At 48.7% G+C, this 124787-nt stretch overlaps 5 protein-coding genes across 17 annotated transcripts; 1 reads left to right on the top strand and 4 right to left on the bottom strand.

Moving 5' to 3' along the window:
* Window positions 1–12245: 12245 nt before the first annotated feature.
* Window positions 12246–26852, bottom strand: EEF1A2 (eukaryotic translation elongation factor 1 alpha 2). Its single transcript, XM_074888235.1, has 8 exons — window positions 26701–26852; window positions 25067–25289; window positions 21075–21254; window positions 19698–19994; window positions 15393–15543; window positions 13704–13960; window positions 13383–13617; window positions 12246–12666 (listed from the first exon to the last, which is right to left on the bottom strand). Exons 2-8 carry the CDS (start codon window positions 25208–25210, stop codon window positions 12539–12541), a joined length of 1392 nt encoding a protein of 463 aa, XP_074744336.1. The 5' UTR covers window positions 25211–25289; window positions 26701–26852; the 3' UTR covers window positions 12246–12538.
* Window positions 26853–35737: 8885 nt separating this feature from the next.
* PPDPF (pancreatic progenitor cell differentiation and proliferation factor) lies at window positions 35738–38868 on the top strand. The gene is made up of 5 exons (XM_074888485.1): window positions 35738–35857; window positions 37026–37115; window positions 37957–38034; window positions 38193–38289; window positions 38507–38868. Exons 2-5 carry the CDS (start codon window positions 37061–37063, stop codon window positions 38610–38612), a joined length of 336 nt encoding a protein of 111 aa, XP_074744586.1. The 5' UTR covers window positions 35738–35857; window positions 37026–37060; the 3' UTR covers window positions 38613–38868.
* A 5380-nt stretch (window positions 38869–44248) lies between these two features.
* On the bottom strand, window positions 44249–52336 carry LOC141951580 (tyrosine-protein kinase Srms-like). Its single transcript, XM_074888032.1, has 8 exons — window positions 51318–52336; window positions 49192–49313; window positions 48055–48221; window positions 47038–47176; window positions 46392–46550; window positions 45247–45428; window positions 44916–45072; window positions 44249–44547 (listed from the first exon to the last, which is right to left on the bottom strand). The coding sequence occupies exons 1-8, from the start codon at window positions 51671–51673 to the stop codon at window positions 44354–44356; spliced, it is 1476 nt and encodes a 491-aa protein (XP_074744133.1). The 5' UTR covers window positions 51674–52336; the 3' UTR covers window positions 44249–44353.
* A 1458-nt stretch (window positions 52337–53794) lies between these two features.
* On the bottom strand, window positions 53795–103233 carry LOC141951842 (peroxidasin homolog). Of its 9 annotated transcripts, none has more exons than XR_012631460.1 (23): window positions 99743–100104; window positions 89501–89572; window positions 81684–81755; window positions 81360–81431; window positions 78438–78509; window positions 76832–76903; window positions 75096–75265; window positions 72810–72927; window positions 71082–71251; window positions 70330–70602; window positions 70059–70175; window positions 68342–68500; window positions 66892–67004; window positions 65474–65630; window positions 63915–64023; window positions 62979–63136; window positions 60016–61519; window positions 59429–59563; window positions 58611–58819; window positions 57539–57653; window positions 57082–57175; window positions 55787–56734; window positions 53795–55292 (listed from the first exon to the last, which is right to left on the bottom strand). XR_012631460.1 is itself a non-coding variant. In XM_074888572.1 (23 exons), exons 1-23 carry the CDS (start codon window positions 102639–102641, stop codon window positions 56639–56641), a joined length of 4185 nt encoding a protein of 1394 aa, XP_074744673.1. In that variant the 5' UTR covers window positions 102642–103233; the 3' UTR covers window positions 53795–56638. The 9 variants fall into 9 exon arrangements, 8 of the variants coding, with proteins under 8 accessions (XP_074744673.1, XP_074744677.1, XP_074744676.1 ...); XM_074888572.1 differs by adding an exon at window positions 102622–103233 and having other exon boundaries at window positions 53795–56734; window positions 99743–99850; XM_074888576.1 differs by adding an exon at window positions 100831–101241 and having other exon boundaries at window positions 53795–56734; window positions 99743–99850.
* Window positions 103234–103378: 145 nt separating this feature from the next.
* On the bottom strand, window positions 103379–116358 carry PCMTD2 (protein-L-isoaspartate (D-aspartate) O-methyltransferase domain containing 2). Of its 5 annotated transcripts, none has more exons than XM_074888580.1 (7): window positions 116227–116342; window positions 114837–115404; window positions 112762–113096; window positions 111382–111484; window positions 109442–109613; window positions 108357–108480; window positions 103379–106821 (listed from the first exon to the last, which is right to left on the bottom strand). In XM_074888580.1, exons 3-7 carry the CDS (start codon window positions 113066–113068, stop codon window positions 106439–106441), a joined length of 1089 nt encoding a protein of 362 aa, XP_074744681.1. In that variant the 5' UTR covers window positions 113069–113096; window positions 114837–115404; window positions 116227–116342; the 3' UTR covers window positions 103379–106438. The 5 variants fall into 5 exon arrangements, with proteins under 5 accessions (XP_074744681.1, XP_074744682.1, XP_074744680.1 ...); XM_074888581.1 differs by having other exon boundaries at window positions 114837–114959; XM_074888579.1 differs by lacking the exon at window positions 114837–115404 and having other exon boundaries at window positions 116227–116358.
* Between the last annotated feature and the right edge of the window lie 8429 nt (window positions 116359–124787).

Raw genomic sequence — 124787 nt, 5'->3', positions numbered from 1 at the left:
GTACAGAGACAAGTCCATCTCCAGATGTGCTGACCCAAACCAGCTCTTTAACACACCCTGTTGGTTACGGTCCAGCATTACCATTTCCCCCCATACACCATGGCTGGCTTCTGCCCCAAGGAGTATTTCCTCCTGTAACACCTTCACAAGACTCAGGAGAAGATGCGCAGGCTGCAGAAGCCGAGATAAGGCAGAGGGACCTGCCCCACACAATTATCCCCCATGGAAAAGGGTCATTGTAGTGCAATGGGAAGACCTGCAGACAAACAAAACCAAGCCCAGGACCATCAACTCCTACTGCAGTGAGTTTTCTATCCCTCACAACCCAACAAGTCATGGATGATTCGTGAACTCCACACTTCTGCGCGTTCTTTGTAAATAAACAAGGCTTTAGGACAAGGCTTTTGTATGTAAATAAAATCACCAGCTCAGATGAGCTGCTCCTTTCAACACAAAGGACCTTCCCCACAATGTCCTTAGTAGGGAAGCAGCAAATGGCTGCCCAAAGCTCCATGGAGTGCAGAAACCAGGCAGGGCTGTGTTCCAGTTCCCCCTTTAGTGAGAGGCGGCAGTTGGAAAACCAATCCTGCCACTCGATGTTGTTGACAAGCTTTTCCTGAAATTCATATTGAAATGAGAAAAATCAACATAACCTTCCAGAGAGCATTTCCCAAATCCCGGCCTTTTGTTGCTGCTCTTAAGCCTCAGGAGAATCCCAACAACAACTAATGGACAAGAGGAGCATTGAGACTAAAACTGCTGCCGCTTGCTCTCTGAATCCTACCAAGTATGTTAAAAGAAGAGACAGCGTGAAGCAGCCCTATATTTTTATGAACAGTATGTTTCCTGTGACCCACATTCTCTCCAACGCATGGCTAAAAGAGAAGTCATCTCTGCAAAGCAGGCAGAAAACTAAAGCTGGGTTAAATACTGGAAAAACAGATCTGCAAGTATGTCAGTGAATAAATTACTCAATTCAACGAGGGGCCATTCTATTCATTATTTGTGAACACTTGTAAGATCATTAGTGTTCTTTAATAGGGTAGCCAATTACAAATGTGCCTGGCACTAATGTACAAAGTGCATTATTATAGATCCAGCGACGCAGTCCAAAAGCAGGAAATATCCCCCTCCACAAAAAGGCCAACAACAAACAGAGGAAGCAATTTTCAATTAACAAATTCAAGATTAGTAATAGTCTGTGAGCCCTAAAGAAGAATCAAAATTCATCACACTCCTCTTTGCCTAATTAGTTGGTCATTTGCGGTGTCACACTGCAGCAGAGCTTTGGGTATCGTGTATCTCCGAGACCATCAAAAAACAGGAGTGGGACAAGGAGGGGATGGGATTTCATCCTTCCCAAGCCATGGATAGGCCAAGGAAAGACGTGGTGTGGCTGTAGTGGCTGTCAGGACTTGTTGCTTCACTTGGGAGGGAGGTAAAAAAATCTCAAAGACAAGCAAAGCCTTGTGAGCAAGTGCCACCAAGGATGGTCTCCTTACATGAACAGACCAGTCCTTGGGAGGTGGAAAGGGCCTGAAATTGTGGATGAAGACCCACTCTAGCCTCGCCCCTTCAGTCTCCTCACCTGGGGCTCTTAGGGCATCTCTTAACTCCTCCACAGACACTATTTCATGGGTTGGCACTGCAAGTTGTAGTTGGGTGTGGCTGAGCATTCCGAAACAGCACAGCTGCTTGGAGAGGGCTTTGCCTTGGGTGGCAGGAGAGCAGGTCTGGGGTCCCTCCACCAAATCACAGAGACCCCAACCACATGGCTTCCCCTTCCCCCCCCCCCCCCCCCCCCCATGTGCCAGCCTGCCAGCTCCCAGGAGCTCTCCTTTGACTTCGTTTGCACAGCGCCTGGCAAATTGCAACCCTGAGAGGAGCAGCAGCCTTTTGGGAACAACTGGCATGTAAACACTAATCAAGCTGTGATGTCCTGCCACGGAGTCTGCAGCAGATAATTTTGAAGATGAAATCGGTTGTGTTGCTATTTCTGCTGGGGGGTGGAAGAAAAGACACAGCCACTGACACTGTGCAAATTAATGAGGTATATAAAAGCAGTACTGGGAAGGTGCTTTTATCTGATCCAAGGACATTATGTCTCCACAAACAAACAGAATTACTGAGTCAGTTCTTTGCTTTCAACACTACTGATGGCTTTAAAACACGGATACCATGGCAGATAGCTCAGACCCTGAAGGTAGGATGAAATCCATCAAGCTATGTTAAGATACAGAAAGTCCATGCTCTGTCCCCTGGCAATTTTTGAGATGTAGTAAGAAATAACTGGTGTGAAATATGTAGAATGACTCCAGGGATATATTTCTGTTTGAAACACTGAACTAGAGCCCTTTCTCCATGCCCACCCAGCCGGTGGTTTGTGTGAACTGTGCTACCCGTAGCCTGGGTTTTGTCACTCACAGCTTTCTTGCAGAGCTATTTTCAAAACCTGAGGCAGATGGCTTTATCTCCCCTTGTACAGGAGGCTACACCATCCCAGCAAAACTAACGTGCCAAGAGAAAAGGCGTGAACAGCTTGGTCTTTCTTCACCCAGTGTCCACCCATCTCCTTCCTCTGCTTCAACTATTCCTCACCTCTTACCATCCCATCCTCTTCTCTGGGCAGCAAACAGCCCCCAGGACCCCATGGTTATTGATTAGACATACATCTTCACTGCTTGGCTGACAGGGACTCTTCCCAACACATGCCCAACCATTTTTGGTTTTGAAACGAAGAGCCTTAACCCAAGAGAGAGGTTGGTTCATACAAGAAACTCAGCCTAGAAGGTGATTCTTCTCCAGCATTCTGGTTTGATCCCACAGGGGAAAATGCTGTAAGAAAGAAGTTCTTGTGCATAAATGGAGAAATCTGCAAATTTCCAGAGGAGAAAGGAGTGTGACAGGGGACGCATACTTCTGGCTAGAACAACGCTCAGCAAAGGCTCTGACAACCAAGACCAGAGACAAAGACACTGGTGCAGAAGGACCACCTCGAGAGCAAGAGGGTTCCAAACTGGGCAGCGGGCAAAGAACAGAGGCCTCTCTTGGCACTCAGTTTCACACCACTTATTTTTTTAAAACTTTTCTTTTTACCAGCCTAAAATGAAGATGCACCAGATGATTGTCCAGTTTCAATGAAACCTGACAGTCATCAGCCTCAACACTAATTAAGTTTGTGCCAATTTTCATGAAAACTAGAAACCTAGAGACAGGCAGAAGCTCCCTGATGACTCTTCCTTCCCCCTCCAAAGGGGATCCTGAAGTGTAATCTCATCTTTATTAGACACCAGAGAAGATGTCCATGAGGACACCACCCCTCCCAGCCACTAAAATGCTCCGATCAGAGTTTGCAGCCAACACACTGATAAGAAGCCAGGCTTCCTTCACCCTGGTGCTGACAGAGCGACTTATTTTGTATTACATATTTACTGGATGTAAAATTTCTGTGCCACCATCCATCTTTCTATCCTGTTCTTAGACAGCACCTACCTCACTGGAGGCTGCTCCAGCAAAACCCAGGACAAATCATGCTGTGTGAGATCAGCTTGAGCTGCAGGGGGAAGTGTCCAACTGCAGGAACAAAAGTCACCCCAAGTTACACTGAATTAACCTGGAAGGGAGACACACACACACTCCCCTTTCAACTAGAAAGTTTGTTTCTCCTTTCTAACTGTGATTAAAATTGCTGAAGTCTAAATAATCATTTGTGCTGTGGAGGCCTGGCTGTAAAGAAAACCATTTACTGGAAGGAACAGCTCCTTGACTGGGCATGTGGAAGGGGAAGCAAGGGGAAAAAAAGCAGAGTTAGGGTGAATTCTGTCGAGTTAAACTGGGTCACACTCAGAGCATTCATAAAGCTGAAAATAAGCCCTTTGGTCACACAGGGACCATCACCCACCCCATTTCCCTTGGCACCTTGTGACTGCTCTGCTTCTGCCCCACTCAGCCCCCCACAGACGCTTCCCCTGACAAATTCCCCACTGACCAGGTCTCCTTCCCCACCCTACTCCACGTGCTTCCTTCGTCAGCCTCCAGCTCTGGCTCTTGCCCTAGCCTCCTCTGAGACCACACGTAATTCCCTTTCTTCATTTATATTGTTACCTTGAAAGTATTTTTAGCCTGTGACCATGTTGCCCCTGAGCCTTCCTTTTCCCAGACTCTGTAAATTTAGCTCTCTTAGTCATTCCTCACGTCTCCCAGTGCTCACGTTCTTCCTCCTGACCTCCTTGGTTCTCTGCCTCCTCCTGCGCCCGCAAGGACCAAAGCCACACGACTCAGATTGCTGTCACCTCTGTGCACTTAGACCTCATTCCCCAAGAAAAAGCTACTCCAGGAGCTCTTCCCCCCATCCTTAAGGCCACCACAAGCTCCTTGGGGGTGACCCCTCAGAGATGTGGATTGACTTAGAAGCCTTCCCATCAGCAGCCCCCCCTCCCAATTTCTCCAAACCAGTGCTTTGCACTTCACAACATACAGTTTTATAACAATAAAACTAACCTTGTTTTACATGGGAGCTCTTCCAGCCTTGCCAGGTCTCAGGTGCTTGAGGTCCAGCTCAGGACTGACTCTGCTCCCAGTAAAGCACCTCCCAGGACCATAACTGCATCCTGGCTGGGACCCAGTCCCACAAAGCCCGTTAGGTGCTTTGTTCCCATTCAAGCACCTGCCTCCTACCAACTTCAAAGCTGAATTAAAACCTGCATGAATATTTAGGGACTGGAGGCTGTCATCAGGAAGAAAAAGCCCCTATTGAAATAGCTAACAGCTCTGACACATCTCGTCTGAGAGCTGAACCATGCAGGAGCACACTGGATTGCTCTGTGCTTTATTCAAGTAAAATAAACAGGCTCCAAATGGTCCCAGGTGTCCTGGGTTAGGAGGGGAGGGATCTGCCAGAGCTGGGCTCCACCCCACCGGGACAGGCTGCGGTGGGGGTGAAAGGGGTTTTGGGGCAGGAGATGCTGGGGCAGGAGGTTGGGGGGTTTCTGCTTTTGGGGAGCTGAGCTGGATCACAGCGGGTCTTTGGAGGAGATGAGCCCATCCTGCCCCGGGGGTGGGTCAGCCTTGGGGCAGAGCAGGGAAATGGGGTCCAATGCACTGGCTGGGAGGGGGCAGTATGGGGAGTGATGGCACCTGTGGATTTAGAGATACAATAGTTCTAAAGCTGAATGGAGGAAAAAAATATTTTCTTTTTTCTTGCAAACTTTTTTTTTCTTACTGAAATGTCAAAATCTCCAGGTTTGGCAAGCAAGACAATCAAACCCATCACTAAAATACTGAAAAGCTTTAAGGCTAATTTATCTCTTCATTATTGAAAGAGAGATTAAAAAAAAAACCCTTCAAATGTAAAAAATCTGCTTTCCAATTTTTCATGTAATTTTTTTCTTTTAAAAAATGTTAAAGAGGGAAGATCAGGTTTTAGTTTTAATTAAAAGGGTTGCTTTTGATCCATGTTTCAGGTTAAAAGATGCAAGTATTCTGTTGGGAAACTGCCAGGCAGACCTGGCTGTCTACATGCTCCTGCCTCTGTCACAGCATACAATGTGTCATATATAAAGAAAAACTCCTGAAGAAACTAAATTCATAGTTTCTCTGCACCATGAGCTTTTGCTGCAGGCTTGCTTCAGTCTTTCAGCCTGGACACCTGGGAAATCAAGAGAACATGAAGGGACAAGGGTTTATGATTTATTTATCTTTAACCTGAGGTCCTAAGGAAAGCTGGTGTATGTGCGTCTGCCTCGTTCTTCCTTTAACAGCTGCAGAACTTATGGGCCATTTCTCTCTTAGTTCATTAAAGTTAAGGGGGATATTTCTGATTGCTACAAGTGAAAATATGTGATCAGAGAGAGGACAGAAACCCTGAAATCTCCCCACCGAGGGAAATGATGATGCATGCACACAACTGTACTGGACATCAGAGCACCCTCCCACGACTTTTCAAAACACAGATCTGTGGGAAACTGGAACCTCACCCTGGTTCTGCTGCTCATGAAACTGCTTCTTTGTGGGCTCCTTTTTGGATCCCCTGTGGGGAGCCCCGGAGAGGCAGAGAGCCTCTGCTAAACATCTTGGTGCTGGGGTATTCGACAAGGCAGGCAGGAGTGAGCCCGAGGGGCAGGTTCCCTGGGCAAAGCCGATGCTGTGTCGGCAGGATGACATTTCCTCACTTCCAGCCTTATTTTCATGCAGCCCCTGTTTTGTTCTTGCAACTTTGTCTTGCTCACGCTGGTCCAAAGGATGTTCTTGTCCTCTGGGCATCCGGACGCTCTGGCTGTGCCCACAAAACATCTCATTCAGCATCTCTGTGTACTCGCCTGGGTGTGCAGAGAGCGGGCAGAGCAGGGGAGGGCGGTTTTAAAAATGAGCTGTGTTTGTAGGCTGTCAGCACGCTGTCAGCTGGCCACGGCTCAGCTGCCCGGGCCACCCTGCAAGAGGCACTTCACCTCCACCCAAAGATGTGGTCAGCCTCAGGGACACCTCCTTGTTCCCTCTCTGTCCCCCCCCCCACATTTCCCGTGGTCCCCGTGGAGATCTATGGCTGGAGATGTCCTGAGGCACCAAAGCATATTGACCCACAGCCGCACGCTTCCCTCCCAGCAATTGCTCTAATGGGAACCGCTCAGAGCATCCAAGAGGCGGGTGCAGCTCCATTACTCACATCCACCCCCCGCCTGGCACGGGCTGCCCTCGCTCATCACCACGGTTGCTCAGGTTGGTGCTGGGGGACAAGCCCCCGCTGCATCCTTGGAGCTGGCGCACGTTGGAGAGCATCTTCCCATCGCGCTGGTGTGTGAGCGGTGGCAAGGGCTGGCACAGGCAACAAACCCCCCTGTACTCCCACTCCACACCAAAACACAGGCTCAGAAACCTGCAGCTTTGCTAAGTAACTGCTCCCACACCTATCATCTCCCCGCAGAGATGATATTTGGGGATCGCCCTCCCCTCTTTCCCCTTCTTGCAGCCCCATCCCAAAGGCTGGCCACTTCCCGATTCATCACTCCTAAGTGCTCGGTGGGCAGGCGCTTGCTGTGCCTGGCTGGGGTTGCAAAAAGCATTTAGCAGATATAAGTCATGAAACTAGAGCCAGACGAGGGGTGATTAGAAATCATTTAGAATAGGCAAAACCAGGCCATCCTAAATTTGCAGGCAGCCTGACACATGGAAGGAGTGTTTGCGAACGGAGTTGAAATGAATTATTTGAAGATGCTGCAGTATTTCTACGTAGCTGTGGCTAAATGATACCAGGGCAGGAGGGGGTGTCTGTCTGGGATCTCGGCCCTGGGCTGTGTTACAGCTCAGGTTTCTCCTTCAAATCAGCAATATCTTTGCACCGGGGTGAAGGCACAGGCCAAGAGGAGGATGGGACACAGTGCATCGCCCTTGCCAGAGCTGCTGCTTTGTGCTCCCGTGGCTGCAAACACACCTCAGGCTCACACCGAAAACGTGGATCTTAAATGGGGAGATGCAACCGGAGGTGATTAAAGGAAACGAGTAAAAACCTCCCAGGTTTGGACCCTGATGTTACAAAATGCTGGGGGAGGGCCTGGCTTGCTACCCTCCTCCCTAAATTTGTACCTCTCCAGGGCAGGATTTGGCCAAGGGTGGCTGATGCACTTTGTGAAGGGGGCACAGTGGAAGCAGGGTGGAGAGACGAGACCCACCCAGGCGTGGGAGGTTTTTCTCTGCCCTGATCAATCTTTTTTCCCTGCTTCTGACCTGGCCCATCATCTGTTTCCCGAGGAGGTTTACTCCAAGGATTTTGTGTTACCAGTTTGCTGTACAGAAAGCCAGTCCTGAGGATGAAAAGCCCAGAAAGAACAAAGCTCCTGCCTGCAGCTCTCCTTAGACCTGCTCCAGGCTGGTGTGGGAGCTCCAACCCCGTCTGCTCAGCCCCTGGGTGCTCAGCACCGTGCAGATCTGCTCCGGGAAAGAGGCTGAGCCCAGCAACATGGGCTGGGGAGCAGAGCAGAGGTGATTTATGTTCACGCTGGACGCAGAGCTACCCACTGGCAACGCAGCTTTGCAAGGTGAAACGTGCTGTGAAACTGCCCAAGGAGAAGGCAAATGGGTGCTGTTGGGAGAGTTCCCAGGCAGAGATGATGGTAAGTGATGAACTGGCTTTCCGAGGTCACATAGTCATGGACTTCATGCTGCATCTGCATCATTCTCACCTCTACCATAGATGATTCAGCATCTCTGTCACCATCAGGCGATGGCAAGTCCCACCTGGGTGATGTCCCCTGGTGATGCTGGTGTTCAGGGGGCTGGAGTGTAGCTTGGCCTCCAGTGGCATCAGCTTCCAAAGTAGCAGGGAGGGGATGGAAGGTCAGGAGATCTCCTCTTCGTCTTCCCCCATAGTGGGGTGCTTTTTCAAATGCTAATGATATGCTCCAGATGTCATCAAGACTTTTGAGTCAACGTGAGACAGGCAGGACCTCACTGCCCACGTGGGGTTAAGGTTCAGCAAAACATGCTGGGAGGCTGGTGACAGATGAAGGGAGGGATGGAAAAGGAGCTGCCTTCACTGGAGACGCTTTCTCACGTGTCCAAGCTGCCAGGCAATGCTCCGCACCGGTGTGCCGGAGGTCAGCAGCCTGGCTGGTGACATGCTGCCTCTGTTGGGTTTCTGCAGGGCCATGCCCAGGCAGACAAGGGGTTGTGGCTGATGCTTTAACTCGCCTCCAAGTGCAGAAGGGCAGCAGGCAGCTCGAATTCACCCAGCTCAGCATCTGCAGCATGGATTCCACTTGCAGTCTTGCAAAAGCCTTATAAATTTTTTAGAGCAGCCCAAAGTGCCTGCTGAGTCGACCAACCAGCTCTGGTGGATTAAGGAAACTTACTTTAAATTATTAACAGCACACAGCCAGACACGAGGCCCGTGGGGTAGAGGTGGGAAGGGAGAAGTTACTCATTCCTCCTTCTCCAGTGGGTGCTCCAAGAGCAGCCAGCACCAGGCTGGGGATGGGCAGAGGTGTCCACTCATGCTTGGGAGGATGCTCCTATTCGTGGGGTCTTCCCCTCTCCATCAGGAAACCACACTGAGGCAGCAGTGCTATACGCAGGGTGTTCTTGCATCGTAGAGATGATGTCCCTCTTGGGAAATGGATGCTGGTCCACACCCAGCCCCCTCACACCTCCCTCTCCTTCCCTCTTCTCCCAGCTCCATTGGTTTCTCAAACAACCTCCCGAAGAGCTGATACGCAGCAGTACAGGAGAGCCAGCCCTGATGCTTTTTGACTTTCCTACAACCTCTAGTAATTTTCTCCCCATGAGCTTTAAATTTCAGGTAATACAATCACATTTGCAAACTCTGGTCCCCAAAGAAATGACAATAAGCACTTTACAGCTCCTGAGGCTGTACCTTTTGCTTCGCTATGGATGCGCTGCCTGCCAGGGCCAGGCTTTGCAGAGGTGGGACTTGGGGCTGAATTTCCTCTCCTTGGCAGCTGCTCCAGGAGGACTTTGTCCCTCTTTCCACGAGATGGCATCGCTGAGACTGTTACGGAGGGGAAGCATCCACCACGACGCCCACAGGGAGGACAGTGATGAAAAATTACTCAAAAAAAAAAAAAAAAAAGTGCTAGGAAAAAATGCCTCTGAGTTCTCAGTTGTGAGGTCCCAGCACACCTGGCCATGGCAGGGAGTAATCGGAGGAGAAGTCAGTGTTTTAAAATGCATCTCACCAGCACAGCCCTATATACCACCTGCCACGGGCCACGCAACACCCACCTGCTTTCACACGGTGCTGATGGCTCTCAAATCAACTTGAGTTCGCTATAGGGTTTGCCAAAAGCCATCTGTGGCCCAGTTCAGGGTTATCTTGGGTTGCTTACAATTTTGGTAGCACCCCAAAATGGGTCACCCACCCCATTGTTCCCAGAGTGCCTCTGAGCCTGGCAGGGTCAGATGACAACTTGCACGTGGCAGGTCATTGATCTGGTCCCAAAACCCAGATCCACAATGAGTCTTCAGACCCAAGGTTTGGGTAGAGGCAGGTCATGGCTTCATTTGTTTTTGATTTGAGATCCCTAGAAATTCAGCATACTTGATTTTCTTTTCCTGAACCTCATGCTTTGAAGTGGATCTGAATTAGACCATTTCTGTTTATTCTGGCTCCCTACAGAGCCTGACCCAAACCTCCCAAAATGGGGGATGCTGCAGCTGCAGACATCTCACTTCAGGCCCTGCCTCTTCTTTCTGATCCTGCAGATCACCTGGGGTACCAACAGCACTGAAATCAGGCTGAAAATTTGGACCTGCTGTGAGCCATGAGCAAGTTTGAGTTAAATCCTCTGGGGTTTATATTTTTCCTTTTCTGCAGCTACACTGTTAATTACCGCACCGCTTGTGCATCGCTCCCAGAGCATCTTTCACAGCTCCCCTGGCATATTTCTATGGAAACGTAGCTGTGGTTTTGTCAAACTTGTTTTTGCTTTTAAAATAGCTATAGAGGACCAGGTGCAGACTTCACGCCTGCTCTTCTCTGTCCCTCATCTGACCCCAGGGTTTTCCCCACTCCTGCTGTGCCAGGGACTGGCTTCCATTGGGGACCGGAGAGCTGGAGGTTCCCGAACGGCATGGGAGGGATGTTCCCACAGGAATTCCTGTTCCTGCTGCTTTGAAGGATAGAGTTAAAACATGCACATGATGATGTTCTCCTGCCCTGCTTGGAAATACCCAGGAAGGGGCACAAGTCTGCTGTGCTGGCTCAAGGACAACATGTCTCAGGAGCTGGGAAATGCAGAAGGAACTGGAAGATGAGATTAAACTATCAGTGGGAAAACAGCCTTCTCCCGCGGTTGTGCTGTGCCTGGAGGGATCCCCAGGTCCCTTTCCAATTTGTGGCTTGCCGAGAGAACCCAAATGCTGCAAAGACCTCGGGCATCAAATCAATTTCTACGGATGAAGCTGGTGGCTGCTGGGGGGGGTGAAGAGGGGCAAGGAGCCTTGGTGGCCTGTGCACACCATTTCGGGGAACGTGGCTCAGTGAGCCGGTACGTGTCCATCTGCTGTCAGACACCGGGACAGGGGATGGGGACGGTGTTGGGGGAGCAGGAGGTGGCTTCATGCTGTGCCCTCTGTAATTTAGCTTGGCGTCCTCAGCTCCTTGAGGTTCTGCCTGGGGGCACTTAGTGCTGTGGAGCGTTAGATGTTAATTAGGATCATTAAGGGCTCCTGCAATACCAACAGTAATGATATTTGTGCCTCTGAGCTCTCCTGGGAAGGACCTCGCATGATGCCCGTGCACAGCATCTGCTCCTGGCACCGTGGCTTCTCCTAAAAGCTGAGTCATGAGCACAGACAGCCTCAGGATGCCCAGCACGCTGCTAACACCTCCTTCAGGGAGCAAAAGTCCCTTGGAAATGTCCCCGGAGTGCTGCAGTGGGGTGGGAGCCGCACCCTCACACCTCCTCCCTCCATCTCCCTGCCCCGTCATACCACCTCCCTCTCCTCCCCGAGCTCAGTGCTCCCACCCTTTCCCCCTCAAAGCTCCTGGCTGTTGCATTTTGGTCAGTCCCACCCACTCGGCAACCACAACCCTTTGGACTGGGGCAGCTGCTACTGGGTGGGGTGGGGAGAGGCGCACACCTCACCCCGGGCTGCGAGCTTGCAGTGGGAGCCAGGAGACCGTCCTGGGTGAAGTCCGTGAGTTTTGGGGCTTCTTGGGCGTCCTGAGTCAGGTCTGGGCTCCAGCACACAGCTTCAACTGGGGAGAAACGTTCCTGTCATGCTGTTTGGAAAGGGCTGGGGAATCCGCCTAGAAAAGGCAGCTTTGGCCACTTCTCCCAAAATGATGGGGTATTATAAAGAATAAAAGGGATGCTGCTAACCCTTCCAGGAGGCATGGGGTATGCTATTTTGTTTCTTTAAATGGCATAACTTTAGGAGGTTAACTTAAGCTTATTTTGCATGGAAAAAATTACAGTAAAGGCCGTGATAATTGATATTAGAGGGTTGAGCAGGTGAGGGAGAATATAAAAACCCAGGCTGCCGTAAAAGCAGCCCCTGCTTTAGGCTGGGGGAACCAAACCAGACACCTGCATCAGTCGAGGGGCAAGATCTGGGGAAGGGCTGGGTGCTGGGTGACACCCTGAATATGGGTGCCAAGCTCTCCTCCTTCCTCTAAATTTCCATCCCAGCCCTGCCTGTGCCTGTCCCCACCCTCCGCTCTAAGTGGGACTACACAAAACCCACCAAACGCAGCCCCTCTCAATGACAGACACACACGCAGAGCTCCACACTTTTTGGGTTGGTTGGTTTGTTTTGATTTTTTTGATTTTTTTGTTTGGGTTTTTTTTTTTTTTTTCCACTGTGGATGTTATACCAGTTTTATTGGTAAAATTAACATGAAGCCTCACAAACGCTGGAACATGCTTTTCCTTTTAAAGAATTTCCACTGGACCTTAATGGTGAGCATCCAGTCGTTGACATATAAACTCTTACAAGCTGATGTGCACACATGCGCCCGGGGGAGACGGTGGCAGCGTCCTGGTGTCAGGGATGGTTTCTGCGCGATGCACTGGGAGCCCACGATTCATTTGCCAGCCTTCTGGGCCTTCTGGGCAGACTTGGTGACTTTACCAGCCCCACCGCTTTTCTTCTCCACGTTCTTGATGACGCCCACGGCCACGGTCTGTCGCATGTCACGGACAGCGAAGCGGCCTGGGGGAGGGAGAGGGGGAGGATGTGAGTGAAACGTGGCCGCTTTGCCTTCCCTGAGGCTGAGCTCTTTGGGTGGGTGCTGGTGGGATCTACACCCACCACTCGTGGTGCCATGTCTTACCCCTGTCCTCAGAGCAGGTTCCTGCAGGAACAAGCCCCGAGCCATCAACCCTTGCTCTGACCACCGAGCTAGCCCTGATGCTCCTCTCTTGTTTAAATGACGTTTTATTAAACTTCAGTCACACCTGCTCTCCGCAAGCTGGCGGCATTACTAAAGCTTCCAGATGTGCAACATCATCCAAGGAAAGCACAGCACTTCCCTGCATTAAAAGGTGAGCTCTGCTGAGCAAACTTCCCTCTTTCTTCCCCTGATCAGTTGTGCTTTAGGGGAAGCTGAAAAACCTTTCTGCATTCAGAAACTACCAGGGTTTAGTAACCTTGAAGGAAAGGTCCTGTTGCTCCCAGAGGGAAAACCCAGCCCTGCCTTTGGAAACCCAGCTCAGCCGAGAGCCTGTCCCACCCCACCAGCCCTAATGTTGTTCATGCATCAGTTTTGCAGAACCAGCACACGGGGGAGCAATAAAAAGTCCTCAACTCCCTCTCCAGTCTAACTGGTGGGGGATACTGGGAGAGGCTCAGCACGGCTGGTGTGAGCTCTACACCCATAGAGCCTTCATGCTCCTCTGCAGGAGACCTCCAAAGAGCTGTTCCCTTACCAAGGGGTGGGTACTGGGAGAAGCTCTCCACACACATCGGCTTGCCAGGGATCATCTCCACGATGGCTGCGTCGCCCGATTTCAGGGACTTGGGGTTGTCCTCCAGCTTCTTGCCAGAGCGCCGGTCGATCTTCTCCTTCAGCTCGGCAAACTTGCAGGCGATGTGTGCGGTGTGGCAGTCGATGACGGGCGAGTAGCCGGCGCTGATCTGGCCGGGGTGGTTCAGGATGATCACCTGGGGGACAGAGCGATGTCAGGGCAAGGTTGGGAACCAGCAGACAGTGGCAAACCGTGTCTGGTGGCACCACCAGCTCTGCTGACCTGAGATGTGAACTGTGCTGCCTCCTGCGGCGGGTCCGACTTGCTGTCCCCGCAGACGTTCCCACGGCGGATGTCCTTGACGGAGACATTCTTCACGTTGAAGCCGACGTTGTCCCCAGGCAGAGCCTCGCTCAGGGCCTCGTGGTGCATCTCCACGGACTTCACCTCAGTGGTGATGTTCACAGGTGCAAAGGTGACCACCATGCCGGGCCGCAGGATGCCGGTCTCCACCCGGCCCACGGGGACAGTGCCGATCCCTGTGGAAAGTACAGAGCAGAGCAAAATGTAACCTGCTTGGCATATCCCTGGGCCAGAGTCTGGCTGCAGCAAAAGCAAGATATCTCCAGCAGTTTTCAGCAAAGACCACATTTGCTTCTTGCCCCAAAAAACCCAGTCTTTAGCTGCAAGATCAATATTAGAGTCTTCAAAAATACCATGAGTCCATCCTTTAATCCTGATGTTTTGCAAAAATGGAGTAACACCATAATCAGAAGGCCCTGAGCAACCCACGTGCTCTGAAAGTTCTTCCTTTGTAGCAGCTCTGGCATGTCCTGCATGGAGGACTGGGCACATCACAGCTCCACATCCCTGATGGCCACACCATCAGCATGGGACAAGGCCCAGCTGTGCCAGGGAACGAGGCTGGTAAATTAAACAAAGGCGACCTTTTACATCCTGTGTCATCAGGAGACTTCGGGAAAAATCACCTTTGGAGGCAGGTGAAGAATCATTAAGAGAAACGACCTTGAAAAGAGGTTGGGGAGGTTGGCTGGGCCCATATGCTCCTTCACACCCATTTCTGCTTCTTCTGCCTCCCCCCTTCCCACGGTGTTTTTGCTCTCTAAGGACCTGCCTAATGGTAAAACCGTATCTGCCTTTCCCGGAGCTGAGCTAGGGGAGGACACAGACCTGCTCGCTGTCGTCCATCTCCATCGCAAACAAAAGACTGCACTAAAAAGCCTGCTAAAACCCATGTTCAATCCCTGCCTGGTTTCTGCAGCGCATGTATCCTTGGAAAAGTGTGGAAAAGGGCTGGAAATGGCAGTGCCTGCCTGATCCAGCAGCCGGGGAGTCAGCAGGGCTGCCCGCTGCTGCCAGCAGGTCAGAGAGCTCACAGGATATTTATAGCTCGGAAAAGTGTCCCCATCACTGCTCCAGAGGGGTGGTCTGGCATCTGGCCGATGCACTCCCTACATGGCTGGCGCCACGGTCCAGCTCAGCGGACGGAGGTGCTGGTGATGGACACCAGCATTTGGGAAGCACGGGCAGACCGTGGCCAAGCCACCCTGCACCAGCCTCACCAGTGGCCCTCCCCGCTGGCCTTGTCCCTCATCAGTGCCCCAGCACGTTTTTGCTGCCTCCCACTTGCCCCGCCAGCCGTCACCTCTGGGACACCCAAATTTGTAGCCATTTTGGCATCACATGTTCCCTGGGGAGACCTCACAAACCTGCTGCCCCTCCCCAGTCCCTGGGCACCTTTGGGCATGTCTACCTCTATCCCAGACAGCCCAGTCTCAAACGGGGTCTTTGCCCTGGAGCTACCACCCCTCTCCCCAGCATTATCTTGAGTTTGAAGAGTCCAATCCCTCCAGTTTCCCAATACCTGGAAATGTCATTCCCAAATTCCCCTGGAACAAAGACTCCAGTTAAAGTAGAGGGAAGAGGGACAGTGGCAAGGCTTTTGCTCACCTCCAATCTTGTAGACATCCTGGAGGGGCAGGCGCAGGGGTTTATCTGTGGGGCGGGTCGGGGGCAGGATGGTGTCCAGGGCCTCCAAGAGGGACACCCCACTGGCGTTGCCTTCCTTGCGCTCCACCTTCCAGCCTTTGAACCAAGGCATCTGGAAACAGAGCAGCAACAACATGTCCTGAGTATTCCTGTCCTCAGCATCCAGAGGTGATCCCAGAGAGATGTCCCACCAGGACAACCTTCATGGAGTCAGGCCAGCCACATCCTGGCTTTACCTGGGGAGCTCTTTCCACTTCACCATCCCTGAAGGCTTCTCTGCACCCCCTTGATCAATCTCCCCCCTCTCTAGAAACATGCAAAACATCCATTAACAGGCAAAAAATGTTGGAAGTGGTTAAAACCAGCAAACTCACAGCCCCCCTTCCCAACACCAACCCATGGGTGCTGCACCAGCTGCCTGGATCCTGCAGCAACAATGGCTTCAGCACAAGGACCACAGGGTCTCCAGCCAAGTCCCACTACAAAGCACCCAACCTTCAGTCCTGGGAACCAAGTTTCTTCAAGGTGAGCCCCAGACAGATGTTCCTTCCTGCTTGCTCCTGCTATCACCCCTCCTGGGTTTAGATTTTAAGCCCTGGCTTGGGAGGATGATGGAAACCTTGCACTTGCACTGGGGATGCTAAGGGGCAGGATCGTTTTTCACAGAAGCTCTCTGCTCCTGCCCTAAATTGGACTCCTGACTGCCCTAAAACTGGCCAGAAAAGAGGCAGAGAGGGAGGAAAATGTGCTCAGCAGAGGCCATGATTTGATGTGGGGAACCATAGTGCTTTTTGGGGTGATGCTGCACGTCTGGAAGCTGTAGCAACACCTGGGGCTTGCCGAAAAGAAAAATTCAGCCCTGGGTCTGAAACAACCCTGATACAACAAACTGAGATCAGAGCCTGCAAGGTCATTCCCCCTTCCTCTGCACGGAGAGGTTTAGACAATATTTTCCCATTTAGATGTAAAACACTGTCCATGTGCCCCAGCTCCATCGCACACGTTATGGATGTGGCTTTCCCCTTAGGCACCAACACCAGTGGCAAAGTGCACTGGGTATGGGGCTGGGGCTAGAGGTGAAACAGGACCCCGAAAGTGCCCCCAGGTTCACGGCCATCCCTGGAGGACACAGCTATGCCAAGGCTGGTTTCCCATCCTTCAATCTGCACTGCTTTCGGGAAGGAGAAGGGGAAAGAGCTGGGTCCAGCCAGGGAATTCAGCCTACATCGAATGTGTTGAGGTCACCCTCCATCCGAGGGCCATGTCTGACACCAATTGTCTTCCTTGGTGACAGTGGGAGGAGGAGCCTGGGGACACTTATTCAGAAGGATCCTTCCCAGAGCACTGCAGCTATCACTACACAGCTGGCCCCAGCGCCAGGCTGACAGCTTGGTGAAATGATAAATCCATCCAGGCGGTGACGGAGCTGCATGTGATGCGCAGGATGACTCAGACCTTCCCTCCAGCCCAAAACACCGGGCAGGCGCCCGTGTGAGCAGCTGCCCCGGCAGCCGCCTGCCCATGGGCTTTGCTCTCGAGGGTGACAGCCACCCCTGTGCCCGCAGCTCCCGTCCCTCCGCCCTTGCACGGCTTGGGGACATGGAGAAACGGCAACCTCTGCCCCGTGACGCCTGGCTGTCAGAGCTGTCCCTTTTCCTTTCAATGCTTTCTCCAGAAAACTTCTGACATCCCAAGAATCAGATAAAGATGAACTTTGGCACCTTCTGGGAGCAAATCCACTCAGCAAAACCTCAGCATGGCCCCAGGATGAGAAGCATTTGCAAGTGCTGCCTCCTAGGGCCACCCAAGTAAAACCTCTCTTATGTATTCCCCGAATTTGCTTCCCAGAGAGCAATTCCTATCCCACCACTCCTATGGCAAAAGCAGGATCTAACTAAACCCCTCAGCCAGACAAACTGCAGGCTCAAGCCCCCATAAAGAAGCAGCTGAGACCCAAGTCCTTTGCAGCCCCAAGTGCATTTTACAGAGCAGTGACCCTTCTCTGATTTCACCCACCCCGTGAGCATCCCAATGCACCCACCCCAACACTGAGGCTGCAGCCCCAGCCCACCACGCTCCCTTGCACCGCAGACAGGGTGTATTTGGATTGCAGCATCCCACAGGGTGAAAGGCTCCCAAACCACATCGAATGGCCCAGTTCTGTTGGCTGCAGCCACAGAAAGCTGGCTCCACAGAAAACCCCATTTGCCAAAAAGCTCTCAAATGTCAAACTTTGATGCAAGAGCAGCCCAGACGTCATTTTTTGCAGTTGGCCTTGGGCTGCTGTGCAACAGGGACGTGGGCTGGAGTCTCCCACGCAGAGCTGGCTCCAGCCTGACGTACCACCCTACCTCCCCTTGCCTGGAGGTGACAGGAGCTGCAGGGACGTCACAGCTCTAATCCCCACTTTCTGATACGTCCCCTGACAGACAGACAAGTCACTTGACCACCTTGTTCTTCAGTGAAACCTTGCCAGAAATTGTGAGTGAAAAAAATCAATGCTTTTTTGGGTGAGGAACGAGAGGACATAGCTACACCAGCTTCCTGCTCGAGCTTTCCTAGATGGGAAGCAATATGGGGAAGAGGAGTCTGTCCAAAGCTGGTGTCCTGGCAAAGGCAGGACGGGGACCTCCTGGGGACCACAGCATGGGGAGGACCTTGCACCTTCTCCAGCAAAGCTCATGATAATCAGACCTCTGGCCAGGCTTCCTTCCCAATTCCCCAGCTCAGGCAGTTCCTGGGAACCCACCCAGGAGCCAGCTGCCTCTTTACGGCAGAGGGGCGAGTTATTTCAGCCCCTGCCTTCTCTTGGGCAGCACATCACACTGAGAGCAAGCTCTGAGACCCATCTGGAGGAAGGGGGCCAGCGAGCCCCATCCTGCTCTGTGCCTCCCCTCTGCAGCCTATTAATAGGAGAATTGTTCAGGATCATCTTCCCAGCCCAGCAGCTGCTGACATTTGGAGCCTGCCTGATTTGAGGCACCCAGGAACTATGTGGCTGGGTTTGGCATGGCCGTAGCTGACCTTTATCCCAGCTCTGCTCCGCAAGGGACAGGAATCTTCCAAGCACCCCAAAAATTCCTTCCTTCCAAGTCAGACTCAAGCGAGCTGCCCTTCCCGTGCAAGGCTGTAAGCTGTGTTTCAGATGGTGTGAGCTGCACTCCTCAAGCTCAGGCTCATGACCTCCCTCAACTGCTGTTAGACTCAGGCGTTGCCTCCCTTGTCATAGAGCCATGACGTGTAATCCACAGGTGAAGTCCTAAATCCCCCATAAGCATCAAATTTCCCATTGGTTTCACAAGAGATTGCTGGGGGTTTCTGGTCTGAGCAACTTGCTCAAGGTCACCCAGAAGCCACCAGGAGATCAGGGACCTTCCTCTGGCCAGAACTTTCCAGCCCATCACTTCTTTAGAAGATTAAGCTGCAGTAGCTTTTTCTCAAAAAAAAAACCCCAGCATTTGAGTAACATCTGTTATTGGCAGCCTGTCTGCCAAGAAGCCCCTGTCCTTCTTCAAGCTCTTCTTCCTCCCCTGCTGTCATATGAAATAATGGCAAGAGCCCACCCAGAGCACCCTGCCTTTGCGTCCCCACCATCCCCATCCCTGATGCACAGAGGGAGAGGCACTGTAAAAATCCAGTGGACTAGGGGCAGGCCCAAATGGATGCTCTAGGAAACCGTGGCTTTGGCATGGGAAACCTGGTACCTCCTCAAGAAAAAGCCACCTTAAGAAGTGAGATCCCAGCACAGGAACCAGAGGTGCGGCTGCCACAGTGGCATACGGCACCGATGGGAAATGGCACCCGATACCCAACACGAGGAAGCCCAGCCGTGTGGCAGGAGCTCTTCCAAGCTTGCAACCAGATCATGTTATTTGCCTTAGAAAACAATGCCCTAAAAACACACATGATGTTCCTGCTGAGAGCGACAATTGCTGCGGATGGCTCTAACGTCACCACGGGTCTGATGATGCGAAACCTTCAAATCCCAGAAGCAAAGCCATAAAGATCATCTCCTGAAGATGCTCATGTTTAGCTGCTGGGGTGTCTGGCCACGGTTCAGCAGCCAGCGTGCCTGTGAACAGTGGACCCATTCATCCTGGCTCAGCGCAATCAGAGCTACGTGACAAACACATCTATGGCTAGCGACACGGGCCGTTACACACAACGGGTGCATGAGATGTGCCCGCGGTTTTCAGAGCGCAGGGGTCAGCTTCAGCTTGGATCAGGATAGTCAGGGGGGAAAAATCTATCACAACGCACACTTACATTGGGAGAGGGCTCCAGCATGTTGTCTCCATGCCAGCCCGAGATGGGCACGAAGGGAACTGTGGCTGGGTTGTAGCCGATCTTCTTGATGTAGGCGCTGACCTCCTTGACAATCTCATCGTAGCGTTTCTCACTGTACGGGGGCTCTGTGGAATCCATCTTGTTGATGCCCACGATGAGCTGCTTCACCCCCAGGGTGTAAGCCAGCAGGGCGTGCTCACGGGTCTGCCCGTTCTTGGAGATGCCGGCTTCAAATTCACCGACGCCGGCAGCAACGATCAAGACGGCGCAGTCAGCCTGGGAGGAGAAAGCTAATGAATTGCTTCTGCCCCCAGAGAGCACTGCTGCTGGGGACACCTCTGAGAGCTGTCAGTAAGACCCAGATGAACACTACTCATGGCTTGGACAGACTCCCTGCCAGCTGCTACCTATAACCCTGCTGATCTACCTCAAAACTGACCCAACCATGTTATTTCAGACTTGCCAACTGTGCGTGGTTTTGCAACGTGGGTTGGAAACCAGGGTGGGTCCCTCCAGGTTGCATGACTCTAACCAGGACCTTGATCCTCCAGGGATGCACAGACAAGGCCTTATCCAAAACCCTACTGAAGTCTTGCAAATAGTTTCTCTGGGTGACAGGTGAGACTCCAGCCATGGAAACTGTGTTCCCCAGATTACTTCTGTACCCAGAGCCCACAGCAGAAGCTGCCTGGGTTTGACAGAAGGCCATGACCAGCCCAACTAGCATCGCAGTGGGAATCTCACTGGGCACGCACTGAGGCTCATCCAGCACCCATCAACCACAGAGAGATGCAGGAATGTCCTGCAGTGCAACGAGGGGAAACCAGCCTACCCTGAAAGGGAAGACCATTGAGTTTGGCAACATGTTGTGGTTTATGGGACAAAGACAGCTGTTTCAAGAAAAAGGAAGGAGAAAAGATCCATGGAGCCTCCCTTTAGTCAATAAAGCCTAAGGGATTGTTGGCAGTTTCTTGTATACCTCAGTTGGATGAGGCTAAAATAACGTGGAGATATTCTCACCAAAGGCCTATAGCTCATAGCATCCCACCTCCCAGAGAGGCCATACTCATCCCCACCTCCTCCAAGTAGGGGAAATTGGGTGGAGAAACTACCTCTTTGTGCCCAAGGAGGCCCTTTCTCCCAGATGCCCAGGGAGGTGCAGGACCATGGCGTGCTGGGTCCCCTGGTGTTACCCAGCCTCTGGTGTTGACCTTGCTCAACGTTCTTTGATGTCTGCTGTCTCAACTACCCACCTCCAAAAGGACTCTAATAGCACCCACGTGACCCTGGGCTTGTCAGCAAGTCTCAGCCTCCCATCTCCAGCAGCCCTCCCACCCCCTGGCCACCATTTCTCACCTGGGAGGTCCCAGTGATCATGTTCTTGATGAAGTCTCTGTGGCCAGGTGCATCAATGATGGTGATGTAGTACTTGGTGGTCTCAAACTTCCACAGAGAGATGTCAATGGTGATGCCACGCTCACGCTCGGCCTTCAGCTTGTCCAGCACCCAGGCGTATTTGAAGGACCCCTTCCCCATCTGGCCAAAACAAAGGCAAGAGCCGGTGAGAGACACAAGCCCAGAGCACTGGTGCTGGCAACCCACCCTCAAGGGCACATCCCAAGCTCACATAGGCAGAGGGTCACATTGCAAACATTGATAGCAAAGTTCCCTACATTCAGTGGCAGTCATGATCTATTTACTAACAAATACCAGTGAAAGGAGATATTGTTCTCAATGTGTTCCTCAACAGGATGGAGGAGAGGCTGGAAGATCTGCAAAGTGAATCTGTGAGTGGGGTGGGATGGGCAGGAGCTGGAGCCAGTGACCCATGAGGGTCTCCTCCATAAAACACCATGGTCCTGCACTGCTGCTGGGCAATCATGCTGCTACAGAGCTACACAGCGATGGTGGGAAGCTGCTTCTTGTTGATTTTAATCTATTAACCGAACTGGTGAGACAGCTGGTTAGTGGGAAAGGGCATTGCTGCATGAGTGAGCCCATAACTGACAGGGGTGTAGGAGGGGAATGGGTTAAAAGAAAATGAAATGCAAGATGGTTGCTATGAGCAGAATAGAAACGTGATTGATTTTTGCCACAGAGTGTGCAAATTCACACGAAAAGCTACTGTGAGCTGCAGCCAGACCAACTGTTGTTGCCAAATGGCCAAAATCTCAGCCAACATTGTAATGCATAAAATCATGCAGGGTGAGATTAGCTACAGTAAATCTCTCTGTCCTGTGATAAAGCACATTCCTTGGTAAAACCACAATGTCACTTCTGAACTGCTTTCTCCTTTGGGCCAGTGTCCTTTGACGTCGTGCCATCAGGGACAGCCGGACTCTCCCTCCAGCAGAGCTGGTGCTCCCAGTCTAAGCTGGGATCCTGCCAACGTGGAGATGGGGCAGGACAAGACCAGCCCTTGCTGACCCCACAGTGTGCCGGGGCAGCCTGGGGAGCCTGGCTGAAGCAAAGGGTTAATGGGCATTGCTCATCTCGGCCTCAGATGCAAGGGTTTTTTTAAGATGGAAAATGGAATTTAGGTCATTTGCAGATGATTTAATGGCCTCCTACCACTGTGCAGGGACAGAGCTGCAATACCCCGCTCCATCCATCCATCCCGGCGTTCCCTGCAACCGCGGCTTCTTCTGGAGTATCAATGAGTAAAATTCATTCTGGCCAATTACAAATCACCGGTCCAGAGGGAAGCGCTGTGGAGCGAACGCTTCAGTGATGCTCCTCACCAAGAAGGCCAACGCAGCACCACATCTGACCCTGTCCTGCCCACACCGTGCCCGGGGGCTGGGCTGGCCCTGGCTCCCGCGCTCCAGCCCCATGCCCGGGCAGCGCAAGGAATTAACGGTACTGGCCCGTTTATGTAACTGCTGAGCGCTGCGATGACTTTGCAGCTTGCTCTGGAGGATTACAGGCAAAATCCTAAAGCCAGGGGCAAGCCTCCCCCTCCTCAGAGGGGACACCGGGTCGGAAGGGTGATGCTGCATCCCCGCCGGGCAGCTGGGAGCTCTCGTGCCTGCAGGAAGGGCAGTCAGGGGGGTGTGTGGAAAAATCCAGAATCAAATCTCTGCTCCTAAGCATCCTCCTGGCATCAGGCTTAGTGAGGGGGCAGAGCAGGAGCTCGGAGGTTAACTCTTTCCAGCATGTACATCGAACCCTTCTCTTGCCAGGGGAAAAGGGAGGGGGTGGTTAGGGTGTGCTCATTTACTGCTGGAAATGGCAGATACACCAAGGAAGGGTGTGTTTTGTGCAATGCATTAATCATGGGGAGTTCGGGGGCAGGCGCTCAATCAGCACATCCCACAGCCTTTCACCCATCGACAGCCTATTCCTTCACTTCTGGATGGGGAAACTGAGGCACAGAGCAGACCCCTGGCTCTGCCGCAGGAGCTGAGTGGGGATCAGCACCTTATCCCAGACAACCACGTCCACGCACACAAACAGCTGGTCATCTCGTGTGAACCCCCCCCCCCCGCCCAGAACTTGGCATCATACGTAACTTGAAGACAAATGAGATTCTTTATTTAGCAAACAGTTTCCCTCCTTTCACGGGGTATATTCAGTTACCCAGAGCTGTTGTTGGAAAAAAAACAGGGTATTATCTAGCATCGCACAATACCTTCCCTGTTCAGTGCCAGAAACAGCCTGATTTTCCTTGATCGAACCCCAGTGGAGGGACAGCTTTCTATTTGGAGACCACAAATACTGATTTTTTTTTTTTTTTCCCAGATAGAACAACTCTTCTTTTGGAGATACTGTTACTTCTGCCCTCGAGTCAAAAGCAAAAACAAAAAAAAAAAAAAAAGAAAAAAGAAAAATCCTTGCTTTTTTCTCTTAAAAAAATATCAGACCCTGGGCTTTTTTTGTTGGCTTTTTGGGTGCATGCAGGCCTCCATTTCCTGCGAATGCCACCTAATGGAAGAAAACCCTTCCCCAGCCCTGCATCAGAAAATGGAGTCTGTAAGCTCAGTCAATAGGCTATTAATAGCAGCTTCCAGTCCCCGCGTATTCTGGCAAGTCAGTGAAAGTGTCTGTTCAATTAAAATAGCCGCAATCAGATCTACGATAACCTAATCACACCATATCCGATCTGTAGGTAAAGGGGGGAAATATATGGGGGGGTATCAGCGATCATTTTAAGACAGGGGGGAGAGAGATCATTTTGTAGGAAGGAAGAAGCTCTTTGCTTAAAAGCTGGAAAAAAGGGCTGACAGTGAGGCAGGAAAACGGGTGGTTTAGCTCGGATTGCTATCAGCAAATTCAAAGGGTTAAGACAGACAGACAGACAGCAAAAAACATTTAATCAAGAGTGGCAGCTCTGCAAACTTTTTTTTTTTTTTTTCATTGAAATGTGGGATCTTGTCCAGGAAAAAAAAAAAAAAAAAAAGAAAAATCGAGGGATATCTGCATTAAAGATTCCTGGAATGATGACGACAAGCCATCTTCTGAGAGACCAGATCTGCCCTGTCAATAACACAGCCAGGCTTTTCCTGGCTCACCCACCTCTCTAGAATTTACCATCATTAATTTCTGAGAGCTTCCAATTCATGTTTTTCTTCCCAAGACTATTTCTTCCTCTTTAATCTCTGTGTTTGCCACATTACAGGTACTGGGTGGTGCTTTACTGTGTGACAGCCTGCTAAGCGCACGTACTATTGAATTGCTATAAATGCCAACGTGATAAGAGTTAAACAAAAGAATTTAACTTAAATGCTTGTGCTTTGTGCCAGCTTTTCTCTATTAAAAGCTACCCATCAAGCTACACATCAGACCACCGGCCTGAGAAAAATGGGAGTGGGGTTTTTTAACCAACTGGATCAAACGAGTGGTCCAGCTGATGCTGCACCTTGTCCCCAGCAGGCACTGGAAGTAGATGCTTCAGAGTGAAATTCAGAGAGTCCTGCACTAGGCAGTGAGGGATTATCAGGTTTTTCTCCTCACGCACAATATTTAGAAGGAATTTCATGCCCTGAAGCATCATGGTTTGTGGCTCTTCCAGAATCCTGGTGATTACTGCTGGTTCCCTCACCCATCTTGCAGACCTCGCTGTGCCCCTGCCCTCATTAACAGCCCGCGGCAGGGAGTCCCCCAGCTCTGGAGAAGAGGGTGGCGAGCGCCCAACTGGCCTATTTTCCCAAGGCCAGAGAAGTCGGGAAGACCCAGGGGTGCAGAAGGAAAAAAATAGATGGGAACAAAGGGAGAAAGAGAAGGTACGAGAAGGGCAGCGCCAGGAAAAGGGGAATATTGCCCGTGGGACGCTTGTGGGGCACCAGCATGGAGCATCCCTGCGGGTGGGAGTGTGGGGTGGGGGGCACGCTGAGGGATGGGCTCCTCACCTCGGCAGCCTCCTTCTCAAATTTCTCAATGGTCCTTTTGTCAATGCCCCCGCATTTGTAGATGAGGTGCCCGGTGGTGGTGGATTTCCCAGAGTCCACATGCCCAATAACGACGATGTTGATATGCGTCTTCTCCTTCCCCATGCTGGTGGGCTACGCGGGGCTGGCCGGGGCGGGCGGCGGCGGGGAGGGCTGTGGGAATGCAGCTGCGTTTTTGGGGAGGCTGCAGGGGAAAGAGGCACATCAAAAAGAGGCCCCCCGTGACAGCACCCTCCTCCCAGCCCATTGGGGACGGCTCTGCTCCCCTCACCCCATCTTCCTGCTGGACCACGTACCCCAACCCGGCCGGGGGTGCCCAGCCTCGTCTGGCAGCTCTGCCCACGCTGGGACAGAGCCAGCCCACGCCCGGAGGAGACCAGCCGGGTTATTTCTGGCCGCCACGTACAGCCTCCAAGTCTCAGCAAGATGCCACGTTTTTTCGGCATCTTGCCCTCCACCGCCCTCCCGGAGACCCCCAGTTCCCAGGGCTACGTCATCGGTGCCTCGAAGGTGCCCTTCCTCCCTGGAAAACCTTCCTCCCGCTCAGGGCTGCTACTGCTGGCTTCTCGGTCTTTCCAAACCCGAGGGTATCATCTCCTCCATGTTCTGGGTGCCCTGGGAGGAGCCGTGGGTGCCCTCGCCACTCCCAAGCCGTGCACGGTTCGGGTGACAACATGGTGTCCGCAAAATGGGACGGACAAAAATAACCCTCGTCCGCTCCCCCCGAGCGGGGCTGCAAATAGCGGGGCTGCCGAAAGCTCGGCGGTGCAGGCTGAGCCCGCAGTGGGAGGGGGGGGGTTCATTATATTTTGCTGCCATGAATCTGAATGAAAAGAGGGAAGAGGCTAAAAACGCAAATGGATATATCTGGGGAGCTGTTCTGGCATCTCCCAGCGTTACCATGGCTCTGCAGCTGCTACACAAACCCGGCACAATTAGGAGCTTTAATCTGACGTCTAATAAAATCCAATTTTACGAATCTGCCCATAAAAGTAAAGGAGGTCAGGAGGAGTTTGCTGCTCTAACAGCGATCCAGTCATGCGGGCAATAATATTCCCGGCGAGAAGCCTCCCTGGGCAGCAGGAGCCGTGACCTGCCCCGTCCCCCCCTGCCCTTGAACAGCTCCAGCCTGGATCTGGCCATTTTGAGATGCCCGCAGCGCCCAGCCCGGGGTGCGGGTCCCTCTCCCCAAAGCGCACCCCCAGCACCCAGGGTGGGAGACGTGGGGTCGCTTTGGAAACTGGGGATTTATTTTATTTATCCTCCCCCAACCAAGGAGCTAAAGGCTTTTTTTTTTTTTGGGGGGGGGGGGGGGCGGGGGGGGGGGAAGCGGGTTATTTCCCACCTGCGGGAAGAGGCACCTGCGGGATGAAGGAATGGCCCAGCCCCATCCTCCCCCTCCCTCCCCGGGGGTACCCCCCACCCCAGGGACCACCAGCACCCCACGCACATACAGCACACAGAGATGGGGGGGTGTGCACACTGAACCCCCGCAGCCCCTGGCGCAGGGACCCCTCCCCAAAGCCCGGTCCCCCCCGGTGCGGAGCGGCCCCATCCCGGCGCGGCACGGCCCGGGGGGGCCCCGGAGCTCTTACCGGAGCGGCGGTCGGGGCGGCAGAGGCTGCCAGCTTGGGCTCCGGCGGCTTTATCTCCCCGGGAGGGGCCCACCTATTGACGGCGGCAGCGCAATGCAGCGACCCCCCCGCACTACGGCAATGCGGTACCGGGCGGGGGAGGAGGAGGAGGAGGCGCGCTGGGGGGAGGAGGAGGAGGAGGAGGAGGAGGAGGAGGAGGGAGGGAGCAGGGCGAGGCGGGGGGTGGGGGGGCGGGGGGGAGATGGGGACGGGGCTGGGAGGGAGGGAAGGTGGAGGGATGGGAGAAATGGAGAAGTGGAAGGATGGGAAGGAGGTGGAAGGATGGGCGGTAAAGGGATGGGAGGAAGATGGAGGGATGGGAGAAATGGAGAGGTGGGGGAGAGATGGAGGGATGGGGAGATGGAAGGATGGAAGACAGAGGTTGGAGGGAGACAGCAGGATGGAAGATGGAGGGATGGGAGGAAGGTGGAAGGATAAAAGATGGAGAGATGGGAGATGAGGCATGAGAGGGAAATGGAGGGACAGGGGAGATGGAGAGATTGGAGATGGAGGGATGAGAGGAAGATGGAGGGATAGGGGGAGATGCTTTGGCAGACAGGGAAAATGATGGCAGTGCTGGTCCAGGGGGAGTGGTGGAGATGGAGGCCAAGTGGGGCTTGGACCCCCTATGGCAGTCTGGGGGTGAAGGGACAGGCCTGGAATTGGAGGGGGCCCAGGGCCACCACGTACCACAGCCCTTGCTCTGCCCCCAGTGGGACCAGTGGTGCAGAAGGGCTGTTTTCCCACACGTGCTGGGAGGAGAGGGGTCCCTGCACGGCACACGGGGCAAATGTGGCCCTGGGCAGAGCCCTGCAGGCACTGACCCGCGTTTCTGTCTCGCTGGAAATGCATTAGCCCAGGAGCAAGCAGCAGAGCAAGGGACAAATAGAGCAAACCAGATTTCTGCACCTGCACCACGTATGTTGGCTGCTCAAGAATCTGTGCTTTATTAACATCATCTCATTTAATGGAAGGTGGCGTTCAAGTCCTAGGAGGACAAGGAAACCATAAGTAATGTCCTTCGGTAATACCATGAAACTTTCTTTGCATAAAAAAAATAACATGTAGTGGCCAGAATATTTATACCTCTGTCAGCTGTGCAATTACAAGGCTAATGCAAAATTTTCAGTGTCCCAAAGCCAAATATAGGTCACAAGAAAGCTAATTTTGAATTAAGCTATGTAATAGTCCAGGCCAATTTTATGGCCCAGACCATCCTTCCAGTGAATTTAACAGCTAAATCAGGTACTCTTAGGTACTCTTATGAAGGTGCTCTTACCTTCATAGTCTAAGGGTTAAAAACTTACACATCATGTAGATTACGGTGGTGCTAACCTCTCATTAATGCTTAAAGGGAGACTTTATTTTTTAATGAATGTTATAGTTCATTGGTATTTTCTTAGAAATATGATAGGAAAGATATCTTTTATGCAGCATTCCTTGCGCGACATAAAATGCACTGAGTGCCAGAAAAAATAAAAAGAAACTTCCAAGAGGAAGGTTCTAAGACAGCATTTAAAGGGATTGACCCAGCCTTGTTTTGGGATGGGAAGAGTAACGTTACCCCGGGTCTGGATGTGCTGGGGATGGACACCAAGTGCAATAATGCATAGGAGGGATGGGCATGTAAGTCCCTTATTCTTCCTATCCATATTTTAGTGCTTTGGCCAAGAAATAATCTCCCTTTTTTACACAGGGGCTGCAGGCAGCTTGGAACTGCCCTCAGCAGGGCAGAGGCTGCGTTTGCTAATAAAGACTTCAGCCTTTGCGGAGATGGAGTAAATCCCAAGTCTCTGCCGCTCGGGCCAGGCGAGTGTGTGATGGAGCTCTCCTCTCTCCATTCCTTCTCCAGCAAAGAGAATTTGAATTTTCACCTCTTTTCGGGAAAAGAGAAATGGTCAGTGCACTGCGCTTTACTTCTACAATGAAACAGAGCCTGACAGCCCATTGGACTATAAATAGCACGGGACACGAGTCGGAGAGAGGGCTGTCAGACCTGGCTAATCCCGGCTCGGTTAAGCCACCTTACGCCCAGCCTCCGAGAAGCTTAAAGCCACAGCTGTGTGCCCAGGTCTGGCCAGCGCCTGGAGAAAAGGGTTTCACCAAACACGTGTGGTCCCTGTGGACCATCAAGATCGATTGTCATGCCCAAGTGGAACCATTTTCCCTCCTGGAAAATACTGGTAATCTGTCTTTAAATGTTCAGCTATATAAAATAAAAGAGACCTGAGCAGGCAAAATCTGAGGGCGGCTGAAGTTTAGCGCCTCATCTCCATCCATCTGGCTTCAGATTCAGGTCCCAGCTGAAACAATTCTTGTACATCCTATTTAGGCTTGATTCCCCCACCCCAAAAACCATCACCAAATGATGTGGGGTCATTCAAGAACCCCCCTCAAAGGGACAGGCAGGCTGCACACATGCATGGCAGGTGCCTCTTACCCCTTTCATCATCACCTCAACGCCATCCAGCCCCACAGCCCCCAGGTTAGGATCTGATGCTTTAAGCTATGCTAAAATTTCCATTTGCCAGACATAATAATTGAGGGGTTTTTTTTTCCTTCCAAAGAAGCTCTGCATGGTGTGACTGGTAGAGTGAATAATCTGCAGTGCTGGTAATTTGTATGTATCTGGGATGCGAACACCCCAGGCTGCCTGCCTGAATTTGCCTTCGTGCTGGGGGTGTTTCTTCCCGTGAGTAACGCGTTCAGCTAACTGAGCACTTGTGGTTTTGTCGCTATAAAATGCATCAGGTCTTCTCTGAAGGCGGGGGTTTGGGCAGAGCAGACAGCAGCCACGAGGGATGCCTGCCCTGATGTCACTCCAGAAGTCCCGCTCTCATCAGGGAAAAGTTGGGGCTGGACCCAGGAATGGCTATAAATTGCTATTTTCTTCCTTCTTCCCATGCAAAGCAATAGAGGTATTTTCCCTGAAAAGAAGAAATGCAGGGCCTCATGCTGGCTTCATGCAACAGCCATCAGAAAAGCAGATCAGAGGCGTGCAGGGCAGCGGTCGTCCTCTAAAGGGCAGCTTTATGGAAGGGGTGAACGCTGTTAGGTCTCCTTCTTCCCATTGTCAGGCTTCCAGCTCCTTCCACACCAGTTTTGGAAGCTTTGCAGAGGTTTTGCACCCAGACGTGTCAGCATTTACTGTCTGCTGGAAGTGGACAAGTTCAAAATACCAAGACATTGGCCCTCCTCTCCTTGTCTATACAACATGCATCCCATGGCAATCCTGAGGCCAGTGCCAGTGCACAGAAAACAGGTATTCCCATTTCAGTTAAACCTCAGCTTAACTGGAGTTAAGATGGGATGGGACTCCCTGCTGCATCTTCCAGAGGTTTCTAGATCATGTTTACATGGGGTTGGCTTTGAGGTCAACCTGTCCAGGCCTCCACATTGACATGTCATGCCTCTCTCTGCATGTGTGCCTGGCAGCACTCATGGCCCAAGGCACCAAAGAGAAGATTTCATGAAATTTTCAGTGCGAGCAGGTTTTTCAGCTCATGCTCATGCTGTAGATGTGGAGAGGGCAGATGAAGGCAGAAATGGGGCAGAAAGGCAGGGGAAGGAGGAGGAGGAGGAGGGGAGTATTTTGAGGTCCTGCACTCAGCGCATGTTGCTGATACCTTTAAATTGGAGCCAAAGGTTTAAAAATAAACTTTGGAAGTGACAGCTAGATGCCCAAGCCCTCCAGCCACAAGGCCAGGTGGGGACGGTGTCTGGTGTCATCTCTGATGGGACACCAGTGGACCTTGTGCAGGGTGGGCTGCACCAGGCTGCACCCAAGGACCCACCATCGTGCTCACGCTGCTGGGACCTGCTCCCCGGGGTTTCGGTGTAGTCATAGCCATTGGGTGCCTGAGGCAACCCAAGGTAGCAATGCTGAAGGGACAATGCTTAAGGCCTTTAAAATTGTCCCCATCCATCCTGGGTGTGGGTGGTAGCACGTGGCTCCAGGCGTGTGTGGGGATGCTCCTCCAAAAACCCTTTTTCCACCAAAGAGCTGAGTTACAGGGTCGGGACCGGGAAATCCCTCCACCCTAGGGCTGCCACCTCTTTGAGCTCAGCAACACCCCAGGGGTTATAAAACACCCTTGGGTGCACATCCCCAGGTCAAACGCAGCAGCTCCTCACCTAAACTTGGATTTCCTCTGAAGATTTTAACTCCTGCACTGCTCTTCACCTTCCCCACTGCCATTTTAATATTGCTACTCTATTTCTTCCAGCTCTCCGAGATGCCACTGGCAGAGAAGAGGCTGTGGAGGATAAAGCTGCTCAGTCTGAGCTGCTGTCTGTCCGGGAAGCAGCCAGGGTGAACATTACCACTCTCTGAAATATTTTTTAACATCAGGGGAGGAGAAAAACACCACTTCAAATGCATTTCTTTGGGGTCACCCTGACATTGGTGACATCTGGATGTAGCATCTGGGGGGGCTTCAAGAAGCTGATCCTGTAAATCTCCCCCTGTGCTGAGGAGGGGACAGACCCTGATGTAGGTCAAGCCCAAGTGAAATAAGACACCTCTGTCCTGTGGTTTAATGCTGTTTGCAGGATGCTAGGCTGCTCCTGAACCACACTGGTTTTACAGCAAGGGCGTCTGGTGCTGTATCAGGCTACAACAGATTGATGTGTTTGTTTTGGCAGCCGTGCACATCCCCGAGTTAGGAAAAGCCTGCATTAATCCTGGGGATGGCTTTTCTTATTAAACCATGGCCACTGAGTACAACAAGCCCTGGCTGCCCACATCTTTGATTGCTTTAGTCCAAGGGCTGTCAGTGGAGATACCTGGCTAACAGCATAAGCTTTGGGTAAATCCAGAGGGAGAAATAAGGATCAGGGAACTTAATGAGAAAATTTGTTGCTGAACCAGCCCCCATCAAAGCCCAAGGATTTATATGAGTGAGGAATTTGTTTGCATATGATGGAAGTGAATGGTAGTGAATTCCCCCCCCCAGTCCCACGAAGGAGGTGCTGGTCTAAGAGTTTTCTGTAGAGAGATGAATCCTGCTCAGCACCATTGCTGGTTTCAAGATGATTTTCCAGTTTTCCCAGAGGAACAGACAGGTCAGAAGTCAGGAACTCGTGGCACCAAGTTCACCTAAAGCCTCTGGATTACAGCAAGCAGTGGTTGTCTTTCTTCCCTGCTTTTTTCCAAACTGGGGACATCGCTTTTGCATAGGCAAATCAGGCTGTTCGTGACTTTCTACCTAATTCTCTCCACAATGTGCATATTTGCAGATCAGACTCAGAATTTTGGGGAGCCCTGATGCCAATTCCCTGACTCTTTTGGGAAATCAGCCCTGGATGCCTGCACCCCCTTGGCACAAACTGCAGGTGAGGACAACAGAGCTGCCTCTCATCACCGTGGGGACAGCGGTGTATGCCCTGATCTAACTTTATTCTCCTGCCAAGGTGGCACTTGGGCCACTTTGCTGCGTATATCCCAGAAACACAGAGCGCAATTTCCAGCCGACAGGTAAAATACACTGTTGTGCTTAAAGAAAGTCACCCCTCACATTTCCAGGACATCCCCTTTTCCGATTTAAACACGTGCAGGCAGGAGAAGATGCCCATGACCATGGGTTGGCTTTCGCAGCCACTCTTGCTCTGATCTCAGTGAGGCTGCAAAGGCTCTGGGTGGAGGAGGGGATGGCCTTAATGGAGTGTCTGGGGTGAGTATTTCGGTTATTTTTTATCCATAGGTGGCAGCAGCTGCCTGTGCTGGGCGGACGCTGCCCAAATCCCAAACCTGGCACCGAGCAACAGAGCGGGGAAAATGCAGTGCAGGAGGAGTAGGAGAGCAGAGCCTGAGCATAAGTCATGCCTGCTCCCTCCTCTGCACCGAGAGGTCCTCAACAGAGGAAGAATTAAGCAAAATCCTCAGTGGTGCAGGATCAGGCTCTGTAGTACTATAGAGAGCTCAATTCTGCATTACTGCTGTGCCAGGAGCCAGCACTGACACCTTACCCGGCAGGAAAATTGCTGCGTGCTCTGGTCCAGAGTGGTGGGGAAGGGGCTGCTGCGTGACTTTCTGACCACTGACCAAATTCCTGAAGCCACTGGGATGTCACATGCCCAGAGGGAATCTGGCAGCAGCTTCAAACCTCATCAGCTGGGCAATGGGGTGCCCCATTGTCCCCAGCCGTAGCTGGGGTACCCATCTGTGATGTCCCACGGGCGCTGGTGCAGTCCAGCGGCAGCAGCTCCTTCAGCTCCGCAGCCTTCGCTGGCTTCCAGATGTTTCTGCCAAGTACAAAATGTGGCACGAAAGGCTATTTCCCAATGGCACACACCACCGGCAGATAAAAAAAGCCAGTTGGCCAGCTGTAAAATGGAGCCCAGAGAGCCAGATTGAAAAAAAACCCAAAAAACCCCAGGAAAACACAGAAACCTTGCTCAAACACAAACAGTAAGGAGAGTCGCAGTCAACTCAGAGCCTCTAATTAGAGGAAAATCAAAGAGAAAAATCTATCTAAATCTTGTAATCTGCTTGCTTTGAAAACTACTGATTCTTGATCAATACAAATGAAATGTATCTTCCTCTCCTCAGCAGACCCAGGCCAGGGTTTGTCCTGGGAAACCAGACTGGATGCTCCATCAATCCCCCTGGCTGCTCTGTCCCACCGGCGCTGCTCCTGCTGCATCCTTAAGGCGAAGTGCATTTAAATGGCTTTGGGATGAAGAGCAGAGCAAGACATGTTTTGCTGGAGACTGTAATTCATTCACGCGGGGAGACTGATCCCCCCACCCGAACCAGCAAAGCCCCGATTCATCCCCCATTACCATGGGTGCAGCATCGTGCCCCTGGCGCTATCTGCTTAATGAGCTGATCCTTTAAAAAGCAGCCCCAAACGTGGGTGTAAGTGGTGTCGATGCACAAAAGGACTAGGAAGTGTTTGTTCATCTCTGCTCTATCATTAATTAAAGCAATTAGCCCACTCAGGCTCGGTGAGGTACAAAGCCATCAGCTGGGAGGAATATACTCCATTATAGAATGGATCTCTATATCGATATACTCTTACTGCTCTGGAGGTTAATAGAGGGACATAAGATTCATCTCGCAGGAAGGGTTTGAGGAGGAACCTGAGGAATGACACAACACAGCTTCACTAAAACAAAAGTGACCTTTCAGGTCTCAAGCACCCAATTTTTAGCCTTTCTATCTCTCCCTTCTGGGCGAGAAGAATCTCCCAAGCTCATGCCCTGGGGCTGTCCGTGCTTTGCAACCAGCAGGGCTGGCCTGGGGGTCCCAGGAACCCCAAAATCAAAGCACTGATCAAAGCTGATCATGGGGCACAAAAGCGAAGCCTAATGCTGGGCATGAAAACAACCACGTGGCTGTTTAAACTGCCGGTTGGTGTTTGTATATTCAAAGTCCATCACAGCCTTGAGCCAACTCCTTTCCTGGAAAGCGCTGAGTCAGGACCATCCATGGGGAAACTGAGGCACAGCTGGAGGAGCTTGGTCCAGAGCTGGGTCACACGTGCTCTTGTGTTGGTCCTTAAACCTCTGGGGTAGACTTTGAAAATAAACAAGTTATTTACAGCCTTGTGGTGCCAAGGTTTTCCCTGAAGCCATCCTGGCTCATTTCCTGGGAGCACACACACGGGCTGTGCACAGGGGAAGGCGCCCGTCCCAGCGGCGATGGCAGGAATATTGCTCTGTCCCGTGGGCCAGGCGGGGGGATCTGGGGACACGGGTCACCCAGAGTGTCCCCATGCCAGGGAGCGGGGGGGCTTGCTCCACTGAGAAACACAGCTCCAAGGGCAGCTCGGCCCTTTTGCAGCCCCGTGAGCTGCGCGGGGAGATCAATGTCCTCCTGGAGCAACTCAGCGCTGCCTCTCCTGGAGCTGGCTGCTCGCCCCCGAGACTTAATAAGATCTTAATAACTCCGGCTTAATAAGAAAAATCACAGACTTGGGGAGGAATGAACCTCATCGCACGGAGAGTTTGTGCCAGAACCACCCCAGGCTGCGATACGGGCTCCCTCCTGTCTCCAAACCCTAAAACGGCTGAAGCATCACCCCCTAAAAATGCTCTTTCTCACAGCTGCGCCCAAACTGCAAGATTTTATTGCAAACCCTCAGCGCGCCGGGCCGTAGCGCTCTGCTCTGAAGTATGACTGAATTTGGGAGAGACTGAAGGAACAAGGCTTTAGCTACATCAAATACCAGGCTGCCTTTGCGGAGCTACCGCGAGGCTCTCGCGTCTCTCCAGGGCTGTTCTGACACTTAAAAGTGGATTCGCTTTGTGTTCTCGGCCGCGTTTCCATTTCACACAAAGTCATTTGCTGGGAAGTTCCTGTTTTGCACAGACACGGCGTCGCTGTGGCCCCCAGGACACACCAGTGGTTTATGTCACGGCGGCTATACCGTTTGTTACACCGGCACCCAAAGCCGGAGTTGGATTTTGGTGTGGGTTGTGTTTAGGCCTTGCTGCAGGTTTTTCCCTCTAAATTAAAGTATTCTCCCCCAAATTTGACACAGCCCAGCCAGCTCAGAATCCCTTCAAATCCATATTTATTTATTCATTCATTTTTACTCATTTTAAAGGTGGCATCAGGTCGTATCCCTTGAAATGGTTTTAAACCTTAATTTTCAACTTTAAATTTTTTTAAAATTTCTTTTCACTGTTAAATTTTCTTTTCTTAAATAATCATAATTTTTTTTTTTACTCGAGTCCGATGGGGCGGGGAGTGTGTGGCAGACCAGAGGAGCCCGGAGTAGAGTCCCCCCCGTCCCCCGCCATGAACCCGGGGGGCCCCGCCCCGCCCCGCCGCTGCGCACCCGCTGCCCGCGCAGGCCCCGCCCCTACCGGGGAAGGGGCGTGACCTGACGCGCTGCGCCATCCCGATTGGCGGTGCGAGCCGCGGGGGGCGTGTCCCGAGGTGAAATGAGGGCGGGGACGGGGGCGGGGACTAGAGCGCCTCGCCATTCCGATTGGCGGTGCGGGCCGCGGGGGGCGTGTCGCGAGAGGATATAAGGGCGGGGCCGGGGGCGGGGCGACAGCGCCGCGGCTCAGGCCGTGCGGTGCGGAGCGGACGGTGCGTTCCCCGCGCGGCGCCGCCGCCGAGCGGCCCTAGTGCCCGCCCGCCGGACCCTGCCGCCGCCCAGCCCAGGTACGCTGCGACCGGTAGTGCAGCCCCGGCGGGGGGGGGGTGGGGGGAAGAGGGGGCGAACGGCGCAGCCCGTTAGTAATTTGCGGGTTTGGTTTGGGAGGGGTCAGCTGCAAGGCTAAACCGAGTGCCTGTGGGGTGAAACTTCTGGGAGAGGGCTCTGTGCCTCAGTTTCCCCGCGAAGGGTCACGGTGTTAAGGGCAAGGGGGTGCGCGGAGGGAGCGCAGCCAACATCGTCAGGCCAGGGAACGCCTCGCGGGGAGCGGGGCGCCCCGGAGGAGGGGTGAGGGACTTGGGGCGCTGGGTGCGCCCCCGCACCCACCTCACAGCCCAGTGGGTGCTTCCGCTGTTCCTCCGGCGGGCGGTGGGGCTCGGTGTCCTCCTCCAGGCCCAGGGGACTGTGCCCCGTGCTGGCCGGGGACACCTTGGACTGTTTGAGCCTTTTGGGAGTTTGCTTGAACCAGAAGCGATAAGGCTGTGGGGAGAGCCAGCACCGTGGTGGGGTGGGCGAGGGGGTGCTTTGTACCAGGAGGAGAAAAATATTTCCCCAGCTCAGAACTGGGGACCAGGGGGAGCAATTTTCTTGCCCGTGCTGGGAGCAGAGGTTGCAGGAGCAGGGGCGTGATGTGATGTACACACGGCTGGCAGGTTTGGCCTTGGCTCGGGGTGGGGGGTGGCAGCGGGGGACAGGCTGGGGCTGGAACCCCCTCGCATGAAAATCCTCGGTATGTGCCCCAAGCTAAACCCTCCTTGGCTACTTGCGCAATCTCTGCCCGAGATTTCATAACTCCCAACTGTTGATACAGGGAGGGGAACTGGATTTCTGCAAGAAAGCAGAACCCCCGCGTGGGGTTCGGGGAGGGTGCCCTGCAGACTCGCCAGGCCTGGGCTCTGTGCGAGCTGTTTTCGAGGGAATTATTTTGACTTTGCGTGTAGCTCGCAGCCAGAGCTCTACAGCTGCGGATTTAAGCTGCGTGGAGCACCGGGCGTGCTAACCAGTGTCCCCGGTGCCGTGCCACTGCCAGGGTACACGTGTCCGATCTCTTCAGAGATCACACTGGTGCCATTTAAACTCTTGCAGCTTTCTTGTGGGTGGGCGCGGGTCAGGCCCTGGGTGGGTGGGGGCTGCGCTGTGGCCCCTCTACAATGACGGCTGCCCCTTTTCTCGCAGGTTTTAGATCTGCACAAGAACCAAGATCCAGAACCATGGCATCCATCCCATCGAGCGGCTCGCTCATGGCGACGCACAACTACCACAGAAGTAAGAGCGCATGCCCGGGGCTGGGGTGGGCTCCGCGTGGTGGGTGAGCAGGCAGGATGCTCTGCCAGGCGTCGGGGGGGACGTGGCTCCAGCAGAGACAAAGCTGAGCTCAGGGGTGAGCTTTCAGCTAAAGCCCCCGCGAGAGCTGGCAGGCTTCTTGCTGAGAAAGGGGGTGGCCAGCAGCCATCCCTCCTGCTGCTCAGACCCTCCTTTGGGCCACCGCAGCCCCTGCCCAGTTGTACCAGCTGGAGATGGGCCTTGCAAACTCCTTTGCTCATTATTAAGGTTGTAGGTGAGGGGAGGTGACGGCTTCAAATGCATCTTGCACTGTTGCTGTGGAAATGAGCTGCAAAACCAGTCTGGACAATGGTAGCTAATGGTACCTCTCCAGGGGAGAGACTTTCTGGTTTAGTGGATTGTCTAAACCAGAGGGAATTAAAAGTATTCCCCTTGATCTGAAACTTGTAGCAGCTGGACTAAAACTCCATGGATTATATGCAGGAATCTGCATTCTCTTGGCCTCAAGTCATCTGCAGAGGCCTCCCAAGTGCTGCATACAGATACAAAGCCATTAAATAATGTCCTTGGGGTTGCAAGTGTTTTCCTACAGAGGTGTTCAGGTGCTTTTTTCCTACCTGCTCTTGGCCAGCTTGTAATCTCGGCAGTATTCCCTTCCTAGTGGCTTTTATTGACCTGGCACTAAAGCTGGGCAAGTACTGGAGCGAGATGGTGATGAGGCTGAGCCATGTCACCCCAGGGACGGCCACACCAAGGCCGTGCGTTGCTTTTCATGGCACGACCGAGGGTCTATGGTGGTCTGATGGCCATGATTTCTCCACAGGACGCCTGAGCTCCACATCCAGCAACAGCTCCTGCGGCAGCTCGGAGTACTCTGGGGAGGTCATCCCCCACCCCCCGGGTAAGTGCTGCCTGGCTCGGGGCCACGGGGAGGACTCTGCTCCCAGCCCCACCACTGCAAATCTTACTGGAGGTGACTCAGCCTCTCCTGTGGGATGAGACTGGGGTGGTCACAGGTTGCACTGACCTGGACCTTCCTTGGCACATGCTGTCCCCCAGGTCTGCCCAAGTCCGACCCTGGCCACTGGTGGGCCAGCTTCTTCTTTGGGAAGACGACTCACCCGGCCATGACCACTGTGTCGGAGTCCCCGGAGAGGTGAGTGGTTTCCTCGGACGAACTGACACAGGGGACTGCCAGTGCAAGACCCAGGGCAGTTGGGGACATCCCTGCTGCGTCCCTCGAGGTGCATCCTGACCCAGCGGGTGACATCTTCGTGCCCAGGGCACCAACTCTTTTGCTGCAAAAAAGAAATGCAGAGCACCAACACGATGCCTGGGCGTTGGCCTGACCCTCTCTCTGCTCTGTCTTGCAGCTCAGGAACGCTGCGGGTGACAACAGGACCGATGGCATGTGGCCTGGTCCCAGGAGCGGGACGGAGGCGTCACGCCAGTGAGCCCAGCTCCGGGCCCTCGGCATGAGCGGGTCGGCGGCTGCTCCCAACACCGGCGGGCACAGCCCCTTCCCCCCTCCCCACCCTGTAGAGTAGGCAGGCTGCTCCGAGGCAAAGGTGCTGCTTTGTAATAAAAAAGTGCAGTAAAACCCCAACGATTCCCACACCAGCCTTTTTACTCTTTCTCAACGTAACTACGCCCTTTCCACGTGGACTCGGTAACACTTTTTATTTACCTTGTACTCATACAATGGCAACTAATAAACTTGAGCAGCCTTTTAAAACACTGTGGGTGGTTGTTCATCTGGGCTGAGAGGGCAGAGCGGTGCTGTTGATGGTGGTGGGGCTGGACCAGGATGCAGCGCAGCCTCTGACCACAGCAGCAGGGTCCGGTCAGGCTGGATGGCACTGTGATGCCAGTGTGACTCACCAGTGCATGTGTTTTGCTTGTGAGCAAGATCTGGCTTGGCTGCAGGGATGCTGCAAATGCCTCCCCCACCCTTCCCTCCTTACTTGGCTGCACAGCCTGTCCCTGCTGGCGCTGAACTTGTTTTGCTCCCCAAGCACATTGCTGCCCTGCCCTGCTCCAGAGCTTCGCAGGGTAGGAGTGCCTGAGCCTGAGCTGGGTCTGGTCAGGGCTGGGGGAAGGATTTAGGTGCAGGGGGAAGGATTTGCATGCAGAGTGAGCCCTCTGTAGCGAGGGGAGAGATAAGGCTGGCTCAAGGTTTGCATTTTGTGGGTCTGATGTCAGACTGGAGCTCGTGGGGTGGATGGCAGCTCAGGGAGTGGGCTGGGCAGCTCTGGAGCCCAGCAGGCCTGTGTGCTGCACTGCCCTAAGTGGTGTTTTGGCTGACTGTTGCCTTGAATTAGTCATCTTGGTTGTTTGGCCCTTCTGTGATCAGCCCAAGAGCTGGGGAGTGCTGCTTGATAAAGCACTGAGAAACCAAGAGCCTGCAGGTGCCTGCATGTAAGGGGGCAAGGTCCCCTGTTCCTGCTGGAGGCAAACAAAACCCTGGCAAGGGTTGATTTAAAGGTGCCAGATCTTCCTGCTCTGCTCTTCTGTCAGCCCCAGCACAAGGTCTGGGACAGGCCCTGCGTGCACCAGGGGAACCCCTGAGCGGTGACTTTGTACCACCATGTCCCGTGCAGGCAGGGGCGAAGGGCAAAGCTGGGTTCCAGCAACTCCCCACTGCCTGGCCCAGGGAGCAGCTGGGGGGGAGGTGGCTGCTCTGCTTTTTGTCTGTCCTGCAGAGGCATCCAGGGTCACTTCCAGCTTTGCTCCTTGTCTCTGGTAGGAAAAAGTGTTGTGTAAGCTTTGCCCTGAGCTCTGTGTCTCCAGGCAGTGTTCCTTGTCCTCAGGGCAGAGGGTCTGTGTTCCCCCCATCCTTAGGGTGGGCTGGGGCAGCACTGGGAGCTCTGCTCCCCCGTGCAAGCGTGTGCGTCCAAAGGGCATGGTGGGGGGGTTCCCCGTGGCCAGCAGCTTTGGGCACATGGGTTGGACCCCCGAGGCTGCCAGCACCCTGTGGGTGACCTCCACATCCACAGCAGCACGTCGTCACCCCACGACCGATCTGACGTGACTGCCAGCCGGGCAGCAAACTGCTGGTGCTGGGCACTGCTGGGGGGGCTGCACCTATATGCATGTGGTTGTGTATCGCAGGGGGCGTGTGGCAGCCTTTAAATGTCATAAAACACAGGAAAATCAAGCAAAAAAAAATCCTTTCTGAGTAAGACAAGATGAGGCATGCTGTCTGGCTGGTGGGCTGGGGAGGATGGCTACAGCACTGGCTCATACCAACAAGCACTGCTCCAGGTTTTTCCCATGCCCCGGCAAACCCCTTCGGCTGCTGCTCACCCCCAGGATGCCTCAAGGGAGCAGTGGGGTCTCCTCTGCTGCTGGTTCCCAGCAGAAGCCCCAGATTTTGGAGAAATGACTATTTTTTCCAAGCCTACAGCCTCGGGGGCTGCAGATTAAAGCGTGGACACACAAAGGTAAAGTCAATATTGCCATATTTGCTTGTTGGTCTCGTGATTAGGGAGGGTCAAACCCAGCAACTGTCCCCAGGCACCCTGGGGAGGCTGTGGCAGAGCAAAGGCACCAAGCCTGTGTCCCTGGTTTTCAGCTGGGCACTTTCCCCGGCCTGACCCAGCTCTGGGCAAGCTGCTCTGGCCACCTGCTGCGATGCCACCAGCACATCAATGCTCCTCCATCCTGTTTTTGGATGCTGCGTGGAGGTTAAGCTCATTCCCACATTGCTGTGAGGCAGGTTGGGTTTATGGCACTGATCTGTGAGTTGCTGTCCTGTTGCCAGCGGCTCTCTGTCCAGCGGAGCAAAACTGCCTGAAAAAACCCTGTTGAATTAAAGGGGATTTTTCTGAGTGGCTGTAGAGTCTCGCAGACTCGGACTCCTACTCTGCTGGGGTGAAAAAACGAGGAGAGCCCGTCCCCTGACAGGCTGTGGTCCCTCTCAGCTTCATGGCATCACTGAGAGCAAAGACCTTGGCATTGCCTTGGTCGCTTGGGGTGCCTTTTGGGGTCTTACTTGTCCCTTTGCAGCACTCAGGTGTGTTTAGGAAAAGCATCTGACAGCCAAGCACGTCTATTTTTATGCTGTTTCCATCCCCACTGCTGTGGGTGTCGGTCTCTTTTCCCAAGTAACAACAGGATGAGAGGAAACGGCCTCAAGTTGTGCCAGCGGAGGTTTAGATTGGTATTAGGAAAAATTTCTTCACCAAAAGGGTTGTCAAGCATTGAAACAGGCTGCCCAGGGAAGTGGTTGAGTCACTGTCCCTGGAGTACTTTAAAAAACGTGGAGATGTGGCACTTAGGGACATGGTTTAGTGGTAGACTGGCAGTGGTAGGTTTACAGGTGGACTTGATGAGCTTAGACATCTTTTCTGACCTAAACAATTCTATGATTCCAGCTGATTTCCCATGTCTCGGGTCATCATGCTGCTCGCTGTGGTGGGATAGCAAGGGATCCCTTAGGTAACAAGTGAGACAAGCAAAGGGGCTCTTTATATCCCACACCCCTCCCTAAGCATCCCCCCCTTCCACTGGGCTTGCTCTCGGAGGGGCAAGCCCCCACCTCCCATGGCACCACCCCCCCCAGGGACAGACGTCCCCTCCTCTGCTCCCCCACCCCTGCCTCGTGCTGCTTGACCAGACGCCGTATTTTGACTGTTGATTAACTCACATATTTGGGCAAAAACCAGCCGGTGCTTTCTGCTCGCTCTCGGCCCTTGCAGGGGCCCTCGTGCCTCCCCGCCGCCTCGCAGGAGCTCCCACAGCAGCCCCAGCGTGAGAAATATTTCCTTTCATTGCCTGCCTCTTGCTGCTTGGAGAATTTTATTTTTTTATTTTTTTTCCTCCAGCAGCTTTGCTTCCCCCTCACCCTTCAAAGGCCAATGTGGAACCTTAAAAATAGAAACAAACTGTGCAGCTCAAATACAGCACATTAGCCTGACGCTGCTTTCAAATGCCACTCTGTCAAGTTGAATCTGCAAACGGGGCACATGCCAGGCTGAAACCAGAGCAGGCAAACACCTTTAACAACAGCATTTGTAATGCCCACGCTGGAGGGTTTTGGAAAGGGCTGGGGCTGTGTCAGCTCTGTCTTCAGGGGATGGATTTCGGGAAGAGCCTGATCCACAAAGTGGCCCCGATTTTGGGGGGAAGCTGCAGTGCCCTGCCCAGGCTGAGATCCTGGGAGAAAATGAGAAAATCTGGGCTCCCCCCTCCAACTCTGCCTACTTTTAGAAAGCAATGACTCAAAGAAATGCCAGACCCCAGCAGACCATGCTGGAGGGCAACCCCGAGCAGCGGATGGACTTTTAATGCAGCTGTGGAGGAGGAAGGAAGAGCTGCTGTGGGCAACGCCATGTCCCCAAATGTCCCCCCCCACTCCACACCACCCATCGTGGCATTGCTACAGCAGACTGAGCTGCTCTGGGGCCACGGGTCTGATGGGGCTGGTGCAGGCAGGAGGGCTGCCGGCAGCCCTGCCAGCTTCTCGAGGGACCCTGACCATGCCCATCTGCTCCCCGCCAGCCCCATCACCCCCACGCACAGCCTTCTCCTCCTGCTTAATTTTGAGCTCCATCTGGTGGCAGCCAGACCTGCAAATTTAATATCTTTATTGCTGCTACAGCCCTGCCCTGCTTTGCACCAGGCGTGGCCTTGCCCTTTCTTGGTGTGCAATAAACCCATCACCTGCCAGACACGCTTCGGGCTTTAGTTTGTGGTAGGAGGGGACCTGGGCTCTGCACATGTGTTCTCTCAGCTGGGGTGTTTGATCAGCCAGCGAAATGCTTTTACAAGATGAGGGGTTTCCTCTTGCAACCGTGTCCCAACCTGTTGCTTTTTCCAGCTCTGAACACTCTCGCCCGGAGCTCCCAGGGCACGGCCGCAGCTCCCCAGTGCTCAGCGGCCGCCTCGCCCTTGGTCGGGCTTCAGCAGAAGCACGGCCGGATCAGAATTTATCACACCCCAAACCACAGTCCCACCTCCCCTTTCCAGGCCCCTCGTGCTCAATGAACACCCAGACTCGTTTCTGCTCTTTTGCACAGCGCAGATGCTGCTCAGGCGTGCAGAGTATCGCAGAAACTTTATTAATTTTATATATTCCAGCTCTGCTGTTGTTTTAGTGGTACAGTTCACCCCCTCTCCTGCAAATGGGCAAAATGGGTTTGTCAGGAGGAAATCTAAACCCAGGCAGCCCCGGCTGTGCCCGGCTGCCTTTCACCCACAGCACATCCTGCTCCCTGCCACCAGTGCACCGAGTGTGTCAGTGCTCAAGCAGCCCGGCCTCCGTGTGTGCACAGGCAGGGCGGGCAAAAGGTACTTGGCTGGAGCAAATACTCCCCCCGGGGGGACACAAGAGGCTCAAGGACCTCCTGTAATGCTGTACCCCGGGATGGGCGAGGAGCTGGGGGTGGTGGGAGCATCCCTGGGCTTTGCACGGTGGGTGGGATGAAGAGCAAAACAGGGCGAACAGTGTTTTACCGAGTGCTGCCTGCACCCGGGCTAAGCAGATGTTAATTATTTGAACCCAGACATGCTTTTTTTTTTTTTTTTTTTTAAAATGGTGAGCGAGCAAGACAAGGAGCCAGAACGGAGCAGCCCAGGCAGGAGCTGCTTGGGCAGGTTCCTCGGGGCAAGCTGGGCTTCTGTCTGGGAAAGGGGAGGCAGAGGCACATGGTTTAATGCAAACCTGGATGAAGAGACCAAAGAGTCACGAAGATGGTTGTATCTCTGGCTGCAAGAGCAGGACTGGTTGCAAACTGCTGCCTGGGCAGGGAGGGGAACAGCGTGGAGAGGGCTGAGCATCCAGCAATGTCCTGCAGGGACTCACGTGGGGGTGGATGCACACACGTTTATTGATAAATACACCGGACACACAGTACGAGAAAAATCAAGCGGAGCCACAACTGAACACAAACTACAAACCTCCACGTTGGTGTGGGGAGCGGCAGGGACCTCCCACCCCACTGGCTGAATGAAGATGTAAACTCTGGGTGATGCCTTCACTACCATGGGGCTTTTCCAGACTGCAACACAGCCAAGCGCTGGCAACGAGTACTCCACAACTTGTTGCCTTTTCCCTTGGCCACCTTCCTGCATCCCGACTGAGAGGGACCACGGGCTTTTTTTTGGGGGGGATGTGCTCTCCTTGGAGCCCTGTCAGAGGGCAAACCAGAAGAAAGGAGCTTCTTGGCAAGAGCTGGCCTGGAGGGGGTTGTGCAGGAAGGCTGGTGGGAAGGGGTCCCTCAGGAGAGGGAGCTGAGCAGCCGTCTGTAGATGAAGCCCAGCTTCTCCCGCAGGGCCAGGAAGGTAGGACGCTCCTCCGTGTTGCCGCTCCAGCACTCCAGCATGATGCTGTAGATCTCGGGAGGGCAGGAGCTGGGCCGGGGAAGGCGGTAGCCCCTGGTAATTTGCCGTACGGTTTCTTGGTTTGTCATTCCTGCAAGGAAGGAGACACCCCTGAATGTAACGTCCCCAAAGGATGCCCTGAAGGTACACACCTGCAGTGGGCCAAGATGTCAACTGGCACTGCTGCGAAATGGTGTCTCTCTGCCACGAGGCTGGTAAAAGACAGGCAGTGGGAGATCATCCAGCCCATACCACCTCCCTGCCCCTAGCTCCTGCACCCACTCTGCAAGCACTGAAAATTCCTCTAAGCGATCCCCAAAATGGATAATAAGTTGCTCATGCTCTAGGAGCTGCTTCCACACCCCTTGTGGAAGGGACAATATAACAATTTATGACATGTTGGCTTTTGGGGACCATGGGCAAGCTGCCCAGCACATGGATGGAGGCTGGCAGCCCTACCTTCATAGGGGATCTGTCCATATGTGAAGACTTCATAGAGCAGAATCCCGTAGGACCAGACATCAGACTTGAGGGAGTAGGTGCGGTAGTTGGCTGCCTCTGGGGCTGTCCACTTCACCGGGATTTTAGTGCTGCTGCTGGTGGAATAAATGTCATCCTGAAAAACAATGGGAGATGGGGCATGAGGGATGATACGATGAACGCAGCCGCTGCTTTTGGGGCTTTGATGGGGCTGCAGGCTGGGAGAGGGGACGGCGAGGGAACGGCTGCAGCATGGGGCAGTTTGGTGGCCTGGGGTGATGGGAGGGACCACAGAATCCTGTTGACCAACCTTGAGGAGTCGGGCAAGTCCAAAATCAGCAATTTTGCAGGTGAGTTCCTCTCCCACCAAGATGTTTCTGGCCGCCAGATCCCGGTGGACAATGTGCTTCTCCTCCAGGTACCTCATCCCATCCGCCACTTGGCAGGCGATGTTGAGCAGGTGGGAGGTGCCCAGAGACTTCCCTTCAGGACCTGTTAACCCAGACGATACAAGTGTTGGGGGCAATCTAGAAACATCTTTTTTGGGTGTTCTGGTTTGGAAGGAAACCCTGTGCCAGCAACATGGGACTAGGGGAACATGTAAAACCTTGAATTGGAGGTCCTGCCTAACCATCCTGGTTGTACTGCGTGGGAAGTTCAGCACAGCCATGTGCTCCTCAGGACTGGGACTGGGGTGAGCTCTGAAGAGTGCCCTGTGCTGCAACGAGGACGCAGATGGATGTGTTCAGAGCTAAAGGTGACCTTCTGCCATGCAAATCTCCAGCCGGGCCTTTCAACCTGTCCTACCTGCAAGCTCCAGCTCCTCCAGCACCAAATGCTTCTGGAGCCCCAAACGAGGTCGGTGTGGGGGAGGAGGGGGGGTGTACCCAGAAGAAAAACAGGTCTTGGTGGGAGTGGTTTGTCTTGTTTCCCTTCAAGACTGATTACTGGATCAGGAAAAGAAAAGCAAAGAAAAATAAACTGACAGCCAGGTGATGAGTGGACCATGGCCTAGCGCTGCACATGAACAAAACCATGCTGCTGGCCCAGGGGGAGGTTGGGCCATTTCACTCCTAACAGAGTTGTCCAAACATGGCAGTGGAGTTTCTGTGCACTGGTGGGAGCTGGTGGACCATGGGCGGGTAAAGAAGGAGGGATGAAGGTCCCTACCAACATTCTTGAGCTCCCAGGGACTGATGTGGACCCAGCCCACAAGGACACCAAAAGGATCATGCCAGACTGTGTCTTTGGGTCTTGGGGTCACCCAAGATTGTCTCCACCAAGCACCCATGGATTTCTCTGCATTACCACTGATCTAAACAGGACCAAAACCAAGCTTGCACTCTCTTAGGGTCCCCACTTGGGTTTGTATAGCCATTGTGGGGCACAGGAAGCAACCACAGAGCAGCACTGCCCCAGGAGCCCGCTCCCCGTGGTGCTGGCATGGGTACTCACTGTTGAGGTAGCTGTGGAGGTTGCCTTTCCGCATGAGCTCAGTGATGATGTACACGGGCTCATCCAGCGAGCAGACGGCGTGCAGCTGGATCAGCTTCTCATGCCTCAGGCGCTTCAGGTTCTGAATCTCTTTGGTGAAGTCTTCTGCCTTCATGTCGGCTGAGGAAGAAAGCCAACATGACCATACTTGCTCATGTGGACGTTGGGAGCTCAGCACCTCCAACTGGGATGAGGACCTTTTTCCTCCTCACAGCCCACCCCTGCTCTCAAAGTTCATGTCTGCACACCGTGTCTCAGATCCAACACCCAAGGGGTGTCTTCCCCAAGGCTTTGGATCCCTCTTTCAGGATCATAGCCCCATCAGGACTTGATTTATCACAAGTCCATTGGATTTGACTTGCCTTGCTTTATCACAAACCCATTTGACTTAACATGACTTATCACAAACCCACTGGACAAAGCCATTTTATAAAGTTGCAGCCCAAGCTTAAATGGGTCCATGGTGGCTACTTGCCAGGTCCTACCACAGTTCGCTTGATAAGACAGACACAGTGACCAAAAGGACTAGGAACCAAAAGGGGGTGAATGATGCGGCAGTGAACGAGAGACCCAGCTGGCCACTGTTAACATCTGCTCCTCCACCTACCTTTTATGATCTTGATGGCCACTGGCACCGTGTTCCTCCACAGTCCTTCCCACACCTCTCCGAAGTAGCCCTCGCCCAGCTTCCTTCGCAGGGTGAACTCCCAGCGTGGGCGCTCCCAGCTGTCCCTCTCGGGGGGGGTCTGTAAAATGGACACGGCAGCTTGGATCAGGACCTGCTGGTGAGGCCTGCACCAGCTCTTGGTGCCCACCAAGGGCTGGTGACTGCAGAGGAGTGAGCAGGACATGGTGCTCCACCACCTGCATTTTCCCTCTGCTAAATGTTCACTGGGGGCACAAAGCATTACCTCTGCTGGGAGCCAGCCTGTGCAAGGGGGGAGATTTTTGGAGACTACCTGAAATATCAGGAATTCAAGTCATAATTCACTTCTCATCAGACCTCAGAGGTGGCTTTTCTCCATTTCCACCAATAAATAAAAATGAGTAAATGAATATTATTGCATATTATGTCTGATTTAGGCTACAGCTCATTAAGCATTTGTTTTATCTTACACCTTTCAATTTCACTCTCAGATTATTCACGTTTAATTGCTATTTCTAAGTCATAATTGGTGGATGGCATGCTAATCAGGAAACGAGTCGGCAATTTAGGATTAATACTCTAATTGGATTTATGAATGCCACACTAATTGTTATGAAAACTATATAAAAGCAATGCAGTCTTATTATATGCTAGGAAAAATTGGAAGTGCAGGTATTTCCAGAGTCAGTATCGAAGGGATTTGTAACAACACGGTTTCTAGTCTTCAACACAGAGAAGATTTTTCAGAAAAGCCTGTGCATTCTGGCCGGTCAAAAATACATGTGTCATGCCCCAGGCTTAACATGGCTGATAAAAGGTGATGCTGGCAGCTATATTAATGGGGTATTTTAAATTTCGTTTAATAAATCTCAAAACCCAAATGGATAGACTAATTATTTCTATTTTTCTCTAATGTCTCTTTCATTTTTTCCATCCTGGCCATCTTTGGGACCTCGGCCACGTCGTTGGCGTACGCACCGTGGGGCTGCAGGGCTGCAGCAAGGGGCTCTGGATGACCTTCCAGTGCTCGGTGTAGAAGGCGAGGAGCTCCTCCATGTCGGGGAAGGGATGGCCCTTCTGTATGTAGAGGCTGCCCCCGGGGCTCTTGCAGATTCGGAAGTGGCTGACCTTTGCGTGGTTGCGCACTGCAGGGAAGCCCAGGTGGGGGAAAACTCAGCTCGTGCAGTAGCCAGCTCCTCCCCACCTCCCTGCTTTCCCTCTCTCCTCTCCAGGCCCCTGGTCTATTAATTCACCCTAAAGCACCCCAAACTCGCCCCTGGGGTGTTACATCCTGCTCCCCATCACCCGCTTTGCTCCCATGTCCTGGCTCAGACGACTCCCCGCCATGGGCGAGCGGGGCTCATTTGGGCCGGAGCTTATTAGCAGAGATCGAGGCCGCCCCTCGATGAGTGGGTTCAGTTTTGGGCCCCTCACTCCAAAAAGGCCCTTGAATGACTCGAGCGTGTCCAGAGAAGGGCAACGGAGCTGGTGCAGGGTCTGGAGCACAGGTCTGATGGGGAGCAGCTGAGGGAACTGGGGGGGTTTAGTCTGGAGAAGAGGAGGCTGAGGGGAGACCTCCTGGCCCTCTCCAACTCCCTGAAAGGAGGGTGCAGAGAGGGGGGATGAGTCTCTGGGGATGCGGCGTTCACCGTGAATTTCTCGGGGTTGTTTTTACGTGGATCGGAGCAGATCGTAACAGCGCTGCCCAGTCTGAAACCCCCTGAATTTAGATTTCTGTATGTGGGAGCAGCCCCAGCCCTGGTAGTCTGGAGCGGCAGCATATTTTTAGACAACCCTCAGATGACAAAAGCTGCTGGAATGAAATCCTGGGAGTTAGTGCCACGAAACCATCATTAAGCTGCTGTGAATTGTTTATGGCTTTCATACCCTGGATGGGAGCAACTTACTTTCCTTTGGCACAGTAACTCAGCAATCCATACCTGCATCTATTAGCTTTTAGAAAGCAGTCAATTCACTTTAACAAGATGCTGTAAAGCACTTTAAACATATTTCTGTGTTTTCACCCCGTGCTGACCAAGCCAGGAGCTGCCCCTAAGGAACAGGCTGGTTCCTTTCCCTGTGCTAATTTCCTCTGGATGATTGCCACAAAATTACCTGAGAGAGAGTATTCGCCCTTGCTGCTCTCGCTGTCCCGGACAAGGAAGGAGCCGTGCTGGTTGGGAGGCGAGAGGAGGAGCTGCTCAGCTTCATTTCGGCTGATCTTGCTGAAGTACCAGCTGCGGGGGCAGAGCAGAGGGGTTGGTGTGGCGCAAGGAGATGGTGCATGGACGGACGGGGCCACATCCACCCCAGGGGCTCCGGGACCTTCTGACCCGGGGAGGGGGAGCAGCTCCCTCCCACCATTTGCTCATCGGCGGCTCAGAGCCTGTAAACGCGGCTGCCACACGCACCACGGCCAGCCTGTGTTGGGGCTGCTTCGTTGGGGGGTTGCTTTTGCAGGCACTTGTTGCATTTTATTGCAACCGGCAAACCGTTTCCTCCAGCAGTGTCTGATCACTGCTGTATCAAGCTGGCCAGGTCTCAGCTCCATCCCAAACTCAGGAGGTTTACACCCATGGCTCAGTGCAGCACCTGGGCTGACAGCCTGCGGTCAATAAAGCACCAACCACCCAGTGCTGCGTGGAAGATGCTCTGGGGGGATTGAACCCATGTGTCCTGCCATGAGAGCAACAGCCACATGCACAGAATCACTTTGCACTTCTTGACCTGCAGCTCATGGACACAACCAGCTCTCAGAGCCCATGGGCAGATCGCATCAATAAAAATATCTCTGGGAATTGCCCGTCGCTGCTCCAGACATGGCAGCGCTCGTTGGGGACCTCAGCAGGAGGGGGGGACCCAGCCAAACCCCTCTTCTGTGCCCAATAGCGCTGAGATTCATCACCAAATCTCCAGCAAGAAAAGGCAGGTTGGCTGCCTGGGTCCCGGCTCAGCAGGGTGCATGGGAGCGGGGGGAAGAGGCTGCTTCATGCCACCTAAGACAGCCCGGACATGAGAAGCCGGAGGTTTCATCATTAGTTGGGATCGCCAGCCTCTGAGAAGCCGTGCAGGAAATTATATGTGATGGGGTTACAGCAGCTGAACAAATTACCACCCAGCTCTGGCTCCACAGAGTCTGCGTGCTGGCAGCTCGCTCCGGCTCCAAAGCCGTGCGCGTTTGCTGCCAACCGCCCTCCCACACCGCGGCATCCCCCTCGCCTCCGTCCTCGGGATGGGGCTGGGCACAAGCAGTGGGAATAAAGCAACGAGGGGACCTCGCGGTCCTTGCCGGTGTGGTCCCAGCACGGTCCAAACCAGACTGGATTTGCCTTTCTCCATAGCGCACGTGGGGAGGGGAGCGAGGGAGGGTCTCTCCCATCCCGCCAGCTGCAATCACTGTCCTTGCACATCAGGGCCCCTTCCCAGGCTCCCCCCCGCTCCTTTCCCAGGGTGATGACACCCGCCCCGTCCGTGCGTGCCCCGTCACTCGGTGTGACTCAGGGCCTGGTACAAAGGGAGCAGCCATGTCTCGGGGCGCTTTGCCTGGCGTGTTGGGACCAGGCTGCCTTATGCAACGATGAGCCTGGGCTTTCCCCAGCTGAGAGAGGGCTGAGACATCAATCCGAGCTCTGTGTCAGGTGGGAGAGGCACCGAGAGAAAAGGAGCCCCCGGCCCTGGATGAGCAGGAGCTGGACGGCAGCAGCACGACCACAGAGCTCCGGGCTTCCTGGCAGGTCCCAACCCAAACTGCTTCTCCCCACGCTCCCAGGCCCTTTGGAGCTGGCAGGGCTCAGGTATGAGCTTCCCCAGCTCCCTCCCTCCCTGCTGCCTCCCCTTTAATGTGGGGTAAGAGGGTGAGGAGCCTGTTTATTCAGCACTGTAGCTGCACCCGTGCACACCATCACCCCACATCCCAGGCCAGAGCCACCCCATCCCGTGCGAGGGCGACATGCCCGGGCAGGGGGACCAGCATCTCTGCCCCTCGGCGCATCCCCCAACCCTTCCTTGCTGTGCTGAATTCCTCCACCCCACTGCTGTGACCTGCAGGAGCTTCACGGCAGGGATGCCCAGGGGAGGGCAGATCCCCCCTCAGTCCTAAAACCACCGGTGGCAAAAGCAGGGGACGAGGAGCTCGTGCTCCCCACCATCGCGGGGGGCGAGCGCTGCCTTTCCCTGGGCAGGGACATGCTGCCCTGGTCCAACCTCCATCCCACCGCAGGTCCAGGGCCCAGGATACTTACGGCCGGTGAGCGGAGGTGCCCTGGCTGAGGTTGGCCACGTACGCAGCTGGAACATAGCCCATGGCCGGCTCCCCCAGCAGCCGCCGGGCTAAGACATAGTCTCCTTCTTCTCTGAGGACACGCAGTTTGTCCCCTGCACTTACGCTCAGTTCCTCCGCGCTCCGGGCTGTGAAAGCGTATAAAGCGATAAAGAGAGAGGACTTGGGGATGAAGGAAATGGAGTTCGGCTCCGAGTGCAGCGAAACGGAATCAGAACCAAGATACCCCAGCGAGCAGCTCTCCGGCACAGAGCGGGGACGGAGTTTGTTCCAGAAGGAGGTCAGGAAGGTCAAACGCTTCCGGACAAACTGCTCCATCCCTGGCGGATGCGGTGGGTGCGGTGGTCTATGCCACTGCGCTTCTCGAGGGCAGAAGAAGGGGCAATGCCGGGCTCATGCCGCCGGCTGGGCGGCTCATGCTGCCATCCCGCGTCCCTCGTACGCGTCTGGGCGCTCGCCGGCCCTTCCCGGCGAACTTCCTATTTCTGAAAGTGAAACTGGTTCATCTGGTGGGACGAGTCTGCAGGTGGGATGAGTCTGCAGGCGGGAGTCCCACGCTCAGACCCACGGGCACATCTGGGAGACAGGCACAGCTGGAGCTGGGCTCACCACTCTCGAAGAAGGAGAAGGGCTTTTTTTTTTTTTTTTTTTTTAATTATTATTTTAAAGCGTGCTCTCCTGCTTGTTACCAGAGCACCGGTAAACACAGCGCGCTCTTCTTCAAGCAGCTCTTGTGACAAGTGGCTGACTCCAGTTAATAGCCTTGATCTCACCTGTGTGGGAGGTTTTTTTTTTTTTCCGTAGGAAAATAATTGCGTTCACAAATGTGCAAGAGTTAAAACGGAATTAAAAAAATAACCTTTGAAGAGATCTGAAGTGGTCTGGATATTTCCTGGGTGGATATGGTGGGGTTTATAACACAAGATCCTTTTTCCTTTTGGTGTGCAATGACCTCCCAGGGTTACCCCCCTAAAGCATTTGCTTCCTCCCACTAATCCCTCATGGCAGAGGATCTTTAGGGAATCCACTTCCCAGATCCACCAGGATCTGGTGCTTGCTCAGCCTCCAGCAGAGATGGGTCCCCCTCAGCAGCAGCAGGTCCTTGTCTGATGGAGGGTCTGGCTCAGCCCCAGGCACCAAGTCCTGGCACACAACCCCCAGCTCCACGCTACAACCCCCCTGCCAAACCCCAGCAACTGGCCAAAGGACAGAGATTTCCACCTCGCACCTTGCAAATGCACTTTAAGCCACCTGAAGATCGCTGCCCTGCTGAGAAACCCCAGCTCCAGCCCCCCCCCGGCCCCTGCCCAGGTCTTGTCATTTAACTGTTCCATCTAATTAGTGGGAGTTTTGTGCCTGGCAACTCCGCTCCTTGCCCTGAGCCCATTATTTCAATCCTCTGTAATTGCTCTGGGTAGCTCGTTTTGGGTGTGCAGTTGGGTTTTGAAAGAGGCTGCTTAAAAGAAAAAAAAAAAAAAGGAAAATTAATTGTAGGGGTCTAGGCTGCAGACTGCAACCTTATGGTGTATGAAGAACAAACTGGACCCATCCCTGTGTCGACAGCACTTGGTCTGCTGTGTCCTGGGTGTCTCCTGCTGCCCAACCAACCTGCAAAAGATGGATTTCAGTATCTGGGCTTGAGGGTCAGCTCTTTCCTCACCCTCTGCTAGGCAGCCAAGCCCAGGGCAGAGGGAAGGAGGACACAGCGCTCCGTGAGCATGCCCTGCGCATGTTGCTGCACGGATGGGAACTAGGAAAAAAGGGATCTTTAATAAAATATTCTGCTCCCTCCTTACCAAAGTAGCACCTGAATACATGGGTAATTCCCCCCAAATCTTCCCCCACCTGCCCCACACACAGCCTCTCCCTCGGTGCCATGCAGCGATGTGTAATTTCTCTGTGTTTTTCCCACTTCAGCATGGGGAGGGGGATGGAGAAGGGTTTGCAACACCTGGGGAAGGGCCATCCCCTCTGCTGCCCTGCTGCAGCGCTCCTGACACGTCTGCTCCTCACGTCAAGCTCCATCAGGAGGAAAATGGGCTGCTTGGTTATGCCTTTAGAGATTATCTGATGAGATCAAGCACCGAACGTTTATGCCGTACTGTTTTGAATGCGGGCTTGGTAAACTTGTGGTTTCCAGAAGGAGACTGGAGACTGATTTACCTTTAGTGACCTCTGCCAGATTAGATCCTCTAGTGGTACAAGCGATAGACAAGTGCAGCTGATTTATAACACGCAAGGCTTTGGATCTTGATTTGCATCTAAATGAAAGGGTACTTCAAAATGACAAACATCCCTGAGGACTAAATACTGCCTCTGAGCTGAACTTACCAGACAAGCATAACACACACTCATCCCTGCAAACCCGTGTCTGCGCAGGACACACGCACAGCTCAGAGTCCCACACCAGGAAACAGCTGATAAATCACAACCTTTTTCTAGTATCTTTTTTTATTTTCCTATTAAAGTTCCAGGAGCATCCTTGCTGCTTTGAATCCCTTTGGTACTATAAACCACCTAAAAATAAAAAAGAAGAAAAGAAAAAGCATGTTCATAAACGTTTCTGGTCCTTGCACTGTGGGAAGGAAGGTGGGAGGATGCAGGAAAAGTGAAAAAGATAAGGAAGGCACAGATATCTGATGGATCAAGTATTTTTTCTTTAGTCCCTGTGACCAGCTTACAAGGATGTATTAAAAACTAATCTGTCCACAGATCTGGGGCTATAGTGGCTACACAGGGACTTTAGTTCTAGCACCACTAAAAAGCACCTCCAAAGAGCAACAAAACCAGACGAGCTGTTCAGCAGAGCTGGTTACATAGTCCTGGTTTAGTTGCAGAGCACCTGGGAGCAATAAACACAAACAGCACTTTGTATTCATCCGTGTGTCAAATACTGCACATCGTGTTCTCCTGTACTAATTGACAGAAACCAGCAGCTCCCCTCCACTAACGAGGGTGCCCATTGCAGCTGATTATCTGCGGTTCTGTTCCAGGTCCTGTTGTGTTTACACTCAGAACACATCTTCCAGCAAAGAGCCTTTTGGGGGGGAAAAAAAAAAAAGAAAGGAAGAGAAACATAAATCCAATTAAACCCCCAAAGGGCAGACAGTTGGAGAATGCAGGTCATGTCGAGGAGAATGTTTTTGAGCCCTCTCAGGGTCATGTAACCGAGGGTGAGCCCCTCGTGACCCATCGACTGGCGACACCCAGCAGCAGACGGTGGCACCGTGGGTGGCCACTGTCTCCTGTGTCTGGCACCCGGTCCTGAAGCACCCAAACAGCCGGGAGACTTCCCCGGGTTCCCCTCCTCGCTGCTGGCAGGGACTGCGTGCCCAGCCCGAACGGTGCTTGCCAGGGCCCTGAGGTTCCTCTTTGCGCCTTCTGTTGGCACGAGGAGATGGCTGGGGGTTTGTTTTGGGTTTCATGTTTATTTAATGTAATTTTGTCTTTTCAATTTCTCCGGATGCTTCCTGGCACCACAGCGCATTTGAGAAAAGTTTTGCCTCTTAATGAATTGTTTTGGTTGGGTGCCCATGGGACTTTTCAGGCAAGGGGTGGTGGATGACGACAGCATTGCGTGGGAAGAGCAGTAGAGCAGAACAGCGGCACTAAAGCAGCTTCAGTTATTCTCCATTTCCTGGGGACGGTGGATGAAAGTGGCATCTCAGCAAACTGCTGGTCTGTCACCATCAAAGAAGGCAGAGCCCATCCCCAGGAGGCTGACAAAGGCAGGAACAGTCCAGGGGCCGAGGGGCTCGTAGACAGTCAGTGCAGAGGGTTCAATACAGGCAGAAGTACAGTCGTCCTGGGACAGGGAGCGGTACAGGAGGCGTGAGAGGAGGCAGAGCATTGTGGGGGCTCGTGGCTGCTGTTTCTCAGCCCTGTAGGAGGGGGTTGGACCGGCTGGTGGAGAGCAGGAGTGCAGGTCACAGGGCACCTGAAATGGCACAAGAAAGCAAAAAAAACTCCATGGGAGGCAGCTGGAGGCTGTTCGTGCAGTGCCTGGCAGGTCTGGGACTGCAGCATGAAAACAGCAACAGCCCTTTAAACCCACAGAAACACTTTTCAGGGACCCTGTAAATCCCAGAGTGCTCTTCAAGGATCTGAAATGATGGCAAGGAAAAGACAACTCATGTCATGCTGCAATTTACGTCAAATTTCTAAAGGGGAATTGCTGTTCGACTGGAAAATCTGTAAGGACCAACACACCAAATCAGACTGGAAAAGAGGGTGGCCAGCCTACAGCCTTCCCCTTCTGCTTTCTGCTGAGATTATCAGCACAGACCAGACTTTGCTTGCCCTGTCCTGTAATCTAACTTCCAGAAGATGCTCCTTCTAGTACAGACTGCCTGGCAAAACAACACTTCTGCATAATTCCTCTGCTCCTGTCCCTGGAGTAATCATTTGTAACACATAAAAACCATTAAACACCTCCAGACTGGCAGGTGCCAGCGAGTTGTTCATCCTCTCTTTCAAGGCTGCGTGGATCTCCGTGGAAAGCGGTCTAAGGGAGCTCAGTCTGGGCTCGCCGTGCCCCTGAACACCAGGGACCAGAGGTCTGGCAGCTTTCTGCCAGCCCCCTGCCACAGTTGAGCAGCAGCAGGAGTCCCCAAGCTGGCAGGTGTGACAGTGACTCTAAACATGCACTTCACAGCCTCGAGCTGAGCAGAGGACTGGTGCCTTCAGACGAGAGGTGCACAATGACTCAGACATTGAGGGGGAAATCTCTGCCAATATGTAAGCAAATGATGGATTGCTCCATCTGCCCTGATGGCCTTGTTACCCCGAGGAGGAACCAGTCCATCTACACCATCGCTGAGCTTTGTGATATCTCTCCCCACAAAGGTCCTTTGGAGGCTGTTGGGTTTGGGGTTGTGATATTAAGTGTTGTTAGAAGAAACCTACCCATAGTCCCAGGAGAATAGGCCTGAGAGACCTCACCCAGTCCACCTAGTCCATCCTATACTTATGTCTTTCCCCATCTTTGCCAAACCAGTTCTTAAAAGACCTCCAGGAACGGATACGCCACATGTCCCCAGACAACCCATTCCTGTGAGTCACTAATCATTGCTGGTTAAAATGAGTGTCTAACCTGCTGCATTTAAGCCTATTACCTCTTGGCCTATTCATCAGTGGATTGCTCCATTCCTTTCTGCAACAGTCGCTTCAGCATGTGAAGATGACCGAGGTGTCCCACCGCACGCTCAGCAGCACCACATTGATCCACGTCTTGGACCCCAGCCCAGAACAAACACACTGACCTTATACGAACAGGCAACACGGTCATCTTTTTCTCCATTTGTCTCCAGCCTTCTTCCCCTGCCCATACATGCTGGTGTTCCTGTGGCGCCATCTCAGCTGCCTCTCTAGTGCGTTCACCTGGTGGGGATAAGAAAGCAGCAGCTCTAAGAGGAGTCTACACCATTGCACTGATAATCTTAAACCTGTCCCAAATACAAGAAGAAAGTGCTGGCTCAAGTTGCCTTCACTGAGGCTCAAACTTGCGTTTTACCCTACAGTTGTACAGGTCTGAGCTCACAGAGCTCAGCTTCAGCTCTTCTCTCCCTACTCTACCTCTTCTGTACCTGCCACTCATTCCCTCTAATCGGATGGTTGCTCTTGGCTCTGGAGGACACAGAATTCACAGAAGCCACCCGTAGTAAATAGCTAAATCCTGCTCCTGGGGTGACTCCACGGAAGACAAACATTGGGGCACAAAGTTTTACCTGTTTCTGTAGGGAAGCAACTGTCTTCTCCAGTTCAGCCACAAGGGACTCAAGGTTCTCTCTGGAGGAAGGGCTTGGAGAAGGCGCCTCATTTCTGGGGTCAGGGATAAAAAGTGAAATGGATTATGCAAACGTCAGCTTCCTGGATGAGAGAATCATTCTGCCTTCTCCAACATCAGCCTCCAAGTAAGCATCAAACAGAAGGGCCCCACTGCCAGATTCACCTGCCAAGAGATGTCAACCAAACAGCCACTCAGCCCAAATATTTAAATGTCGGAGTCGGGCTCTGCACTAAAGTGTTGGAGGACTCTGACTGAGATCAGCATCTGTCTACTGAAACACCCCTGATCTCCAGACCTGTGCAGAATGCCAATTTCAAAGGTCTGGATGGACAGAGTTATTAAAACCTTTTCTTACGCTTCATAAAATGGAGGTAAAAGAAGTGGTGATACTACACCTGGGGAAGGCAGGCTTATGCTTGGCAGGGTTTTCCTCTGGGTAGCTGAAGCCAGGAGACCTCTTGCTTCGAAACCGCTGAGAAAGAGCCCTGAATTGCCCACGTGTCTGGCAGTCTTGGGAAGGAAGAGAAAGTCTGCAGTGAGCACTCGTGTTTAAAGCAGAACCCCATGGACTGCAGGCAGCACAGGGCAGTGCTGCCCTCCTTCACCATCCACCCTTGACACATCTCTTGGAGGGGAGGAGGCAGCAAAGGTGTGTCACATCATGCATGGATTCCCATGTCTCAGTTGGCCATCTGTACCCAGAATACAGCACAAAGGGACCATGGCAGGATCTGTGGTGTAATGGCACTTTACAGACTCCCAAATGGATCTGTAAAGCAATACATGGTGGGGATCACCATGCCCATGTCCTGTTTCAGTCTCTCCCCCAGGCATCAGCTACTGGCTGCCAGCTACAGAAGCCCTCAGCTAGGTGGACCTTTGGCCAGATTCAACGAAGCTAACAGGCTTCCCAGAGAGGGGGTCGATGCCCCGAGCCTGCCAGTGTTTAAGAGACATTTGAACAATGCTCTCAATATTTGCTTTTACTTTTGGTCAGCCTTGAAGTGGTCAGGCAGTTGGACTAGATGATCACTGTAGGTCCCTTCCAACTGAAATATTCTATTCTTATTCTATTCTTGTTCTATTCTATTCTAGTTCTGTTCTATTCTAGTTCTGTTCTATTCTAGTTCTGTTCTATTCTAGTTCTGTTCTATTCTAGTTCTGTTCTAGTTCTATTCTATTCTATTCTTATTCTATTCTATTCTATTCTATTCTATTCTATTCTATTCTATTCTATTCTTATTCTATTCTATTCTATTCTTATTCTATTCTATTCTTATTCTATTCTATTCTTATTCTATTCTATTCTTATTCTATTCTCCTCTTTGCATCCATTTGCTAACACAAGGTTCTCATAGTGTAGCCTGAAACCAGGTCCTGGCATTTCACATAAGCCGATGGCATGTGACAAATGCCACCCAGAGCCATCTCCACGTCAGCCGGTGCTAGAACAGCCTCCTCCCTTACCCTCACAGCAGTCCTGCCACAGGCGGAGGTCCACCGCGGGAATCTCTTCGCAGCCGACCATGCCCTGCGGGTACGATGCCACCCGGAAGACATCTCTCTGGAGCTGCTGGATGTGGTCACTGTTGTCACAGATGACACGAGCAAGGGACGTCTGTCTGATCTGAGTCAGCTGCGCCAGTGTGAAGACTCCAGGATTCTCATACCAAAATCTGCAGTGGGTTGTAATCACAGCATGACTCAGGAGTAGAAGAATAGGATGGGGAGTGAATCTGGGAGAGGGAGAAGAGTGTGTGCAGCACCCACACCCCTCAAAAGAAGCTTTTATTCTGGTGGCTATGAACACAGACTGCCCTCTTCCGAACCCACAAACCCCTGTGAGCTGCTGGCCGGAGCTGCAGGGTGCCACCACCTGCAGGTACATGCTCTTGCAGGGGTATCCCAAGGCTCAGACAGCTCTGCTGCAGCAGGTTGGGACACAAGTGAACAATGCTCCTGCCCTAAGTGCATCACCAGGCAAAGACATGTCTCATCCACACAAACAGCAAATAGGAATTAGAAGAAAGCTCCTGCGGACATTTTCTAGCATTTTCAGGAGACATTGGGCACATCCTTAATGGTGCCCAGTGTCCTGCAGTGAAATAAGAATCATTAAATCAGGAAAGGACACATTGACAGTAACTGTGGCAAGTCCTTTTGCAAATACACTGGAAGGAGGAGACTCCTCCTTCTATTGTAAGACAAGAAATAATAAAAAATTACAGGTTCTGTTCCTCCCTGTAGGGAGCAAATCCCCACAAACAGAATACCTATGATAATACCTATCTCCATCCCTCAGCCTTCTGAACTGCGTCGTTAACAGGCACATCAGTGTTGGTCCAACTCTGGTACCAGGGACAAGATCTTCCACCATCAGTGCTGGAAACAGGTCAATATTTTTGGTAGTTCCATATAAACTGCAGGATAACAGATAGTAAAAAAAAAGTTAAAAGACTATCAAAGAGTGGAGATAATATAAATCTGATCCCATCACAGGAATTTGTATGCAAGGATCTCATCTGGACAAAATTTATAATGGTCTTATCTAAAAGATAATGGGATAAAGGCCTGCCCTGGGAAGAGGCAGCCAGTGTAGATAGGATGCAGTTTTCTCTCACTGGAAAATAGCTCCAAGGCTCGATCTGCTCCCAAACTACGCCACAGCAGTGCCTGATGACATTCCACTCAGAACCAGACTGATCACCTCACTTGTCTTACCCCGTTCTTAAACCACAGCTACTACCCTATCTTCACATCTGTGGGTAGCAATATCTGGGAAGGTTATTTGGTGGGTGTCCTGGGAGGAGCAGAAACTTTTCACTGACTGATCTCCAGGGATTTTGACCTTTCTGAGTCCAGGCTACAGTACCTCCTGAGCTTTTCCCTGATCTCCAAGTTCTTTATCTCATTTCTGAGGTCCTCAAACTCCTGTGCAGATGAGAGGTTGCAGAAGACCCTGAAGTCGTTGTAAGGGGGGATGCCATGGTCTCGCCCTCTCTGGATGTTGATAGCAGCCAAGTCCAGTGAGACAGAGTGTGCCATGGAGAAGAGTTTCTCTGTCAGCTCCATGTTGAGGAGTTCGGAGGGGACCCGCATTTTTCCAGGAACCCCAAACAGCCCGCGGAGGAGGGGATCGATCCCACCCTCCTGTGTGATCCTGAAAGGGGAGAAGAAGGCCTTGTGCAGGGGAATGTGGCCTTGGCGGATGGGCTGGAAGGTTTCATTCAGCCGGTACAGGATGGGGTTGATCAAGGTGTGCCCAAAGCGGAAGGCAGCAGTGGCAAAGGCGTTGAGAATCCCCGCGTTGACGTTGGGGTTGTAGCCTTTGTACTCACCCAGCATCTTCATCCCAGCTTCCCCAAGGACCTTGGGGAGCCACTGGGCATAAGTGATATGCTGCATCTGGGCACCCACAATCTTCCGGGCCTCGTGATACAGGAGGTCTCCATCCCAGTGGGGATTGAGGGCCGCCAGCGCCGTGGCAACACGGTTGTGCTCCCTGAACCAGAGCGTGTGCATGGCCGTGAGACCCAGCTGCTCATTGGCACGGTGGTCTCCGGCCAGGAAGCACGGCACAGGGCTCTCATTCTCATCTCTCATGCACTCAGTGGGTGGCCCCACAGCAAAGGGAAGGAGATGCTTCCCCGAGCTGGGCACAACTTGCCCTTGCTTCAGCAGCCCGTTTTGGCTGCTCAGCTCCCGCAGCTCCCGTGATTCCTGCTCTGTGCTGCCGTAAACATTGGAGGCATCGATGTAAGATGTCAAGTGGTTGATCTGCTCCCTGGCGTAGACGGAGTTCATCAGCAGGGAGGTCATCCCGCTGCCACACACGGGGCTCGAGCGGACAAAGAACATGCAGCGCCCATTCCGCACGCGGGGGTCGTTGGCAGGGACCATGACAGAGAAGCAAGGTGGGTCGTTGCTGCACACCTCACTGCAGGGTGCTCCGTCTGAGAAGCGGGACATGCTAATGGCTGCCACCGTCTGGTCCATGTCATGGTCCAGAAACTGGCCCCACTGCATGAGCATGTGCGTGAACTGGTCATCGGGGGTGATGGTCTCAGTCCCAACCATGGTGGTGGAGACAAGGCGAGGTAGAGGAAGGGGCAGGTCCCTGGCATCTTCTGCCAAGGAAAACCCCCGGGGAAGGTTAAATCCGTTCTGGTAGGCGGGTTTGAGGAGCCTCTGGAAGGCTGTGAGAGACGCACCCCACATTGGGTGCTGGAGGTTGTTGCAAGAGCCGTCATGGGTCCTGTACTTCTTGTGGAAGCAGATATCCGAGCAGTTCGGCGTGCGGCGGTGGGCAGAGCAGCCCGACAGGTTGGCAATCATGGTCAGGTAGTGAGGGGACACCAAGTCATTGTACCGATAGCCTGCAAAGGTAAAGGCAAAGCAGCAGGTCAGACCACAGCCGCTGTAGCCATTCCTACCATCCCCTGTAAGGGCTCCGTGTGAACCCTGCTGCTGGGCTTGTCAGGGTGGGCATGGGAAGGCCAGGTCTCGGATCATGGTGTTGCTATGGAATTTATGGAAGGCAAATGAGGCACAGGATCATATCACAGAATCACAGAATCATTCAGGTTAGAAAAGACCCTTGGGATCACCGAGTCCAACCACCAGCCCTACTCTACAAAGTTCTCCCCTACACCATATCCCCCAACATCTCATCTAAACGACCCTTAAACACATCCAGGGATGTTGACTCCACCACCTCCCTGGGTGGGAGCTGCCCACAAAGAGGCAAAGAAGGGGAAGAGAGTTTTGCATAAACTGCACAGAGGTGGAAACCAGAAATGTTGTGACTAGTAGACCAAATGGCGGGGGTGGTCTTGGTCTCCACTCTAGGTTTATTTCACATCTCTCTGCGTTATTACTGCAACCTCGAGCACCATCAACCATCCAAACCCTACGTGACGAGCAGCAGGGAAGCTGTGGGCGACTGCCAGGGCGCTACGCCATGCAAAAGCGCTGAATAATGCTGCGCTGTGCGGATGCTGACGGGGCAGCGAGGAGGAGAGGCTGGCAGGCCAACCAGCCCAGACGAGACCTGCAGCCTGGAGAGAGACTCCTCGCAGCCTGGAATACATCCAGGCAGGAAAAAATATTTACGGGCCCCAAACATACATGCCTGCTACATGATGACTCACACATATAGGTGGAAACATGCAGTGTACGGGAACGTCTGTTGTATACAAGGGAAGTTCCAGTTAGCAAGTTTTGGAGTCCAGCTGCTGGATGCTTGGACCTCACCAGGTATTTTTGGTGTTGCATTGTTTTGTTGCTTGCTACTCTGCCTTGATAAAAGAAAGCTGAGTGGCTGGAACCCATCTGAGTTTGTAGCTACGAGGTCAAAGTAGTAAGAGGAGAAATTCAGGAGTGATATCCCCCCTACTCTGTTACAGCACCCACGTACTCCAGTTTTCAGTATTGTTCTCATTGCCACTCGGAGGGCAGGGGACACCTCTGACCACGCTGCTGAGGGACTGAACCTCAGATCCACAAAGGTACTCCTTTGTGAGTTAGATGGCAATATTTTTAAAGATTAGGGCTTTCATAGCCAGTCAAGAAATCTTTAGCAAAACAGGGAACTGAACCACTTTCCTGAGTACCAGGTTCACATGGTAAACGTGAGATCAACCCTCCGTCTGCTATGAAAACCATGAGATTGTAGGAGGGAATTGCAACTCAGACAACACATGTCTTGATATATCCAAAACTGATCTGGACTTTTGGTACACCATTGCACTTTTTAAACTTTCTGGATGTCTACACATCATTGTTTTAATTTAATCCTATGCACAAAGTTAAGAAGGGAAATCAAATCTCTCCTACCTGTGACATTCATATCCACGATTAGACCTTGTTGCACGTGTTCCTGAATCAGCTGCAAGGTCCTTTCAAAGATCTCACCTGCCCTGGCTGTTTCAATGGTGTAGGGGTCCCGGGGGTAACGGAAGAGAGCCAGCAAGTCATTGGGCGTCTTGGGGCGTCTGTTTCAAGGAATTAGAAGTGATACAGGAAAATTAAAATAAAAAGACTCTGTCCAGAGCAATGAGACTCTGCAGGCAGCAGGAGTCAGGCTCTAAGCCTGGTCTGGTGCTTGACCCCCCAAAACTAGTGCATCAGAATGATGTGGCTTGCCTGCATATTGCAGATGATTAAAGAAAGGATATTTTTCCCCAGGAAAATAGACATATTTAATTTCCTCAGCATCTCTGTTTTTTTCTGCTATAGTAATTTATTTTTCACTTTTCAACAGCTGAAACCCAGAGGTTTTAGGCTTAATAAAAACTATCTATCTTTTCACTAAAAACATACATTGGGGTGGAAGAGGAGGGAATTACCATTCTCTCGAGAAGTCATTTTTCATTGAGGAAATGGCTAGAATGATTATATTATTATTTCCGTTCACCCTACACAGTCAGCTGCATTTATAAAACGACTGTGCTGATTATTTTCTTTTCTGTGCACCGTCTCTGGAGCCAACTCCAGCTGACAAAATGTACATTGCAAATAGAAGTGACATAAGAGGTGATATTCGTGTATCAGAATTTTCCAGAATCCCAACTGCCTGCTGTGAAGGTCTATCACATCCTCACATCTCCATGGTGCAGCTTCAACCTCTAATACTCGAAGCAATCCTGTAGTTTTCATTTGCAGATTGTCAACAATAAAATGAGATTTGAGAAAGCTTCACTCATTGTCTTTTTTTGTCATCCCTTGTCTCTTCTGCTTCAAGTCTCAGATCCTGGCGCTTCACACACTTACTTGCTAAAGAGCTCAGTGCGTGTTGAATTGATGGCGTGGTCCACGCTGCTGATGGCTTCCCGTATCGATGTGGCTACAAACGTGTCACCGCTCCGACCGACATCCGTGGCTTTGCAAAGCAGAAAGAAAGAACAAAATATCCTAAATTTACTCTGATATTGCCTTCCAAGCTCAAAAAAATCTGTGTATCAGCACAAGCCCTGTAGTAACTCCACTGCAGGTCGACCTGCATTTCCATTTGCAACATAAACACTGTGAATTTATTTTTTAAAACAGATATTCTGAAGAAGAAATTAACTGCCTGAAAAAGGTGACTTTCTCAGGAGGTGGCTGTGAAACACACATTTAGACTTTGCTCCTGTACAGCTTTGCAAATAAATGCCTGCTTTGGATGGTGGTTAAACTGGAAAAATAAAATGTAAAAATCACAGTGGGTTAACCCAAAATAATGTATTTACTTATCACAAAGGAAACTTCTAAAACTGATGAAATTCATTTCAATGTATTGCTCATATATTCATTTTCCATTTGTGGAACACTTCTAATTCAGTTCAAATTTAGTGTTAACACATCAAATACATAACTTTAAATCAAAAAAGAAAGCTGTTGTTTGAACACCCTCAGAATTAAACACATGAATTCTTAAAAATTACTACAGAATGCATTTTTAAAGCCAGGGCCTTTGTCACAGCTGAACAAACCAGTTCCCATTCATCTACTGGCATATGCAATAGCCAGCTGGAAAATGAGGTACCAATTAAGAATAAATCACAGAAACTACTTTAGGAATAATTTCAAACAACAAAGAAATTTCAGATTATTCTCAGCTCCTTGCATACAATCGCTGTACAGATACTAAATTCATCTAATAAGCTACTCGTTATCCATGCTGGTTATTCCTGTGTGCTTAAGGAATAGCCCTTTACTTCTGTTTTTAACTTTATTGCTTGCCTTTGATTTTTTTTTTTTTTTTCCTTGTCAGTTCTTCCCTAACCTCCAAGAAGTACAATTTCCACTCTTGACCTCTGGTTTGACTACCAGAGGAGTGCTACTTCTCTTTATTCATTACAGCTTCCCTAATGCACGGAACAGAAGCTTGAAAATGAGCGACTTATTTCCCATCCCCAAGGGACTGAGGGAACATTTAAACCCCTGTATTTGCAGCGACAATGTTGTTCTCTTTCTCCCTCCCCTGGCATGCGAGGTTACGGTCAGACAACGACTTGTCGTGTTGGCACATTTTAATAAGTTTCTCCCTCCCAGCAGAGGCAGTAACTACACGCACGCTGACAGCTCGGCTCGCAGGAGGTGGTTTAAGACACCTTTGGCTTTGCAGGGAGCAATTGCAGCTCAGCTGAGAAAACAGCGAGGAGCAGCTGGGAGGTGCGTGGGCTTACACAACCAAGCGACTCCCATCACGCCCGCGAGGGAACCTGCCTGCAGAGAAGCTAAAGAAATAACAGCATTATCTGTTCAAAGTGTAGATGTTGACACAGCGTAGCCCCTCCTTACTCGAGAGCAAGAGGAGACTCACGAGGACCCCGCAGGAGATACCCTACCCGTGATGGTGAGCTGCATGGCGCTGGAGGTGAAGCCAAAGGGGTTCCTTGCTATGCACTCGTATCTGCCCTGGTCAGCCACGCCGAGGTCTTGAATGGAAAGGGTCCCCTCTTGGGTTATGTGGAACTTGCCGCTCTCTGTGATCTGGATTCCCTCCTGTTGCACCATCAAAAGACAGAAGACGTGTCAGAGTATGGAAAGCTCCCCATCATCCCAGCCTTCAGCTTATTCAGCAGAGGGATGCGATGAACTAATGTGGCCACCAGATGTTAGCATTGCTCTTCCAGAGAAACCAGAAAGCCATCCAAGGACATCTGCTCCTGCTTTGGACCCCCTGCAAGGAGGTCCTTGCTCAGCCCCTTCACCCTGGTCCACCTCCAGGCACTGGCTGCAGGGCACAGACACCCCACGTGTTTCTTGGCACTTCTTACAGGGCTGGCTGGGGCAAGTGCTCTGCCCTGATGCTGTCACGGAAGTTTCACAGCACATAAATGAGTCTAAATGTCTTCAGTTTGGGGACAACCTGAAACTGATGGATTTTTGCTGGCCTTGAGCTGCAGATACCAGCTTTTGCTGGTTCTGGACAACATCGCTGATCAAGGATCAAACCTACCTCTCAACCTGGCTGGTGGCAGAAGTGGCTTCAAGATTTTACTTTTTTATTCTCCTGTTTCTTAACATCTTTCTGCTGCTCTGCCCCAATCTAATGCTCACTCTGCTGCCCTCCCAGGCTCTTTCCTTCTGCTCCCACTGTTGGCTGGAGCCCAAGGCAAGCTGCAAGGTCACCTCCCACGAGATCTCTGCAGGGTAACTGAGGCTCAAGCATTTTCCCTTCTGATTTGTTCTGTGCCTGACTGTGCTCAAAGGCAGGGCACGTCCCAGTGAAGGTCACAGGTGTGGTACTACGGCACAGCAGGAAAAAGTCTGAAGAGGTTCATCTAATGAATTATTGAGAAAAGCAGCCAGGCTGCAGTGTGACTCTGAGGGATCATGGCTTTGCCCCATCAAAGCTGGAGCCAACTAGCATCACCCAGTTCCACCAGTGGAAATCCTGGAAATAAGGACAAACTACTTAGGAAAAAATCCATTTTCATTTTTTTCCAGGAATAGTCAAGAAGCATTTCTAACATCCCGGAAGGTCTCTGGCTTCAAGTTACTCATTTGGAAAGAAGAGCAAGAAAAAACAGGAACGTGTGTTGCAAGGCTTCAAGCCTGAGAAACAGCAACATTCTTTTAGACCATTAAAAACCCCAAATCAGTGTAAATGCTGCTCCTTAAGTTTTCATCACGCATATTGCACAAACTGATTTAACTAGTTGAGCTGGGAGAGGTGTTTAACGAGAAAGTTGTTGAGTGTCCCCACGGAGGAGCCACCCTGCTTCCCAGTGACCGTCCAGTACACGCTATCAGCTCTTACTTTGACCCAGGTTATGGTGGGCCGTGGGTCCCCTTGGGCAGTGCAGGTAATGGCAACGTCCTGGCCTGTCTCCGCCACCACATCTTGGGGGGGATGGAGGAACACGGGTATCACTGTGCAACACGGGGAAAAAAGTCACAAGTGCAAGAAACGCATCAAGGAAAACAGAGAAATCTGTGTGCAAAACATCTCAGTGTGGGCAAACCAGAGCTGCTGGGCTCTTCTGCTGTTGCAAGGGCTCTTCAAGGGGTGTCAGTTTACTCAGGCTCTGTGTCTCTCTCCCAAATCCTCAGTAATTTATGTTCATTATTTTCTGCTCCTGTGTGTCTCTACTTGGGGCAATTACATAGGAGTGTGCTGGATTCTCTGTCATTTAAGATCATTAATTCAAAGGCTTTCTAGAAAAGATGGTCTAGTTGAAACAAGAATTGTGAATTGATTCAGGAATTATTGGATGAGGCTCTCTGACAAGTGTTAGGTCACATTAAATAATTATATTGATCTTGCTGATCTTAAAATATCCTGTGAATTCTGTGCTTGAAGCATCACTAATTTCATGTTTCCAGATACTTCCCTTCCCTCCAGTCTACCATTAGCAAAATTCTGCTGTGTTTGTGAACAAGCAAGGATGCTTGCTTATTTAGAACCATCATTTATATGGGAACAAAAAAGAAAATTAAAATATGAAAGCATTCCTGACTTGTATTTTACAGAGGCGTGATTTTAGAATACCTAAATTTAGGTTGAACCTATGACCTGGAAGTTAATGTTTAAGACAAATGTATCTGGAACCAGAGTTAAATCTTTCTGAGAAGGAATCATTTTGTTTTGCAGAATATTTCATTTTAAAAAGAACCATACAATTAATACTGTAGGAAAGCCAAAATTTAAAAACAGCAAAAAAAACATTACTAAGAATTTAATTAATTTTTTTTTGGTAAATTATCCAACAAAAATCTTTTGTTTCTTTTCCTTTCCCAAAATAATTTTCTTAATGACAACTCCCAGACATATTAAAGGGCCCCATTTTCCACTCAAGCTGGTCAGATATCAGAGCTCATCTGATGGGTGTTAAAGGTCATTTCTGGTCACATAACCTTGCCCCAGTGTTTGTACAGGTGCCAGCCGATACCATCCCATTCCCTGGCCACACCAGATGAGTTTCATTCCCATGGTTATAATTTTTCTGGACTACCAGATAAATTTTCAAGGAAAACTGAAGCAGCTTCTTTCAATTTACAGATCTTGGCACTCCGGAAACCTCTTTAACGTTTCCCACCAACTCATGGAGCTCTCATGGCTAGATGCCTACTCCCAGGCAAAAGCAAAATCTCATCCCATAGCAAACAGGGTAATTCCCTGCCTTGTCCGATAGTGTGTCATTTACCATAACGTTAGATTAACGACACACACTTGCCAGCCCTTGCTCCCCACAGCCTCACCAGCTCACCTCGCGGGGTCACCGAGAGCTGCACCGGGAGGGTCCTCACTCCGATGGCACTGATGGCATGGCACTCGTATTGGCCTTGGTCGTGCAAAGCTACCCTCACCACCCGCAGGGTACCCGTCGAGAGGATGCTGTGCCTCCGGTCATTCGGCAGTGGCCCCCCTGGTCAAACGAGCAGTGCAATTTGTTAATTGTCTGTGAGATTTCTCTTCCCATCACTGGAGGTATCTGTGTGACAGTTAAAAACTTCCTTTCCTTCCCAACATACCCTGAAATACCATCTTCATCTTGCTAAGTGAGGACCGGGACAGATGCTGCTCTTCCCACACCCAGGATCATGACTGAGTTGTCTTGTCTAAGCAGCTGGAAAGGAGCTGGTACCCTTTTTCTTTCCTCATAAGTCTTTTTTTAGTGCAAACTGCAGATTTAGTGACACCTGATGGATAGCAAATCTGTGTTCAATTATCCAAACTGGCTGTTTCATCAAATAAATGGAAACATTTAGCATTGTCTTTTTTAATTTGCTATTTTGATTTTCTCTGGTTTGGAAACAATGTTGTTTCAATATTTCCTCTATTTAAGGAGAAAAGTTGAAAATCAAAATGCTTTACCAAACCCAAACAAAATTATTAGAACTTCTCTGTTTAGCGACTTGGGTTTTTTTTAATATTCTATTTTCCTCCAAATAAGGGCTCTATTTATTCATCCCAAATACCAAAAGTGATCTGAATTCTCCCCATGCTGTCAAAAGTGGTTTTGAGATGAGCAATGCTCCATCACTTTTCCTCTTGTCTTGTTCTCCGCATGCCTTCTGTGAGAGCACTGTAAAGCCTGGCCGATCTCTGAATTGCTGAGTGACCGAGCAAACCTGGTTACAAAGCAGTTATTAACCTTACTTCTTGTCACTGTGCTCCTTTCCACATCTCTAAGAGATATCTTCTGAAATCTGGGCAGCGGAGGAAAACAGGCTAAAGGAGATGGAGAACATGCTGGTGGAGGAGAATTTCAGCTGGTCCTTCTTAACTCCAAGTCAGGGCTATTGCTGTGGAAGCTGGAATACAATAGCCATGAATTCTCCACAGCACTAAACCATTAATTATGGCTTGTGAAGCATAAGGAAAAGTTGGAGGGCCGCTGGGCCAAGCGTTATTGGCTTCTGTCCCAGAAAGTGTTGGATGGGATCAGTTCAGTGGAGCCAGTGCTAACAATCATCGGAGACTTTAAAAGTTCACCATCACCTGTTGGCCCAAAGTGTTTTTTCCCTAAGCTAGAAGAAACCTCAGCGGTGTGTCAGCAGTGAACAGTGCTTTTCTGCACCGTGCACCCCAAGAGGAGCAAATCAGTGACAGTGACGAAGAGTGGTGCGATCCACTGACCTGGAGTGTCCAGGCCTTGTCTTTTCAAAGGAGGTAGAAGCCACTGCAGGAGGAAGTTCAAGGCTTCCCATGAGTTTCATGCTGGTGAAAACCAGCACGCTCCTTCCTCCTGACACCATGACTTAGTGTGTTAAAGACCTAAGAGGCTCCGTCCTCAGTGCTTAACATCATCTTTGGTGATCTACAACACACCTCCTAGTGCGACTAGGTCTGTGCTGATCACCATCTGTCCTGTGTCACTACTGCAAGTCATCACCCTGGACCATCAGCCCAGGTGTTCTCACCCACATCCCACGGACGGTGGCAGGGGAGAGAAAGAAATCATGAGTCAAGTGAGGCAGTACCTGCCCGCGTCCAGGCAATCACGGGTGGAGGGTGACCTTCAGCAGAGCAGGGGAAATCCACGCTCTGTCCCTCAGTTACTGTCTGATCGCTGGGAATGAGGAGAAACCTGGGGGAATCTGGAGGGGAAAGCAATGACTGAGCAACAGCGAAAACTCAGGCAGCAAGCTCAGGTTAATTCGCAGTTCATGGGAGCAGAATTAGTCACAAGCCTTAAATATACCCCCCTGACTGAACACTGTATCCCAGAAATGTCAGCCTGGGACCCCTCACCTTGCACTATGATCCTTGCTGTTGCCTGGATGGATCCCTCGGTGTTGCTGGCATTGCAGTTGTACTGCCCCTGGTCCAAGAAGGTGACGTTCTGAATGAAGAGTCCTCCCGAGCTGGTGATAGCGAAACGGGAATCCTGCGGTAAAGGAGAGCCTGTGCCAAGGGTCCAGCGGATGCGAGGGTGGGGGTGCCCAGAGACCCCGCACTCCAAAGTGACGCTTTCCCCAATCAGCACTTCAGTGTTCTGCGGCTGGATCACAAAAGTGGGCTTGGCTGGAAGGAAATGAGTGCTTCAGAAACCAGAAGCTCTGCTGCCTGCTCAGTTATGGGCAGAAATTGCTTGGACTCCTCATGCAACCCAGCTAGCAGTCACCCGGCTCTTCCCTGACCTCCAAATCCTCGCTGTGAGCAATTCCCCCAGCGCTACTTCTTACTACCACATCCTCCCTCCCAGTCTAGAGCATCCCCGCTCCTGCGTCCCCTTCACCCTTGATGCCTCTGTGCTGCAGAATTCATCCCAGCCTCCACAAACTCCCTCCTCAGCCCCAAATTACCTTCAATCTCTAAACCCCCAGTTTCCCACTACCATGAAGAAACACCCTAAAGCTCAGCCCACGCTATGCTGTTAGCCACTCTTCCCCAGCACACCAAGAATATCTTGGCATATACAAAGCTGGGGCTGACTCTGACTTAGCTCCACTCCCAGCCCCAACCCGAGCCGGGCCTTCAAGGGGTGCAGAAGGCTCAATTACATGGGGTGCCAAAATAGCGCAGCACGACTTCTTGTGTCTTGACCTCCCCAGCTATGTTCTTGGCCATGCACTGGTAGACGCCTTTGTCCGACTCCTTGGTGTTCTGGATCATCAAGGTACCGTCTTGCAACAGGTTCAAGCGGTTGTCATCTTTCATGTCAATCTCATTACTGAAAAACAGCCACAAACAGGCAAAATTTGAAAGGAATAAAGTCTGGTGGTCTTCCCCCGAGCTGCTGGGGGAGTGGTGGGGCTTTGCATGCATTGCAGTAAGTTGGTGTTCCTTGGAGCTGTTCTGAGACTTCATGAAATTTATAGCAAGAGTTATGATTTACAGCACTGAACTTCAGGCCCAGCTCTGATTTACTCCCTGGGTGAGCTACTTTTTTTCTCACCACTGATTACATACAACATTTACAGCCCACCAGGACAGCGTTCTGTTCCCATGCAATAGCATCGATGCTATTGTCAGGGCATCCAGGCCTGGAAAGCTTGTTCTCATTATTTACTAAGTGCAAATGTAATAATGAATTAATATTGTTATTGTGCGCAGCCATTTCTATTCAAACAGGCTCAAAGGCCTCAGGGGGGGCAAAAAAGCCCTGAGTAAGTCACCATGGGACCCCAACACAGCTTGGACTCCAACCCAACCCTAGAGCTGTGAAACATCTTCCTTCTTTCTACAGTGACCTGCGACTCCTGGATCCCAGCCCACGGCAGAAGGTCCCACTGCTGCATCCCATTTCTCCCAGCACGAAGGAATCTTGGATGGCTGCAGATGATTGAAAAGGGAGAAGGGACCTCTCTCCCCCTAGGACAAAGGCTGAATCCACTATGCAAACTAATATGCTTGCTGGGCATTTATTTAATTCCCCTGATGTCTCCTCACTCTAGTCATATCTCATTTGCGGAACATTTATTATCATTACCCCTCTTACAATGCTATCTTTGGGAGCCTGCCAGCATTTCCCTAACAAAACCTTCCTTCCAGGGGGACTTAACTCAGCCATAAACTTTTGCTCTGTGCTGAAACTCTGCCTGGTGGGGAGTTAGCTGAAGAAGCATACATTGATCATTTTTATTAATAACCAAGCCCTATTCAGGCTCCCACAGACAAGAAGCTCGTAAAGCAGCAAAGTAACTTCACTTCCACAGTGGGCAACTGCTTGAGCACAGAATATTTTATTGTGCAGCACTTCCCAGAAACACTTTGGCATCTAGCATAGCTGTATATTTTCTCAGTGTTGCTGTATAGAATGATAATCTATACACTGCTTTGCAAGATCTGTCTTTCAGTGGAGCACAGTGATTTTTCCCTTTGAAAAAAAAGCCATTCTCCCAGCACGCTAGGCCTTTAGTGAGAAAAACCTAGAGACTAGAAGCATTTCAGTAGTTAATAAACGGCGAGCATGGTGGCTTAGAGCAACATGAAATACTAATTTTGGGGGTTTTTTTCTGAACAAAAGACAATTGCCTTCAGCCTGCAGAGTATGTTTATGGGAAAATTATAAGCTCTTGGAATCCATTACAAATGCAGATGAAATATTTTAAATGCAGATGAAAACACCACTTGGATTACGTGGTCACCAGAGAATGGAATCTCTCTTTTCTATTTTTTTTTTTTTTTTTTTATGTTGTGTGAAACAGGTTTTGTAATTACAGGCAGTCACTGAAGAGCTCGGTGCTTGAAAACCTTCGCTACCCCAGGGCTCATTGCGTGCAACTTACTTGTTGTGCAGCCAAATAATCGCAGGCTTTGGGTTGCCTTCTGCCCTGCAGGTGAAATAAACTGTGTTTCCCAAGAGGACGTCGACGTCGTGGGGTTCTGAGGTTATGCGAGGCCGCTCTGCAAAAGACCATTTTAACACAACCCAGTCTAGAGCAGCACAAACCCACCTACAGCCCAACTGGAGCGTAGGGGGTAACGCAACACCCATCCTGCAACCCCCGAGCAAACAGGCACCAGCAGAGCACAACAGCAGCCACCCAGAGCCACCCCAGGTCTTCTCACCAACATCAGCAAAAATGGTGTCAGGGAGGGAACAGCATCGTTCATCTGAGCCTGCTAAAAGCCCCGGAGAATGGAAGTGGCTGTCGCTATTGCCAGTAGGTTGGGCCGTGGAGCAGCTCCTCGCACAGCCCCAGGCAGCACCGAGAGAAAACAGACCTGGCTCACTGCAGCTGCCCCAAGAGTTGGTCCCTGTCTCCCCCAAAATAAGCAAACAAGTCAGTGGCATCCTCGCTTGAGTTGTTTTTCTGCCCCTGGCAGCCTGCTGCTCTCAGCAACTGCCTGCTCCATCTGAACACAGCGCCAGCTCTCTGCAAATCACACCACTTCCCTTTCGACAGGATTTTATTCATTATGTCCCTAATTCATCAGCCGATCCCTATTCAGCCAAGCCTTTCACTATATGCTTCTCTTTAAGACGTGCTCAAGCACTAAGCAAGTTAAACATTTAGAAGATGGGCTAAAATAGGAAGGAATTTATGTACGTGGTCTCGAGCGCTTGATCTTGATTCAGCAGAATACTTACCCATCTAGTAACCTGTACGCTCACCAGTAATCCAGGAAAACCAGCTGGATTATTTGTAAGATTAAGTGAGAACCTGCCACCTTCCCCAGTGGCAGGTCAGTGCCTTTACTCCTTAGACCACAACCTAATGGCTTGGCAACTTATCCCCAGCGGCAACGCCAGTGCGGGACCAAACCCACCACAGCCCCTGGTACAAAATGCTGATCCAGTGCAGATTTGCTCTGCTGGCTCACATCTGCTAAAAAGCAGTGGGTGAACTTGATGCCAGCAGCCTTGGTACTGACTCAGATATCAGCTGCCTGCATCATTAGAGCTTTACGCTGAATTATGCATCATTTGTCTTTCCCAGCTGGCACAATACCAGCGTAAAAGACTAATGCCAGCAAAATCTTCCCACCAGGTGCTCTGGCTAATTTGACAGACACCCCACTGTGTGCCCAGGCCTAAACCAGAACAAATTTACATTAATGGCTGTACCGTGGCACTGGGTGTGTGTCGGGGACAGCTCGTTGTGTGGCACATCCACTTGCACTCCGTGGGTCCCCAGCTGCTTTCTCTAGACCCTTCCTATTCCCCCCTCCCTTGAGGTGACAGACCCATTTGTGCCAGTTCAACTCTTTGCATGGCTGTGCCCTAAATGAAGCTGTGAAATGGTCAAGTTTTTTTTAAAAAAATAATGAAATCATAGGAGAAAAGCTGAATTCAAGGGAGAGCTCTTCAAAATCCAGCTGGTCTCACACATCTGGCTCACAGCTGGGCTGGCCTATGCAGGAGGGATGCTCATCGCTGGCCTATGCAGGAGGGATGCTCATAGCTGGCCCAGTGAGCAGGAACACCTCAAACGGACTCCACCGGCAGCGAGGTGTCAGGGAACCACAGCCGACACTAGTGCCATCCTCTGCTGATGCCTGCCCTTAAAAATCAGAGGTTTGTCTTCTTCTCTATGAAACATTCAACTTTGGAATTTTTCAGAACAAAACCTTTCATTTCAAAACGGCACTTTTTAGTGAGCAATTATCTGAATTTAGAGAATAACAGCTTAACCAACGCAATACACTACCACAGTCGAACACAGCGTTCAGCTACGTGTCTACTCCGCGTTTGCTCGGGTTTTCAGTCATATTTGCAGCCACTGCAGCTCTCCCAGTGTTCCCCTTCTGTTCAGCCTAATGTGGGACATTTCTTCTGGTTGCTGATTTAGCCACCGACCGCAGCAGGGTCTTTACTGGCCCTGCACTATCTAAAAACCAAGAAGCCACCTGCCAGCCAAACCCCCACGTGACTGTCAGCTTTCTCTGCGTTACCCTGATAACTCATGTGACCCTGCTGGGATGTTCCCATTTCAACAGCAAAAGAAGGGAGAGAGCAGGATGCCAGGACAGGAAAGAGGGAGAAAAAGGGTTGGAAGAAGCAATTCCCAGACCAAAGTCCAACTCCAGGGGCTGAGGGTGGCGGGTGGAGGGTGTTTGACCTCACTCACCGCAGTTGAACTCCTGGGCGGTCAAGGTGACGATGGAGCGTCCGTGCAGCTCCCGCGGAGCCTCGCAGGTGGCGGCTGTCTGGATACTGCCCTGCTCAGCATATTTCTTCAGCAGCTCAGCCAGCCACATCAAGTCACAGTCACAAAGCAAGGCGTTGGAGTCCAGCCGCCTGCAAGAGCGAGGAAAAGGCGGTTCATTTCCCAGCCTCTGCTGCCGCCTCCTCCAGGACACAGGAGGGGAAGAGTCCTCTAGAGCGAAGGATCACTTGCCTGGTTTTCCCTGCATTTGATTATATCCCAAATGAAAATTTGAGATATTTTGTTCCCACAACGTTTAAATATGATGCTTAACCAAGTGAGAAGGATTTCCTTGAAAAAATAACATTATCCATCAGCCATTCCAGTTTCAAATGAAAATTCTTCTGTTAAACCGGATTATGGATTTTTGGCTTAATTTGAGGCAAAGGGAGATACTGAAATATTGGGGCTTCCCCCAACATGGAGATTTCACTCTTTATTGAATTCTATAAGAACAGCAGATGACACTGCCTCTGTTAGAGCTTTCCATTCTCTTTTACACTTAGCTCCAAAAAAATCCCCCTTGATTTTAGTAAGCATCGGATCAATCTCTTTCTGTGACCAGCTGCTAGAGGTTGTAGCATTTTTGCATAACTATAAGAGGTTTTATTATTGCAACGTACGCCTAAACCACATCGAATGGGAGGACCAGTGACCTCCCAGCACACCCGTGTTGTTCCCTCCACTGGTCTCATTCCTATGTGCAGTGCTATGCATAAGGATAAATAAAGACTACAGAGGGATTACTTTATGCCTCCTTCCCCACTGACAGTTTTACAGTAGATGGGTCTGGGCCATCGAAATAAAACATGGAAGAAAGGTCTAATGGTTTCAGGGACAAACATTTGAGAATGTGAGATTTCACATAAGGCCATGACAGAGCATTTTATAGACACCCCACCTTCATCTCTGACACGTACCGACACCATTTCACAAGTTATTCCCTGTTAAAGAAAAGTGAAGCATTTTACCTGCTTGCAGAAATCACAGAGGGCTGCAGTGAGAAACACATTATTTTCTTGTAGTTTAAAATCATGGCAGAACACCAAAATTCTTTAGCTTTTGCTTTTTTCCCCCCAAAACGCATCATAGATCTTATTTCCAAAGACCATAAAAGGCAAACAAAGCAAAGCTCTGGGGGGTTTAAGCAAACAAGAAATAAGCTTAAGAGACAGCCAGGTTCTGTGGGAATAACACACCAGAGCGTTCCTGCATGGGAGGAGAATCGTGCACCTTGGCACCCCTCTGAGTATTTTCAATCTCTAGAAAAAAAGCCTTTTCTTTTATGACTTTTATGATTTTTCCTTCCATGTTAGATACTGATCTGAAGACATGATGGAGGTCATATCTGTGACCTGGACTTTCTACATTTTTGAAGAATGTTTTATGGGCTCAAACTGTTCTGAGGACTTCCCAGGAATCTTCATTCCTGTGGCATTATTGAGCTGTAAGACGATTATAATTAGACACTAGCATGAAGAAACTACTAACTGGTTAAATCAGCTCTCATGTCCAATCAAAACTGTTTTATAAACTTAGCAGTGGCCTTAGAAGTGCAACAACTAAAAGCTTTGCCAACCAGGCACATTTTTCCTCAGGTCCTGGCCATCTGATCAAAGACAAACAATTGCTCTTTGCAGGCAATGTTTTTTACTTACAGCCGTTTGAGGGATTCCAGTTGAGAGAATGTCCCTGGATGAATCCTGGAAATCTTGTTGTTGTGCAAGAATCTGCAATGGGAGAACCCACGCCAAAACATTATTCAGTATTTGCACTGCGCGGATGATAACATCCCAGGTCAAAACTCAGTTTTAAATACAAAGGCTGCTCATCAAAATGGAGTTTAGTTTTTAAATTTACTGTGTTTGCTTCCATGAGCTATAGGGATTTCACTCATTTGGGAGTGCAACGCAATACACCAAAGTGGAGAGCGGGTGTGGACTGGAAACGGTGACTCAAGATGTGATGTAACAGGTTTAAACTGGAACCTTAAAGTTAATCTGCTGAGTGCTCTGCAAAGGGAGGAGAAAGGGCATGAAATCCCCACAGACTGGACCCACCCTATATTTTCTGTGCCTGGGTCAGCTCCAATTTAGAAGGGACCTTTTCTTTTCTCCCCCACAGAAAATACAGCAATTTTGCAAGGGGAGCCATTGAAGTAAGGCTCCAGCAGAAGATGCTGGACAACTTATGCCCTAGACTTAATGTAATTAATAACCCAAATCCATGAGTAAATCTAGTTCAGACAACAATGGCCTAAGTCAGGCTTACCTCTGAACAAACCAAGGCAAATTTTCACTTCCAGAGTCTTAGCACACTGATAAGATACCCCAGTTCTTAGAAAAAAAAAAAAAACCCTGATTGGACTAAAATGCATCAGTGGGAACCAAGATGGGATAATTTACTCTCCATTCCCACAGTGGAGGGAGACATTTAGTTCTGTCGGTTACAGAGACCACTGATGAAAGATACGAAGCAATTTTAGTAGATGGTGGAACGGGAGATAAATACAAAAGCCGTACAGCCTGCACGCAGATGTCTGCATACACACGTGTACACGCAAGACCAGCCTGGTTGCCCAGCTTGGATGCTGACAAACCTTCCTCTAAAATTTAAATCCAGAATTTTTGTTGGATCAAATACAGTGACTGAGATCACCCATGGTGTACTGATCCAGGTCTGAATTTTCCTACGGGTATTTGGATCCCACGGTTTTATTTTCCTAGCATGTATGGTTATAAGGCACATTTCCATGCAGCACAGAAGGGTCTGTTGGTTTCACCATGGAGTGGGAACCACCACGTTAACTTCTGTCCTAGTGGCAACATTACTACTAGAAGCAGTCCTGGGGAGCAGGAGACACAGGACTTTGTTTCCTAACTGCTTTCAAGAAGGACACGTGGTTTTCTTGTTGGACTTCTGATTTTATTCCTTTTCCACTGCCTTTTTTTGTACACACTGCCCAACAGTGACTAATGTTGACCTTATGGTCAGAGTAAAATTTCAGTTGGCTCAGCCAACTGTAGGGCTTTCTGTAGATTTATCCCACTTAGGTGGAAACGTGAACGTAACAGAGCATGGGAAATTCCCTTCATATTCTCAGTAACACGTCTACTTGGCAAGTATGTAAAATCTCCTTCTTTTTGCATTTCCCTCCATTTTGAAGATCACACTTTGTGCTACCACAACCGTTATACAAAGAGAAGGGGGTTTTGCCCTTCTCCTCACCCCCTTACTCACAAGAAAAGTCCCATCTTTACTTACAGCCTTTCAAGTTTAGGCAGCTCACTAAACGTCTCCAGCTCCAGACTTTCCAGGTTGTTGAAATGCAGGTAGCTGTCACACAGAAAATCACAAAGGGCAGACTTACAGACTGCGATTTAGAAGACAGAAAATCTTTCCAGATCAATCCACCAACACCCAGCAATTGGTCACCACACATCTCAGGGCAGATGTCAAAAAGCCAGCATCCACTTCGGTGTTGTAGCCAACTCTGTCTTTTTCCTAGTCTGTCAATTAATTTCTCTCTCTCTTAATAAACTTAAGAAACTAAAACACACACAGAGAGGAGGAGAGATTTGCTCTTCCCTGAAGCCTAAGACCACCCCCCACACTGTGAATTGTTTGTTGCACTGTTAAGGGCCAGGATGAAACAGCTGCCCATGGAGAGCCAGTAGCAGCTGCTCCCATCTGAGCACCGTACGGGGATTTTCCCTGCCTTTCCCCTAGTGCCTCGGCATTCCCCAACACATCCTTGGATCATTGAGGAGGAAGAAATAGCCTTACTACAAGGCACTTGTTCCCAGCCTAGGAATTGCAACATTTCTGAGTGGGATCGTGAGTTTGCTGAGAATTAATTTGTAGAAAAAGGCCCCAAGCAACCTGCTAAAACTTTGAAATTGGTTCTTCTTGTTGCTGAAGGTTGGGCTGGAGACAGGTCTCTTCCAGGCTGCATTTATCTGTGATTCTAACTGGGGCTCCCGGCACGTGCATCCACCCAGCAAGAGCAGAAACATCTGGCAACGGCTGCCATCAGGCTATTCTGTTTCTGCAGAGGGAGGGCACAGTCTCCAAAGACAGAGGAGGTTCAGTCAGTTGGAACACTTGGATCTAAATGGCACATTAATGCCCAGTGCGATATATTTATGCCCACAGAAGCCCAGTTGTTGCTAATACAGGTTAGTATTTTTAGTTCCACTACATCTCAAGTGTGACCTGTGATTCCAGAGGCCTGGGAGACCATCAGCAAAGAAAACCTGGGGTCTGCAGAGCAACACACCACGATACCTGAGCCTCCCTGTTCCTGTGACCTTCACCAGCATAACTGACATGACCCTGACCTTTAGATGCATTTTGGTATGGTTTCAAAGTTGCCTAAACTCTTCCTCCTTATTTTACACAGGCATAAATTTCACAGTGGACACCGATTAATCACGGATGTACAAATACTCATTCTGCTGTTGTAGCTGACTGCATTGAGAAATAATTGCCTAAGCCACCACATGGCTGTTTGATTTGTAATGGAAGGATTCATGATAAATGGTCCACTATCAGAGCGCAAACCGAGAGACAGTGACTCAGATTCTGCAGTGGAGGGCAACAGTGGGGAGAGACATTTGTGTTTTAATAAGTCTCAGATGTCTGCTGTCATTGCTTTGGACCTTGAGGAAAGCATCTGATACTGTCCATCAATCGGGTTATACTTTTTCTTGAAAAACTGGCTTGTGGGGTACAGCAAAACGGGGTAGGATTTGAGCAAAGCTAATTCTGTTGGAATCATGCCTGCCTGAGATTGAAAACAGATGGGACTTTCAGCGGGTTGTTTGTTGGTTTTGTGGTTTTGTTGGGGTTTTTTTTCTTTTATTCGTGACATCAAGTCTGGAACGCTCATTGTTAAAATATCACTGCAGCCAGCATCATCTCCTCTTTAAGCACAGCTGAGTCGCTATCTGCTTCCTATGTTTTCTCCCAAGGCATCCTTGCCGAGGTGGCTGATGAAAAACCACATTGCACACAAGGTTGGTAGCATACCTATTATTAAGCTTGCCTGAAACTTCCTCTTATACTCTTTTCACTCCTGCTGTCAGCCTGGAGAACAAGCTGGATCCTATCCCCTCTACAGCAAAACCCTCAGTTACATTCCAGCCCTATAAACGCTGCCGTTGGGGACAATCCATGAATTAGAACAGTTTCACCTTTGGTCCCTGTTCTCCAACGATGCAAATAATTCCTAAACTTCAAACATCCACGCTCACACTCTCTCCACATGCACACATGTATTTACACACAGGCACATAATATATCATGACCCCTGGCATGAAAAATCCAATCCCAGTTTAGCAAGACACTTTAGAAGAGTCAGACCTCAGTCTTCCCATCTCACCTTGAGCATGGAGCACTAAGAGCCAAACCCCAAAACTTCTTTGATTGAATAAACAGCACAGATTTGCCATACACAGAAGGGGAGCATTTAAGGACTGCTCGAATGTCACAGTGACGGACTCCAGCTGCCAGGTAAACACGTGAGGCTCTTTTCATCCCAGAGTGCCACGCAGCTTGGAGGGAAGGTCATTACTTTGTTTGGATCCATCATCTTCCCCCCATTGCAATTTCCAGGTGCTTTACAGCATACGAGCACCACCATCGCTCCCACAAATACCCTGCTGCCCCTCCTCTCAGCTTGCACTTCATCCATTCGTTTTCAGCAAAGGTTTGGATAAGGGAGAAACTTGACCACCACCCTCAGTTCAAGCAAAAGGCCAGATCCTACTCTGCTCCAGGAGTCCCAGCAGACATCAACACAGCAGGCCAGCTGCCTTCTGCTTCAAGCCACCCTACAGACCCCCATCTCCTCCCATCAGAAGGTCCTTGGATGTAAAGGGAATCAGAAGCACAGCTGGGATCTTCCTGTGCTCCAGAGGTTCATGATCAGGAGAAAATATATGGGATGTCAGTAGGGAGAGACCTCAGCATTAACTAACCAAAATCAGTACTGGGACCAGCTGTTTTCAAACGAAGCCAGTGCAGTCTTGCAAGGCTGGATGATAAAACAGCAGAAGCCTCATCCTATTCCTTGCTAAGTGTCTGGTACTCTGCACTACTGGAAACACAGCACTTGAGTTAGAGCAGCCAATAAATCGGCACTTACGCACATCACGCTCAGCAACAAGGCTCGTTTGTACTCACAGCTGTTCCAGAGAACGGAGCCCGCTGAAGGCATGTTGCTGGATGCTCTGAATTTCGTTTTTATAAAGGTAGCTTTCAAAAGGAGAGAAAGAAAAAAGCATTAGGCTAACTGATCAGCAGTTGTGTTTTTAAAAGTCCCAGGAGACAGCTATGAACTTCAACCCAAAGCAGAGCTTGCTGATTGGGTTCAAGGGCAGTGTTTTATAGCTATGGCATTAACATCCAGAAATTCCGAGCACAGAAAATGGATCCTTAGCTGGCAAACATTAGAAGCAAGTTGTTATATTTCAAAGAGGTTAAGAAATTACTGAGCTAACAACTCACAGGTATTTTAGGTTCTCCAGATCTTCAAAGGATCTTCTCACAATTTGTTTGATCTGATTATTGTTCAGCAGCCTGTTCAAATCAAGAAAGAAAAACACAACCAGTGAATTCAGCACGTGTAAGATTTGTGGCATTTCTGTTCCTGGATACCCACTGAAAAATCCTGAGCCCACGTTTCACAGAGTTTAAGATTTAAAGGGGTTAGCAGATCAAAGTTTGGATACTCACACCAGCTAAGTCAACGAGAAGGTTTCTCACCCAGAGAGGCCAGGTGCTTCCAATATATACAACGTTCAAAGACTTTACTTTTTGCCACAGTGGTTTCCACCCCAAAGTTTCAATTTTGGCCAGGAAAGGGATGAGGGGAAGGGAGACAGGCAGAAGGAAGTGGAGCGGAGGGAAAAATTAAATCATTGCTGCCATTCTTGTACAACCACCATGGTTTTCGAAGGTGCGTGGTTGTGTTCAACAACGTGCGAGCCAGTATTTAAGAGTACAAATGCAGTTTAAAATACCAGTTCACAGTGGAGTTATAGGAGTTATAAAATGGTAAAACACTTTGTTCTAATCACTTTGTATAGAACTATGTGCAAATGAAAAATAAACACAGATCTGACTCCTGAGGCTATTCCGAGACAGCCTCTTTCGATCTGGAGAGCCTTATGCCAGATTTTAATACAAAACCTATGGACAACATCACACTGGCAAGAAATCTCCAAGTTGTATGTGCAGTTGCCATGACTGTGCATGCAAATGATGGCCGGTGCCAATGACCAGAAACAGCTCAACCTCGTAATAACCAGACTGTGTGCAACAGTGGTAACCATGCAGCTGAACGCTACAAAAACCTCTTCTGCAACCACTGCCAAGCCCAACACCAAGAAAACGAAATAAATCACTTATAAATAGCTCTTTAATATATGACGTTTAACTATTCATCGTGGCTGCCCAACCGCACTCCTGTGGGTCTTTCGCTGTGGTATCCCACTGATGTTCAGATCTGGCAAACCTCACTGCGGCCGCAGAGCTGGTGGAGCTTATAGACACAGAGCTCAGAGCAAGGATTTCACCAGCTACAACTTATTTTTAAAATTCCTAAATGGAGATGTGGATGGAGAGGAGAACTGCAACGGTGTACTTCAAACACTTGTTTTTCTCGTGTTGTAGGAAAAACTGCTATTCCCTCTGCAAGCAGACAGACCTTACAGTGCTGAGTCAAATTCAACAAGTGCACTGGATGTGCATTTTCTGTTTCACAGTTCCTTTCTGTGGAAGTTTTGCTCCTCAGAAACGATCTGCCACCAGACAGCAGGTGAGAAGACAGTTCAGCACTGTTCCAGCAGTAAAGCCCCATCTTCTGCCCCACTTTACTGGAGAAAACAGGTTAGGCAGTGCATCAGCCAGCCTCTGGCACTACAAGCAAAGGTCTCTTCCTGGGAAAAACAGTTTATGCAGGCAAAGGATAGAGAGAAAAGACAAAGAGATGGGGAGAAATGGAAGAAAACGTGTGGGAAAAGAAGATGAAGATAAAATCAAACACCTCAGGGATGCAAAGATAAAAGATGTCAGAAACACACACGTGTTATGGCAGCTTCACAAGTTACCGCCAGGCACCTGAGTCACGTCAGCTTGTTCGCAGGTGGAGCATTACATAAAAGGTCCAAAAAGCATGTGAGAAACTCGAGGGCAAATAAATTTTTGGAAGTCAGAACAATAAAGGTTTGAGAAAAATCTCAGTATCCTTGATCTGAGCATCCTCCCTTGATTAGCTGCCCTGCTACCATGAATGCACGTGCCACTACCAAGCTGCACGTTGCCAGGGTTGTGGACAAGAAGCCCGAAGAGGTTAAGGCAGAAAGTTGCTGGAAAGCTTCTGCACAGCTGGAAGCAATGGCTCAATGCACATGGCTGAGGCTAAACAACCCCATTTCACTCATAAGGATGCAAAAATGATGTCAAGTCCTTGGAACACACGATCCTGCTTTGACAGCCAGATATGCTGAGTGGAAATACAGCCCCTGAACACCAACCCAAGGGTTTATTTGATGGTTGAACACCCAAGGACTGGAAATAACTGCTTGAGAGCAGCGCGGGAGAGGGATTTTGTCTATTTACCCACAGGACAAAGACAACACAGGCACCAACCGTGCACGCTTCCTTCCCTGCCCTCTATCAGCATGCTTTCATCTTCAGCCAGGGGAGAACGAAGGCAGCTTGTTCTCTGTTATCTGATCCCTGGCCCTACTTCTGAGGATGCTAGATGGGCTGATAGATGGGTGCCAGCTCCGACATCATTCCCGTGGATGCCAGGACCTGTCCCCTGCCACGCAATTGGCATCAGCTGCTCATTTCACAGGGGACACAAGGCAACAGCCAGGCAAGGAGGTGCTGGAGGCAGAGTTGCACCGACAGCCTGAGCAGCCCCCCGCACCGCAGCCGTCTGGACTCCTTTGCCAACCCTTTATCTTTAACACAATGAGGTCGGACCAGGACTGACATCCAGGGGGGATTTCAAATTGCAACACGTTGTCTGACTGCATTTTGGTGCTATTTAAAAGCATCGACCTAGTCCGTTTTGTTGTCTTGGCTATTTAGGACAGTTCAAGGGGGTGTAATCAGTGATCCAAGCCAAATAAGACAAAATCTGGAAGTTCAGATGGCATGCAGTACACAGGTCTCTTATCTCATCGTCTGATACTTAAAAATTTGTTCGCTGCCTGATTAAAGATTAAAAAGCGTATGGAAGAAGCCATCTCTGTTTCCTGTCTCAGGATTCCCCATTGTAATAGAAGGATATGTCCTGGAAAAAACTCAAAAGTGATTTAATTTATGAAGTCCATCATAGTCCACATACTCCAAAATGCTGCTTTCAGAGAACTCCATAGACAAGACAGCACATCTGGCTCCTAGAAAGACTTTAGATGGCTTCGATACTGCTGTCTGCTCCTCGACTTCTGTGCAATTCACCCAGGCAGAGAAGCATGCAAAATCCTGGCATGACCTGGATATTGATCCCAGCTGCAATCAATAGCAAACGACCCAAATTCCTGCTAACGTTAAAGAGGATTGAATGCTAAAATCTACTGCTAACCAGATCTGCTGGGAATATGGTCTGGCAGACAGAAGCTGAAAAGATCATTATCGATGCATATCTTAAGCATACCCTGTAGCAAAACAAGCTAAATTAGAAGTATCAGAAGCACGTCTCCTAGAGCTTATCAACAGATAGCAAAATGACGTGGCATTCCCCTCTGTGCCAGCTGGTGAACTGGGCTCCAAATGAGTAGGTGGACTCAATCACACAGGTTTTATTCCTGAAAAATTCTTCTGGGAGGCTTGAGATATACAAGCACCATGAGATCTGGCCCAGATTCACTAAGAGGACATTTTACATTCAGTTTCCTTTAGGTTTTATGTCCCGACTGCCCCTCCCTTCTCCTTCCCCACCCTCTCTCCAGGTTGCCAAGCACAGGCTTAAGTTGCATTAAACGAGTCGTTTTCTGTTTTGAAGAATGTATTAGATGATGTGACAGTACAGAATTCGGACTCAAACCGTGTACCCTTTCCTCTTTTCATTTGACAAGCTACAGTCATTGTGACATAACAGCTATTTTTTTCCTCCCACCATTAATAGAAATCATCACATAGTGTATTTAAAGGGGGAGAAAAAGTGAGTTTAATGCTCAGCAATGCATTGTCCCTTTTTGACAGAATGATCTGGAATAGCCATTTCCCTTATTTGAGGGAAAAACTTTTATTCTGAGATCCAAACAGGCCCCGACATCCCCTCCTTGCTGGCAGGAACATGTTCTCTGAAGAGCTACTAGAGGGTTCAAGACAGAGTCTCCATGTTACTCCTGTCATTCACCCTGAAACCATTTACAAGCAGCATCTAAAGGAGAGCTGCAGAGCTCACCAGAAGTGCCGTTTGCTCTCACCTAAGCAGAAAGAGAAATATGATGGGAGCAATGACACTGACAAAAGGCCAGACAGAAGCATGTACGATGATGCGGTCTCCACAGAGTCCCTGTTCTCTAGGGTGCTCATGCCACAGGCAGAACAAAACACATACCGGGGAAGTTAAGAAATACTGCTTTGGTCCCAGAGTTGGACATTTCTATAGATGATGCTGGAGAGATCCAAGTAGCAGCAACTATTTGGCTGTGATGGTCTTGGTTTGAAAATACAGGAATCGACCAATTGGGTCAATTGGTGGCAGAGGGCTGACCTCCTGCGGAAACACGTTCGGGGACAGTCATGCAGGGGTGTCACCAACCATCCCCACCCAAAGAGGACCTAAAGGAGCAAAGACTGGAAAGCAACGAGACACCGCGGCTCACCATGGGCTGGCAGCATGTTTGCTCTCTTCCCCAGCCCGCCACCTGCTCTGAGCTAACGTAGGGTGAAGCGATGCGGCTGGTGTTGGCAAACTCAAGCAGAACAGCTGTTGAGGAGCTGGGGGTATTTTGTGGATGGCATATAGGAGTTTCTTCCCTTTCCTCTCCCTGATACCCTATTCTATTTTATTTTTTTTTTAACCAAGGAGACATACTAAGAGTTTAAAATTACACAGAGGAGATCCTGACACCAACATCTGCACGGGAACTGAGAAGAGGCAATAGGAAAGGACAAGGAAACCCCACAACTCCAAGACCTTCAGCCCAAGAGGACTTCTCCAATGCACACAACATTGCAGACAGCCAACAAGCAAGCTCACGGTGGTGCAGCATTTCAGATAATTGCTTATTACCTGTGCTGCTGTACCAGGAGTCCCTAGCCAAAACCATATAATGACTGTATCTCTTCCACGGACAAACAGGGCTTCTGTTTTTATTTTTAAAGTAGTGCTCTGTAATTTATCAAATCTCCACACCAGGGAGAGAAAAGAAGAGAGCAGAGCCAGGGGAAGGTTTGAACTGTTGAAAAGCCCCTCTGGACATTCACCGCAGGCTCCTCTTCCGTCAGTCTCACATCCCATGTCCCCACATCCAATGCCAGCTACAAAGGTTTCCTTATCAGGGCGGTTTATAAACTGTCAAACTTGGATATAGTACAGCCATCCTGCCCAAAAGGAGATGCACAACAGAAGCTTCGCCAGAATGTGCTGCCCTTCCCCTGCCAGGCCAAAGCATCATAGGAAAAGGCTCGCTTAAAAGCATTTATTTGCTTAAGGAACACTTAAGTCCCATGGCAGAAAGCTGCAAGCTCAGAGCCCTGCATATGGAACCTGAACTACTCTGTCCTCCAAACCTCTTGCTTCAAATATTCTGGCCAAACTTTCCCAGCAAGTCTCTCAGGGATTTTAAAGGATTTATTCTCTTTATCACTTGAAGACCTATACGAGTCCTGAGGCAAAAGTTTACCATCTAAGAAACATCAGAAAATTCATCAGCTCTTGTCAGTTTTGATGTGGGAATTGGACAAACCAAAGTTCCTGGAGAGAAATTTGCTTTAGGAGTGCGAGGTCTGACATTCTCTCATTCAGTTATCAGCTCCTCATCTGTGGGAGTTAACTACTACGAGTGTGAGAATAACTGATTTTTCCAGTTTGCTGGCCAGACCAGGAAATACAACCAAGCATATGAAGTACTGTTTAAATAGAAAGGTTCCATTTAAAAAACCAGTTGATTTTCAGAATTCAAATATAAAAATACAGTGTTTTGTTAGAGCAGTGTTTCACCTAGTCTAGTATTCCAGCTCTGACAATGGCCGTAGGACACTTCAGGAAAAGCGGGAGAGCCTGCCCACCCTCTGTGCAAAACACATTCCTCTTACTGCCCCAGCAAACATAATCATGAGATTAGTGATGTCAGGGGGTACATTCATGTCTATTCCCTCTAGTATCTGTTCATGGACTTGCTGTCCTTGAGGTACCTGTTCAGGAGGGTGTGGAGACAGAAAGCAAAAAGAATTGGACAAATTCATGGAGCATAAACAGGTATTATAGAGAGATGGGTCTTTCCATCTCAGCCAGGCTGCACATCTATATCCAGTTTTAAGCAGAGAGGCGGGAGTCAGAAAGACAGAAGCAGAAGTCTTGCAGATGTCAGGGACCTGCCTAGACCGAGGCACTGGCAGGGCAGGAACCAAGATCTTGTACAAAGCTCCCCAGGTTGGGTGGAGCATCTCTCCAAGTGAAGGCCTGCCAGTATCCTGTTTCCCCAGGGTTCAGCTGAAACTAGCCTGGCGGTCCTGCCCTGCTGCCTGCCAAACATCTGTCTGCATCACACAGAGATGACATCATTTGGAACGGTTTGGTTTCTCCACTCAGGAGAGCTTCAGGGGTGGAAGAGCAGGTCTGGAGATCAAGATGCTGCAGCAGAGCTTTGTGATAAGGTAAAACCCAACGGACTCAGACTCTATTTTCTCTCTGGATATTTTAGTCACATTTATCACCCTATCTGACCCTATCTCAAATGACAGAAATCCATCCAAAGTATCCTTTCTCCCTATTATTTTGGGTAATTAAGTACCACATGGTGCTGTTTGAGAGACTAACACAGGCTGTTCTCATGCTCTGGATGAACAGCATCATTGGCAATGAAGTTTTCTACCAGTCTACTAGTTGACCACCTGTCCTACAAGCAGGGGCCTGGGCCATGACCAGGGTACTCTGAAGTCATGGTTTGGCCAATCAGTCCCACACACACTGTGGAACAATCTTTAGCAAATGCTGATTTTTAAAAGGTAGCTATTGAACAAGGCTCTATGACAAAGTCCTGCTGCATTCCCACTCTTCCTACAACTTCTTACAATTGACTGAATTCCTTGGTGCCCAGGTCTTCCTTCTTTCAGCACTACCATCTTTACAGCATCAGGGACTTCAGGCCTCTCAAGGTCAGACAGAAAAAAAACAATCTGGACTTTCTCTTGCCAGTTGGGACCACGAATGTACGAACCCAAGAAATCTGAGCATGTCTGTGGTGCAGTGCAGGTTCCCAAGCTAGTCGGTTTGCTTCACAGAGAGATTTGAGCTTGGACCTGGAAATCTCATAGCTGTTAGCACTGTGTTACGGCTCAAATAATCAGATTTAAGTCTCAACAGGCCAATTACATCCAGCACAGCGCTGTGCTAACACAGCTTCTGTTCCTGATTTGGGAGCTGATCTGTTTTCAACTTCTTGGCTACACAGTGCAGATGTACTCATATCTATCTTCAAACCCTCAGCCTTACAGCAGCAAGAAGCAGCAAAGGCTCCCACTATTTCCTTTGAGCAGAGCAGAAAAACTTGTTATTAGAGTAGTGTATCATACCGTGAGCGTGCCTGCTCTGGCTGGGATGCAAGGCTGAAGGAATTGCCTTCTACCACCATTCCTGTCCGCAGAAGGGTAGCTGTAGGCATTTATTCTAGCGCAAGGCACAGGGACAAGACAGCATTCGGAAGGATGCGCTCTGACTTCAAAGTCATGTAGAGCAACTAATGTCGTTTATGCATTTGAAGCAGCCACGGAAAGGAAGAAGATTTTAATGTATCCCTCCACTATCTTGATCCCATGCCAGAACCGTTTTTACGGGCCACTCTAAAGCTATACCTGCTGAAACATCCCCAGGCAGTGACAGTACGCATCAGGATTTTTAATTATTTTTAAAAAGATGGGTTAATTGCCAAAATGAAAGTTATTAAATTGCACATTTAATTAAAAAGGGTAAGAAACATGATCAAGGGTAGAACAGAATTTTAAAGCTTTAGCTGGATATGCACAACTTGGCTGAAATAGCTAAAAGACCAAGGCCACCTTCAAGCTGTTACAGGGGATAGTACTGACATAAGTAATAAATGAATATCCTCTCTGCAGAAGCACTGAGCGGAACTTACAGCGTGTTGAGGTTCTTCAGCCTCCTGAAGGCTCCAGGTTGTATCTCCTTGATGTGGTTGAAACGTAAATCTCTGAAAGCAGAAAACACAATCAGTGTACTCGTTGATATCAACAAGCCATCAGCCACTGGCATCATCCACGAGACGAATGGAGGAGGGCTTCTGGGAGAGCCAACGGGAGAAATGGAGACAAAGACCAGGGAAGGGAGTGGAGGAGGACTGGGGACGATGGCTGGGGTCTACTCTTGTCTGCAAAGTCAGCTAACAGCCAGGACAAACCTACATTTACAAAATTAATTTTAATTTCACAGAAAACTAAAGACTGAAAGGACTCAAGTGATCATTTCCACGAACACCGGACAAGGTCTGCTGCTCAACACCCCAAGTTCACCTGCAATTACACTTGCACCTCACACTGATTCATAAAGGAATGCACATCATCACATAGACCCATTTTTTAGCTCCCTAGCAAAATTATCTTTGCCCTAAAATGGTTAAATCTGATCAAATAACCTCATATAATAAGCATTTCACATTCTGCTCCGCAACGCTCCAAGACTCAGAACAGCTTATCGCTGCCTGCATTTCAAATTTGTGCCAACTTCAATTAGAATTAGTGGAGTCCAGGGGATTCTGGCAAATTTCAAGGGCTGTCCATGTAACTACATCGACTTGGAGCCTTAAAACATGAGGTTTTGATTGCTAATGAGATAATAAAATAAGAGCTAAGTGGTTTAACCTGGTTAACCAAGTAGAAACGCTTCTATAGGGAATGTGCATTGATTTGGCACCTTCCACGGTCCAGCGTATTATAACAAATCACAAAAGACCAACAAGGTTTTTTGCTGCTAGTTTCTATCCAAAGCACAACAATGAAGTTGCTTTTGTCTCCTACGCTGCCTGATCTATCACATTTAGAGAATACGCAGTTATTTCTCGGTTTAAGGAGGCCTTTTAAGGGCATTTTCTTTAAGAGGTAAAAAACACATGGTCATGCTGAATTGCCTGTCATTCTGGTGGTAAGTTACAGAGCATTTGGAGGCAGAGTTTAAAACAAGAATTCTACAGATACCTACAAGTTCAACACTTATTTTTAGAACAGGCATCAACAAGAATCGTGGCCTTTATAAAATTAAGATTAGAAAGAGGTGTGTTCATTGCAGGTGGCTGTAAACTCGAACTGACAGCGAGCATCCAAGGGGGCTGAAACATCCTTGAGCAAGTACTTGAGAAGAAGATACACAGTAAGTAAAGCTGATTTTAAGATGTTTCTTTAGCTTAACAGTTTGTAAAAACTGGTTATTTTATGTTAAAAAAATCCCACTAAATTTCCTTACTTTTTAGGCAGAAAATGCACAGCATTTTTACTTAAGTTACACTGAAATATTGAATCTCTGCCTTGCTACCCCTCTGTTATCACTGAATGCAACAGAACACATGCCAGTGGAAGTTGCCTTTTCTGCTGTGCTTTTTCCTTCCTGTAACTTTTTAACTTTGAATAAAGGAATGAGAAGACTAATGTGGTGAAAAGTCTCTCCCCTTTCTTAGCAGTAAGTATTGCACAGAGAAGAGTTAGAGGGCAGGAAGGAACATAGCTTCAATATTTCAAAAGAAGTGTTGGAATTGTAACTTACAGGCACCATTTGTCCACTGCAAACTGCAGTCCCGAAGGATCACCCTTTAGAATTGCAGTTTTTAACAGTAACTTGACGTTTTCTGGTGTGTTTGGCTTTACTTGCATTGCTTCGAACACGCATTTCTTGCTCTTCTTGTTGGAAGGTGTTACATATCCCTCTTCCCTGATGATGTGAATTTGAAGGTATCTGCACGGATTTTTCAAGGCGATGGCTGACACCATAAAGCCAAATACAATTAAACGTTGGCAAAGGTGATAGCACAACACGCTGACTACTCTCCACGGCCTCGTTGAAAGGAAATGAGGAAAGACTAGACCATGAAAAAAGGTGAAGAAATGCAAACTTGATTTATACACTGTAATGCACAGACACCAACTCTGCCTGCCCCAGGGGGCTGTAAAGAGCTGTGTAATTAGTCCAGGCAGCTGGCTACAGGTAATAGGGAACATAACAAATAAGTGGAAGAAATACACAGGGGTCAGGGCTGAAGCTGTCAATGCTCATGGAAGGCAGTGGGAAGCAGGCAGTGAAGTGTAAAATACCACTTTGGGTCACAGGCTGCAGGTGGGGAGGGGGGGGGAAGATTATTTTAATGAACAAAGACAACTGCGATCCTTCACACCCCAGCATTCACACATAAGTGTGCGGCTTCCACAGCTGAAACAAAAAGCAAAACCCAGAACCACAGGTGACTGAAAACACCTCTGAAAACCCAGAAAAATAAAAACACAAGCTCCTCCACTCCCAGGGTTGTTTTCACTATTGGTTCCTTGCCAGAAATGACTCCTTGGAAATGGCGCTGTGGAAGTCTGCGCCTGGTCTCGAGCTCCCTAAGCCCGTCTGACCTCCCAGGCAGTGGGTTTCTTCACCTGTGAGAGCAAACCTGGGCTGCAGGGCCTGGCAGGAGCGACCCCGCGTCGCTAAGAGAGGCCTCACGCTGTCGCATGGCCGGACCGTCTCTCAGCAGCGCTCCTGCTGCCGAAAGGACATGGATGGAGAGAGGCCTCCTGAGAGCTCCCACTGCTGAGCTAGCAATGGGGGTCTGGTTTCATGCAGGAACTTTTCCCCTCTACTATCCCCAAGGAGCATATAATAAAACTCAGCTTATTATTTTAATGAAGCATCTTGATTTTTCTTCTGTTTTCTGTTCCAGATAAGACCTTCAAATGATTCTCTGGACCCCAGCTGTCTTTGCACGCCTTTGGGAAGCTCACTCTCCGGTTTGCTCTCCATCACACACAGGCAACAGCATTCCCCACAGACAAAAAAGGGAACTGAAACAGTGCATGCCTACTCTGAGCACTTCAGTGCAAGAAATGATGTGAATTAACTGGAGAGAATCCAGAGGAAAGCAATGAAAATGATCTGAAGTCTAGAAAACATGACAAGGAGAAGAACTGAAACGGCTTATTTAGCCATAGATACAATAACTATGTGAGAACATTGCTACAAATAGAAAAGAGAAGAGAGTCACTGACTAAAACTGCAGATCCAGATTTTTTAAAAAAATATCTTAAATAGCAAGGCGAATAAAACACTCAGGTGGACTGCAGGCGAGACAGACATGAGCCACATATGGTTTAGGTGGATAGATCCTGCCTGGAGGCAGAAGGATGGACTAGACTATTCTGTAACCTGTACCAGTAAGAAGACACCAGTGTGGATGTCCCTACACAGCAAAGAAAGTCCCTGGAGACACAGGGGAACCCACATCTTCCTCCTTACTAACACATTAAAAGAACCCCAATACTCTGGCTCATCCATAGTGGTTTTTCTCCAGCCCTTGCCTTACCCTGAAGCTCAGTTGGTAATGAACACCACGTAGGGCTGCACTGGGAAATTCCTGGTTTACCTGTTGAGAACGTTCCCTACAGAGTTTGTCCCCTCTTACACAGAAACGCTCGTTTCTCTCTATTCCCAGGGCACTCACTCTGGAAACCTTACGTTTCTTTTCACGAACAAGTGTGCTTTTTACAGGAACCCACCACAGAGCTTCTCCCGTGCCAGCCCGTTCCAGCTGCTGTGTGCACCCACAGCTGGGCTCCCTCACTCCCGCCTGATGCTTTCCACCTTGGAATTTGCAAAATGGGGCAGGGAGGGAAATAATCCCTTGTGATTTTTGTGATTTAACTCTTCCCCATGTTTTCAAGGCCAACAGTCTGGCATTACAAGGTACGTTTCTGTAAGGAACAGAGGGGACAGCTGCTGCTAAAGGGTCCCAGGTCCTCTTCTGCCCTCACACACGCCCGCACGCTGCAGGCCCGGGACAGCAGCTGTCCTCCATCAACACTGATCCCTCTGGACAACACCGGCTCCACAGAAAATCTCACCAAACCCTCGTGCCAAAGCAGCGTAGCTCTGACAGGAAACTGGGCTGGAACACGTGGATCATCTAGGATCTGCTCTTGAAATATCTCACCTTTTCTGAATCTGGGAACTCTTAACCCCATCGCAGAGGCTTCCCAAGAATGTCAGAATTTGCAACAGATGGGGAAACAGGCCTTTACAGAATGACACTTGAATCTTTCTGATCCTCCCAGCTGCTATTAGAACAATAATTCCTGAAAGCGTTGTGTTAAATAATTATCAGTGATTAGCATATAAAGCAATCAATGGCTTTTACAAGAAACTTCCACTTCTGTTTAATCTATTTAGGCTTTTACAGAATCATGTATTACTGTGTTAACTAAGCAGATAATTAGCTACAAGAGGTATTTTACTGCAGTTCCATGGAAATTACTGGGTTTGTTGCACTGAAGCATCTTTTGTGTTCAAAACGTTGTGCACAGCAGTGATGCTGAGAGTTCTGGACCATTTCACCCAGAACTGGTTGAGTAAGTGCCAGCCACCCAATCATTATCAACAAAGACACAGAGAGTAAAGATGGTTTTACAAATAGAGATAAGACACTGAGATTCCTTCCAGTGTTTCCTGGGGAAGGGAGGATGCGAAAGGCATCCTAAATGCAATTTTTAAGTCAAGTTTCCCATATATAAGAAGAGCCAGAACATTTATCAGAAAGATGCTTGTTCCTCTTACTTATACGCAGAACATTGGAGTTGGCTCTGCAGGTTCCCCCATCCTGCCAAACAGCTCCAGTCCTGGCAGGAAGGGAAAACAGCCTTGCTGAGATGGAAATGAAGTCTTCCAGACTCACTGTCATCAGCTCCCCAACTCAGGAACGTCCCTCTCACACACGACTCCCCAAATGGCTTTAATAAATGACAGCCTTCATCTCCGAATCCTTACATGGACAGCTGAGCGTTGCCATCTCTGCTAGACAGATGAGGAGACTGCAGGGAGGCTCAAGGCTGGGGGTTTTTCCAAGTCCTGGCTATTTCGGGGCATACCAGCTTAAGACATCAAGATTTGACTGTTCAAAGAGTGAACTGGAAGGAAAAGATGTTCAGCATGGAAATACGTGTAAACGAGATTATACAGAAACACTGAAGACCAAGAGATGCAGAGAGCCTCATGCTGCAGAACAGGCTGTTGTTCTCTGTTGCACTGCAACACTGCTTACATTCTGAAGTTTTAGGGATGGGCACACTAGACCTTAATTAAGAAATTACCACAGGCATTCCTGAAACCAGCTTTTTAAGATTTCAGCTCCCACAAATAGGGGTCAGATTTTCAAAAGGGCTCCCTCTGCGTCAGCAGTCAACACACCGAGCTGGTTTGATCCCACCTTTTCTGTGCACGTGAGCTGGCGTAAATGTGCACTGCAGAGCCTGGCCCCGAAGGCAGTGTCAGGGCAGTGTCAGGGGTCTGCTGGAGCTTCATCCCTGGTGGAAGCAGCTCATCTCCTGCCACAGGGCATCCCTTTAGCTCTTGCCAGGAAGGGCAGGCCTGAGAAATATCTCCCAAACATAGGTTTGGCCCTGGACACATATTCAAGTAGGGAGATTACAGAGCAAACTGTTGACCTCATCAATCTTAGATAATTTGAGCTATTATTTATATTAACATGGATGGAGATTAGGGTCTGATCCTAATCAAACTAGCTATGTCTATTCTTGGACGTTCATGTCAGCAAGGAGCATATTTCCTTTGTACCATCTATTCAAGATATCGCCCACATCAAATGAAGACAACTTTCCCTCCTGCTGAACTGTGTTCTGACCCTGATCTGGAGGGAGTAAAAGAAAATTTCAGTGTGTAAAGATATATATATATATATATATATATATATATCCTTTTCATGGAGCCCAAGAAGCACTAGCACCATGCCAGCTTAAATGAACTGCTGGGGCACTCTTTAGTATCAAGTCTCACGTAGTGTAAGTGTTAGATTTTTTCTTTTTTAAGAGCGTGACCATTTAAGTCTTTACCCAGAATACACACTCATTCTTTCACCATAAAATACTGCCTTCTCCTTAAGGAGCACAGGAAAAAATCCTGGTGGACCTATGGGGAGAAGGATGCGGTGAGGTCAATGAAAATGCAAATACTCAAGTGGGAACCAGCTGATGAGGCACTGTGAAGTTCAGTGAAGACAGGATTTCTAAACCCCTGAAGGTAGCTACAATCTCAAGAGTAAGGATGTTTTCATCAAAAGATGCTGGAATGTTTCTAGGAAGGAAAATATGTTTTAAATACCTTCCCTCCCCATTTTCCTTCCGATGAAGGGACTTCTATAAACAGAACATACAGAAGATTTTGGTCACTTCTAAAAGGTTTAATGAGGATTAAATACTACAGTGAAAGAAGTCAGAAAGAGATCACACCTGGCACATCCAGAATGTGTGGGTGTGCGTTTCATGGCTGCGTATAAGACTATCACACGCGGAGGAAATGAGTAATCCATTCTTCAACCCAAAGCGCACGACAGAGACCACAAAGGGAGCAGCGTTTCCAAGAACTCATTTGCTCAGTAAACCTTTCCCCAACAAATGTATAAAGTTCCTTCTCAAAACTACGCTCCTTAAGACTAAGAGAGCTACACCCTGTCCTACTACAGCTTCCCTACTGCAGCGTAAGGACCTGCGGGAGGAAGAAAGGGACTGAGCGGCCACCAAACAAGCAGCACAACGACGAAGGGGAACAAAACTTGTCAAGCTGGCCGTGCTTACGGTGCCCAATTAGCAACCAGGTCTGTGAACAACTGGGTCACTTTCAGTTCGTGCCAGCGACGAGTTCAGATCCCAGATACTGTGCTGCCTTTGCCTGTGCCCTCAGCTATGTTCCTCTAGAAGTACTCATTCATTATGTGCTATGCATAATGCAGAAAGGAGAATAACCCATGGATAATTGGATTGCAATCCATTAGCTGCCAGCCAGAGGGGAACTTCTTTCCATGGATTTCTTCTCCTCATGCCCACACGTTTCAAAGTTTATTGTTTTAAATGTCACACTGTAGAACAAATGACTTAGAAGGTTAAAGACCTATTGAAATTTTCTGAGTGTATGTTTCACAGCTGTTCCCTTCTTTGGGCTGCTGGCTAAGAGAACTGCTTGAATCCCAGCGGTAACCAGCAGATCACATCTGGATAATCATGTTCCAGTTGAACAGACAGCAGCCAAAATACGTTTGCAGTTATACACCATGAATTTTTATAGCTTACTTATCTGTACACGTGTAGCCATTCCTGCCATCCTATTCTCTGCTCAGGGTAAAACGAACAGATTTCATTACCAAAGATAAATAGTCTATTGCTAAAACCAGACATTGGGCCAGATCCTCAGCTGCACCCAGCTGGGACTGGGAAGGGAGGAGGGAAATGGCAACCAAAGAGGAGCCAGAAACAGCTCATCAATCCTGGAACTGGTTCCATGCCAATCCCAGCATCGCTCAGAGAAGGCTATGGGCTGCTCTAAGTTACGCCAGCTGGCTACAGCCCCGAGGGGGCCATCTGCCAACGGGGCTTGTTGAAGCACAGCATGTGCCGGCTAGAAGACTTCCCCACTCTTCAAGGATTGTTGGAGAGAGGGTGGCACAGAGTCACGGAGGTCAGAAAGTCCCAAACTCCCAACTTCAAAGCAAACTCCATCTGGAAACTGCAGCTGTTCTGCGAGGGAACCAAGCCGGGGCCTGGGATCGGTGTTTGTATCTGCAGTCACAGGCTTGATCCTATTCATACCAAAGGGCAAATGTGGAAAATATCACAATCCCACATTTTCTACTCAGAATAACTCCATGATCAAGACTATTCTTGCTATAATTCTGAATGTTCACTCTGACACAACGGTCCTCTCAGGAGAAAGATTAACATACCAAAAAGCTGGAGTAGTCAAGGGCTTGGTTAAGAGGCATTCTTTGATCCTTCACAATTAAAAAAAAGTTTAATTATTCAGATGTTATTTATAACAGATACAATGGGATGCTGGCTAGCAAATGGATTTACATACATTAGATCTTCAAGATAGCCAGAAAGTCAGGATTTTTCACCACACAAAGGCACATGATCTGCCAACAGAGAACACTTACCAGGCTCATATGTCTTGTATCTATGGAGATCTCTGCTCATCTGTATGGGTTTTCCTTATAATTATACAGACAGTATTAAAAGAGAATAAGCCAGATAAATCTCCTTTAAAAATACTGATCTATAAGGACAGTCATCTCATTTTGGAATATTACTACTTCTGTATCTTGTACCTATACCACTTAGTTAATGTTTAAAAACCCAGTTTCCCATCCAAGGTTGTGGTTATCATGTTAAACTAAATAAACCAGCTTTCCAAATGGTTAAGCAGGCAAAACACAGAGCATTTACAAGCAGTGTACATGCAAACTAGTTAGAGCAGGGAAGAGGGAATTAGGGTGACTGTATACACCGCACTGGAGAATCTGGTCACCTTTCTAGATTGAGTTTTACAGACAAATCAATGCCACCTACATTACAGCAAGACACTACCTGGAATTTTACTGAAGCTGCAAGGACAAGCCATGGATCAGAGTTAGGTTTTGCCCCCTGCAGCACAGGGAATGAAGTGTACTGTTGCCAGAGGGCATTTGGAAATACATCATTCCAGTAATGAAAAAAAGTTGGTGACCACAGTAAATTTCCCTCCCTCTGCACTCACAGAATCTCTACCAGAAACACACTCAGGCTATCCAGTGTGACGGTAAATGTTGCCTCATTTCAGAGATCAGAAATTAAGCTCCACTAAGCTCAGAAATACCTCAGTTCAGCCAACAGAACAAACATTTCCCCCAATAATGATCAATGTTTAAACAAAGAGAAACAAGTTAATCTGCTAAAATTAAACAGTATAAGGGTATTTAAAAATATTTTAATATTTCAGGATACAGGGGGGAAAAAAGTTTGGTGACCATTTGGAGAGTCAGACTCTGCAAGCTGCTGTAGAGCAGATAACCTCTACCCAGACAGTTTGCACCAAGCCAACCAGCACTGACCAGTTTTTCACACTATGGAATAACCACTCCATCATCAGCCTAGGGAGAGAGCAAGTCCAGCTTCTGACCTGCCCCATGTCACGGTGACTCCCCAGCAGTCCAGCTGCAAACAGCTTCTCCAAGAATGTAGCTTTGGCAGCTGTAGCAAGTGTAGACATTTCCCTGTGTGCCACCAATGCCAGAAAACCTCTGTGGTGTTCATCCACCAAAGCCAATCTGGATGGCAGCAATTACAATGGCAGCATCCTGCCCACACTGTGTTCCTTAGGCTGCCAGCAGAAAAACGCATTAGCAATATTAGAGAGATGTTTACAGGACAAATGCTGGTATAGATGTTCTGGCTGAGACCAAATTTGGTTTGTTACAGGCACAGGGAAAAGCTTCTCAAATTAGTGTTGAAAAAGTTTTACAATGAGCAGCAGTTTAAGGAGGATGAGTACAAAGATAAATTTTTGACAGGTCTTTCCTACTACTTACAAAATAGGTCTGCAAACAAAGGGATCAGCTAAGAGTAGCACAAAGGGAAGTATTTAGTCACATGCCACTGCATCTTAAAGCCACCTTTACGTTTAGGATTAGTTTAGAATCACAGGGAAGTGCTCTTCTGGATCTCCTGGTAAGAGCTGTTGAGGAGTCTCCAAGCGTTACATGCCCTTTCCCTCCACCTTTTCTATTCAAATGGGCTCAGCCAGCAGCTCCCTCGCCAACAGGTACTTTATTTCTCAAGGAATCTGTGAGTTACCACAATTGTTGCTTTCCAAAGAAGCCTGAAGTTTGGTTTGTACACTTCAGATAGAAACTGGAAAACCAGTAAAGTTTAGGGAAGAAATGGTGTTGTATGTATTAGAAAAGTGTTTGTTTCAGTAGAGACAAAAGCCTGAACTGCTGTATTTCCTCTCTCCCCCCTATACCCATATACAAAGCCTTCTCAAATGTAAACTGTGTACCTTTCTATAAGCTCAGTTTAACATTTGTGACCTTTGATTCTTCAAAACTATCTTCCAGTGACTGCCTTAGCATTATTCTTACTCAATTTTGCATTTCCCTTGATTGTCCTGTTAACAATTAACTGACGCTAAAATAAGCAGTTTCTGTTTTGTTCTTTAAAAGCATGAGTTTGTGATGTAGGCAATTTGCAGAAAAAAAGGAGGAGGGTAAAAAGCATGCCTTTGGCCTTGACTTTTTCTTTCTTCTTTCTAAAGACCAAGCAGGTAAGAAAGGCAGTAAAATGAAATGGTTACTCACAGTATGTTTGTCTGGGGTGGGATATCGGGGATGGTTTCCAACATCAGATGCATGCATCTTACTGTAGTCCTGAAGCACAGGCAGCGACTAGGGCAGGAGCAGGAGAAGCTAGGCAAGAGGAGAAAACACAAAAAGCCTCGAAGAGCTGAAGATTTGATCAGCATGGTGTTTGCTGGAGTGTATTTGCCTCAATTCTGAACTGCAGGGAGCTGACAAAAAAAAAGTTTCCCAGCCCTGAGGTCCAGGAGGAGGGGACTCATCAGCATGTGTTTGCAATTAAATTAAGGCAGTTTGACAGTCCAACCGCCCACCCTCTCTGCCATTATGTACATCACTGAAGATCAGACTGTTCCCACCCCTCTTTAATTGTGGTGCTAAAATACAAATTCTTAATTTTGATTTATTTTTACCTTGTTTCTCATTTTGAACAGCAAGTTAACTCCACCTCCTCCTGAGGCATTTATCTGAAAGTACGCAGAAAGCACCTTCATGGGCAACAACCAAAAAAATGACCGTGTGCCTCCAGGGCTGAGCTACGATGCAGATGGCCCAGGGTCAAGGTTTTTATGTCAATTTTTGCCTTAGCACACTCTCTGCAAACTAAGGATAGCTTCTTATCTAACAGCCTGTCAAATGTATCCGGCAGTAAGGCTTTTAGGGTAGAGGCTGTCTCTTATTACATGTAGTTACAACATCCAGCAAAAATACGTTTCCAACCGTTTGACAGGAGCGTGGAATACTACAGGTAAGCGAGTTTAAAAGGGAGATCACTAACAGAGATAAAGAACCTGCAAATAAAGACCAAAAAAACCTGATTGCATGCATTCTGTAAAGTTTCTTAGGCAGAGTAGAAACTGATTCATTTCAAAGACATTTTAGCCAATATAATTTCTTTCTACAAGGATGTAATTTGGAAAAATGTCAGGATTTTGGAGAAATTAAAGGTAATTGTGGGGTGAAGAGAGAAAGAAACAATGAAATCAACTGAGTTTGAACTGTAGGAAGTGCAGACCTCAGTTTGTTGCTCCCATTGGATGATAAAATTTGAGATGCAAAGGGGAGGACTTGTTTCCAGTTGAATTAATCACCTTTTACTGTTATAAAGAAACTTAGAGTGAAAACAGCTTGTCTTTAGGTTTTAAGTTATTACTGCACAAGGTCCTAAATGTGTGGGTTTAGCATGAGTGTGCAGCATTTACGCTCATGAGGATAAAAAGGTACTTGAGGGATTCCAAACATGGCACCATTCCACATTACCTGGAAGATAAAATGAAAGTTTCCCATCAACCTTCACACCTGCTTTATACTGTAAACTACCATATAATTAACATGACAAAACATTACTTAACAAGAGTGACATTTAAACCTCCCCGGTTCTCTTCTTCAGATTCGTTGTCACTTGAGCATTTGGGGAGAAAGTGTTGGGTTTCGGGGTTTCACGTACAAATTTCATGTCACAGATGGTAAAAGCTGTATTTTTTTTTTCCAGCTCTAAAAGGGCATTGCACTGCAGGTTTTCTGCATCTAGTCCTAAGGCAATCTGTTGTTTGTTTGCCCTGACATCACTTTGAAATCTAAGTTCGCTGAAGTCCTCCCCACTCCACCGGTGGGCCCAGCTCATGGTTTTGAGCAGAGTGTCCTCTAGTGGCCACCCAACCCTTTCCTACAAAAAGAGGTTGTGAAAGGCTAAATGAGCTGCTTCAGGCTTTATATAACCATCGGCAACCGAGAGCAGATTGCTCCAGGTGAATGACAGCTTTTCATTTCAATTTGAGAAGCGCATTAGTGTATCCTTCATGTGCATCGGAGAAGACAACACAGGTTACGTCAAAGTCTTCAAGACGTCAGTCGTACGCTCTTCCAGCCTGATCGCTCCCCGGTATCAGTTCTCCAAAACACAGTGAACTCTACTAGGACAGGGGAACACAGCTACTTAGGAGCTGCTCTGTAAAGAAGTATCTCTAAGAAAATAAACATAAATGCTCTCTTCAAACCATGCTTCAGTATTTAGGAAAGTCATCACCACCTTCCCTAGCACCTCCAGCCACTTGACAAATACAAGGCTTCTGCCTTCAGCCTCCAGTTACATCTCAGTGAATAAACTCTGAGCTTGTAACCAACCATCTGCAAAATAAAAATCCTTTTGAGTTTTATTTATATTGCAAACAAGAGATCTGGGCTAGGCATCGGTCATGTTTCTATAGGTGGAATCTTATTTCAGCACCAGGCTGGGCAGCTTCTGGAAGGAGTGATGGGTATTTGTCTATTACTTTGTAGGAATGGGCTCTTTAGCCAAGTCAGCAGATTTAACAGTGGCCATACAACAGGGAGTAATTTGAGTCAAAAAGGCAAGTTCTGCAACCGATACATTTACTTAGAAGCAGATCTTCACTTGAATTTGAAACACACCTCTTCCACCTCGCTTATCTCCCCCTCATGACAAATGGGATGTTTGGGAGATGTTATGAAACGCTAGCAATCACAGTTCCCTTACTCTTGCATTAATTTATCTTATTTTCCATCAACATGACAAATTGTTTAAAAGGGAGAGTGCAGCTCTGAACAAGAACCAAAAATTCACTCCTAAGCAACAGGAATGAAAGTTAACACCTGTGTCCCATCTTAAGCATTTCCAGCCTCTGCTAGACAGACTTTTTCACACCAGCAGAATGCAAGGAAGTTTGGTTTTCACACGCGGGTGTTTTTTTCCCCCCACCCTTCTTTGTTTTATTTTTAACTATCACTTCTGCCCCAGTATAAAGATTTCATTAGAGCAGGTCCCCTGAGGAGCTCGTCACTACTTCCCAGGGAACTGTGCTGTTGTATGTTTTACTATGAAGTAAACAAACATTATCTGACAAATTGAATTTACTTGATACCATTTGCACGACACATCCATAGCTTTCCAAAGCAGAAACGGATTTTTCTTCAGCAAGCATCACGTGAAGGAAAACAATAACACTGAACTAGTCTCATGTTATAGTTGGTAAAAGGACATCCATCATACACACAGATGACAGGAAGAAACACAGACTACAGGTAATTATCCTGTGGAATAAAGGTTAACAGAAACATTTAATTAGCAACAGCTGTATTTGCTGTTATGATCAGTTTCCTATTAAAGCTGAAGCCAAAATATTATTCTCAATACTAGTGAAATGGAAGCCTTGAACACCAGCTCTTAAAAATCTGCATTAATTAAGCACTGAAACAGAGCACAGGAGACAAGAGGGGAGTTGCAGTTCAGAATGCATTAAACTCCTGATGTGTTTGGTTTAGGCAATTCCTTGAAGTACAGAAATGGACTAAGTGACCTCTTGATATCTGTTGTCTACAGGTCTAACAGCCAGGTAAGTGAATTCTCTCTTGAACCATTCTGATACATTAAATCTAGATCAGTTCTGTGTGTGCTAATTCCAAAATATATCTTGCACAACTCCCTTACATAAAGGTTTAGAAATCATCAGCTGGGCAGGTTTCTGTTGAGAGATTATATTCTGAGGAGTTCATCGAAAACTATGCACCTGCACCATATTATTAAGAGCTTTTTCTAGTGTTCTAGTGTCTTAACCTTCAATTATGGAAATAAGTACTTATCTACAAAGTATTCTAATCACAACATGATGCAAAGCCATGTTAAGAAGGCTAAAAAGTCTTTACTGAATTTATTGATACAGAAACACTTATTAATAAAGTTTAAATTGCATAACACTTGCATGCCTCAGGCCAATTTAACTCTAGTTTCTACACACAGATTTTTCAACTTACACACTAATGATCAAAGCAGCTTGAAGTTCATTTCTTTTTGCAAATTTACTGCAGTATCGAAACCTAAAAGGAGTCACATACAATTGAAGACTACTCAGAACACAAAAGGAAACAAAGCAGGTAAAATCCTAGACGGTTTACAGACTATACAAAAACAGTTATGCTACAATTACTCTATTAGAAATGCATACAAAACTACAGTGCAAGTGCTTGTGCACAGGGAAAAGGTATTTACAGTTCCCCTTCATTTACAGGCTATAAGCAATACTATTTCACAATTATATTACACATAAAATTTCCACTATGTATTTGTTTGGATCTGTGGGTTTTTGGACAAGGGGACCACTTGACAACCTAGAACATAGATTTCCTGTATATATATTTATTTATTCAACCTTATCCAGGAAAAATAGCAGTATTTTATGCATCTTATAGAAAGCTACAAAAATCCAGCAAATGTAATAAAAAAGGCAAATCTGGTGAAAAATCTGATAAAGTATCTTTTACAACAGGGGGTGGGATGGGGACAAAATTAACCAGGGATAAATGAAAGATAATTCTCCCTCAACTGGTCAGCTTTAACAGAATCTCAGCAAGGCCTACTAATACAAACCTGAAGTTTATTGTCTTTTTTTAAAGCAACTTCTTTAAAAGAAGTTTTGTAATTAACAAACTGAAGATTGACCTGGTAGCCAAAAGGAGGAGGCACCCTGTACTATGTAAGGGTATGGAAATTGTGCCACAATACAGAAAGGCACATACCTGGTGTGACAGCTACTAAGCAGAAGTGCCTCACAAATACAGGGGTACTTGGGGAATCCCCCTGCCTTTGGGGAAGCACAGAGAAATATTACGTGTAGGTTCTATTAACCTTCTATTTACCACCATTTTCAGGATTTTCATTTGTAGAAAGAAATTCATTGTAGTTGCCAGAATTACAAGATGGGTACTTGACCGTTTACAGGAAACCATCAGCTCAGTGGCCACAGAACTGCCCCATTTAAAATAAAGAAATAAAAAAAATCTGCAGGAGCAAGACAGCTTGGGGTACCATTTAGACCAGAAGCAAATACTTAGGAAACCAGAGGCAAAACACAGCCTGCGACCGTGGTACGTGCCAGTGGCCACATGACACTGTATTATCAGATGATATTCTCAAAGATATTCAAAAAGCCTCTTAGGCAAGGAAGAGTTCTCCACCTTGGGCTTAGACATACAAGAGTTATCCGTTTTTTTTCAAAGCCGCACAGAACTTCAAAAGAGTATTTATCGTTAAGTTGTGCAACTCAGTACCATTAACCGAAAACCCAGCGTATTTTTGGCAAGACAGTCTTCATTCATTCCTCCTCAGAAAATGAGGAAACAGCATTAAAAAAAAAAAAAGATACCAACATGATACCAACTTAAGTGCTTCTGATGGGGCAATGCCTTAACACAGCTTCATCACCTACTGAGAGGGGGTTTTTCAAAGAAACGCCCCCCCCAGCTTTAGGAGTATTTCACATCAATACAAGCTCAAGGGTTTCTTTCCAGCCTTTACCAGTTTAGGCAGATTTTTCAAACAGGCTGATCCAAGTAAACTTCCCCTTCTAAACATGGTATCTCTTTCCATCACCATTACAGGAAGACTCAGGAATAAAAATTAGAGCTCACATCCACCAAACTGCAGAGTGTAAAGTCCTTCTGTATGAGCCTGTTAAATCATCTACTTAATTGTTGCAGGAATAAAATAACCTACCAAGACGATCAACTTCATTCCACCTACCCCATGTGGACCGTGTGTACACAAGTTATATTCTGGCCACCTTGCTACAGCACAGGCACACACAGAGGAACACCTAAGAACTGCATCAATTTGGCTTTCTAGACTGTTTTCAGGTTCTACACACCCTCCACAAAACTACATTTGGCTGATTTACCAGGACAGAAGCCACTCCACTCAAGCTAGTGCTCTGCACTTCACTCCGTTCAGCCCAGCAGACATTAAGTTATCTCACACACCAGCAAAATCCACAGATTCTGCTTTCACAGTCAGTTTTCACAAACTCACCGCTCCGCATCTCCTCTCTACCCTCTTCCCCATTCAGAATTACTCTGTAAACATTTCCAGAGACAACAGTCTACCCTAGCATCCTGTCAAAGCTAATCAGCTTTGCAATTCTTCACTTCCCTCCCTCACTTTAAAAAAAAAAAAACCAAAACCCAAAACCTAAAACCACAGCTTTACATCTCAGACTAATTCACTAGAACAGGTGTTTCCCATTAAGAAAACCAATATTCTGTAAAACACTTTTACCTTTTACTGAAAAATTTTATATATATAAATTTTTAAGTAAAACTGAGACCAACCAAAGGGGAGCTGATGCTTTCCTTCTCATTCAAAACCTGGATGCCACAAGGGTAATGCCAAAAATTCTTTCCTTTCTGTAAAAGTTGTGCTTTTTCAGATTACTGGAAGAAACAAGATTAGCCAGGTCAGTTTTTACTAATAATCTTCATCCTCCATTAAACACACACCACGGTAGACACATGGCAGGTTTAGTGGGAGAGCGCACAGGCAGCAAAGGTCTTTGGGGAACTGCTTAAGAATATTTAAAAACTGCAATTCGGTAGAGCAGCCATGAGATTTTTAGAGTATCTCTGTGCAGTTAGTTTCAGGGAATTAGATCCTCCTTTCCATAAGCAGCTGAGCATTTCACCAACTTGCTTCCTAAGGAATCCCTGCTGTAGGATAAAACTATAGCACACAACTGAGAAGAAAGAAGAAACCCAAAAAAGCTATAATGTTTAAGTATACAGCAGCCACATTCCCCAGCTAGCCTACTGCCTTGGGTGGTCATATTAGCAGGCAAGCAAGTGGTATACATTTGTCAAGCCCTAAGTAGTACTTTATTTTCTGCCTACTCCCCACTTTCTAGAAGAAGGAAATTACTTTTCCCGGTAATAAAGCAGGTAATATTTCAAGGGATCAGGCAAAGGCAGACTCAAGACCTTTTCTCTCAGAAAGTTTACAGGGGGATCTGGCTTTAGTTCAGAGGGTTTAGTTTCTTCCTCTTCTCGTGTCTCATCCTCGATATCCTCGCTGTTGTTGTTATCGTCTGATGGGTTGGAGATACGACTTGCGAAGACCTCTTTGTCCAAGAAAACAATAGTTTCCATGCGACGGCGACGCACACGTCTTCGTTTAAATCTTGGGGGGTTCTTCAACCCGTTTCCATTTTTGCTCATTGTTTCCTGGTGTATAATTTTTTTAATGGTTCCTCGGATGGCTATGCGAGCCAGGTCCTGGAGGCTGCGAACAGCCACTGGGGCTAAAACAAAACGAAAACCATGAACAGATATGGAGAAACTCCCCGCAAGAGTACTCATAGGAAAAGTTGAATTTGCTCAAATTAAATCAGGCCACTTGAATTCCCTGCTGTGATTACAAAAACAGCTCTATTCAACTCCTGTCAAGTCAGATAAACTGTACTGTAACTTTCCAAACAAAATTTAATTACGCATTTCTCTCATTAACTGAAGAAAAAGAATGGGATGAAAGAAGAGTTTCATATTTTGATGTCAAGTCCTCACAATTATTTTAAGATACACATGTCTTAAAGATTATAAGAATGCAGACTTAGTGACTGAAACTGTGACTGTTTAATAACTTCAAAAAAGGTATTTTCCTACTGTAGATAACTAGACCTGAAGTCTATTTAACTCTTCCATAAAATCATTTTTCTATTGTGAGGTTACTTCAGCTTTGCCAAGTTCTTCACTCATAAAACACAAGTACTATTTATGCTCTTCAAAAACTGCTTCAGACTTAGTGGGTGAAGACAGGCTGGAAACCATTTGGTAAAAGTAATTATAGAAGCATACAATAAGTTATTGTATTAAAATACCTCCCACATTAATGGTTTGGAAGACTGTTCTGTCTTCTGCAGTTATTTGCTGCCAGCCCATAAAGGCACAACATAACTCATGCAGCATAAAGAAAAAAAATGCATTGATGCACACATATCCATGTATTAAAATAAATTAAAATTGAAACAACCAAAAAAACCCTGTCTTCTACTGACAAGCAAGCTTTTCTATGACCTGAATGAAGGAACCAGACAAAAGTGACATGTAATATATATGCAGGTCTCCGTACAAAGCCACCATACAAAGTTATGCTGAAATATGCACTTAATGGACTTTATGGCACTGCATGGACTGCTTACTGAGCTGCTTTTTGTCATGCAAAGACACCTTTCCAGAATAAGAACAAAGCCTGATTAATCTCTTTATGGACGTATCTCTATCTTCATGCGTTCTTAAGAGGCCTCTCTACACCAGAGCCTTAATCTAAAGATTGAGGCCACTGCGTACAACCTGCATTTCAAACAGCTAACCAAAAATTGCACAACCTCTATCCCTCAAGCATTCCAGGTTCAGGATAATTCTGAATTGCTGGGCGGTGACAGCCTTTGAGTAGATATAATATTTGTTCACAGGTACTGCTTGAGTGTTTTCCATCACCATGGCACAGTGCCTGAGAACCACGACAGTACGTAATTCAGGACTGGAACAGATGTCTGCATGTGCAAAAATCCCACCACACATCCCACAAAGTTTAGGTGCAATTTCACATGAAATCATTTGCATTTTGAATCTATTTTATGCAATTCTGACTCTTGCACCAGGTCTCCACAGATATCCTCGATGATAGATTGGGATGCAACACAAGATTTAGACAACTGTTCAGAGAAGGGAACAGTTGAAAGGATTCATAGGGATGTTACATCGAAGGAAGCAAGGTGCAGCTTATAGCCAAAGAGCAGAAGAAACCTCCCCCATACTCAGGAATGTCTGTACTCACGCAAGTGAACAAGCCTTGATTTTCCTGAATCTGCGTGGTTAGGCTGAATCAAAGGAGCAAAAGAAACAGCAAGAATCTTCTTGGTCTCCCAGGCAGAAGGACCAGTACGAGTTATCTTAGTCAACTAAACCAAAACAAGGAGATTACTGTCCATTGTTGTGAACCACAGTAGATTAAAAAAAAAAATTTAAAAAATGAACAAACAACTTTTCTGCCTGGACAAGTGGTTAAAGTACTAGAAGCTACAACAGTAAAAGTTAAGTAATAAGGAGAAACACTGTCTTTTTTTTGAGAAAATTGAGAATTCCTTACAGGATTAGCCCCAAGTAACTTCATCTGTCACAAAAGAGCAGTTTGGGTCACCCTGCTTCCCCAGATTTTCCTCAATTCTGAGCCAGCACAGCTATGTCTGACCACTGAGAAAACACATCAGTCAGCCACAAACACTCACTCTTGAAGGAAGTCTGCAGATCACTGGATTTCTGTTCCAGCTCAAATCTCCTACACCAACTCACTGCACAGCATCTGACTGGGAAGAAACTGCATTGTGCTCATCTCAACTACCCTGACAGGTGAAAGGTCAGATACGTACAACTCAAAATTCAAGACCATTAAAACAACACGCTATTACACAAAAAAAATAATCTGAATTATAATCTTGAGCTCGCACATGGGGCGGCTACTCGCTTTTTACTAAAAAAGATCCACTGACACTTGTAGATAGGGACAGCTTGCACTCTCTTTCATAAGCCAGTTAGGGTGTAAAATCTTGTATTTTGCCATGAGGTACAACACTAGATTTATATAACTAGAACAAAGCCTTGCTGACATTTTTCTGCAGCATGGAAGTAAATCTGCAATTAACAGCAACAGATCAGAATATGTTGCGAAAGACTGGTAGAACTATGAATTTCTTAAATATTACAAAGTGTGCAGAGTTCAGATTCCACTCAGTGAAAACTGGTGCACTTAATACTTTCCTCAACCTGCTACAAGAAGGGCAAATTAAAGGAAGAGCTACTGACTAAACCAAGATCAGAATTAAGAATAACTGAAAGAAAAACATGGGCAGAAAGGCACTCGACCTTCTCTTCTAGAGGCATGACAAGAATTCCCCCAACTTTCAACAGGTTCTTCATGTAATCTTCATGTTCCTTCTGCACTCCAGCACCACAGTAAACACGGTCATACTGAGTACAGTCCGGAGAAATCTCTAAACAATTGCCAGTAACAAAAGATGGTTCACAGAATTCAAATCTGAAAATGAAGAAGATGTGTATCACACAATAATATTACGCTCTATCAAAGACATTTTTTTCATGATTCTGAAAAAAATGCAACAATGAAAAATACTTGAAAAAAGGTTTCACAGGATTTCTCCTCCAAAGACCATATATTCCAGACATTAATCAGAACAGACCACAGCTAGAAGTCTCAAAACCACAGAACAATGAGGTGAGAATTCAGATTAAATCTCCAAAGGATAAGGATGCGTAATTTCATACTTCACATTTGCATATAACTCTTCAGCATGAGCTATTTTTAGTCACCTGATGCTGACCCAGTTATAATATGCAAATATAAATATTAGACCTGCAATTCCAAATGTTAAGGTCTTTTAAGGACCACACCAGGGTTTTTTTGGCATTTTCAAAAGCTTTTAAATGGTTTTCAGATGTTGTGGGGAACTATCACCTGACACTTCAGAAATAGGCTTTGCTGAAGCCAATGGAAATTTTGCCATTAGCTTCAAAAGAACTGTGATTTCACCCTTCATAAAAAGAATTTTTGCCTGTATCATTTCTGATTCAGTTTAGAAGGAAAGTAAACGACTCTATGATGCTTCTGGTTTTCTTACATGCTCCAAAACTACATAAGCTTTAAGCCCTACATTTAAGGGCTGATTTTGATAGAAGTTGTACAACATATCCGTTCTTCTACTGGTATCTTGAGAGGCAGCTCAATATAGCACCAATTTATTCCTAAACACTTCCTGAAGCTTTCTGCTTTTGCAAAGCGTGCTAGACATTCAGAGCAGCCAGCTAACAGTTCCTGCACACCGTGTTCCAACAGCATAACCCAGCAGACATTTCTCTCAGCAATGCCAACTTTCCAGCCATGCTGATATCTGAATTCAGCTCACTATTGCTCCATAACTATATTTGTCTGGACACAAAGACTTCCTTAAAACACCTATTCAAACAATAGCAACGGGACTGAAAAAAACCCGTCATCTACGTGCAAGCACCACCCGTGCCGAAAACTTTCAGTCTGCTGCCAACATCAAGAAAATACAGCCCTGTCATCAGCAGCTTTCCAGTACAGCAGTAACAGCACAGGGCTGAGTAGCTTAAATTCCAGTATATAATACACTTTAATTTTCTTCCTCCCACGAGAAGAGGACTATCAGGTATCCAGAGATGCTTTACTTCCCTGTTTGACCAAACTGTGAGCTGGATCCAAAAATATGACAGCTACAACTTTTATTGCTGAAGTTACTATTGGCAATGGTTATCTCGCTGGAAAGTTATTACTTGTGACAGCAGCAAAATGGAGGTTCTAAGGAACATAAATCAAACCCCAAGCAGTTTTAGTACCAACTTAATCATCATAAAACCACCTTCATATTTTAAACCACCATTTTTCTTCTTCTCGGATAAAACACATTACACCACCACAGAAATCAGTTCATATTCTTCTGATAATTCCCATATGAAACATAACTATTTATTGTTACTTGCAAGTTTCAAGTTGTTACCTGCAAGTGCGTTTTAAAATAAGCAACCTTCTTCAACTTCCTTTAAGCTCTGCAACAGCAGCACTGCTATTAAAAACACTGCAAAAATTTGTGAAACTCCCCCCAATACGCATCAGCTTCGAAGGTCACACACTGCAGCTCAGCAAACCTAAGGAGCCAGAATCCTCAAGATTACCCGGAATTCAGAGCTGCCACATGGGAGCACGAACTGCCAGGACTAAAGCCAAATGCACAAAATGAATCCAAATGGGCATTCCACGTTCTTACTTGTCAAAGCTGTCACTTGTTTTAATGAAGAAGTCCAATTTCTGCTTCGCATATTCGATCACATCGGAATGAAGCTCCACACCATGGTTAACACCAAAAGGACCTGCAAATTTAGAACACTAGGATAATGGTAATGAGCAACAACACAAAATCCAACAGGACTGAATATAGTTCTGGTTATTTCCTATAACAGATTGCTCCTGGAGCATCAGACAGAGCCTGTGTAGGGTCAGCTATCTTAGTACTACAATGGGAGCTGGAACCCTATACCTGCAATTTCTGGCAGCAAATGAGGCTGTTTTGCACAATTGGTTTTGAATCGTTTCCTCTTAACTATGCAGGAAATTCCTCTGTAGGAGGGAAACACTGACACTACTGCTGTAAAACTGACCACCTGGAAAAAATTCCAGTGCAGAACAATAGCCTGCATGTTTTAATAAATCCATAAAAAAAATATTTATGTTATTTTTATACCCCCTTGCTGATATGCTAAAACTCTCCTCAAAGGAATCAGTTCACCATACATTGTACCTCAATTAACAGCAAAAAATCAATAGGAAAATACAGAAGTTGTTCAGCACTCACACTTTTTATTCAGAAATGACTTGTTAACTTTTCCAAAAATTCAAAAAAATTCAAAAGCCCTGGAGTTACATATTGGCATCCTAGGTAATCTCAACCAACCCAGCAGAAAACCACAAGTGGGAGATGGGAGCGAGGCTCTATCCTGACAAACAATTCAGCAGTTAAAATTCTTGACACCCCCACAAAAGGAAAATACATACCCTATAATCATTTGCTATCTATCCTGGCAGCACAACTGCTGACTGAAATACTTAAGGGCAAATTGCAATCGTATAATTGCACTTTGATGCTTTGCACCTACTGCAGATGTGGTCACAAAGCCAGTTCTGATGCACTAGCTGCTTTCCAGAGACTATTCCCACCTCTATGTTGATGAGAACCAAAACTGGATCTCAAACATGTTTCAGTCTAGACAGCACAGTGTAAAAACAAACAAGGCACGGGGCAGCTGCAGTCACAGGTTTCTGCAGATGTGCTCAACCCTAGTTTAAACACGAGCTGGGTTCTTAAGGGACAGCAAACCCAAGTTTGTGCCCAGTCCTGCAGGAATCCACTACAGGCACCTCTGCAATTGCATCGCTGCCTGTTCTGAACTGCCCCAGGAATCTGGATCCCAGCCAGTTCCAGAGAGAAGGTTGCAAGAATCCCAACAAACTGGCCAGTTGGATTAATGCATTCTTTACTTGCCGAGCTACCTTTTAGTTTCATTACTTGAGGAATGCTTCACTCCCAATTTCAAAACTTTTCCTTTTTTAATCTAATATAAAGGGTTAGCATGATTGAAAAGGTATTTACCCAAGATGAGTCCAACCATAGAACTCAGATAACCAGTGCCACTGCCAAGATTCAAAAATGACAGCCCTGGTTGCAGATCCAAAGCTTCCATCACCTCAGAGTAAATGCATGGTGCTGAGAGATGAATATTTCCATGCTTCCACGCCAGGTCCTTGTAGGCATTGTCTTTGAACTCCTCCAGGTAGTAATCTGCTCGATCAATGGCTCGGAACGCCTGCTCCACCAGTTCTGTCCGGATGTATTGTGCCTCCTTCAGGTTATCAATTAATTCATCATTATCTTCTCCTGCACTCACTGCACCTCCCATCTTCAACAGTTTTCTCTAAGCACTAAAACTAAAAGAATAATAAAGGAAGATGAGGTACAGAACACACACTTGAACACTGAATTACGCTGCTGTATATGAAGTACTCCAAGACAGACCTTTAGGTACTCTGAAGACCACAAGCACCAGAAAAACATTACCACCGGCACCCCCACCCCCCAGTCAGACAATGGAAACCAAAATGCAGCAGATCTGGCATCTAGTACCTGACACTAGTGGGGAAAACCACAATAGACAATTTAAATGTGCAACGCCTGTCTTCAAACACAACCAACATTTTACTGGCATGTCAGCTTTTCCACTGAACCCTTTTATATAAAGGATTATTCTAGCTCCTATGCTTATAGGTCATTTTTCACTGCAAATCCAACCAACAGTGCAAGTTTGGCTTGCCTGTCAGAATTCTTGCCACACGCAGACTTTCTATCTCTAATAGTATCAAGGGGAAATTAAGAGACTAAGACACAGGCAGCAAGAACCAGAAAAATCTCAAGTTACATTTTCTTTGAACATGCATCAGGATGCTGATTTCACAGTTAAAACTCTGACCCAGAGTACAAGCTTGCTTACTTTAGCAAATGCACTTTCACACAGCTCATCTTTATACCTTGAGCCATCACCATTAGTAAAGCACTTAACGATACAGACAGCAACTGCAGAGAGAATTTCCACTGAAGCCTGGGGAACTCCTTAGGTCCTCTGAAGTCCTAGATGAGCCAATTTGGAAACTTTTCAGTGACACAGACTTATGAATTACAAACATGTCTGACCTCACAGACATGATTGTCTCCAGCAACTTGCTCAGGCCTGTTAGTGTGGTGAAGAAAAGCAGACGCCTTCCTTGACTGTGCATTACACTAAGCATGGCTATATGCTTCATGCAGTAAAATTTCTATAGGTTTTAAAGGAAAAGGTATAGGGGGAGAAGAACATAGAAGGACTTATCACTCAAAATTAATCTAGCTTTTCTTCCCTTCCCATATCCTAAAAAAAAAAAAAAAATATCCTTTTCAGAAAACACAACATGATTTTTTTAAAAATGCATTTATTTACAATGCCTTTCTCTGCTCACAGTAACAACCACAGAAGCAGCAGCTTTAGAGTTCATTCCTGGGATCAGAAGATCTGCCTACAGCTAAATTGCTGGGGTTTATTTGTTACATTCAGCAAGAGCAAATTATACACTTTCATTTTCAGAGGAAACAAAGAAAAGATACAGGAGTCTAAGGAAATTTCACAGTTATTCAAATAACATACCATCCTGATTACCTGTAGAGACACACAAAATAGGATATACTTAGGCAGGGAACTCAAGCCAGTTTTTAATACATTCATGTCTCAAACACAATCAATCCAGCTTCAGACCACTAATAAAACTTAAAAAAATGCCACCCCTCTCCTTTCTATACTTACCCCTTCATTTTCTCTACAAAAAGTGATTGTGTTTTACTACTTCACAATGAAAACACATCAATTTGAAGGCTTAGGTGGGTTCATCAGCCAATGTGATTTTTTTTTCTCCTCTTACATACACAACAACTAATTGCATCTGCACATATAGGCTCGCTTATATCTTTGGTCACTATGCATTATATAACATTCTGAATTAAAATACTCTCTTCCCTGAGGGTGTGGATTCCCTTGACTTTCTTTTGTGTTAGTTTGTTCTTAGGCTTGTTTCTTTCTTCCACTTAAGCTCTTTTTGCTACTAAAAAAATCTAAACTTTAAAGTATGAATAAAAAGTTGCACCTTTAACAGTGTTTCACTTTGGATCCCCAACAAATTCTTTCTGACGTACACAAGCCTCACTGGGACAACTGGTCCGACCTGGTTTCAGCTCAGCTATATGATCAACAACAGCTCTTCCATGGTCTACAAGATGGAGGACATTTTTCTAATGAGATCAAGGAATATCCAAGTTGTGACAGGTGTCAGTTACTTCTGAAATGATCACTTTTATTGGATCCTTGCCTACTTTCAACAAAATGCATGTTTTATATCCAGAACACAGACATTTAAATTCCTCTTCACATAATTCCACATCTTTATTCAGCTTTGTTTCCCTTCTCCCACTGGAAGTGGGAACTAAGACTGTGAGTAGGATTTAACAAACTTTTAAAAACAAGATCCTCTCCCTCCATAATTAGGCCAGTTGCACTTTTCACACTTCTAGGTAAAGCACAGATTTCCACAAATCTGAACAGGGACAGAGTTCACATGCAAAAATTATGATTGTTAGCTGATCACAACACAGGTATCAAACCAAGCAGCCTTTTAGTGTTGAAACATCCCTTCAATTGCACGTTGCCATCTTCCCCTTTAAGAAAAACAAAACAGAAAAACAAACAAGTCTGACGTGAGAAGCTGCATTCAGACCCTGAAACAAACACTGAAATTAAAGCAATTTCTTCCAAGGCAAACACCAGCAGATGCCACAGGGGAAGGCTCAAAACAATACACAAGGCACAAAAATGCAATTCTTCACCCCAACACATTTCCAGGGTAATCCCTGCTCTGGCATAATACGCTCCAGAAGGAATAACAAAGGTGAGGCTATTTACCGATTAAAAAAAAAAAAAAGTTACAGTTGGCACAGCATTCAACCCGATCCCTTGTAACCCTCTCAAACAACAAATTAAAAAGCCCCACGCTATATAGCTCAGTCACTACCTGCGTTATCAGGCTGCTGCCGAGGAAAGTGACGGAGATAAGAGTGGGAGGGAGGTGTAGGGAAGCCTGATGTTGGTATCTCCCTCCCCCCGCTTTAATTACCCCTGGGTGGCCCCGGTCCCCACACAGCGTCGCCGCCTCCAGCCCGCAGCCCCAGCGCGGCCGTGTGGGAGCGCAGGCCGCCCAGACGGGGAGGCGGCGTTGGGGCGAGGAAGAGGCCAGGAGAAGGGCCATACCCCCCCGGCGGGGCAGCCCCAGCAGAGGCGGGAGCCCCGCTACCGGGGGAAGGCCGCAGGGCAGAGCCGAGGGGGGCAGCGGCCTGAGGGGGCGGCGCGACTCTGGCCGGGGCTGAGGGGAAGGGGGGTGAGGCGGGGGGGGGGGGTGTTGCTGCAGCCGCCCGGTGAGGTCGGGTCGAGCCGGGACCGGCCGGACCTCAGCGGACAGGGTCTCCTCACCCCCCCAGCCGTACCTGAGCGGCGGGTGGGTCGGTGCAACCCGCTCCCCTCCCCTCCCGGGCCCGGCGTCGCCGCCGTCCCACCGCGCTCCGGAGCTGTAAACACTGCCCAGCTGAGCGCCGGCCGCGCCACTGCGCCTGCGCGGCGCCCACCACCGCCGCGGCGGGGGGGACAGGGAGCGTACCACTGCCGCCCGGCGGGGGGGGCTGCCTGGGCTGTAACACACAGACCCAGCGCGGGGCGGTGGGGAGACTGTACCACTACGGGGTGAGGGGCCTCCATGACAGAATCACACAGAACCATCTCGGTTGGAAAAGCCCTTGAAGATCCTCCGGTCCAACCATGAACCTCACCCTGACCGTTCCCAACTCCACCAGATCCCTCAGCGCTGGGTCAACCCGACTCTTCAACCCCTCCAGGGATGGGGACTCCCCCCCTGCCCTGGGCAGCCCATTCCAACGCTCAACAACCCCTTCTGCAAAGAAATCCTTCCTAAGAGCCAGTCTGACCCTGCCCTGGCGCAGCTTGAGGCCATTCCCTCTTGGCCTGGCGCTGGTTCCTTGGCTCAAGAGACTCATCCCCCCTCTCTGCACCCTCCTTTCAGGGAGTTGTAGAGGGCCATGAGGTCTCCCCTCAGCCTCCTCTTCTCCAGACTAAACCCCCCCAGTTCCCTCAGCCGCTCCCCATCAGACCTGTGCTCCAGACCCTGCACCAGCTTCGTTGCCCTTCTCTGGACACGCTCGAGTCATTCAATGGCCTTTTTGGAGTGAGGGGCCCAAAACTGAACCCACTCATCGAGGGGCGGCGTCACCAGTGCCAAGTCCAGGGGTCAGATCACTCCCTGTCACCACAGGAGCTCGCCTTTCCCTGGTGGCACCGCGGCCTGAAAACAGCCTGTGCCTGTACGTGGGATCTACTTACAGGACCTGTGCATGAGGCCTATGTACAGGGCCTGCGTATGGAGCCTACAGACCAGGCCTTAATACAAACCCAGCCAACACACCGAACCTACAGGTCAGAGCTAAATACAGACTGGCCCTAAGTACAAACTGGGTCTAAATACAGCCAAGGTCAATAGGCTGGGCCCGTGGGGAGGGGCTAAATATGGACCAGAGCTACAGACTGGGGCTAAATGCAGATAGGGCCAACAGACCAGGCTTAAATATGGCCTGGACCAGCAGCACAGGGGTATTGGGCAGGCATAAATGCAAACCAGGTCTAAATACAGACTGGGCTAACAGCCTGCACCCACAATTCCAGGCTAAATACGGACCAGGACTAAGTATAGGCTAGGACTCTCTTCTTTCCCCATCTGTCCCATTGTGCAGCTCCCAGGAACATCTCCCCATCGCAGTGTGGCTGCCTTCCCCCAGCCCCGTACCCCTCACCCTGCCCTAATTCCTGGCTCCCAGCATAGGGCTGCATCTCCACGCTTGCTCCTTCAGCTCAGCACCCAGTTCTCCAAGTCCTCATCCCCTGTCAGACACCTCTGCAGCAATCCCCCGGCTCCAGGCAGGATCGGGGCTTCCCAGGGTGCGGGAGCGGCTGCACGGAGCAGCCCAGCAGCAGGAGCTGGGGAGATGCCAGTCTCCAGCTGGCACACACAGTCCTCGCGCTGCTGCTGAACCTGCTGTGTGAAGCGTGGCCAACACCAGATGTTCTGGTATCATTAGTAAAGCTTGGGAAAAAAATCATGGGAACTTAAAAAAAAAAAACATTATTCTGGGAGCTAATTGTTACTCTGCATTTTGAGCCTATGAAACACCCAACTTGAATCACATTCTTGGATTATTTTTTTCTTTGCTGCAGCCATAAATGCCAGAAGTAAACTCACTGAGAAGAAAATGAGATGCATATTCACCTGACTCCAGGGGCTGGGGCTTGAAGGAAACATGGAGTATTGCAAGACTGCCACAATATCTGACTTCACATTTGTGCAGTGGAGGGATTCCTGTCCCCTGATATGATCTGGCTGAGGGTTAGGCACCGAATTTAGATTCTACCCACCCATGTAGGGTCATTCAGAGGTGATAGCCGACGTGGCAGGGCCTGACAAGACATGGGGGAAAGGCGGTTGCTCTCACCCATCTCAAAATGAGAGAAATTTTCCTCTAAAAGTGTGTGTCTGTCTTCATCCCTAAGTGGCCCACACAGCATTGGCTGAGCCTATGCCATCTGTGTGACCGCAAAGACTGCAGAATTCAAGCGAAATTGTCTGGACTGGCCTTAGATCTAGGACTTGATACTACATATGGCTACAAAATAAGAAGGAAAACCCACATCTAAACAAGAGGCTTCTTGATTTAAGTTGGTTGGATCTGAACTGTGAAAAAAGAAATAGCTATCCTTCCAGACACAACAAGCCCGCAGTGCAAAAAAATAAGTGTTACCCTGGTAAATGAGACTCAAATAGGAGAAAGTGAATCAGCATCCGAGATGTATTTATGCTTTAAGGTGATTATCTCAGCTCCCTTCATTAACATGATAACAGCAGACTCTGCAAACAGGCACAGGGTAATACTGTAGATGTCTGCACTTTCATTTCGCAGAAGACAGCTGCCTGGGAGAATGGGATTATTCGTGGAGAGTGAGCGCTGAAACTCCTCCTTGCTGATACAACCAAAACAGGACGTGGTGATTGCACTCGCCTCATCTTGTTTAATACAGAAAGCACTCGAGCGTAATGGCAACGCAGTCGAAATCTGCAGACGTAGAACAGACAAACTCCTTACACGTGTGATTCCAGGGCTTCCATTCAGCATCTGCTCCCCTTGCTGCTAAAGCCGCTTGAAAAATAGCAGTTGGTTTATTTTTTGCGCAAAAATTGTTAAAATAAAAGCTGGGTAAAAAAAAAATTCCCATTATTGCTAGAGCAGCTGTGCTGTAGGCAGAGAGCTTGCAGTGCAAGGGTAGAGGGGAGCACCACTTGTGCCTCCCTGCAAACTGTTACTAAGGCAGAGAGAAAGATTTGGTGGCGGCAGCTGCTCTTGCAGCAAGTCCTCAAGAAGACCAGAAAGAGCTTGAGGAGTGATTTAGAGATTCCCAAATACCCTGAGCCCTCCCAGGTGGGTTCATGATTCCTTCCAGCCTTTCGCTGCCAGGTTTGGTGAGACTTGTAGCCCCCCCGTTTCCAGACAGAGAATTACAGGAATTAGCCAGGAGAAGCACGCAGGGAAGACAGTTGCCCACTGCAAGTCCCCACCTTATTGCCTGCACCCCAAACACATCAGGGAGCAGAGCCACGGGGAGGGAATAACTGAAGGGAGACGGTCACCCCCAAGGGACACGTTATCTTCTGCACTGCTAACTCATACACGTCCCTGCAGCTCATGGCCCAAATCACACGCTCACAGAAGACTCATGCCAAGCTGTCCCCCTCTCACTGGCACCCACTGGTTCTGCTCCCCTGGGAATTTTTCCTCCTCACCTTCTTTGAAAATGTAGTTATTGTTGAAAACATCTCCACACAAGTCGTAGCACTGGGCTCCAGCTCTGGAGGAAACCCAAAGTTGTCTGATAATACTGCAAAAATACCCACATTTAGAAAAACAGAACTGTTGAGTATTTCATGATTTCATGGGTCTGTGATTGCTGGTTCTTTGTGCTACTTCTTTCCACGCTTTTTAAAAAGACCATCCTTTCACCCTTACAGCTCACCTGGGGCTTTGTTATCCATGAGTTATAGTCAGCAATAGATTAGTTACTCCTGCGTCTGCGTTGTCTGCAAATGCGTGTGGGCAGCTCCCCCGGGCTTGAAGGGCCCCATCAGCCTCTGAGAGTGGGAAAAGCAGAGTAGGATGGGGAAAGCAGGGCCTGGTGGCACTGGTTAAATCCCAGCATTATTATATTTCTCAGCCGTGTACCACAAGGTGTCTCCAGCAGTACAGGCATTGCTGTGGGGTTTGGAGGTTGCACCTCAGCGTCTTCTCCTGCGCTGACCCTCGGAGGTGCAGTGCAATTCCTGTCCCTGCTCTCAGCAATCTCCAGCTCTACAATCCTCCCAGTAAGAATCAGGTCTCCATCCTTCATTAGCTGAGATGGCTAATTGCTGAGAGGAAGCAACTTTCAAGAGGGTGAGCTGAAGCCAGGATTTTTCTTGCTTTTTTCCTTGTCCTTATTTCCCTGTGTTTTACAGTTTCCCCCTTCCTTTTTTTTTAAAAAGAACAACTGCTTTTATAAGTATTTTTAAAACACCAGTCAGCATGAATTAACTTCTGAAGTCCATCTTAGTGACTGTCAGTTAAAACAGGATGTTTTCATTTCTTCGAAAGAACAGAAGGTAAAAATGCATTTTAGCACCCAAGTCAGGGCGCGGCAGGCTGAGCTGGTGCGCTCAGGCAGCCTGACCTGCAGCCTGGAGATACAGGTGGCTGTTTGAGTCAACAGGGTAATTTGTGAGTGACAGAATGACTTACAGAAATTAAGAGCTGGAGGAGCATTAAATCATAGGGTTATATTTTCACCATTTTCTTTTTTTTTTTTTCTTTTGCAAAACATGCCCCGTTGCATTTTCTGGTCAGTTTGGCACCATACTGCTTTCAGAAGCCTATACTATATATGCATGCACACATACATATGCATATATGTAAATACATGCAGACCTATGCATTTACACTAGTATTACTATTAACACACCGACAGCAAATCACTTGAGATCCTCCTGCCCATGCAAAGGATATGTATGTGCGTGCGTGTGTCTCCTAAAGCTATCCTCTTGCCTCACTTCATCAAAGCGCTCTGTGAGTAATTGCTGAAGCAAGAGGAAGAACATATGTCTTGATTTCCACTGTACTGCACTGTGCATAACCACTGCTGCTTGGAAAAAAGGCTCATAAAGACCTGGATTCATCTCACTTAACTGCGTCGTCAAAGGAAGGCAGCCAGGAGATGGTGCAGCCTGGCTGAGAGTGGGAGAGAGCGTCACCAGAGGTCCCTGCCCTTGGGGACACACAGCAGTGAGGTGCTTCATCTCTCCTTGATGCTGCCAGGAGCACCGGTGAGCCCCGTGCAGTGTCCTGTGTCGCTTCTATCTTGTTATGGCCCATCTGCCATGATTTAGGAGAGGGCTGCCAAATAAAAACCTCAAAAATCAAGCTTTTCATATTTATGGGGGAAGAAAATGATTCCTGGATCTTCCAAGTGATTCATGGATTAAATAAAATCAATGGCTTTTATGGATTCATAAATAATAAAAATACAACCAGACGTCAGCCATATCACATTTTCCTGCTTTAGCTTTGGAAGCCCTACATGTCCTACCTCACCTGCCGGGCTGCACCAGCCACCACATTTATCCATCTCCCCTTAAAAAGCACGGGGGTTCAGCTGTCCTGCTCGGAAGGCCTTGCCAAAACCTCCCTCCTCCAGCAAGAAGAAAACAGCTTCAGATTTCAATGTAAATTTATTCCTGGCCAAGATGTGCCTTATTTGATCTTCTACCCGTATTATCCTCTAACTTAAATCACTCCCCTTCCTCCCACCCTGAATGTATTTATGAAGAGTAATCATATCCCCTCTTAACCTTTGTTTTTCTAGGCTAAACAAGCCAAGCTCTTTTAATCTCCTCTCCTAAGATAGGTTCTCTCTTCTGCTAATCACCCTGACAGTCCTTCCCTGCACCTGTTCAAGGATAAATTCATCTTTTCTTTTTCCAAAGAGATTTCCCAGAACTATACACAATATCCCACACAAGGTCATACCCACACCGGTACTAATATTTCTCAGCATCTACCAAATAAATGGTTTGTTGCATGAGCCTTTTTGCACAGCAAATGGAAAATAGATACAAATCCATAAACCAATAACCATAACACAACCTTACTCAAGGAGATCGCTGTTTTACTTGAAAGGGCATTCTCCTCCTTTGCATTTGTGGGTCCTGGTCCTTAGCAGGCCTTAATTAGTGGTTTTCCATATTTCATTTACCCTGGATGAGCATCAGGACCCTGTGTTAAAGGAGGCACTGAGGGAAGTGTTGTCTGTGTTTCACTCAGCCTTTGCTCTGGCAAAACTCTCTTTGAAATCATGGCTGAGGGTTTGAACTACTCAGATGCAGAGTCAAATGATGAAAAGCATTTTGCATTCGTCTCTTCTCTTTTCAAAATGATTTTCTAGTTTTACTTGGGGTTTAATTAAATTTCTGTGACCCAGGCAGGGAGTTCAGCCTTTCTTGATTAATGCTCTTTTAGGTGACTCTGATAAGAATTTAGCATCAACAATTGAGCTAACAAGCCCCAGTTAACAGTTTATAGCAGCAGACTAATTCTATTAACGCTTTGCAGTGTCAGGACTCCACTTTGAGCTTGCAGTCTAAAGGAAGGATGGGGGAGAGGGAGCAAATATAAAATTTGGCAACTAAATCAGCAAGATTCAGCTTCTTTGTGGGCAGAGCTCATCTGGAAACTACTTTAGCTGACAACATCAGAATTTCACCTGTTCTTTTTTTTTTTTTTCCTCCTGGCTGATGCTCTGCACTTTCTTGGCTCATTGTGATAACGGCTGGGAATAAGGAGTGGAACTGAATGGTGGCGTTGATAAGAGAAATGAAAGGGTAATGCGATGACATGATACTGGGGTAGGGCCTCTGCAGTTAGCCCTGCCCATGGTGGATGGGTACTGGAGTATAGGATGGTCAGGACAAAGATGCTTGTGCTGGCAGTTGCAAATTAGTCTGTTATGAGGGAAAAAATGAGGTTAACGCTCTGTAGAAATGTTTCTTCTACTTCTTGGTGACACCAGAAATACCTTGCAGGTCTGCAGTGCCATTCAGCACTGAAGAAGCCTGCCTGATTCACAAGCATTTTCTCTTTCTCTTTTCCTCTCCTCCCTACCCTGCATAAAGTACCACTAAAATCTCACTCTGTCTGTGCTAAAACACAGCCTGATGTCATTAAACCATAGTGCAAAGTCTTGGCCAAGACATCACAGTTGATCCACCTGTACAGAGCTTCTCACCTCCAGTACCTGGAGATGCAGCTTCATACTGGTCTGCTCTGAGCTGCCCACAAACTTCACACAAGTCTCTCCTTTATGGGAGCTTGCAGAAACCAGAATATTATTTCAGGGATGTTTTATTCCTTTCTCTCCTGGGCAGTCATCAAGGATGATTTGAGTCAACCAGATTACCTGGAAATTACCTGAAAACAAGGCTATTTGGTGCTCTCTGGGTTGGTAGCAGAACTACAGTCACACCAAATGGCATAAGGTAAAAATCAGTGTCCACCACTGCATGACCCACAGGTGCTTATTGTTGCTTCTTGTGTTAACAGAGAGCACAGATGCCTTTCTCCATCGCTGGCCACCATGTCTCCTGTCAACCTCTTTTACTTCCTCAAGGCACCCCCTTAGGGCTCCCAGTCATTTCTGCTTTGCCTTGTCCATGTGGCTCTGCAGCCCTCCAAGGCTTTAGGAGGACCAGGCATGCCCATGGCCAAAGGGGCTCTTCCAAGGCTGGTGGCTGAACGAGGAGTATGGACTCTGCAGGGGAGAAAAAAGTTGGGATGAAGCTCTCCAGGAGCCATCAAGCACCCTTCAGTGCTTTCTGAGCTGTTTCTCCTGCCCTCCTCAAGAACTAGGATGGGCACTAAGTGCTGATGGAGCTGGTCCCCTCAAGGAACACTGCAGCTGGGGGCACCCGTATAGTCATCTGTGCTGTGGCCTGTGCTCACAGTATGTGCCCTTTTTTTTTATTTATTTATTTACAAAGCAGGATAAAGATTTGATTAAATTATTATTTAGGCAATTTGATCACCTCTGCTGTCAGTGTGGTCATCAGGGAGGATTAGCAGTGTCTTGGCCCCTCATCAGCAGGAGCTGGCGGGGGGCACACATCCCACATCACACACTGCCTCCTGCTCAAACCCTGCTCCCTGTGCACTTCGTTCAGATGACAGCTCTTTGCCATCCCTGGATGAAACCGATGACAAAATATGCCAAGGGCGCACACAGGCATCCTCCCTCACTCCTTTCCCCACCCCCCCAACACTTTTGCTGCAGCATCGCTGCAAATCGCAGTTGTCAGCGGGGGAGCACGCTCATCAGGGGACTCCATCCATAATCAGTATAAAGAGGATGTGTACATCTAAGTCCTGGATGCTCCCCGATATCAGATCACAGCAGGCACTGAACTAATACCCATGTTCCCTCTCCTGAAAATGTAAAGACCCACTGAGAAATCACAGACGAGGGAGGCCCTGATGATGCTCCCGGCCTCTCAGGACAAGAGGCAGCGGAAGCATCAGTCCCCGAAGACGCCTGCCCTGACGATGCTGCCAGGGCCGGCCTTGCCGTGGGAGCCACATCGTGAGCAAGCGGCGAGTGCTGACAAAGATCCTCCTGTCTTCATCTCTACAGCTGTTGAAAATGGCCCCGCGCACAAAGGGCAGCGTCCTCATTAAATTTCGTGGAGGGTTGCCATGTGGCCAGCAGAAATTTTGTTTTGTTTTATTTCGGTAAGCGGCATGGTAATATATTCACCACCTCCGAATGTAGTGGGGTGACAGATGGGAGCTGGGCTCTGGCTTTCATGGGAAAGGCTCCTCTCAGCAGGGAGGCAGTAAGTTTCCCACCTAATCTT

This window comes from Strix uralensis, chromosome 18, assembly GCF_047716275.1.
Source record: "Strix uralensis isolate ZFMK-TIS-50842 chromosome 18, bStrUra1, whole genome shotgun sequence".
NCBI lineage: Eukaryota > Metazoa > Chordata > Aves > Strigiformes > Strigidae > Strix > Strix uralensis.
This window is presented reverse-complemented; position numbering and strand designations above follow the sequence as displayed.

Coding starts and splice junctions, on each gene's coding strand:
- PCMTD2 (XM_074888579.1), bottom strand. CDS start 113,068: ATGGGAGGTGCAGTGAGTGCAGGAGAAGATAATGATGAATTAATTGAT. Junction 111,485..112,761: donor TATGGTTGGACTCATCTTGG/GTAAATACCTTT, acceptor CTAAATTTGCAG/GTCCTTTTGGTGTTAACCAT. Junction 108,481..109,441: donor TCATGCCTCTAGAAGAGAAG/GTCGAGTGCCTT, acceptor GTTTTGGTTTAG/TTGACTAAGATAACTCGTAC.
- PPDPF (XM_074888485.1), top strand. CDS start 37,061: ATGGCATCCATCCCATCGAGCGGCTCGCTCATGGCGACGCACAACTAC. Junction 37,116..37,956: donor GACGCACAACTACCACAGAA/GTAAGAGCGCAT, acceptor ATTTCTCCACAG/GACGCCTGAGCTCCACATCC. Junction 38,290..38,506: donor GTGTCGGAGTCCCCGGAGAG/GTGAGTGGTTTC, acceptor TCTGTCTTGCAG/CTCAGGAACGCTGCGGGTGA.
- LOC141951842 (XM_074888570.1), bottom strand. CDS start 99,906: ATGCTGATCAAATCTTCAGCTCTTCGAGGCTTTTTGTGTTTTCTCCTC. Junction 65,631..66,891: donor CCACCATAACCTGGGTCAAA/GTAAGAGCTGAT, acceptor ATGGTGCAACAG/GAGGGAATCCAGATCACAGA. Junction 59,564..60,015: donor ATCAGGGAAAAGCTCAGGAG/GTACTGTAGCCT, acceptor GTTATCCTGCAG/TTTATATGGAACTACCAAAA.
- LOC141951580 (XM_074888032.1), bottom strand. CDS start 51,673: ATGGAGCAGTTTGTCCGGAAGCGTTTGACCTTCCTGACCTCCTTCTGG. Junction 47,177..48,054: donor TGCAGCCCTGCAGCCCCACG/GTGCGTACGCCA, acceptor TCCATTTTACAG/ACCCCCCCCGAGAGGGACAG. Junction 44,548..44,915: donor TGGACAGATCCCCTATGAAG/GTAGGGCTGCCA, acceptor CCTTCCTTGCAG/GAATGACAAACCAAGAAACC.
- EEF1A2 (XM_074888235.1), bottom strand. CDS start 25,210: ATGGGGAAGGAGAAGACGCATATCAACATCGTCGTTATTGGGCATGTG. Junction 13,961..15,392: donor GGATGTCTACAAGATTGGAG/GTGAGCAAAAGC, acceptor TACTTTCCACAG/GGATCGGCACTGTCCCCGTG. Junction 13,618..13,703: donor CAGCACAGTTCACATCTCAG/GTCAGCAGAGCT, acceptor TCTGTCCCCCAG/GTGATCATCCTGAACCACCC.